The sequence below is a fragment of the Crinia signifera genome, chromosome 3, assembly GCF_055691185.1.
Source record: "Crinia signifera chromosome 3, ASM5569118v1, whole genome shotgun sequence".
NCBI lineage: Eukaryota > Metazoa > Chordata > Amphibia > Anura > Myobatrachidae > Crinia > Crinia signifera.
In genome coordinates, this window is record NC_139219.1 from 318,319,859 (window position 1) to 318,464,037 (window position 144,179).

Sequence of the window (144,179 nt, forward strand, 5' to 3'; positions counted from 1 at the left end):
AGGGGTTTCACCAATTTTGATACAACTGGGCAGTGAAAATGAAAAATTACATTTTTTTACACAAAAATGCAGTTCTGGCTCAAAATTTTTCATTTTCATAAGGTATGAAGGAGAAAAAGCACCCCAAAATCTGTGCTTCAATTTCTCCCGAGTATGGCAATGCCTCATATGTGACCAAAAAATACCAGTTATGTGCATGGCAGGACTCAGAAGGGAAGGAGTGATTTTTGGTGGTGGAATGTTGTTGGGTGCTATGTCGCATTAGCAAGACCCCCAAAGCACCAATACAGTGGAACCCCCCCACAAGTGACCCCATTTTGCAAACTACACCCCTCAGGGAATTCATCTAGGGGTATAGTGTACATTTCAAACCCCCAGGGGTTTCACCAATTTTGATACAACTGGGCAGTGAAAATGAAAAATTACATTTTTTTACACAAAAATGCAGTTCTGGCTCCAAATTTGTCATTTTAACAAGGAATGAAGGAGAAAAAGCACCCCAAAATCTGTGCCCCAATTTCTCCCGAGTACGGCAATGCCTCACATGTGACCAAAAAATACCAGTTGGGTGCATGGCAGGACTCAGAAGGGAAGGAGTGATTTTTGGATTTTGCAGCTCAGATTCTGGTGGAATGTTGGTGGGTGCTATGTCGCATTAGCAAGACCCCCGAAGCACCAATACAGTGGAAGCCCCCCACAAGTGACCCCATTTTGCAAACTACACCCCTCAGGGAATTCATCTAGGGGTATAATGTACATTTCAAACCCCCAGGGGTTTCACCAATTGTGGTACAACTGGGCAGTGAAAATGAAAAATTAAATTTTTTACACAAAAATGCAGTTCTGGCTCAAAATTTTTCATTTTCAGAAGGTATGAAGGAGAAAAAGTACCCCAAAATCTGTGCCCCAATTTCTCCCGAGTACGGCAATGCTTCATGTGTGACCAAAAAATGGCAGGACTCAGAAGGGAAGGAGTGATATTTGGATTTTGCAGCTCAGATTCTGGTGGAATTTTGGTGGGTGCTATGTCGCATTAGCAAGACCCCCGAAGCACCAATATAGTGGAACCCCCCCACAAGTGACCCCATTTTGCAAACTACACCCCTCAGGGAATTCATCTAGGGGTATAGTGTACATTTCAAACCCCCAGGGGTTTCACCAATTTTGATACAACTGGGCAGTGAAAATGAAAAATTACATTTTTTTACTCAAAAATGCAGTTCTGGCTCAAAATTTTTCATTTTCATAAGGTATGAAGGAGAAAAAGCACCCCAAAATCTGTGCCCCAATTTCTCCCGAGTACGGCAATGCCTCACATGTGACCAAAAAATACCAGTTGGGTGCATGGCAGGACTCAGAAGGGAAGGAGTGATTTTTGGATTTTGCGGCTCAGATTCTGGTGGAATGAATGGTGGGTGCTATGTGGCATTAGCAAGACCCCCGAAGCACGGTGAAATGATGAACCTAAAAATCCATAGATGTGTGGTATATTTTAAAACACACCTTTATACATAGGCCGGGTTTGTCGGGGCAAGTGTCACACTGGAAAATAGTTTGCTTTCTTATTCCCTTTTTATAGCAAACTTTGCACCTTTTTTGTGTCCTGCCCTTTTTTCCAGTGGAGGGGATTTCATCAGGAAAATGCTGCCCTGGTACAATACGGGGGCCAGTACTAGAAGTACTGGGGCCCTCTGCCTGCTGGTTCCCAAATATTAGGCCCTTTATGACTTCCTCTTGAAAGTGCATAAATGTCCCCCTCTGGCTGGTAGAACGGAATAGCACGTAAGCGTTATACAGTGCCATCTGGATGATATACACGGCCAGCTTCTTGTACCAGATTTTTGTTTTCCGCAGGGCACTGTACGGCTTCAGTACCTGATCTGAAAGATCCACTCCGCCCATGTACCTATTGTAATCCAGGATACAATTAGGTTTTGAGGTGTGGGTACTGGTACCTCGTACAGGGACGGAGGTGGTACTGTCTCCGTGAATTGTTGTCAGTATAAGGACATCCCTCTTGTCCTTATATTTGACCAACAACATATTTTCGGTGCATATTCCCCTGCTTTCACCCCTTCTCATTACTTGGGCAATGTGCGTTTTTGGGAGGCCTCTTTGGTTCTTGCGCACAGTACCGCAAGCTGCTGTACCTCTTGAACCAAGGGCCTTAAACAGGGGGATGCTGGTGTAAAAGTTATCCACATAGAGGTGATAACCTTTATCCAGGAAGGGGTGCACTAAATCCCAGACAATTTTTCCACTAACACCTACGAGGGAGGGGGGGCATTCTGGCGGTTCAATTCTTGAATCCTTCCCTTCATATACCCTAAACCTGTGGGTGTACCCTGAGGTGCTTTCACACAGCTTATACATTTTTATGCCATACCTTGCCCTCTTACTGGGAAGGTACTGGCGGAATTTAACCCTTCCTTTAAAATGTATAAGGGACTCGTCTATGCAAATGAATTTATCTGGGATGTACATCTCTTCAAATTTGGCACTGAAATGATCAATGACCGGCCTGACTTTGAATAGCCGGTCAAAGGTGGGATCATCTCTGGGTGGGCACTGTGCATTATCGTTGTAATGCAAAAATTTAAGGATCGTCTCAAATCGAGCCCGGGGCATGGCCATACGGTAAAGTGGGGTTTTGAGCAATAAACTGCTGGGCATATAAATTAGTTTGGTCCACCATTAAATTTATAAAATCATCAGAGAAAAATAATTTGAAAAAGTCAATTTCTCTGAGACCTGTGGAATCAAATTGGATTCCTGGCATGGCCAAAAACTCAGGAACCTGGGGCTCAAAATTGTCTGGTGGTGGGGTCCATACGAGATCAATTATTGGGGGGGGTCTCAGCTGCTCTACGGGGGCGTCTTTGAGGGGGTCCCTCATCACCAGAGGAGGAAGAGGAGCTTAAGACGAATCCTTCAAATTCCCCGCTTGCATCACTGGCTGTGTCAGAGTCAGAGGCAAGCATGGCATATGCCTCCTCCGCTGAATACATTCTTCTGGATGACTGGGATGACATTTGGGATGACATTTGGGATGCCATTTTTATTTTTGTGTTACTGGTAGTGAAATGTTTCAACACGTGTATAGTGTAGGGGGGGGTACAAACTTTATTTCAACCCGGGGGGTATGTAGTGTGTAGTGTGTATGTAGTGCAGAAAAAAAAAATACTTAATACAAAAAAAAAAATTGAAGGGGTTAAAAAAATAAATAAATTGAAGGGGTTAAAAAAAAAAAAAAAAGGTCCTGCGCCAAAAATTGAGCACAGATGTTGGTCAGTAACGTCCGTCACTGAACAGCGCTCAAAGGCAACAGGAATTTGATAAAAAAAAAAAAAAATAGATCAACCCTGTGCCGAAAAAGCTGATCAGTGATGTACGTCACTGATCAGCGCACAGTGGCCACAGGACACCCACAAAATCACAGTGTGTGTAAAAAAAAAATTAAAAAAAGACCCCACAGCACCCACAAAAAAAAAAAAGGTGATCAGTGATGCGACACTGATTACCAGTGAGGGGCAGCAGGTGCACAACCTTTGGTGCAACTGACAGTGCAACTGGCAGCAACTGACAGGTATATATAAAAAAAAAAACCTCTGCACCCCCAAAAAGTTGCTGATCACCTCAGATATAGTGATCAGCACAAAAGGCGGGGGCAGCAGACACAAAATTTAGCACTCTCTATCACTCTCTGTCACTATCTCTCTCTATCTCTCTATCTCTCACTATCTATCACTCTATGACACTGCAGCAGCAGCACTGACAGTTATATATATGAAAAATAACCCCTGCACCCCCAAAAAGTTGCTGGGGGTGCACAAAAGGGGGGCAGCAGACACAAAATATAGCAGTCTCTATCACTCTCTGTCACTATCTCTCTCTATCTCTCTATCTCTCACTATCTATCACTCTATGACACTGCAGCAGCAGCACTGACAGGTATATATATATATATATATATAAAAAAAAACCTGCTCCCCCAAAAAGTTGCTGATCAGTTAATTTATACTGATCAGCACAAAAGGGGGGGCAGCAGTCAGTTATATAAAAAATATATAGCACAATCTGTCACTATCTCTCTATCTCTCTCTATCTCTCTCTCTCTATCTCTCTCTATCTCTCTATCTATAACTCTATTACACTGCAGCAGCACAAAATATAGCACTCTCTGTCACTAGGCCTCTCTATCTCTCTCTATCTCTCTCTCTCTATCTCTCTATCTAATAACTCGCAGCAGCACAACACAGCACAACACAGCACAGGATGTCACAAGAAGAAGCAAGATCCAGGCAGTGATCAGGTAAGTATTTAGCAAGGTTCTGGTCAGTATATGGCGGCAGCTGGGCACGGTGACCGCACTGCACGCAATTCCAGACCGGAATGGCGTCTGCAGTGCAGTCACCGTTAGTTTAAACCCCCCTCCATGGCTGTGATTGGTCCGTCGGTCCGACGAACCAATCACGGCCTTTGGGGGCGGGCGGGTGAGGTGGGGTGACACCAGTGTCACCCTTACACCCCGCGGTGATTGGTGCTGTACTTTACAGCACCAATCACCTCCGATCCCGTGTCACCGGCGAACGTTATTCGCCGGTGACACAGAAAACGCTGTGAATGGCTGTTCACACTGAACAGCCAATCACAGCGATCGCCGACGGGGGGGCGGCATCGCAGCCCCCCCTGGGCATGCAGGGACATGTCTGCTGTCAGGGACAGCAGACACCGTCCCTCTGTCACTGCGTCTCTAGACGCAGTGACAGTTTGAAGTCATGACGTACATTTACGCCATGTGTCGGGAAGTACTTCCCGACCATGACGTAAATGTACGTCAAATGTCGGGAAGGGGTTAAGATAAAGAGAGTGTGACATCTAGGAGGGGGAGTCAGCCACAGTAGCAATAACGACAGCTTTCAATTAACTGATTCAAACTCGCAGGGCAGGGGAGAGGCCACCTTGGAAGTAGGAGCCCGGAGGCAGATGACTCCATTGCCTCCAAGAGTTACACGTCTGGTGAAAACAATATTAGTGAAAATAATATTGTTAGGGGGTAAAGAGGGACAGGTATTTCTGAAAAGAAATGTTATTTATATTAATGATGCTCTACGGTGAAAGACATGTCAGGATTACATAATTTATGTGTAAGGAATGCTACTACTGTGGGCATTATGTGTGGCCCTACTTATGTGGGCATAATGTGTGACATTACTACTGTGGGCATTATGTGTGGCCCTACTTCTATGGATAAGGGACATTACAATTGTGGGTGTTATGTATAAGGGACACTACTACTGTGGGTGTTATATGTAAGGGGCACTACTACTGTGGTTATTATCTGTGGCACTCCTACTGTGGGTGTGGCACTACTGTGTGGCACTACTACTGTGGCAACATTTTCGGCGGGGGGCGCATAATTAATAGTTACGCCACTGGGTCCAGCCCAGCACCTATTACAATGACCGTAAATTATTTGAATTGGTCCTAGACCACCAACCCAAGGCACCCCTGCAAGTGTCCTGAGACATCCCAGGGTCAGACAATATGGGGGACATTTACCAAAATGGATTCGTAGAAAAAAGGTGTATTCGTAGGGAGAAATACACCTTTTTTTTACGAATTTGTATTTTCGGGATTTACAATCCCAAAAATACAACAATTCGTAGTCCTAAAGATGGGACATTCATATTTGTAGTTACAAATACGAATGTCCTACACCATCGATAGGATACGACAGAAATCACCATTCAAAAGAATGGTGGTTCCTGATGTACTAAGCAGCCGTACTGATAATACGGCTGCTAAGTGGTGTGAAACACCCACGCAAATACGACAGTAAAATAGAACACCATTTTCCTGTTCTATTTGCGTTTTAGCCTGCACGGATCAGTCAGATCCGTGCAGGCTGCAGTGTAAAAAAATAGAAAAAAAAATAAATAGAAAAAAAAAAAACGGCGTGGGGTCCCCCCCACAGCTGAAACCAGCACCAGGCTGAAGGAGCCGGGGCCGGTAATTAAAAATCAGGGAACCCGACAAATAGGGGTTTCCCGATTTTTAACAACCAGCCCCAGGCTCCAGGTCCGGGGCTGGTTCCCAAAATACGGGGGACAAAATGACTAGGGGTCCCCCGTATTTTAAGAACCAGCCCCAGGCAAAACCAGCCAGCAGCGTAATGTCACAGCCGGGGGACACTTATGATATAAGGTCCCGCGGCCAAAACATTAACCCTACCGACCAGTCAGCCTGGCCAGGGGCCCTGGGGGAGTGGGGACCCCCCCAATGAAGGGGTCCCCCCCTCCAGGACTTACCTGACCAGGCTGAAGCCTGGTGCTGTCCTCGATGCCCCTGGGCGATGGGCATCGAGCTGATAGTGGTGTAAAAAAATAGATTAAACTACTGTTTTTTACTGTGGCACTACAAGTGCCAGCAAGCCTCCCCAGCAAGCTGGGACTTGGAGAACCACAAGTCCCAGCCTGCTGGGCATTAAAGGGCCTACTGGCACTTGTAGTTCCACAGTTAAAAAAATAGTACACAAAACACAGACTGACACATATTTAAAATAAAACTTTAACCCCTTTTCTGCCATTTGACGTACATTTACGTCATGGTCGGGATGTACTTCCCGACACATGGCATAAATGTACGTCATGCCATTAAACTGCCCCCACCCATCGGCGATCGCTGTGATTGGCTGTTCAATGTGAACAGCCAATTACAGCGTTTTCTGTGTACCGGCGAATAACGTTCGCCGGTGACACAGGGATCGGTGGTGATTGGTGCTGTTAAGTACAGCACCAATCACCACCGGGTGTAAGGGTGTCACTGGTGGTCACCCCACCTCACCCCACCTGCCCCCAAAGGCTGTGATTGGTCCGTCGGACCGACGGACCAATCACAGCCATTTCACCTCAAATGAAATAATGGAGACAGCCCTGCAGCCGCCATTCCGGTCAGGAACAGCGTGCAGAGCGGTCTCCGTGCCCATCTGTGCCTATACTGACCTGATCTGCGTTGGTGGCATCCGTGCTGCCAGCTTCTGCTGTGACTTCCTGGTGCTTGTGCTGCTGCTGCTGCTGCTGCAGCAGCGTCATTGTGTCAGAGATTTAAATTGTGTGATAATTGTGTGATATAATTTTGTATCTGCTGCCCCCTGCTGCCCCCTGCTGCCCCCCTTTTGTGCTGATCAGTGTAAACTAACTGATCAGCATTTTTTTGGGGTGCAGGGTTTTTTTTTTATATATACCCTGTCAGGTTGCACCCACAGTGGTGTGCCTGCTGCCCCTCACTGCTAATCAGTGTTGCATCACTGATCAGCAGTTTTTTTTTTTTAGGGTGCTGTGGGGTTTTTAAAAAAAAAGAATTTTACACCCACGGTGATTTTGTGGGTGTCCTGTGGCCGCAGAGCGCTGATCAGTGACGTACATCACTGATCAGCATTTTTTATCTAATTTTTTTTTTTTTGGGATCAAATTCCTGTTGTCTTTGACTCATCAGAAGTTTTTTTTAATTTTTTTTTTTTGGAGGGTGCTGTGGAGTCTTTTTTTAAAAAATTTTTTACACCCACGGTGCTTTTGTGGGTGTCCTGTGCCCGCTGAGCGCTGATCAGTGACGTACATCACTGATCAGCATTTTTGATCTAATTTTTTTTTTTGGATCAAATTCCTGTTGTCTTTGAGTCATCAGAAGTTTTTTTTTATTTATTTTTTTTGGAGGGTGCTGTGGAGTCTTTTTTTTTATTTTTTTTTACACCCACGGTGCTTTTGTGGGTGTCCTGTGCCCGCTGAGCGCTGATCAGTGACGGACGTTACTGACCAACATCTGTGCTCAATTTTTGGCGCAGGAGCTTTTTTTTTTCTTTTAACTTACACGTGTTAAAGCACTACATACACACTACATACCCCCCGTGTTGAAATAAAGTTTGTACCCCCCCTACACTATACACGCCTACACAAAAATAATAAAAATGTCCCAATCATCGCAAAGACTGTTTTCAGCGGAGGAGGCATATGCCCTTATTGCCTCTGACACTGACACAGCCAGTAATGCAAGCGATGAATTTGCATTCGCCTTAAGCTCCTCTTCCTCCTCTAGTGATGAGGGACCCCCTCAAAGATGCCCCCGTAGAGCAGCTGAGACCCCCCCCAATGATTGATCTCGTATGGACCCCACCACCAGACAATTTTGAGCCCCAGGTTCCTGAGTTTTTGGCCAACCCAGGAATCCAATTTGATACTACAGGCCTCAAAGAAATTGACTTTTTCAAAGTCTTTTTCTCTGATGATTTTATAAATTTAATCGTGGACCAAAGTAATTTATATGCCCAGCAGTTTATTGCCCAAAACCCCACGTCATCATTTGCTAGGTGGACCCCTGTAGATGCAGTAGAGATGATGACGTTTTGGGGTCTGGTGTTACATATGGGCATAGTTAAAAAGCCAGAAATTAGGCAATATTGGAGTACAGATGTTCTGTACAGCACCCCACTTCATCGTATGGCCATGACCCGGACTCGTTTTGAGACGATCCTTAAATTTTTGCATTACAACGATAATGCACAGTGCCCACCCAGAGATGATCCCACCTTTGACCGGCTATTCAAAGTCAGGCCGGTCATTGATCATTTCAGCGCCAAATTTGCTGAGATGTACATCCCCAAAAAATTCATTTGTGTAGACGAGTCACTTATACATTTTAAAGGAAGGGTTAAATTCCGCCAGTACCTTCCCAATAAGAGGGCAAGGTATGGCATAAAAATGTATAAGCTGTGCGAAAGTACCTCAGGGTACACCCACAGGTTTAGGGTATATGAAGGGAAGGACACAAGAATTGAACCGCCAGAATGCCCCCCCTACCTCGTAGGTGTTAGTGGAAAGATTGTCTGGGATTTAGTGCACCCCTTCCTGGATAAGGGTTATCACCTCTATGTGGATAACTTTTACACCAGCATCCCCCTGTTTAAGGCCCTTGGTTCAAGAGGTACAGCAGCTTGCGGTACTGTGCGCAAGAACCAAAGAGGCCTCCCAAAAACGCACATTGCCCAATTACTGAGAAAGGGTGAAAGCAGGGGAATATGCACCGAAAATATGTTGTTGGTCAAATATAAGGACAAGAGGGATGTCCTTATACTGACAACAATTCACGGAGACAGTACCACCTCCGTCCCTGTACGAGGTACCAGTACCCACGCCTCAAAACCTATTTGTATCCTAGATTACAATAAGTACATGGGCGGAGTGGATCTTTCAGATCAGGTACTGAAGCCGTACAGTGCCCTGTGGAAAACAAAAATATGGTATAAGAAGCTGGCCGTGTATATCATCCAGATGGCACTGTATAACGCTTACGTACTATTCCGTTCTACCAGCCAGACGGGGACATTTATGCACTTTCAAGAGGAAGTCATAAAGGGCCTAATATTTGGGAACCAGCAGGCAGAGGGCCCCAGTACTTCTAGTACTGGCCCCAGTACTTCTAGTACTGGCCCCCGTATTGTATCAGGGCAGCATTTTCCTAAAGAAATCCCCTCCACTGGAAAAAAGGGCAGGACACAAAAAAGGTGCAAAGTTTGCTATAAAAAGGGAATACGAAAGCAAACTATCTTCCACTGTGAAACTTGCCCCGACAAACCCGGCCTATGTATGAAGGAGTGCTTTAAAATATACCACACATCTATGGATTATTAGGTTCATCATTTCACCATGCTTCGGGGGTCTTGCTAATGCGACATAGCACCCACCATTCATTCCACCAGAATGTGTGCTGCAAAATCCAAATATCACTCCTTCCCTTCTGAGTCCTGCCATGCACCCAAATGGTATTTTTTGGTCACATATGAGGCATTGCCGTACTCGGGAGAAATTGGGGCACAGATTTTGGGGTGCTTTGTCTCCTTCATTCCTTGTGAAAATGAAAAATTTTGAGCCAGAACTGCATTTTTGTGTAAAAAATTTAATTTTTCATTTTCACAGCCCAGTTGTACCAAAATTGGTGAAACCCCTGGGGGTTTGAAATGTACACTATACCCCTAGATGAATTCCCTGAGGGGTGTAGTTTGGAAAATGGGGTCACTTGTGGGGGGGTTCCACTGTATTGGTGCTTCGGGGGTCTTGCTAATGCGACATAGCACCCACCATTCATTCCACCAGAATCTGTGCTGCAAAATCCAAATATCACTCCTTCCCTTCTGAGTCCTGCCATTTTTTGGTCACATATGAGGCAGTGCCGTACTCGGGAGAAATTGGGGCACAGATTTTGGGGTGCTTTGTCTCCTTCATTCCTTGTGAAAATGAAAAATTTTGAGCCAGAACTGCATTTTTGTGTAAAAAAATGTAATTTTTCATTTTCACAGTCCAGTTGTACCACAATTGGTGAAACCCCTGGGGGTTTGAAATGTACATTATACCCCTAGATGAATTCCCTGAGGGGTGTAGTTTGCAAAATGGGGTCACTTGTGGGGGGGTTCCACTGTATTGGTGCTTCGGGGGTCTTGCTAATACGACATAGCACCCACCATTCATTCCACCAGAATGTGTGCTGCAAAATCCAAATATCACTCCTTCCCTTCTGAGTCCTGCCATGCACCCAAATGGTATTTTTTGGTCACATATGAGGCATTGCCGTACTCGGGAGAAATTGGGGCACAGATTTTGGGGTGCTTTGTCTCCTTCATTCCTTGTGAAAATGAAAAATTTTGAGCCAGAACTGCATTTTTGTGTAAAAAATGTAATTTTTCATTTTCACAGCCTAGTTGTACCACAATTGGTGAAACCCCTGGGGGTTTGAAATGTACACTATACCCCTAGATGAATTCCCTGAGGGGTGTAGTTTGCAAAATGGGGTCACTTGTGGGGGGGTTCCACTGTATTGGTGCTTCGGGGGTCTTGCTAATGCGACATAGCACCCACCATTCATTCCACCAGAATCGGTGCTGCAAAATCCAAATATCACTCCTTCCCTTCTGAGTCCTGCCATGCAACCAAATGGTATTTTTTGGTCACATATGAGGCATTGCCGTACTCGGGAGAAATTGGGGCACAGATTTTGGGGTGCTTTGTCTCCTTCATTCCTTGTGAAAATGAAAAATTTTTGAGCCAGAACTGCATTTTTGTGTAAAAAAATGTAATTTTTCATTTTCACAGCCCAGTTGTACCAAAATTGGTGAAACCCCTGGGGGTTTGAAATGTACACTATACCCCTAGATGAATTCCCTGAGGGGTGTAGTTTGCAAAATGGGGTCACTTGTGAGGGGGTTCCACTGTATTGGTGCTTCGGGGGTCTTGCTAATGCGACATAGCACCCACCATTCATTCCACCAGAATGTGTGCTGCAAAATCCAAATATCACTCCTTCCCTTCTGAGTACTGCCATGAACCCAAATGGTATTTTTTGGTCACATATGAGGCATTGCCGTACTCGGGAGAAATTGGGGCACAGATTTTGGGGTGCTTTGTCTCCTTCATTCCTTGTGAAAATGAAAAAGTTTGAGCCAGAACTGCATTTTTGTGTAAAAAATGTAATTTTTCATTTTCACAGCCCAGTTGTACCACAATTGGTGAAACCCCTGGGGGTTTGAAATGTACACTATACCCCTAGATGAATTCCCTGAGGGGTGTAGTTTGCAAAATGGGGTCAGTTGTGGGGGGGTTCCTAACTTTTAGCATCTTATGGTGCCTAGAAACCTACATGGTGCCTAAAAAATAATCTCATAAAAAGGAGGCTCCAAAATCAAGTAGGTGCTCCTTCTATTATGAAGCCTGTGGTTTGGTCAACGTGCACACTAGGGCCACATATAGGATATTTATGAAAACAAAAGAATTGGGGGAATCAATTTTTAGTCACATTTCTCTAGTAAAATCTACTGTGTTCCTTAGAAAAATGTATTAAAATTGAAAATCTGCTAAAAAAATGAAATTTTGAAATTTCACCTGCACTTTGTTTTAATTCCTGTGAAACACCTAAAGGGTTAACAAACTTCCAAAATGCTGTTTTGAATACTGTGAGGGGTGCAGTTTTTGAAATGGCATCATTTATGGGGGTGTCTCACATACAAGTCCCTCAAAGTCACATCAGAACTGAACTGGTCCCTAAAAAAAATCAGTGTTTGAAATTTTCTTGAAAATTTGAGAATTTGCTATTCATATTTTAAGCCTCCTAGTGTCCAAAAAAATTAAAAGGAGGTTGAAATAATGATGGCAACATAAAGTATACATATGGTCTATGTTAGTTATTAACTATTTTGAGTGGTATGATTATTTGTCTCAAAAGCAGAAAATTTAACATTTTGCAAATTGCTACATTTTCATTTTTTTTTACGACATTTTGGTATTTTTCACAAAAAAACACAGACTGTATCGACCAAAATTTACCACTAACTTGAAGTACAATGTGTCACGAGAAAACAATCTCAAAATCACTGGGAGAAGTAAAAGCAAAAAAAAGTTATCCCCACTTAAGTGATACATGTCAGATTTGAAAAAAAGGGCTCTGTCAGGAAGGCAAAAACAGGCTGCGTCGGTAAGGGGTTAAAGGGCCCGCTGGCACTTGTAGTTCTGCAGTGTAAAAAATAGTGCACAAAATCACACTGACACCCTGTAAAATAAAACTTTAATACACACAAAACACACACACACTGATACTTACCTACCTTGAGCCCGTAGGTCGGTCCCTGGATCCTGGGTCCGTCCTCCGGGGCTCCTGGGCAGAAGAGTCCGGTTCCGGGGCCTTGGTCCTGGTTCCGGGGCTGGTCCTGGGGTTCCGGGGCTCCTGGCATGAAGAATCCAGGGTCCGGGATCCGTGGTAGTCCCCAGGGGTACCTAAGGAGGAAAATCCAACTCACCTGCTCCCCGGCGGCGACCTCCGGTGACAGTGCTGCTCCAGACTGGTACCCGGCTTGCAGGAGTTTGTCCGGCGCTGAGATGTTTCCTCCTCGCCGTCTCTGAACAGAATGATTTCTCGGCCAATCAGGAGCCGAGAAAGTCGGCTCCTGATTGGCCAGAAATCATTCTGAATACAGACGCCGACGAAGTAACATCTCTGCTCTGGATGCGCTGAGATGTTACGTCGGCGTCTGTATTCAGAATGATTTCTGGCCAATCAGGAGCCGACTTTCTCGGCTCCTGATTGGCCGAGAAATCATTCTGTTCAGAGACGGCGAGGAGGAAACATCTCAGCGCCGGACAAACTCCTGCAAGCCGGGTACCAGTCTGGAGCAGCGCTGTCAGCGGAGGTCGCCGCCGGGGAGCAGGTGAGTTGGATTTTCCTCCTTAGGTACCCCTGGGGACTACCACGGATCCCGGACCCCGGATTCTTGACGCCAGGAGCCCCGGAACCCTAGGACCAGCCCCGGAACCAGGACCAAGGCCCCGGAACCGGACTCTTCTGCCCTGGAGCCCCGGAGGACGGACCCAGGATCCAGGGACCGACCTACGGGCTCAAGGTAGGTAAGTATCAGTGTGTGTGTGTTTTGTGTGTATTAAAGTTTTATTTTACAGGGTGTCAGTGTGATTTTGTGCACTATTTTTTACACTGCAGAACTACAAGTGCCAGCGGGCCCTTTAATGCCCCGCATGCTGGGACTTGTGGTTCCCCAAGTCCCAGCATGCGGGGTAGGCTTGCTGGGACTCATAGTTTGCCAGTGTAAAACAATAGTTTTCATTCTTTTTTTTACACAAATCATCAGCTCCATGCCCACAGCCCAGGGGCATGGAGGACAGCCCCGGATTATCAGCATGGACTGGTAAGTCCTGGAGGGGGGGGACCCCTTCATTGGGGGGGTCCCCACTTCCCCAGGACCCCTGCCCATGCTGACCAGCCAGGGGGTTAATGCTTTGGCCGGGGGGGACTTGTATAAAAAGTCTCCCCCCGGCTGTGGCATTACCCTGCTGGCTGGTTGTGTCCGGTGCTGGTTCTTAAAATACGGGGGACCCCTAGACACTTTGTCCCCCGTATTTTGGGAACCAGCGCCGGAACTTGAGCCCGGTGCTGGTTTCATAAAATCAAGGGGACCCCTATTTGTCGGGGACCCTGATTTTATGTCACCAGCACCGGCTCAGTGAGCCCGGGGCTGGTTAGACTCGGGCGGGGGACCCCGCGCTCGTTTTTTTTTTTTTATTTAACCATTTCTTTTATTTTTTACAGCAGAACCCTGCACGGAACATTGCGATCTGTGCAGGGTTCTGGCTAATTCGCCTAACAGACCCAGGTCTGAAATAAGTGCGATAATTAGTCACTTAAAAAATGCGATGTGCAAATGCGCATTGCATTAAATAAGCGACTTGTATACTTTTCTGTGCGAAAACATCTGGATGCGATAAAAATGCGAATTAATCTCGCATTTTTATTCACCAGACCTTAACGCACATAATATGCGATTTCAGCCCCTGTTCGCATCCCATTAAATAAACGATTTCATGGGAAAATGCGATATCGCCATTTTGTGGTCTAATTACCGCAAAATAACGAAAATCGCATCCCATAGAATGTCACCCCATATGTCTACGTTATGTTTCCATCATTATTACAACCTCCTTTTAATTTTTTTGGACACTAGGAGGCTTAAAATATGAATAGCAAATTCTCAAATTTTCAAGAAAATTTCAAACACTGATTTTTTTAGGGACCAGTTCAGTTCTGATGTGACTTTGAGGGACTTGTATGTGAGACACCCCCATAAATGATGCAATTTCAAAAACTGCACCCCTCACAATATTCAAAACAGCATTTTGGAAGTTTGTTAACCCTTTAGGTGTTTCACAGGAATTAAAACAAAGTGTAGGTGAAATTTCAAAATTTCATTTTTTTAGCAGATTTTCAATTTTAATACATTTTTCTAAGGAACACAGTAGATTTTACTAGAGAAATGTGACTAAAAATTGATTCCCCCAATTCTTTTGTTTTCATAAATATCCTATATGTGGCCCTAGTGTGCACGTTGACCAAACCACAGGCTTCATAATAGAAGGAGCACCTACTTGATTTTGGAGCCTCCTTTTTATGAGAATATTTTTTAGGCACCATGTAGGTTTCTAGGCACCATAAGATGCTAAAAGTTAGGAACCCCCCACAAGTGACCCCATTTTGAAAACTACACCCCTCAGGGAATTCATCTAGGGCTATAGTGTACATTTCAAACCCCCAGGGGTTTCACCAATTGTTGTACAACTGGGCTGTGAAAATGAAAAATTACATTTTTTACACAAAAATGCAGTTCTGGCTCAAAATTTTTCATTTTCACAAGGAGGGGCATGGAGGACAGCCCCGGATTATCAGCATGGACTGGTAAGTCCTGGAGGGGGGGGACCCCTTCATTGGGGGGGTCCCCACTTCCCCAGGACCCCTGCCCATGCTGACCAGCCAGGGGGTTAATGCTTTGGCCGGGGGGGACTTGTATAAAAAGTCTCCCCCCGGCTGTGGCATTACCCTGCTGGCTGGTTGTGTCCGGTGCTGGTTCTTAAAATACGGGGGACCCCTAGACACTTTGTCCCCCGTATTTTGGGAACCAGCGCCGGAACTTGAGCCCGGTGCTGGTTTCATAAAATCAAGGGGACCCCTATTTGTCGGGGACCCTGATTTTATGTCACCAGCACCGGCTCAGTGAGCCCGGGGCTGGTTAGACTCGGGCGGGGGACCCCGCGCTCGTTTTTTTTTTTTATTTAACCATTTCTTTTATTTTTTACAGCAGAACCCTGCACGGAACATTGCGATCTGTGCAGGGTTCTGGCTAATTCGCCTAACAGACCCAGGTCTGAAATAAGTGCGATAATTAGTCACTTAAAAAATGCGATGTGCAAATGCGCATTGCATTAAATAAGCGACTTGTATACTTTTCTGTGCGAAAACATCTGGATGCGATAAAAATGCGAATTAATCTCGCATTTTTATTCACCAGACCTTAACGCACATAATATGCGATTTCAGCCCCTGTTCGCATCCCATTAAATAAACGATTTCATGGGAAAATGCGATATCGCCATTTTGTGGTCTAATTACCGCAAAATAACGAAAATCGCATCCCATAGAATGTCACCCCATATGTCTACGTTATGTTTCCATCATTATTACAACCTCCTTTTAATTTTTTTGGACACTAGGAGGCTTAAAATATGAATAGCAAATTCTCAAATTTTCAAGAAAATTTCAAACACTGATTTTTTTAGGGACCAGTTCAGTTCTGATGTGACTTTGAGGGACTTGTATGTGAGACACCCCCATAAATGATGCAATTTCAAAAACTGCACCCCTCACAATATTCAAAACAGCATTTTGGAAGTTTGTTAACCCTTTAGGTGTTTCACAGGAATTAAAACAAAGTGTAGGTGAAATTTCAAAATTTCATTTTTTTAGCAGATTTTCAATTTTAATACATTTTTCTAAGGAACACAGTAGATTTTACTAGAGAAATGTGACTAAAAATTGATTCCCCCAATTCTTTTGTTTTCATAAATATCCTATATGTGGCCCTAGTGTGCACGTTGACCAAACCACAGGCTTCATAATAGAAGGAGCACCTACTTGATTTTGGAGCCTCCTTTTTATGAGAATATTTTTTAGGCACCATGTAGGTTTCTAGGCACCATAAGATGCTAAAAGTTAGGAACCCCCCACAAGTGACCCCATTTTGAAAACTACACCCCTCAGGGAATTCATCTAGGGCTATAGTGTACATTTCAAACCCCCAGGGGTTTCACCAATTGTTGTACAACTGGGCTGTGAAAATGAAAAATTACATTTTTTACACAAAAATGCAGTTCTGGCTCAAAATTTTTCATTTTCACAAGGAATGAAGGAGACAAAGCACCCCAAAATCTGTGCCCCAATTTCTCCCGAGTACGGCAATGCCTCACATGTGACCAAAAAATACCATTTGGGTGCATGGCAGGACTCAGAAGGGAAGGAGTGATATTTGGATTTTGCAGCACAGATTCTGGTGGAATGTTGGTGGGTGCTATGTCGCATTAGCAAGACCCCCGAAGCACCAATACAGTGGAACCCCCCCACAAGTGACCCCATTTTGCAAACTACACCCCTCAGGGAATTCATCTAGGGGTATAGTGTACATTTCAAACCCCCAGGGGTTTCACCAATTGTGGTACAACTGGGCAGTGAAAATGAAAAATTAAATTTTTTACACAAAAATGCAGTTCTGGCTCAAAATTTTTCATTTTCACAAGGAATGAAGGAGACAAAGCACCCCAAAATCTGTGCCCCAATTTCTCCCGAGTACGGCAATGCCTCACATGTGACCAAAAAATACCATTTGGGTGCATGGCAGGACTCAGAAGGGAAGGAGTGATATTTGGATTTTGCAGCACAGATTCTGGTGGAATGTTGGTGGGTGCTATGTCGCATTAGCAAGACCCCCAAAGCACCAATACAGTGGAACCCCCCCACAAGTGACCCCATTTTGCAAACTACACCCCTCAGGGAATTCATCTAGGGGTATAGTGTACATTTCAAACCCCCAGGGGTTTCACCAATTTTGATACAACTGGGCTGTGCAAATGAAAAATTACATTTTTTTACACAAAAATGCAGTTCTGGCTCAAAATTTTTCATTTTCACAAGGTATGAAGGAGAAAAAGCACCCGAAAATCTTTGCCCCAATTTCTCCCGAGTACGGCAATGCCTCACATGTGACCAAAAAATACCATTTGGGTGCATGGCAGGACTCAGAAGGGAAGGAGTGATATTTGGATTTTGCAGCACAGATTTTGGTGGAATGAATGGTGGGTGTTATGTCGCATTAGCAAGACCCCCGAAGCACCAATTCAGTGGAACCCCCCCCAAGTGACCCCATTTTGCAAACTACACCCCTCAGGGAATTCATCTAGGGCTATAGTGTACATTTCAAACCCCCAGGGGTTTCACCAATTGTGGTACAACTGGGCAGTGAAAATGAAAAATTAAATTTTTTACACAAAAATGCAGTTCTGGCTCAAAATTTTTCATTTTCACAAGGAGGGGCATGGAGGACAGCCCCGGATTATCAGCATGGACTGGTAAGTCCTGGAGGGGGGGGACCCCTTCATTGGGGGGGTCCCCACTTCCCCAGGACCCCTGCCCATGCTGACCAGCCAGGGGGTTAATGCTTTGGCCGGGGGGGACTTGTATAAAAAGTCTCCCCCCGGCTGTGGCATTACCCTGCTGGCTGGTTGTGTCCGGTGCTGGTTCTTAAAATACGGGGGACCCCTAGACACTTTGTCCCCCGTATTTTGGGAACCAGCGCCGGAACTTGAGCCCGGTGCTGGTTTCATAAAATCAAGGGGACCCCTATTTGTCGGGGACCCTGATTTTATGTCACCAGCACCGGCTCAGTGAGCCCGGGGCTGGTTAGACTCGGGCGGGGGACCCCGCGCTCGTTTTTTTTTTTTATTTAACCATTTCTTTTATTTTTTACAGCAGAACCCTGCACGGAACATTGCGATCTGTGCAGGGTTCTGGCTAATTCGCCTAACAGACCCAGGTCTGAAATAAGTGCGATAATTAGTCACTTAAAAAATGCGATGTGCAAATGCGCATTGCATTAAATAAGCGACTTGTATACTTTTCTGTGCGAAAACATCTGGATGCGATAAAAATGCGAATTAATCTCGCATTTTTATTCACCAGACCTTAACGCACATAATATGCGATTTCAGCCCCTGTTCGCATCCCATTAAATAAACGATTTCATGGGAAAATGCGATATCGCCATTTTGTGGTCTAATTACCGCAAAATAACGAAAATCGCATCCCATAGAATGTCACCCCATATGTCTACGTTATGTTTCCATCATTATTACAACCTCCTTTTAATTTTTTTGGACACTAGGAGGCTTAAAATATGAATAGCAAATTCTCAAATTTTCAAGAAAATTTCAAACACTGATTTTTTTAGGGACCAGTTCAGTTCTGATGTGACTTTGAGGGACTTGTATGTGAGACACCCCCATAAATGATGCAATTTCAAAAACTGCACCCCTCACAATATTCAAAACAGCATTTTGGAAGTTTGTTAACCCTTTAGGTGTTTCACAGGAATTAAAACAAAGTGTAGGTGAAATTTCAAAATTTCATTTTTTTAGCAGATTTTCAATTTTAATACATTTTTCTAAGGAACACAGTAGATTTTACTAGAGAAATGTGACTAAAAATTGATTCCCCCAATTCTTTTGTTTTCATAAATATCCTATATGTGGCCCTAGTGTGCACGTTGACCAAACCACAGGCTTCATAATAGAAGGAGCACCTACTTGATTTTGGAGCCTCCTTTTTATGAGAATATTTTTTAGGCACCATGTAGGTTTCTAGGCACCATAAGATGCTAAAAGTTAGGAACCCCCCACAAGTGACCCCATTTTGAAAACTACACCCCTCAGGGAATTCATCTAGGGCTATAGTGTACATTTCAAACCCCCAGGGGTTTCACCAATTGTTGTACAACTGGGCTGTGAAAATGAAAAATTACATTTTTTACACAAAAATGCAGTTCTGGCTCAAAATTTTTCATTTTCACAAGGAATGAAGGAGACAAAGCACCCCAAAATCTGTGCCCCAATTTCTCCCGAGTACGGCAATGCCTCACATGTGACCAAAAAATACCATTTGGGTGCATGGCAGGACTCAGAAGGGAAGGAGTGATATTTGGATTTTGCAGCACAGATTCTGGTGGAATGTTGGTGGGTGCTATGTCGCATTAGCAAGACCCCCGAAGCACCAATACAGTGGAACCCCCCCACAAGTGACCCCATTTTGCAAACTACACCCCTCAGGGAATTCATCTAGGGGTATAGTGTACATTTCAAACCCCCAGGGGTTTCACCAATTGTGGTACAACTGGGCAGTGAAAATGAAAAATTAAATTTTTTACACAAAAATGCAGTTCTGGCTCAAAATTTTTCATTTTCACAAGGAATGAAGGAGACAAAGCACCCCAAAATCTGTGCCCCAATTTCTCCCGAGTACGGCAATGCCTCACATGTGACCAAAAAATACCATTTGGGTGCATGGCAGGACTCAGAAGGGAAGGAGTGATATTTGGATTTTGCAGCACAGATTCTGGTGGAATGTTGGTGGGTGCTATGTCGCATTAGCAAGACCCCCAAAGCACCAATACAGTGGAACCCCCCCACAAGTGACCCCATTTTGCAAACTACACCCCTCAGGGAATTCATCTAGGGGTATAGTGTACATTTCAAACCCCCAGGGGTTTCACCAATTTTGATACAACTGGGCTGTGCAAATGAAAAATTACATTTTTTTACACAAAAATGCAGTTCTGGCTCAAAATTTTTCATTTTCACAAGGTATGAAGGAGAAAAAGCACCCGAAAATCTTTGCCCCAATTTCTCCCGAGTACGGCAATGCCTCACATGTGACCAAAAAATACCATTTGGGTGCATGGCAGGACTCAGAAGGGAAGGAGTGATATTTGGATTTTGCAGCACAGATTTTGGTGGAATGAATGGTGGGTGTTATGTCGCATTAGCAAGACCCCCGAAGCACCAATTCAGTGGAACCCCCCCCAAGTGACCCCATTTTGCAAACTACACCCCTCAGGGAATTCATCTAGGGCTATAGTGTACATTTCAAACCCCCAGGGGTTTCACCAATTGTGGTACAACTGGGCAGTGAAAATGAAAAATTAAATTTTTTACACAAAAATGCAGTTCTGGCTCAAAATTTTTCATTTTCACAAGGAATGAAGGAGACAAAGCACCCCAAAATCTGTGCCCCAATTTCTCCCGAGTACGGCAATGCCTCATGTGTGACCAAAAAATGGCAGGACTCAGAAGGGAAGGAGTGATATTTGGATTTTGCAGCACAGATTCTGGTGGAATGTTGGTGGGTTCTATGTCGCATTAGCAAGACCCCCGAAGCACCAATACAGTGGAACCCCCCCACAAGTGACCCCATTTTGCAAACTACACCCCTCAGGGAATTCATCTAGGGCTATAGTGTACATTTCAAACCCCCAGGGGTTTCACCAATTGTGGTACAACTGGGCAGTGAAAATGAAAAATTTAATTTTTTACACAAAAATGCAGTTCTGGCTCAAAAATTTTCATTTTCACAAGGAATGAAGGAGACAAAATCTGTGCCCCAATTTCTCCCGAGTATGGCAATGCCTCATATGTGACCAAAAAATACCAGTTGGGTGCATGGCAGGACTCAGAAGGGAAGGAGTGATTTTTGGATTTTGCAGCTCAGATTCTGGTGGAATGAATGGTGGGTGCTATGTGGCATTAGCAAGACCCCCGAAGCACGGTGAAATGATGAACCAAATAATCCATAGATGTGTGGTATATTTTAAAACACTCCTTTATACATAGGCCGGGTTTGTTGGGGCAAGTTTCACAGTGGAAAATAGTATCCTTTCTTATTCCCTTTTTATAGCAAACTTTGCACCTTTTTTGTGTCCTGCCCTACGGAATAGCACGTAAGCGTTATACAGTGCCATCTGGATGATATACACGGCCAGCTTCTTGTACCAGATTTTTGTTTTCCGCAGGGCACTGTACGGCTTCAGTACCTGATCTGAAAGATCCACTCCGCCCATGTACTTATTGTTATCTAGGATACAATTAGGTTTTGAGGTGTGGTACTGGTACCTCGTACAGGGACGGAGGTGGTACTGTCTCCGTGAATTGTTGTCAGTATAAGGACATCCCTCTTGTCCTTATATTTGACCAACAACATATTTTCGGTGCATATTCCCCTGCTTTCACCCCTTCTCAGTACTTGGGCAATGTGCGTTTTTGGGAGGCCTCTTTGGTTCTTGCGCACAGTACCGCAAGCTGCTGTACCTCTTGAACCAAGGGCCTTAAACAGGGGATGCTAGTGTAAAAGTTATCCACATAGAGGTGATAACCTTTATCCAGGAAGGGGTGCACTAAATCCCAGACAATTTTTCCACTAACACCTACGAGGGAGGGGGGGCATTCTGGCGGTTCAATTCTTGAATCCTTCCCTTCATATACCCTAAACCTGTGAGTGTACCCTGAGGTGCTTTCACACAGCTTATACATTTTTATGCCATACCTTGCCCTCTTACTGGGAAGGTACTGGCGGAATTTAACCCTTCCTTTAAAATGTATAAGGGACTCGTCGATACAAATAAATTTTTCAGGGATGTACAACTCTGCAAATTTGGCACTGAAATGATCAATGACCGGCCTGACTTTGAATAGCCGGTCAAAGGTGGGATCATCTCTGGGTGGGCACTGTGCATTATCGGTGTAATGTAAAAATGTAATGCCCCGCATGCTGGGACTTGTGGTTCCCCAAGTCCCAGCATGCGGGGTAGGCTTGCTGGGACTCATAGTTCGCCAGTGTAAAACAATAGTTTTCATTATTTTTTTTACACAAATCATCAGCTCCATGCCCACAGCCCAGGGGCATGGAGGACAGCCCCGGACTATCAGCATGGGCTGGTAAGTCCTGGAGGGGGGGGACCCCTTCATTGGGGGGGTCCCCACTTCCCCAGGACCCCTGCCCATGCTGACCAGCCAGGGGGTTAATGCTTTGGCCGGGGGGGACTTGTATAAAAAGTCTCCCCCCGGCTGTGGCATTACCCTGCTGGCTGGTTGTGTCCGGTGCTGGTTCTTAAAATACGGGGGACCCCTAGACACTTTGTCCCCCGTATTTTGGGAACCTTGAGCCCGGTGCTGGTTTCATAAAATCAAGGGGACCCCTATTTGTCGGGGACCCTGATTTTATGTCACCAGCACCGGCTCAGTGAGCCCGGGGCTGGTTAGACTCGGGCGGGGGACCCCGCGCTCGGTTCTTTTTTTTACAACCTTGCACTGTCCTGCAAATGTGCGATTTTCAGACATGAAAATCGCACATTTTCAGGACTAAAAACAGCGCACCACTTCGCTGCAAATCGCCCCTATTCGCACTTTTCAGCCTCCAATGCGCATCACATTAAATATGCGCATTTAGGCTGAAAAATGCGATTTTAAAATAGGCGATTTGCGGCGATGTGGTGCGCAAATAAAACATGCGCATTTAGCGCATAGCATAGAATGTCACCCTAGGTCTATGTTAGTTATTAACTATTTTGAGTGGTATGATTATTTGTCTCACAAGCAGAAAATTTAACATTTAGAAAATTGCTAAATTTTCCATTTTTTTACGACATTTTGGTATTTTTCACAAAAAAACACAGTCTGTATCGACCCATATTTACCACTAACTTGAAGTACAATGTGTCACGAGAAAACAATCTCAAAATCACTGGGATAAGTAAAAGCAAAAAAAAGTTATCCCCACTTAAGTGATACATGTCAGATTTGAAAAAAAGGGCTCTGTCAGGAAGGCAAAAACAGGCTGCGGCGGGAAGGGGTTAAAAACCAGCTCCGGGCTCTTGGACAGGTCCAATCATTCGATGGCGAGAAACCATCATAAGATTTATCCTCTGTAATCGTACACATCCGATCGCAGTGTAGCGCAGGGATTCTGGTGGGGAGGGCATGGATTCGGTGGGACGGCCATTACCTCCTCACTAGCCAGCAAATATACGCACGTCTGAATTGGGCCCAGTGATTGTTCTTTAATGTCAATATACAAGGTATCAATAAAACTTTCCCAAATTGAAAAAAAAAACCTGTAGTCTTTTTTCTTTTACTTTATTTTTTTTAGACACACGATAAAAATGTGTACAATTTATTACAGGTTGAGTATCCCGTATCCGAATATCCCTTATCCGAATTATTCCGAAAACCATACATTCCAGAAAGTGGGAAAACTTTTTTTTTTTTGCTAAAAACTCACTAGGGACATCTGTAACAGCATCACTGAGGACATGATATGTAACTGGCACTATATATGTGCAAGACAATGATTGCTTGGCATTCAAATTCAATATCTGAGATAGAACACAAATTATGTTTCATGTTTTAAAACCTTGTTTTTTGAACAAATAAAATATATTTGTGTGTATTTCATGTGTTTGATGAAATGCAAGATACTTCAAAATACATCATTGAAATATTAAAATATTCCAAAATACGGAATAATCCGTTATCCAAAATTCTCCTGGTCCCGAGCATTTTGGATACGGGATACTTAAAATCTACATTATATAAAAAAAAAACTAACAACCTTGCCCTATCTCTAGTAATAAAACGTGACTTACCTTTATGAGTCTATAAGATTTACATGCCACTATCTGAGCTGCCTTATCTCCATCCACTTTATCAGTCTCCGCCCGGCTTAGTACATAAACCCCTAGAACAGTTATGTGGCCCTATCGCTGGAATCTGCCTTATCTCTGTCCTTCTGTACCTTACTGGAAAGTAAAGTTTCTGCTGAATTATCAGACCATAAGTAATAGATCAAACACGCTTCCTGTTATCATAGTCTGGACTATACGCTTTGATTTGCATATTTGAACTATATTGGTTACATATTATTTTCTGCATCCTCTTTGGCACTTCAGGTACAGTACCTGAAAAGGAGGGAGGGAGGGGGGGGGGGAATGGGGGAGTACTTTGCATAATTTCAGTAGTATTTTATATTATCTCTCAGAGGTATAGGGGGAAATTTACCAATATGAAAAACCTAGTTTTTCGTATTGGTATTTCCCCTCCGACTGCGTACGACTGTTTAAGTCGTATGCAAAGTCGTGTTCCGGAGGGGAAATTACAAAGCAGTCAGATACGACTGCTTTGTAACCCTCCCATGGTGTAACAATTCGTATTAGCGGCCGTATATACGGCCGCTAATACGAATTATTTCTAGCAGTCTGCACGGATCAGTCAGATCCGTGCAGGCTGCAGTGTGTAAAAAAAAATAGAAAAATAAATAAATTTAAAAAAAAAAACGGCGTGGGGTCCCCCCCACAGCCGAAACCAGCACCAGGCTGAAGGAGCCGGGGCCGGTAATTAAAAATCAGGGAACCCGACAAATAGGGGTTCCCCGATTTTTAACAACCAGCCCCAGGCTCCAGGTCCGGGGCTGGTTCCCAAAATACGGGGGACAAAATGACTAGGGGTCCCCCGTATTTTAAGAACCAGCCCCAGGCAAAACCAGCCAGCAGCGTAATGTCACAGCCGGGGGACACTTATGATATAAGGTCCCGCGGCCAAAACATTAACCCTACCGACCAGTCAGCCTGGCCAGGGGCCCTGGGGGAGTGGGGACCCCCCCAATGAAGGGGTCCCCCCCCCTCCAGGACTTACCTGACCAGGCTGAAGCCTGGTGCTGTCCTCGATGCCCTTGGGCGGTGGGCATCGAGCTGATAGTGGTGTAAAAAAATAGATTAAACTACTGTTTTTTTACTGTGGCACTACAAGTGCCAGCAAGCCTCCCCAGCAAGCTGGGACTTGGAGAACCACAAGTCCCAGCCTGCTGGGCATTAAAGGGCACGCTGGCACTTGTAGTTCCACAGTTAAAAAAATAGTACACAAAACACACTGACACACATTTAAAATAAAACTTTAATACATACAAAGCCCACACATACTAATACTTACCTATCTTCTTTCCGTAGGTAGCCCTGGTCCTGTGTCGTCTTCTGGTCCTGTGTCGTCTTCTGCCTCCATGTCGACGTCGCTGTCCATGTCTGCGATGGCGTCCCCATCCGGATCCGACGAAATCCATGTGGAAGCTGTGGAAGGAAACCATACTCACCTGTCCCAGCGCGACGTAGTCCAGGTAAGTGTCTTGGCAAAAAAACAAACCGACACCCCGAAACCAGACCGGACTCTGAGGGAGCCGCACGGTGTTTGTTTACATCGTGCGGCTCCGCCCCCGAATGCCGCTATTGGCCGCTAGGCCGCAAGGCGGCCAATAGCGGCATTCAGGGGCGGAGCCGCACGATGTAAACAAACACCGTGCGGCTCCCTCAGAGTCCGGTCTGGTTTCGGGGTGTCGGTTTGTTTTTTGCCAAGACACTTACCTGGACTACGTCGCGCTGGGACAGGTGAGTATGGTTTCCTTCCACAGCTTCCACATGGATTTCGTCGGATCCGGACGGGGACGCCATCGCCGACATGGACAGCGACGTCGACATGGAGGCAGAAGACGACACAGGATCAGAAGACGACACAGGACCAGGGCTACCTACGGAAAGAAGATAGGTAAGTATTAGTATGTGTGGGCTTTGTATGTATTAAGGATTGTCTCAAAACGAGTCCGAGTCATGGCCATACGGTAAAGTGGGGTGCTGTACAGAACATCTGTACTCCAATATTGCCTAATTTCTGGCTTTTTTACTATGCCCATATGTAACACCAGACCCCAAAACGTCATCATCTCTACTGCATCTACAGGGGTCCACCTAGCAAATGATGACGTGGGGTTTTGAGCAATAAACTGCTGGGCATATAAATTACTTTGGTCCACCATTAAATTTATAAAATCATCAGAGAAAAATAATTTGAAAAAGTCAATTTCTCTGAGACCTGTTGAATCAAATTGGATTCCTGGGATGGCCAAAAACTCAGGAACCTGGGGCTCTAAATTGTCTGGTGGTGGGGTCCATACGGGATCAATCATTTGGGGGGGGGTCTCAGCTGCTCTACGGGGGCGTCTTTGAGGGGGTCCCTCATCACTAGAGGAGGAAGATGAGGTTAAGACGAATCCTTCAAATTCCCCGCTTGCATCACTGGCTGTGTCAGAGTCAGAGGCAAGCATGGCATATGCCTCCTCCGCTGAATACATTCTTCTGGATGACTGGGATGACATTTGGGATGACATTTGGGATGCCATTTTTATTTTTGTGTTTCTGTAAGTGTAATGTTTCAACACGTGTATAGTGTAGGGGGGGGTACAAACTTTATTTCAACACGGGGGGTATGTAGTGTGTAGTGTGTATGTAGTGCAGAAAAAAAATACTTTATACAGGAATTTGATCCCAATAAAAAAAAAAAAAAATTTATATCAACCCTGTGCCGAAAATGCTGTTCAGTGATGTACATCACTGATTAGCGCTCAGCGGCCACAGGACACCCACAAAGGCAACGTGGGTGTAAAAACAATTTAAAAAAAATAAACCACAGCACTCTCCAAAAAAAAAAAAACAATTTAAAAAAACTGCAGAAAAAAAATTATATCAACCCTGTGCCAAAAATGCTGTTCAGTGATGTACGTCACTGATCAGCGCTCAGCGGCCACAGGACACCCACAAAAGCAACGTGGGTGTAAAAACAATTTAAAAAAAATAAACCACAGCACTCTCCAAAAAAAAAACAATTTAAAAAAACTGCAGAAAAAAAATTATATCAACCCTGTGCCAAAAATGCTGTTCAGTGATGTACGTCACTGATCAGCGCTCAGCGGCCACAGGACACCCACAAAAGCAACATGGGTGTAAAAACAATTTAAAAAAAATAAACCACAGCACTCTCCAAAAGAAAAAACAATTTAAAAAAACTGCAGAAAAAAAATTATATCAACCCTGTGCCAAAAATGCTGTTCAGTGATGTATGTCACTGATCAGCGCTCAGCGGCCACAGGACACCCACAAAAGCAACGTGGGTGTAAAAACAAAACCCCACTGCACTCTCCAAAAAAAAAAAAACTGCAGATCAGTGATGCAGTGATGCAACACTGATTAGCAGTGAGGGGCAGCAGGCACACAACTGTGGGTGCAACCTGACAGGGTATATATAAAAAAAAAAAAAAAAAAACCCTGGACCCCAAAAAAGGTGCTGATCACTTAGTTTATACTGATCAGCACAAAAGGGGTGGCAGCAGGGGGGGCAGTAGTCAGTTGCACAGGCAGCACAACCTTTGGTGCAACTGACAGGTATATATATAAAAAAAAAACCTGCACCCCCAAAAAGTTGCTGATCAGCACAGATATACTGATCAGCACAAAAGGGGGGGCAGCAGACACAAAATATAGCACTCTCTATCACTCTCTGTCACTATCTCTCACTATCTCTCACTATCTCTCACTATCTGTGACTCTATGACACTGCAGCAGCAGCACACAGGAAGTCACAAGATCCAGGAAGCATCCAGCTGCTGGCAGCACGCTACCAGCGGTGATCAGGTAAGTATCAGGCAAGGATCAGGTCAGTATATCACGACAGATTGGCACGGTGACCGCTCTGCACGGACCAATCACAGCCTTGGGGGCAGGTGGGGTGAGGTGGGGTGAGGTGTGGTCATTACCGGTGACCCCCTCACGCCCCCTCCCACCCGGCGGTGATTGATCCCTGTGTTACCGAGCGTCTGATTCGCCGGTAACACAGGAAAACGCTGCGACTGGCTGTTCACATTGAACAGCCAATCACAGCGATCGCCCCCCTGGGCATGCAGGGACATGTCTGCTGTCAGGGACAGCAGACATGTTTAAACTGTCACCGCGTCTATAGACGCGGTGACAGTTTAAAGTCATGACGTATATATACGTCATGTGTCGGGAAGTACATCCCGGCCATGACGTATATATACGTCAAATGTCGGGAAGGGGTTAAATACAGGGGATACCAGTCAATCCCCTGTATTTCTGAAACCAGGACGGCTCAAAGAGCCCAGGGCTGGTTTTGTTCGTGGTGGAGGACCCCACGCAACTTCTTTACTCACTTTTTCTTCATTTTACACAGGGAAGCGTTGCGCGGATCTGACTGATCCACGCAACGCTTCAGGGTCGTCCGTATTTGGCTGCTGGTAAACTTGGCAGCCAAATATGAATGACTTCGTCATCGAAAAATTCAAATCCTGAGAACCCGGGAGCTATATAAATTCTCAGGCCGAAACTACAGCTGATCATTTCCAAAGCCATTTGTAACCGTACATATAGCATCCCAGTCATCTCATTTCATTTTTAGTAACTTAAATAAAATTTACCTTTAAATGTTGTGGTCTATCTGTCCAGAAACATGTTCCAAAAATGGTAACTAATCTAGGTATATTTACCTTTCCTGATATTTGAATGCATTTTGTTAATACTGAGATTTTTACATGGGCATGGGAGTAAAGGCCGGAAATATATAGACATTTACTTTGTTAAAATTCTTGGGATTCAGAATATCATTTGTCTTGTACGCCCCGTACACACTATACGATATCATTAACAATTTTGCCCTTGCACTGCCTATATTCCTGGTGAAATGGTATAGTGCATACATACAGATTGAACAAAATATTTAATAATATTGTTTATCGTCCCTTATTCTGATTGAGTCGGACGGCTGCGTGTTCGGTCGGACGGCCGATGTTTTGTGTTTGCGCATGTGCAGAGGCGTTTCTGCGCATGTGCGAAAGCCTCGTATGTCCGAACACAGCGTGAATTCTGTGCAGAAAAGGATCATACGGAACCATCCGAGTAGGGGGTGGAGAGGGGCATGAATGGCTGTTTGGGCTCATTACCATATGCGTACGCCCCACGTTTTATGGACATTCCCATAAAAATGCTGGGCGAACATATGGTAATCCGGCCGTGATGCATGTGTGCGGGGCGGACAACTGACATAGCCGGATGCCAGCTGCCCGCCCATATCCCTGCTTTCATACGGAAAAATGCCCGAGTGGTCTGGAGCACTCAGAGCTGTCTGACCGCTCGGTCCATCATTGGATGGTCGGCGACCATTGGAGGATGGGGGAGGTTCCCACAGATGGGGGAGTTGTTCACATGAAACATCCACTCGCCAGTGGCGTAGCTATGGCTAGGCAGCACCAGCCATCGCGGGGGGGAGCTGGTGCCACTGGGGCGCAGCAGGGTCACGGCACTCTCAAAGCCGTGCAAGCTCTGCTCAGTGCTCTGCTGGGAGGAAGCTGGATATATACTATTGAGCCGCCTGTAGGTGGCGCTGCAGCGCACACTGAGCTGAGCTCCTCGGCTGCCAGGAAGCTCCTCTCTCTGTCTCCAGGACATGGGGCTGCCTGATAGACAGAGCTATGAATGGGTGACATGCTGATTCTACAGGTTTGTGTCCCTTGTTGTGGGTGCCAGCTGCAGGGGCATGCACAGGGGGAGAAAAGTGTGTGCACCATTAATGTATGCTGGCCCAGTGAGCACTATGTCTTGGTAGCTGCAGTGGGAAGGGGGAGGACTGGGTATATGGAAACTGGGTGCCCTCCATTGCTTGTGGGGGTTATTTGCTTTAGTATTGGTGTGTTAAGTATGCTGTATGTATGTATACTTTGTGTGTGTGCTGTGTATGTCCTTTGTGTATGCTATGTGTGTCTATAGCTTGTGTATGTTTATAAATATGCTGTATGAAACATAGAAACATAGAAACATAGAATTTGACGGCAGATAAGAACCATTTGGCCCATCTAGTCTGCCCCTTTTTTTACCCTTCAGGTAAACTCAACCCTTTTTAATCCTTATTTCTTTGTAAGGATATTCATATGCCTATCCCAAGCATGTTTAAATTGTTCTACTGTCTTAGCCTCTGCCACCTCTGATGGGAGGCTATTCCACTTATCCACTATGTAGAAAGACAAGATATAAGCGATAATTCGCATATATCTAGAGAGCGCCACAGTTGGATGAATTCAATACAAATTTATTAATATAAAATAACACACAATTAAATTGTACAGACAATATAAGCTCATAAAAATACAAAAAAAGTAAAAAGAATCGATATATTCGCACACACTCCTATTGACGATTTCAAGGGCTGTAATAGACAGCTGATTGTCCTTTAAATTGATCCTTAAATGGATTTGGGGAAATATAAATGTCAGTGGCTTACTCAGAGTATTTATCAATGATTAACCAACCTCAGATCCTTTAAAATTTGAACAGCAGAGAGAAATATTCAGTTGTGCTGTGTATATTCAACAGACAGCTCCAGCACCCCTGTCAGCGGTCGCCGCCTGTTGACAACCCGCTGATGAGATGTTTCACAGGGGGCGAGCCGTCCGTCTCCGGCAAACAGCGCGGATGGAAGTTTGCTGTACTGCCGGGAATCACAGAAGTCAGGACACAGTGCAAACACTCACCAAGGTTGCGGTGGCTTGAATTACCGGTCAGACGCCGGCTGCTTGTTGAAGATAGCAACACACTGGGGAGGTCACTCTGGAATGGCTTGGAAATTTTTAAGGCAGGTTGAGGTAGATTGTTAAACGGTTGCTCTGAGTCGGCTACACGGAGTGCCAGCTGGTAAAAATCCCTTGACGCGTTTCTCCGCTATGTGGGTAAGCAGCGGTTTCCTCAGAAGGTATACCTTCTGAGGAAACCGCTGCTTACCCACATAGCGGAGAAACGCGTCAAGGGATTTTTACCAGCTGGCACTCCATGTAGCCGACTCAGAGCAACCGCTTAACAATCTACCTCAACCTGCCTTAAAAATTTCCAAGCCGTTCCAGAGTGACCTCCCCAGTGTGTTGCTATCTTCAACAAGCAGCCGGCGTCTGACCGGTAATTCAAGCCACCGCAACCTTGGTGAGTGTTTGCACTGTGTCCTGACTTCTGTGATTCCCGGCAGTACAGCAAACTTCCATCCGCGCTGTTTGCCGGAGACGGACGGCTCGCCCCCTGTGAAACATCTCATCAGCGGGTTGTCAACAGGCGGCGACCGCTGACAGGGGTGCCGGAGCTGTCTTTTGAATATACACAGCACAACTGAATATTTCTCTCTGCTGTTCAAATTTCAAAGGATCTGAGGTTGGTTAATCATTGATAAATACTCTGAGTAAGCCACTGACATTTATAATTCCCCAAATCCATTTTGGGATCAATTTAAAGGACAATCAGCTGTCTATTACAGCCCTTGAAATCGTCAATAGGAGTGTGTGCGAATATATCGATTCTTTTTACTTTTTTGTATTTTTATGAGCTTATATTGTCTGTACAATTTTATTGTGTGTTATTTTATATTAATAAATTTGTATTGAATTCATCCAACTGTGGCGCTCTCTAGATATATGCGAATTATCGCTTATATCTTGTCTTTCTACATATTGTCCTCTTACAAATATACCTATTTGTACTTGGGAGCAGCCAACCATATTTACATCCATATTTACCTAATTGATTCAATAATCTTTGTGTAATTTTCCAGTTTTTTATTATTTTCTATTTTTTCCCCAAAAGGGGGTGTGGTCACTGATTGCGCCCGATTGGTTTGTTCTTTCTGAACCAGAGCTGTTACACTTATCCACTACCCTTTCTGTGAAGTAATTCTTTGTAACATTTCCCCTGAACCTACCTCCCTCCAGTTTCAGTGCATGTCCTCGTGTTTTATTACTTGTTTTCCTTTGAAGAAAATTTCCCACCTGTACTATGTTAAAACCCTTGATATATTTGAAGATTTCTATCATGCCCCCCCTTTCCCTTCTCTGCTCCAAACTATACATGTTAAGATCTTTTAGTCTATCCAGGTAAGTTTTGTGATGTAGGCCATGAACCATTTTAGTTGCCCTTCTTTGTACACTCTCCAATGTATTTATATCCTTCTGAAGATATGGTCTCCAGAACTGGACACAGTATTCCAGATGAGGTCGTACCAATGACCTATAAAGTGGCATTATTACGTCTTTTTTTCTGCTACTGATTCCTCTCCCTATGCAACCAAGCATCTGACTAGCCTTCCTCATTGCTTTGTTACATTGCCTCCCTGCCTTTAAGTCACTTGAAATAGTGACTCCTAGATCTCTTTCCTCCTCAGTAGTTTCCATTATAGTACCCTTGATACTATATTGAGCCTTTGGGTTTTTGAGTCCCAAGTGCATAATTTTGCATTTTTTAGCATTAAACTGTAGTTGCCATTCTCTTGACCAATTCTCAAGTTTACTTAGATCATCAGTCATTTGATTTACCCCTCCTGGTGTGTCTACTCTGTTGCATATCTTTGTATCATCTGCAAAAAGGCATACTTTCCCTTCAATACCATTTGCAATGTCACTAACAAAGATATTAAAGAGCACTGGTCCAAGTACAGATCCCTGGGGTACTCCACTGGTAACATGTCCCTCCATAGAATGCACTCCCTTTACGACAACTGTCTGTTTCCTATCCTGCAACCAGGTTCTTATCCATTTAATTGTTTTATAATCCAATCCCACACTTTCAAGTTTATTTAGCAGCCTGCAATGTGGGACAGTGTCAAATGCCTTACTAAAGTCTAGATATGCCACATCTACAGCCCCCCCTTCATCTAGTATTTTGGTCATGGAGTCAAAAAAGTCAATGAGACTTGTTTGGCATGATCTCCCTGCAGTAAAACCATGCTGTTTTGGATCCTGTAAGTTGTTTAATTTAAGATATTCCACTATTCTTTCTTTTAATAGTGTTTCCATTATTTTCCCTACTACTGATGTAAGGCTCACTGGTCTGTAGTTACTTGCTTCTTCTTTGCTTCCGCTTTTGTGCAGTGGAACTACATTTGCTTTTCTCCAGTCCTCTGGAACTGCACCTGTATCTAGTGACTGGTTGAATAAATCTGTTAATGGCGCTACCAACACATCTTTTAGTTCTTTTAGTATCCTTGAATGCACTCCGTCTGGCCCCATTGATTTATCCACTTTCAGTCTTGAAAGTTCTGTTAGGACTTTCTCCCTAGTAAATGTACCTCCATCTACCTTATTTTTATGAATGTCCTTGCAACTTAACTGTGGTCCCTTCCCTTCTCCTTCTATGTATGTGTGCATGTTGTATGGTATTTGTGGTTGTATGCCATGTGTGTGTGCGTGTATGTCCTTTGTGTCTAAGGTATGTGCGCGTGAATGTATGTGTGTATGTATGGTATGTGTTCGTGTCTGTATGGCATGTCCTGTGTGTATGTATGGCATGCGTGTGATTACTGTATGTGTGCATGTATGTCCTGTTTGTGTATATGTATGGTATGTGCATGTATGTGATGTGTGTCTGTATGGTATATGTGTGTGTATATAGCAGCCATGGCACTGCTTCCCCAGTGTCAGCTGTCACAGCCACACTCGCTGCAGGGTCGTGCTGGGCTGTGACAGCTGACTTCCATATGTGAAGTTGCAGCCTGTGCCGGGAGTGTCTGCCGCGCAGGCTACAATAGACGGGGACTGGCTAATGCTGCACCTTACCTCCTCTGCCCGCCCCAGTGCTTGCTTGATACCTGCCACATGCCCCATCCTCCACCTGCTGCCTGCCTGAAGTTAGGCAAATGCCAGAAATTTTGTTGCATATTTGTTATGTTTTTTACATAATTTTATTTGACAGATGCAGGAAGGACAGTGAGCCGGAGAGGTGAAGGAAGTCAGGGGGGTGGAGAGGTAAAGGGACAGAGAGGTGCAGGGGGGCAGAAGGATAGAGAAGTGCAGGGGAGGACAAAGAAGTGCAGGGGGATGGAGAGGTGCACAGGGAACGGAGAGGTACAGGTGGGATCAGGGGGCAGAGAGGTGCAGGTGGGATCTTAATCCTGCTCTGTTTGCTGGGATTCACTAAAAGTAAAAAAAAAAAAGCTAAAAAGTGTTCAAGCTGCATTGTGAAATATATATACATATATAAATGTTTGTGTGTGTATGTAATTGTGTGTATACAGTATGACTTGTCATACCCAGTCACGTTATTCCCATTCTATCATTCACTCAAGAAACATTCCCACTGGAACACAGCATACCGGTAGATTTCTTGAGGATTGACAGAATGGGAGTGCCTTGACTGGGTATGACAATTTACTTATAAACACTTATTTTCTGGCACCCCACCATTTACACTACTTTTAATTAGAGTGACATTCCAAACTTGGACATGATTTTGTATGTGTGTGTGTGGGTGTATATATATATATATAGAGAGAGAGAGAGAGAGAGTGCGGCCCGGCACTCTCCTCTCCTGGTCACTTGCCCCGGTGCCCCCTGGCAGATGAATGTAGTTTGGAATAAAAACGGCACTCAAAGGGTCTTATCAAAACGTACTATAATGCGAAGTAAAAAACACTTTGCATTATAGCACATTTTGATAAGACCCTTTGAGTGCTGTCTTTCATTCCAGACTATAATATATCTATATATAAAATATGTGTGTTTGTACAGATAGATTATAACACCTTAATCCCCCCCCCCACGAAGTCTAACCCTGTACCCCACCGCCTAAACCTAATCCTCCTACTGCGCAGCATTTCCCTACCCTGCGCGGATGTTTGGTATATTGTCTAGTGGACATTATGGTGTGGAACATGATGTGTACAGGACATTGTGTGTGGCATTGTCTAATGGGCACGACTGTGTGTGGCATAATGCGTAAGGGTCATTACAGTGTCTGGCATATTGTCTAAGGGGCACTACTAGAAGGTGGAAAAATAACAAAAAAGGGTTATAAAACAGGAATTTTTTTCCCCTGTGATTGCCAATGTCTGGATGTGCAGGTAGCAAAACTGGGGTATAAGGTGGTCTTTTACTGCAATGTCACACCCCCTTGCAGCGAGGACATGCACCCTTTCTGGAATAGGCACTCCATAAATGTGCACAAATTCTTTATTGTTTAATTTTGTCCTTGGGGGGGGGGGGGGCACCAGAAAGGTTTTCGGCTTGGGGTAGCAAAATTTCTAGTTACGCCACTGCCACTCGCGGTCCGTTTGATCGGTATCTTACCGCATTCGGACGGTGTGAGCGATCCGTACGGTAGGCGGGGCTAAGAACACTCGGTGATCGCCCAAAAATACGCATCCGTTCAACCAGATAAGGGCCCCAGTGTGCTGTTGTTGGTAAAATACTGCATGTTCAAGGTGGGGTGGGGGGTCATTAATGAGCAAGACCGCTGAGGACACGCATCGTTTATCAATGTAGTGCATACTCACTGACTAAACGATATGCAATATAATATGTTTAACAATATCCTATATAATACGTCCTATAGTGTGTACAGTACATACTTGTTTTACATGAGAAGTTGCCATATATGTCAGCCTGAGTATCACATACTGTACATTTAATAAGTTCTCTGTAAAGGCTCTACAACAAAAAAATGTTTTTTAGTTATTTATTGTCAGAGTTAATAATCACACTAAAAACTGGAGATTTTATCTCAGACATTCCTGATCAAGATAATTCTCCCTGGTAATAAACCCTTATTGGTGTCATTCATTCAGATCAGAGTTAATCTGTGTGGAAGTATAAAGTACAGTATGTAATAATGAGAGTACAGTCTGTACAAAAACAAATGATCCGCAGAAACGATTCATTATTTTTTTTTTACATATGTGGATGGAAATATATAGTAATAATAATTATAATAAAAATAATAATGTCTTCTCACATATACTGTATATTTTCTCTGTTATTTTGGCAGATGCAAATTTGACATGTTGGTTGAATAATCACATTTTCATATAGTGGAAGCAATACATACAGTATAGTGATACAGTATAATATACAATCAGAATAAATACTGTAATCCCAATGTACTGTATGTGTCCCCCAGCATCTACTGTGATGCTGTCATGTACCCAAGAATGTTATGGAAGATGAGATCACTGTGGGTAGGTCTGTGGTCAGAAGGTGTTTCTACTGTTAGTGCACAAGTCCTTACAGTACAGTATATCCAAATATATTTCAGGTAGTTCTGTCCAGAAAGGAAATATACCCATTGGGTAGTTACCTAGGACAGGATACTTTCAGTGCTGTTGATGCCAATGTTGTGCACCAACGTACGTTTCCCCAGGAGAAGCTTGTTCCCCCCAAACAAAAAATCTACAAGAGAACCTAATATATGTATTTGTTATTCAGGTTGACAAATACAGTAAAAAGGTGTTACACTGAATGTAACAGTACCAGTGGGGTAAGTTCCTCCCAGTTGCCAGGAGGCAAGATGAATATTGGTACCCCCCTTATATGCAAACCATCTCATATAAGGAAAGAAAATCTATAAAATATTCTATTAATTGCATAGGAGTAAATAGCTCCAACAGTAAAGTATCTGCTTCTAGAGGAATATGTCTAATACAGGCTGTGACACTTGCAAAAATATGTGTGACGTCTATTATCCTACAAGGAGAGGGAGTCAGCCAAAGAAGCGATATCAACAGAATTCAATTAACCAATTCAAACTTGCAGGGGAGGAGAGGTTCCCCTTTGGGGGCAGGAGCTCAGTGGAACATGACTCCAATGTCTCCCAGAGTTACGCCTCTGTACAGTACCTGTAAAGATCATGAGCACTGAGATAAGTGATCATTTAATTCCCAAGAATTGTAACACAGGACATATCTGTACATTTCCTGCCTTTAGCCCTATAAAAAAATATTGATATTAACGGAATACATTTAAATATATCAGGAAAGGAAATATTCTACCAAGAACGTCAATATCTATATCTTGAAAAATGACAGTTGGGAGCTGATTGCTTAGTAATTTATCTCCCTTTGATAAATACCCTTTTTCATTGTGTGCCTTGTTTTGTGCACATTTTTCAGTCCAGATAAGCCGCATTAATCAGCATTGTGAGACTTATGTGCCTTTTGTTTTAATAAAATTATATCTACAATATACTGATCATTTTTGAGTTTCAGCCAGAAGTATTCCCCCAAATATTCTTTCATTCGTTTTTGTACATTAATAATAAAAAGGTTCAAACACTGCTGAAATGCTGCCACACCAATTCTAGGCAAGTCTGCACCTGAAGCTGACCCTTGGGTCAAAACCTACCTACTGGGGACACTGGTTATAAGGGATCACCAATATACCAGCTCAGACCTTAGAGATGATGTACAGTACAGTACAGCGACTACAGAACTGTGCCCACCGTACCATCATGCAACATACAGTAGGTGCAGAACAGCCAGCGGGCAAACCAGTGCCACAAGGAACAGGCAGTCCCAGGTGGGTGGAAGCACAGCAATGAAGATGTATAGAAAGTAAAAGAGCAAAAATAGACAAAGCAAAGAAAGAAGTCACCTAGAAGACACAAGTACTTCTCTGTCAGAATGCCAGCTCACAATGATATCTGGAACCTTATGGAATCTCTCACCAGAATACAGATCCACCCTAAACTCCGCCCATTAGGATTAAATAACAGCAAAGGTTACTCCTACTAACGTCTATAACCAGCGAAGGAGTCCTTAACTCCATCCTGCCCAAGAGTGAAATGATACACCCACAAGGTTTTTAGTCCGGCCTGGCGTATATACTGTATATATCATACACATGCATTCTGCTTTCTCTTATTTATATAATATTGATAAGATCCATCTCATGCCTTGACCGTTGTGAGAAGCATTGGGAGGGGATGTGTCATGAAGACGAATCCCCCCACTGGTGGAGAAATTATTCGATGGTCACCGATCATCGAATGATTTCTTCAGGTCATGCAAATATAAGTCAGTGGAGACTGACTTATATTTGCAGCTATTCCGTCACCCGCCTCCAGCACATCTCCTCCCACCCGAATTCCCATGGCAACACCCAGCATTTTCATGGGGACGTCCATGAAACGCTAGACGTTCCCATGGGTGACACACGGCCCGCTGTCCCCCGCACGCACTGCTGCCTGTGAACGGATCGGTGACTATGCAAGTCAGTGTTTAAATGTTGATTTCACAGCTTCTTCTGAGGACATTGTGGAGGCTCATGTTGCGTTCTTCCATTATGCGACCCCAAACAAGGATGTCACCCACTATATTCTCACACGGGTGTCCCTCCATGTAACATTGGAATATTTTGCTGCCAGTGCATACGTCATTCAGAGGAAGGCAGGTGTCATGATCGTGGTGAGCAGGTACTGTATGGTTCTTAGTCCATTGTGATCTGCCAGAACACTCACTTAATGTCCCGCAATGTAAATATCTCTGCATTCGGGAAACTCTATCAGTTAGTAGCCGCTCCACATATCGGAGGGGTGATCAGGTGCGGAATATTAGACACTCTATAGGTCTACCCGTAGTGTGGGCAGCATGGACGATGTAATGGTTAGTGTTACTGTCTCACAGCACTGAGGTCATGGGTTCTGTTCCAATGGGTCAACAGGGTCAAAATGGGGGGTTGGGATCATTTGGTCTACAGCATGATGGTCGACAGTCATTAGGTCGGCATGGGAAAAGGTCAACATGGGAAAAGGTCGATATGGGAAAAGGTTGACATGGGAAAAGGTCGAAACATCATAGTTCGACAGGTCATTAGTTCGAAAATGTCTAGGTCGACAGTGAAAAGGTGGACATGGGGTTTTTTCACTGTTTTCTGACCTGAATGTCAACACAGTCGACATGGACACAGTTTAAAGTGCACTGCATCCCTCGCATAGCCCGCTGCGCTCGCCATGCGTCTGGCACGGTGCCCCGCTACGCTCGGCACACTATTTTATTTTCCCACCACGCCCTAGTTGAAGTAGGGCATGAAATACCGCCTGTCGGCACGTCGGCTCAAAAAAACAGTGAAAAACCCCATGTCGACCTTTTGACTGTTGACCTAGACACTGTCGAACTAATTGACCCGTCAAACTAATGACCCGTTGACCTAGAACCATGTCGACCTTTCCCTATGTTGACCTAGACCCATGTCGACATTTTCCCATGTCGACCTAATGGTGTCGACCTAATGACCTAATGAACAAGCCGATTAACCCCTTCCCGACATTGCCTTTTAAGGTAATTTTTTTTTTTTTTTCCTCCTTGTGTTCAAATAAGCGTAACTTTTTTAATTTTCCGGCTATATAGACACATGAGGGCTTTTTTTTTGCGGGACAAGTTGTACTTTCTAATGGTACCATTTACTATACCGTATAATATTCTGGGGAATCAGGAAATAATTCAATGTGGGGTAAAAAAAAAAAAAACGCAATTCCACAATTTTGCGCTGGTTACGGTTTTTTTGGAGTTCATAGTTCGTTTAAAATGATGGGTTATCTTTATTCTATGGGTCGTTACGATACCGGTGATACCAAACTTATATAGTTTTCGTTACATTTTACCACTAAAAAAAAAAATAGAAAATGTTACGGTTTTTCGAATTTGCGTCGCGTCGCCATGTTCTGCGGCTTATAACTTTTTTATTTTTCCACCTACGGACCTGGGTGAGGGCTCATTTTTTGCGGGCTGAAGTGTACTTTTTAATTAATACCATTATGGGATATGGGCGACTTTCTGATCTCTTTTAGCTATTTTTTTTGGGGTAGGCGATGCGACCAAAAAGCGTAGTTTTGGCGTTGGGGATTATTTTCCGTTTACGCCTTTAACCGTGCGGGATAACTAATGTTATATTTTAATAGATCGGACTTTTAGGAACGCGGCGATACCAAATATGTTTATTTTTTTTATTATTTATTTATTTTTATTTGGGAAATGGGGAAAGGGGGGTGATTTGAACTTTTAATATTTTATTATTTTTTGTTATTGTTTTTTTTATTATTTACCATGGCAACCGATCGGCACCCTCCGATCGCGCTGCGGGGGGCCCCGATCGGCGCCGGAGGGGGGCGCCCCCCCTCCGATCAGCTATTTAAGCACTGCGGGCGCTTTGCCCGCGGTGCTTAAAGGGTTAAACGGCCGCGATCGGCGAACTCGCCGCTCGTGGCCGTGAGAGCAGGGACATGGCTGTAATATACAGCCATTACCTGCTCTCTATCAAGCCAGCTCACTCCGTGAGCTGGCTTGATTCACCCCCAACCGACATATGACGTAAATGTACGTCATATGTCGGGAAGGGGTTAAAAAAAAAACATTTTGACCTTGTCATGTGTCTACCTTTTTCATATCGACATTTTGACCCTGTCAACATTTTGATACTAGCGACCTATTGCCTGTTGACCATTTGCATGTCATCATTTTGACCCTATCGACCTATTTCATGTTGACCTTTTAGGGTAGACCTATTGGCTATCTATCTAGACCAGGGCTGGGCAACACCGGCCCTCCAGATGTTGATGAACTACACATCCCAGCATGCCTTGCATCAGTTTCAGCATGGCCACATAGCAAAACTAATGCAAAGCATCCTGGGATGTGTAGTTCATTAACATCTGGAGGGCCGGTGTTGCCTCTAGACACTATCAACTGGAACCTCCCATCAGAGCTAGAGTATATTCAGATTTACAGGGTTTTATTTAATAAGGGACCGATTCAGATCTATTCATTATGGGGTGAATTCGGCCCCGCCCCCACGTCCGAGGTTGGCGCATGCGTGCATATGCGCATTTGCAAACCCCGGGAGCAAATGACTGTTCACTCAGTAAGGCGAGGGAAGGGGACGAAGAGGGGGCTGCAGCAGGGGAATGCAGCAGGGAATCTACTTATTTAGCATCTAAAATCTGATTGGTTGCCCATAGCAACAACCCATTTAAAATAGAACTCATTCTCAGTAAATAAACCCCACAGGGTCAATGCAGTAAGATATTGAACAGTATTTTTTGCTGCAGGAACCATAACCCACACCCAGGGCGTGACACCTAGCCCTGGAGCAGCAGCGTCCAATGCTGTCATGTGATGTAACTTCACTGTCACATGTCCTTCGTGGCTGGAGACACGCCTCTGGGAGCACATCCCTTGGGAGAATAGTCTCGTCTGAGTGCATGTGATAGGTGACTGGGAGTTTCCTAATGACATTATACAATCGGACGGATGAGCAAAGTCTCTAAACTCTAGAAAAACTCTGCTAAATGTACTTTAATGTATTAAACCCCAGTTCCATGTCATATATGTAATGGGTGCATGGTGTATGGTATGGGGTCAATAGGTCAACAATGTGTAGAGGTCGACAGTCAAAAGGTCAAACACTATTGGTCGACAGGCTGAATTTAGCTGAGCTTTCCGTACATAAACACGGCAACTCGTCCCTTTGTAAATTTGCTGGTCACTGGGATCTGACCGCTAATAGGATGAAATGGGTATGGTAGATGGGGGGGGGGGGGGGGGGGGACACACAGATGTTAGGCAGAGGGGAGGAAGAAGCTGGGCAGAGTGATGGAGGGCTGATGCTGGGTAGAGAGATGAGGGGCAGAGGTTAGGCAGATGGGGGATATATTCTGGGCAGAGTGAGGAGGGCAAATGCTGGTCAGAAGGGGAGGTTAGAAGGTGGGGTAGGGTAAGGGGGGCAGATGCTGGGCTGCAAGAGGAGAAGGCCAGATGTTGGGCAGGGAGGGAGGGGCCGATGCTGGGTAGAGAAAGGAGGAGGACAGATGCTCAGCAGGGAGGGGGGCAGATGCTGGGTAGAGAGGGGGGACAATTGCTGGGCAGAGAGAAAGAGGACAGATGCTGGGCAGGTAAAGGGAGGACAGATGCTGGGCAGGAAGAGGGGGGACAGATGCTGGGCAGAGAGAGGGGGACAGATGCTGGGTAGAAAGAGGGCAGGACAGATGCTATACAGAGAGAGGGGGCAGATGCTGGGCAGGAAGAGGGGGGACAGATGCTGGGCAGAGAGGGGGATATATGCTGGGCAGAGAGAGGGGGACAGATGCTGGGCAGAAAGAGGGGGAGACAGATGCTATACAGAGATAGGGGCAGATTCTGGGCAGAGAGAGGGGGAAGAAAGATGCTGGGCAGAGAGAGGTGGAGGGCATATGTTGAGCAGAGAGAGGGGGTACAGATGCTGGGTAGAAAAAGAGAAAGGACAGATGCTGGGCAGGTAGAGGGGTCAGATGTGGGTAGAATATATGGGGGGTAGATGGGGGAGGGGGACAGATGCTGAGTAGAAAGAGTGGAGGCAGATGCTGGGCAGAGAGAGAGGGGACAGATGCTGGGCAGAGATAGGGGGAGGACAGATGCTGGGCAGAGAGGGGGGCAGATGCTGGGAAGAGAAAGGAGGAGGACAGATGTTGAGCAGAGACAAGGGGTACAGATACTGCGCAGAGAGAAGGAGTACAGATGCTGGGCAGGGAGGGGGGCATATGCTGGGTAGAGAGAGGAGGGACAGATGCCGATTACAGAGGGGGGACAGATGCACAGGGGGACAGATGCTGGGCAGTGAGAGGGAGGGAAGATGCTGGGCAGAGAGACAGGGGGACAGATGCTGGGCAATGAGAGGGAGGGAATATGCTAGGTAGAGAGGGGGAACAGAGGGTGGACAAAAAGAGGGGTCAGAAACTGGGCACAGAATATAGAGAAGAAATAAAGAACATGTAAGAGAGAGAGTGCAGGAGGTGCAGAGCTCTCTCGTAGACCGGGACAGATGCTGCAGCCAGTAGCACTGCATATTTACCAGCACACAGCAGAGTCGCAGAGCCGGGAGAGCACCCACCCAACCCAGAGTTTCCCTGCATTGCAGACTCTGCTGAGCGGGTAGCACCAGCCCTGCGCCTTTTCCATCTTCCAGTCATCTTTTATAATTTACCCAGTCTGTGCTGTGATATCAGTGTTTAGTAAATATGCAATGTTCGGCCATTGTGCATTTTATTTAGGCTCTTATACTGTGTTTTGGTGAATTTGTATGTTTACGTTGCACCGTACTGTTTATACTTTATTGTTCCTTATAAATAAAAGTTATTATTATTATTACTATTATCAATAAATTATTAAAGTTTCTTAAACAGCATCTGGTCTTTATAGTAATAGTAGTAGTAGTACGTTTATTTATAAGGCGCCGCAAAGTGTCCGCAGCGCCGTACATAACAAACAAAAAACAAATGACAAGGTAACGTACAGGGTGTGTTGAAAAATACAGTATAAATAGGGGTATAGCTGGTAGAAATAAAATCAGCATCAGTTCAGAAGTAGGTGTCAAAATTGTCGAGGAGACTGAAGATGAAGTAGAAGAAGGGAAGAACAGGGCAGGAGGACAGGTGAGGTAAAGAGGTAGGGTGAGTACGTGAGGCAGGAGGACCCTACTCATAAGAGTTAACATACTAAAAATAGGTGGGTGGACGAAACGAAAAACAACAGGATAAGTAGGAACGGAGGGGAACAGAGGCAGGATAGGAGGATCAAAAGAGGTTAGGAGGAGGGATAGGCTAGTCGAAAAAAGTGGGTTTTGAGGGAGCGCTTGAAGGAGGTAAGGGAATCAGAAAGCCTGATGGGTGGCGGGATGTTGTTCCAGTGCAGGGGGGCAGCGCGAGAGAAGTCTTGGACACGGGAGTGGGAGGAGGTGATTAGGTGAGAGGTCAGTCGGCGGTCAGCGATGGAGCGAAGAGGACGGGAGGGAGTGTGGATAGAGATCAGTGAAGAGAGGTAAGGAGCGGTGGAGGAGGAGAGAGCCTTGTAGGTGGTGGTGAGGAGTTTAAAGAGAACTCGGAAAGGAATGGGGAGCCAGTGAAGAGATAGACAGAGGGGGGAGGCGGAGGTAGAGCGGCGGGAGAGGAAGATGAGCCTAGCAGCAGCGTTAAGAATGGTTTGGAGAGGTGCGAGGCGGGAGAGAGGTAGCCCAGAGAGAAGGATGTTGCAGTAGTCAAGGCGGGAGATGACAAGAGAGTGAATGAGAATTTTGGTCGCGTCAGTGGAGAGGAATGGTCTGATGCGTGAGATGTTGCGTAGGTGAAAGCGGCAAGACTGGGAGAGAGCACAAATGTGGGGGGGTGAAAGAGAGGGAGGAGTCAATGATGACACCGATGCAGCGCGTTTGGTCGGTGGAGGTGATCTCGGTTGCACCAATGCTGATGGAGATAGTGGGAGAAGAGGGGATGTTCGGGGGATGGAAGATTAGAAGTTCAGTTTTAGCCATGTTTAGTTTCAGGAAGCAATGGGTCATCCAGGCTGAGATGGCAGTGAGGCATTCGGAGACCTTGGACAGGAGTGATGGGGATAGGTCGGGGGAGGAGAGATAGATAGGGTATCATCAGCATAAAGGTGGTAATGAAAACCATAGGAGCTGATGAGGGTGCCAAGAGAGGTGGTGTAGAGGGAGAAGAGGAGAGGGCCAAGGACTGACCCTTGGGGAACACCGACTGGCTGCGTGGTAGTAGGTGAGGAGAAGCTCGGAGTGGAGACGGAGAAGTAGCGATCGGAGAGGTATGAGGTGAACCAGGAGAAGACCGTGCCAGTGATGCCAAAGGAGCGGAGGGTGTTGAACAGGAGAGGGTGGTCAACAGTGTCAAAGGCTGCCGACAGATCAAGCTGGATGAGGATAGAGAAGAGGCCTTTGGATTTAGCCGATAGTAAATCGTTAGTGACTTTGGTCAGGGCAGTTTCAGTGGAATGTAAAGGGCGGAACCCGGATTTGAGGGGGTCTAGAATGGAGTTAGCAGTAAGGTGGCTTAGGAGACGATTTTAGGTCAGACATTCTAGGATCTTGGAGGCAAAAGGGAGGAGGGAGATGGGCCTGTAGTTGGATGGAGAGTTGGGGTCCAGATTTGTTTTTTTGAGAATCGGGGAGACAAGAGCGTGTTTGAAGGAGGAAGGGAAGATCCCAGAGGATAGGGAAAGATTAAAGAGGTGAGCCAGGTGAGAGCAGACTGACGGACTGAGATGACGGATAATATTGGAGGGGATAGGATCGAGCGGGCAGATGGAGGGAGAAGCGGATTGAAGGATAGAGTGGACTTCAGCAGCAGTGGTGGGGTAAAATGAGGACAGGTGTTGGAAGGAGGGGAGTGGAGATGTAAGAGGGGAGGAGGGAGAGGGTGAGGTCATGGCAGCAGTGATGGCAGTCCTGAGAGGAGATTTTGGTTGAAAAGTAGGTAGCAACGACAGCAATGGGACAGTACAGGTTCCCTTGGATGAAAAACATTTTTAAAGGAAGCAAAGTGGAGGCAGTGAGATTCTGGATCACATGGGTGTCACCCTCTGAGGAGTAATACCGAAAGATCAGCTCCTCTCCAGTGACGGGAGAACCCATCGTTTTTTGTGGGCAGGCCCATAAAAAACACAGGTGGTCCACTTCAGTCACCCAGCGTACAGCCAGTGAAGGAAAGCTTTTGCACGATCCATAAACTAGGGGACTCCACGCATGCACATGCTCATGAGAACGATGTTCTGATTGGCTGCAATCCAAAGAGATCTGAACTGGGCCCATAGTGTCAGAGGCGGCACTGCTGCCAATCTCCGGAACTGCACAGCATCTCTGAAACCCCTGCAGTGATGAAACTAGGGTTTGGTCTGCAAGTCAACACCACTTCCACAAGTCCATGCCCCTTCCTATTAAGCCACACTTAATTTACATTGCACCATGTGTAACAAAGGCATAGTGACACCCTTGGAGACAACACATTAATAATAGTTGCATTTAATCACAGGGCCATTAGACAATGCATTTGATTTGTAACATACAGTATAACAACAATATTCAGGTGTAATCAGTGGCGGTTTTTAACCTATGGCCTGCGCTAAGATGGTACAGAAAAACTCTTCAAAGTTCCGGCATTTGCAAATGGATGTACTGAGAACTGGGTTGGGTTGGAATTGGCTGTAGCGGGTAACCAGGCCGAGACCAGTGGAACTTCCAGCATTAGGCTAGGACCTGCTGTAGGACTGGCCCAGTCTGGAACCAAAAATTCTTCTTAAACAGGCTAGTACCGGCAAGGGAACTGAAACCAGGTATAGCTTCTTGTGCCCAAAGCAGATCTGCCGCTATGTTAACTATCGCGCTGGCTCGTGAGCCATTCAGAGGTCACGGCCTGGCAGCCAGTCAGGCAATGTTGGCTCCTGAGTGGCTGCCAGACTGTAAGCTCTAATTGGCTTGTGAGCTGCCACGACATTTGAAATATCCGTGGACCTGCTCTGATACAGCCAGGTTACCCACAGCTCCGGCTGTTCCTGTTACCGCTCACAGCAACTTTCAGTAGTGCTTCTAAGAGTCTGCAGGGGGGGGGGGGGGGGGGGTGCTTAAAGGAGGAGAAGAAAAGTAATCTCACAGTGGTTTAGCTGTCAGCTGAATGGGACCTGTATCACATGTAGAAGTTGGTGCAGGACATGAGACTCACATATACTGTATGTAGACAGCTGGGTAGTGTTCTCTAGACTTGTCTGGAGACTGGTGCACAAGTGCTGTACTTACAGCATGCCGTGTTCACATTACAGTCTTGCTACAGCATTCCCCTGTAAGCAGCAAAGCTGTACCACGACACATTTGTACCCCTTGCAGTGCTGTGATTGGAGTGCCTTATCATGTGACTGGAAACTGTGATTCCATTGGCTGACAAGAATTCTCTGCGAGAAATACCAGTGGACCATGCTGCAGTGACTGACCATGTTGCAGAGACACAGAAGCAATCGGGAGTTGCAGAATGGACACAATTCTCCCCGTAGCAGAAGTAACTAGTGAACTGGACACTGTTGCTGGGACTTGGCACTGCACAGAAGGGCGCACAGCATGCTGCAAAATTCCCCTCAGCAACAGGCCCCTCCAACGTGTCATGCACCACATCGACATCCCCAGAATATTGACATGTTTACAATGTTTATAAAGAAAATGTTGACACGTCAAATTACAAAATGATCAGAATGTCAACAGTCAGGGTTATCAGGGTGCTGTGGAAAAAGTGGAGGGGGGGATAGGCTGTGGGTGGGGAGCTAGGGTTAATCTCCATGGGGAAGATTAAGGTTAGCTGAATTGATTAGGCTAAAGGCCCATATACACCTGAAAGACGTTGCACCGAATCATACAGTCTCCAGGGATTGTATGATATATTGTATGCAGATAATCGTGCAATGCGCGGTCCGGTGGGTTGGAAGATTGGACCTCTGATCAGACGTTCTGCACATCCAATCAGTTGGGCTTGGGAGCCGATTGCATGAGCTATTAGGCACATGGAATCGGTCATACGATGACTCATACAACCAGCGTCATTTGAGTGTCAGTTATCAGGCAATTTTGATGCAGACAATCGATTGTGAGACGACCATAGGCGTGCGCAGCCCATTTTATTAGGGGGTGCACCATTGGAGGGGTGTGTACATCACGCCTACTGGGCGTGTCCATCACCGCCTACTGGGCACCACTGCAAACTAAATAGAAGGTGACTTATTTATGTATATGGGCTTCAGAATTAATCATTCACACCAGACACACCAGAAACACCCTAACACATATACACGCACACACAGACATTCTAGGGTTAAATTTTGTTGGGAGCCAATTAATCTACCAGTATATTTTTGGATTGTGGGAGGAAACCAGAATACCCGGAGTAAACCCACGCAAGTACGGGGAGAATATACAAACTCCGCACAGTTAGAGCCATTGTAGGAATTGAACCCATGATCTCAGGGTTGTGAGGCAGTAATGTTAACCATTACACCATCTGTACTGCCCATTACACATAATGCCACTCCCCATAATGCCCATTACACATAATGCCACACACCATAATGCCTATCACACATAATGCCTATCACAGTAATGCCCATTACACATAATGCCACACACTGTAACGCCCATTACACATAATGCCACTCACCGTAATGCCCATTACACATAATGCCACTCACCGTAATGCCCATTTCACATAATGCTACCCAGCATAATGCTCATTACATATAATGCCACACACCATAATGCCCATCAAACATAATGCCACACACAGTAATGGACATTCCACATTATGCCAGGGGTTGACAAATTTTTGTAAAATAGGGATAATAGGGACAGTGCGTGCTGAAGGCGCGTGACAAAAATTTACAACGTAATCCTATTACACGTCACACACCCATTACATAGTATACCACATGCCATAATGCCCAATACACATTATGCCACACACTGTAATTCCCAATACACATACCAAACACTGTAATTCCCATTACACATTATGCCACACACTGTAGGGCCCATTACATATTACGCCTCACACCGTGATGCCCGTTACACCTCACACTGTGATGCCCGTTACATGTTGCACCACACACTGTGATGCCCATTACATGTTGCACCTCACACTGTGATGCCCATTACACCTCACACCATGATGCCCCTTACATATTATGACTCAGACCATGATGCCCATTACGCCTCACACCGTGATGTCCATTACACATTATGCCTCATACCGTGATGCCCATTACGCCTCACACCGTGATGCCCATTACACATTATGCCATGCCCATTACACATTATGCCACACACCATAATGCCCATTACATATTATATCACACACTGTAATGGCTATTACATATGCTACCACATAAATGTCGCTGGGGGCCCCACACGCTGTACACTGTTCACCCATTTAATTCTACTCACCTCATCATCGGTCCGGTAGAGCAGCGGTAAATGTCACATTACACAGCGCTTTGGCCCATAAACACATTACACAGTGCGCACTGACCAATATTGACCGATATTCACCGATATTCACATTACACAGCATGTAATGACCAATATTCGCACATAGTGACCAATATTCACATTACACTGCGCATAGTGACACATATTTACATTATACAGTGCGCAGTGACCAATATTCGCACGTAGTGACCCATATTCATATTACACAGCACAAAGTGACTAATATTAGCACATAGTGACCCATATTCACTTTACACAGAGCGTAGTGAATAATATTAGCACATACTGACCCATATTCACATTACACAGGGGTTCGGCAGGCGGTGTTCTGCTTGCTAAGCAGCAAAAGATTGCTGCTTAGTGAGCAATTCTGAATTAGGCCCCCTGTTCCCCTCACTACATTCTCACACACAGTCCACTCCCTCACAATATATGTCACACTCACACACACTTACTCACTGGTCCCCAGTCTCTGCACACATCTTCAGCCAGGAGCCAGCTAAGCCTGCAGCTGCTGCACGAGCCCACCCGGGCACAGGAAAATACAGGGGGCGTGGCCTAATCACGGACCCCCGTGGCCCCGCCCCCTTTTGAATAGACTCGTGCTGACTGCTGAATCCTGAAGGAACCCAGCCAGGCCAGCCCAACGCAGCAACTGCTAGCTGGCCGGGGGAGGGGGCACTGCGGTCATAGGAGGTGCTGCCTGCAATTGTGCTGGGGGTCATTAGGAGGTGCCTGTGCACCCCCCTTGCACACGCCTATGGAGACGACCGGTCGTATGCAGCAGCTGGATTCTATGACAGATTGTATGACGGATTGTGAGTACATTGTGTGTCCAAAAACCACCAAGGACTGCCGGGGAGTTGAAGGGATCTTTCTGATATATGGCCACCTTTAGTATGGAGGAAAATACATACCAAACTGTTGCTACATTAGAGATCTGCATTGGAAATCATATTCCCATGACTACCAGGACAAAAAAGCCACATTGCTTTCTCTGAAGCTACAAGGATCACTGGACCACTAAGGATGATAGGTTGACATTCTGTCTTCATGGCATACATGTGTGGCACCTCCCTCTATGTATATCCTACCACATAATTCCTGGAGAGTGTGTGTGCATGTCCCTGCTTTTATTGTAGAGGCTGGCAATGTGGTGGTACATGGTTCCTATTAGTGACAGTGGACAGTAGTCGCAGAAGCCGGCATGAAGCCTACAGATCCCCACGTTCTGGCTGCACAACCCCTTGAGGCACTCCACAGCAGTGATAGGCTCAGAGGACAGCAGTTGAACAGACCAAACCTGCACCGACCCAGGGTGCTTTTTGCTGCACTTTGGAGGTCAACATCAGTATCTCTGCTGTCCAGCAGCTCCCAGCAATGAAGTATCTGCAGGTGGTTCCAAGTCTAGTGGAGATGGGCCAAATGATGGAGCTAAAATGTAACATTGGAGACAGAAAGACACTCTGTTGTTAAGGGCACTAACCATCAGTGGCGGATCCAGAGTGGGGGCTGCAGCACAGTCCAAATTTCAAATAGTGGAGCAACTCCAACTGCCAGAGAGTTAATTTGAAATTGTTGGTGGCAGTTACTGTGCCTCCCCTAATTGAATTTTGAACTGTGCTGCAGCCCTGCCTGTGGGACATCCCCTGGGTATAGTTTCATGCATGTTAAAAATTTGATCCACACAAGACAAAAAAACACATAACACATACAGGAACAATATATTTATCCCTGTGGGCTAATTAATAAAGTTGTGGGGTCAGCTCCCACTGGGTGTTAAATGTATAGATATTTCTCCATATAACTCTTGGGATGCCATACCAATGCTTGAAAACAACCCCTTAACATGAACTTGAAAAGGCTCTGGGCTAACCCTAACTCTATTTTCCATTCTGCCTCCCAGCCTATCATTCATGTGTGTATAAAACAATAAACCGACAGTTCCCAAACTTTTTTGAATCACGGTGCCCTAGAGTATCAGTATTTTTTTCACCGCACCGCATTGGCCAAAAGTGTTTTTTTCTTTTGAGAAATGTTGAAAAAATATTTGGTACTTCTGTATTACGTACAGCACCGTAGAGAAATCGCATCGCATGCGATTTTTTGTATGCAATGTGATTTTCCTATGTAATTTATTCACTGCTCTCTAGCCTTGGGAGGTGCGATGAGATCGCATCGGATCGCACCACACATAAAATCGCAAGCGATCACAAGTGATTTTATAGGGTGCGATGCCATTTCATGTACTATAACACTTGTATGACATACAATGGGATTTAGGCACCCCCCCCCCCACTATCCACGCCACCCCGAAGCATGGCGAGAGGTGGCGGAACGCGTCCTCCCGACCTTTTCATACCCCCACTATCCACATTGGCGTGGAGTTGATTATACATAGTGTGGCGAGCCACCGAGCCCGAAGCATGGCGAGCGGCCGTGTAATACATGTAATTTGCGGCCCCTCGCAGGGATCGCTGCGCTCGCCACGCTTTGGGCTCGGTGGCTTGCTGCGCTCGCCACACAATATAAAATCAACTCCACGCCGACGTGGATAGTGGGGGTATGAAAAGGTTAGGAGGACGCATTCCGCTGCGCTCGCCACGCTTTAGGGTGGCGTGGATAGTGGGGTGGTGCTTAAATCCCGTTGTATGTCATACAAGTGCATAGTAAATGAAATGGCATCGTACCCTATAAAATCTTATGCGATCGCATGTCATCTTGAGGTTCATTTATGTGGTGAGGGACAAGAGTCACTTCTATCTGTCCACATATATTATGATTGGAAGTGACAAGTACTGATTTTGCCTGTTACATTGACCATAACTAATTTTAACCACCATTCCAAGGCATCCCTGCTAGTGCCCCAGGGTGCCACTGCACACAGTTTGGGAACCACTGCACTAAACTCACAGACTAATTATAATCCCTCTCAGCTGGATTATTATAAACTGTAAACTGCTAATGCATAGTTCTGCACTACATACATCATCACATATATAATAAGTGTCTACAAAGCACATTTTCCTAGCAGCAGCCTGTACTCTCTCTCCATGAGTGAGTGTCCCACCCACCAGATGGTCAGCCACTCGCACACAGCCTCTTTCCCCAGCCCAGCACACGCTGCTCAGTGGGAGAGAGAGAGGCAGCTGTAGCAGCAGCCTGTACTCTCTCTCCATGAGTGAGTGTCCCACCCACCAGATGGTCAGCCACTCGCACACAGCCTCTTTCCCCAGCCCAGCACACGCTGCTCAGTGGGAGAGAGAGAGGCAGCTGTAGCAGCAGCCTGTACTCTCTCTCCATGAGTGAGTGTCCCACCCACCAGATGGTCAGCCACTCGAACACAGCCCGCACCCCCTGCTAATTTTTTCTTTTTATTAACAAGAGCATCCCTTGATATATAGTGTAATGGGTATGGATCATTTGATCGACCCAAGAAAGGTAGACACTCCTTAGGTCGACACTGGAAGGTTGACAGGAAAAAGGTTGACAAGATTGAAGGTCAACAGGATCCTTAGGTCAACAATGCAGAAGGACGCCACGTATGTTTTGAACTACCGCCTGTTCTGGAACCACAGTGGGGGAAAAAAAATCAAACCACCCGTGTCAACCTTTCTGCCTAGCCTAAGGACCCTGTCGTCCTTCTGCTTGTCGACCTTTCGGTGATGACCTTTCTTGTGCCGACATAACGACCACATACCGGTGTGATTTTACCTGCCATTTCTGATATACATTGAAAAGTTATTGCTAGGAGTTCCTGATAAATACATTTTTAAGACTTTATCAATTATTTGGTAAAGTTTTTATTTGTGCTAATTGTCTGTGTAAAATGTTGTGTAATATTTACTTTTTTGCACTAAATTAGAAATGAGACCTTTGAAGAGAATAATCTGTATGGTCTGAAAAAAACCACAACCATCCTGCACCCATACTTACCTTGCAGGGTAAAAACGTTCCCCCCCCCCCCCCCGGGCTGCAGAGTCCCCTTGCAATCATGCAAGAGGATGTGTACTGAAGACGCATCCCCGCACATGCTGCCACTGCAGGACAAATCTCTCAATGGTCGCCGACCATCTAATGTTTTCTCATGGGCTCGCAACCGAAAATCAGTGGAAACTTACTTTTATCTACGTGTGCTGGAACAAGACAGGGAGGGCGGCTGTCTTCCTGTGTCAGCCGCCAGACCCAGGCACACATCAGCCTACCTGGATGGCCATGGGAACGCCCTGGGCATTTCCATGGGTGACACCTGTCCCGGCCATCGCACCTGCCCCGATCCCTGCGAATGGTTCGGCGACTATGCATTAATAAACCAATTTATTGAGGGATCTAAAGGAAAAAGCATAAAGGCTCAATTATATATACTGAGAATGCAGCTGACAGATATTTTTTACATTTTCAGGCAGCCATTAAAATTGCAAGAACTTACCAAAACATGACCTTTCCTAAGTTGCCCGATTTTCAAAAGGAGACTTGGGAAATTAACCTTGGATGATCCTCTAGGACAGGCATGTCCAACGTTGGCCCTCCAGATGTTTTGAAACTACACATCCCAGCATGCTTTGCAATAGTTTTAGCATTCTCTAATAGCAAAACTGTGGCAAAGCATGCTGGGATGTGTAGTTTCCAAACATCTGGAGGGCCAACGTTGGACATGCCTGGTCTAGGATAAAGAAAAAGGCAATATTACACTACTGATCCTGTACTGACTCTAAAACATTAACTGGAATCATTGACAATGGGTATGGCAAAGATGTAAGTAGTTTAAAAACGTCAATAACCCACGGCCTTCAGCAACACCATCATCTCTCTGACCTCGTACATGGGCATATACTGAGGAACTCTGTCTGTCATGGACATTGCATCTTCTCAATGCTCACTGGTTTATGTCCCAGGACTCTTTGGTCATTGTTCGATGGTTCAACTCTAGACAGCAGTTCCGAATGTGTGGTCTACCGGATCCAGTCCTCTGCCACCCAGTGTGCAGTGAATAGCCTGGATGCAAGCTTCTGCGTCCACCCAGAAGGAATCTGGGCACTGCTTTATATGTATTTTCCATCTCTTTTCCAGCCCTTCCAAAGAGCAAATATTGGGGTGAATACGTTGAATACGTTGAAGTGGAATTAACCTGGTTGTTGAAGGTAACATAGAGCAGGCATGTTTTAATCAATATGGGTGACTCTAATTACATCTATTACATAAAATACGTGTCATTCCGCACAACACTCCAAATATGCTTAAAGCCCTTAGCATATAAACAAAGATAAGATGTTCCTTTCAAGGAATGATGATGTTCTCAAGCTTTGGTGTACTAGGAACAGATAAGATAAGATGTTCATCCCATTGTTTGTGCCATATACAGTAGTACAGAATGTACTGTACTGAATGTACTGAACATATTCTCCCAGACAGGTGCCAAGCCAAGGTCATGCTCTTATGTACCCTAAATGTGTGTCTGCATCATGTGAGCTGATTTGTTGGTTCAGTTAATCTGTACAGTCACTGGGATAGAAGGAAATCTATGTTTAGACATATGTTGGCTGTCAGTTCTGGGACTGTGCTCATGCTGAATGGTTTTCTTGCTGTATTGCAATAAACAAGTATTTCATTTTAGATCTTTGGCATTTTTTTTATCTTATGTTTCATTCGCTAAGAATATCATCATAACTGTTGACATTACCATCCATCCAATCCATACCTCTCCTGGATATGGAGGACAAGGACCAAGCCTTGGGACAGAAATCTTGATCATTGCCCATGTACGGTAAGGAACTTTATCTTCATAGTATTTTTGATCGTGATGTGACGTTTATGGAGTACGATCCAATGACAAATGTACAATTGAATGTAAATTATAAAATGTTATAACTTATAAATGGTATAACTAGTCTACTTTTTTGTTTTATTGAAATTCTGCATTGATATCTTGAATGCTTCACGCATGTTGTAGTTCTGTCTGTTCCTATTTGTTACTTGGATGTTCTTTGAGGGGATGTTGGTCTCAATATTACATGACTCTTTGATGGTTATGCTATTGCACAGATTCTCAATCTCTGTCCCCAGGACCACACAATTCATGTCCTCCGGGCCACCTGTGGATTTAAAAAATGTGGCAGTTGGTGATACACAGCGCCTTTGCCATGTGACCTGGAAAACGTGACCTGAGTTGGGTCCTGAGGACCGAATTTGAGTGCCACCGGATAAAATAGTTTGAAGTTAAAATATTGACAGTGTCTAGGTCAACCAGAAATGGTCCACATGGAGAAGTCAACCTACTGTAGATACAATATCAACACGAGTAAACGGTCAACATTGACATGGTCAACATGAGGTTTTTTTTATATTTTTTTGGTGCCAATATGTAGGTTTCAGAACACTGACCTCCAATTAGTTTACCGTGTCCATTCACATGGCTCCCTTTACTGATCATGCTGGAGCCAGGGGCCTTACTCTGCTACCACAATGCTTCTCAGCTCAACCAATCACAATTGAAGTCCATGTGGATAGTAAAGTATGAGAAAGTCCAAAATAGGGAACATATTTTAAAAACATCACATCAATCATACAGTATGTTGACGATTGGACCAAGTTAACGTTATGACCATGTGGACCATATGCATATTTACCATATAGCATCAAACTTGTTGACTGTACACCTATTAACTAAAGTCTTTGACAGACAGAATGCGTATAGAGCAGGTATGATTAAGCATTGTTTTTGTGGGTTATTAGGTGGAGTTGATTTTCATTTAAAAGATGTTTTTTTTTTGGAAACATGTGTCACATGTGGTGCTATAACGGATTCAGTATTGAATCCCGGCGGTCGGGATCCCGGCGTTCAGAATCCCGACGCCGGAATCCCGACAGCCGAAATGCCGACAAGGGGGGGACGTGGATCGCCCCCCCTTGCGGGCTCGCTGCGCTCGCCACGCAGCGGGCCCGGTGCCCCGCTACGCTCGGCACACTAATTTATTCTCCCTCCAGGGGTGTCGTGGACACCCCAGGAGGGAGAATGTGTCGGCATTTCGGCGGTCGGGATTCCGGCGTCGGGATTCTGAACGCCGGGATCCCGACCGCCGGGATCTTAACTGCATCCCGCTATAACCACCAATGAGATACTAAAGCAAGAGAGTGCAATTCCTTCAAAAACCACACTTTACATTGTTGGCCGTGATGGATTCGTATCACAGATTAAATGACACGGAACAGCATTTAGTAGCGTGGGCATGTATATGCACGCTTCCGCTACCCACACAATATACATTACTTCAATGACCCAGCTGAGCTTCGCAATGATGATTGATGCTACCGCTACTATTTCCTGATCATGGGGAAGCTGGCAAAGGGCCTCCTGTAGGGTAGCTATAGGATGCTCCTGCTAACTGTACATACTGTACCTCATTCCATGGACAGCAGTTGGGAGCATGAGGATGCGCTCTCCAGCTCCCATTGTTTTAAATGGGGAAGTAGATGTATGTGATAAATACCTTATTTCTATTATTCTATTATTTTTATAGTCAAAACTCTGTCATTCCGTAGTAAGACAGTTTCGGCTCTGCCTCATCTGCTTACCCTGACCATAAAGTACGTCGCTGCTGTGGACTGTATTTACAGTAGATAGGTATGGATAATTGTCAAGTTCTCAACAGTGATAGAGATATCAGGTTGGTAACTATAAGTGGTCAGTGGAAATATAAATAATTCTGTGATGGGGATGACATGGCAGAAAGGCATTCAGTGACATGGACCAATAAGATTGTGACAAGTCTGGGGTGAATAGGTAGATTTTGGTATCATCCAGATGTGGTATCACATGGCTTTGTACTTTCTTCCATTCAATTTATTTTGCAGCATAATTATTTTTCTTTTGATTCATAATTCTATTTACAAACACATGGTACTGCGATGGGAACCAGGGTTTGCCCAAGTTTCTCCAATCTCTATTTAAAGCATTTTGAGGACCACTACTTATGGGATGGTGGTCTCGGGACAAGCCTGGTTCTCTTTGAGACATATATAGATAATTTATTTTTGTTTGGGATTTTTATGGGGCTTCTTTTTTAAGTTTTGTGAATCACTTAAATTTAAATAATTTTGGTTTGAATGCACTAATGAATTCTATTAACAAAGGATTTTTTTTTACATACTGTATTACAGTGCCTATAGTAGATAATTGTATACAGGCATCCACATATATTAAAAAAAGGACTGTAATAAATATTTAAATTATGAGAGTTGCCACCATACAAAGTGAGAGAATAATATTTCCAAGGGACAGTACATTACCTTCAACTTTGGTGGAACTGTACGAGTGGAAAGACTTTTGAATTACATACACGGAACAAGGTCACCCCTCTGTTTTAAATTAAGCATTCATTTTAAAATTAATCAGGTATTGTAAATAGAGGATGCCTGATAGATCAAAAGAATAATAGAGAAAAATTCTGCCCTATTGAAATTGAGAGGCTGTTTTTTTCCTTCAAGAAGAAATATTATCTGGCCATCGGTTCTCTTAAGGCTAGAGGAAAGTGTGACATAATTGGTTCTGGACCAAATTGGTTACCTCCAAAACCGAGAGGATTTTACAATTGTGAAAAGAATAGATACCTTACATGTGAGCATGCCTAGATAGAAAGTCAAAAGGTCAACACTTGAATAAGTCTACCTTGTGGTGTGCAGGTCTCTTTTTTGGGCTTCAATGGATATATATATATATATATATCTATATATACTTGTAGAAACTTGTAGAACGGATCGGCAGTCTCTCTTGCCATCAGGCAACTTGCCGTCAGGCAACTGCTCTGGTGCCCTCAACAAACATAGGTAAATGGCTCTCACAGTAAGCAGCACTCGGAGACTTTCATATGATTCAAAGGTGTATTAATCCATACAAATGGTGCAATAACAGGAAACCAACATTTTGGGGGTACACAGCCCGTTATCTGCACCTTGATAACAGGGGCTGTGGACCCCAAAACATTGGTTTCCTGTTACTGCACCATTTGTATGGATTAATACACCTTTGAATCATATGGAAGTCTCCGAGTGCCGCTTATTCTGAGATATATATATATATATATATATTTTTTTTTTTTCTAAAAAGAGACAAAAGCGGAGCGCTCCATAGTGCAAGTATTGTTTTATTGTTCTTTAAAAAGGTGATCAAACACAAGTGCAGTGGCCTGGCATTGATCGTTTCTGACGGAGTGTAACCTCTCCAACCAGCCGTGCCGCCTGTTGCTACATGCAAGCTTACATCCGCGGTGTGTTATAACCGCCGCTCATGGTACGTGATTCATTGCACACTGCACTTGTGTTTGATCACCTTTTTAAAGAACAATAAAACAATACTTGCACTATGGAGCACTCCGCTTTTGTCTCTTTTTAGAAAATCGTTGTAACCTGTGGATCCAGGTGTTGCGAGAGCTGCCGGTTCAAGACAAGAACCTAAAATGCTTCCAAAAATCCATTCTGGGACTTGTAGTTCGTGATTTAAACGAATAAGGACTTGCGCACCAGATAATTTTGTGGTATATATATATATATATATATATATATATACATACACACACACACATATACATTTACAGAACAAGAAAATAGATTTGGATCCTATTTAAACCATATTCGTGAACTTCATTTGAGAGCACTTTTTTAATTCAGTCTTCAAGTCCACAGGTGATGGGTTTGAATCCCGGGTATGTCGGCATCTTGAAATGTAATAGAGGACAGTATGACTGACAAACAAATAGCTCTCAAGTTCATGAATGGTGTATAGTTATTAGTGACAGAAGGTGTGGTTAAAGGAGATGCTGGGCCTCAAAGAGGAGGGAAACTGCAAGTGATATTAATTAAAACAGATAACTGACACTTGCTGCCATCATCAGTCCCTACAGTACCTTGTAATGCTGTGTGCAGTGGCACACTCGGCAGATCCTAGTTAGGGCCCTGTGGCCAATATTGGAAGAGACGACACCAAATGTCTTGAAAAAGGCGCTCAAAGGAGCTGAAACGCATTGACAGGAGACTCTGCTGGATTGTAATGAGGTAAAATGTATTTTAAACACTTGAATAGTCCAGAACAATATATTTGTGCTTGGATGTCTTTTTTACGTCTAGTACTTTTTATAATTTTATTTCCAATACCCTTTTGTTTATATATTTTTTAACTGCTTTTACCTACAGTATGTGAACAAATAATACCTAGTATGTGAACAAATAAATATGTTTTATCTGATACCGTATATGGAAACACACGGGAACAAAAATTACAATTTATGCATGAAGATCCAGAAAGATACCTTGATGTGATTAAGCACATCTGTTATCCTATGAGTGTGGTAGGCCATTCTATAAAACATTTTGAAAAAAACAAAGCTACTGTACGTTGATACATATGTCTTTAAGATTAAAAGTGTGAGTTGGGGTACGCATTCCTCTTGGTAGACTGGTGATTGTTCCTAGACAGGTATTTGGAGTACCTAATGATACCTTTATACATGTGTGTCCACCTTGTTTGATGTGACTGGGGTACACACAATACCTCAAATAGCAGAACCTTCCATTTTTTATTTTATTTTATAATACTACACATTGCAAATTTTTATTCTACCCTCCATGCTGAACACACAAAAGGCCCATACAGACTCGGCGACTTAGAGCTGAAAGTCGCTCAAAACAGCGATGAGCGGTGAGCACTGCTGCGCGCTCCCTCTTCACCAGGAAAGCCGCTCATCCAGATGAACGACTTTGAGGACGGCTTTGCATAGTGCTGCGTAGCGCAAAGTCTTCCGTCGCCCGTCAAGCCCCCCCCCCCCGCCCCCCCAGGTGGACATCGCAGGGCAGGGGGAAAGCTTCTCAGTGTTTATGCACTGAGCGGCTTTCCCCTCAGCGATGATAGCGATCATCGCTGTCCATACATCGCCCAGTGTATATGGAAATTTACAGAGAGATTCAAATAAGGAGGAAGGGGATGCATACCAGCGTAGAAAAAGATACCTTTATGAGATCATATCCACCATATCTACTGTAAGTATGGTACGCAGCACTTGAGTCCTGGATCAGAAACTTTCTCAAAACTTAAAGATACCTTAATACAGATGGGTCAGGTCCCATCCTTGCTGGCGGGTCGCCATGGCGTCTGCGCTGGCGACCCGCCAGCAGCCACGCCAGCGAATGCACTGAGACGCGCGTGCGTCTCACGCGCACGCGCGTCTCAGTCTCCGTCGCCAGCGCGACGGAAACCCTGTCCGTCTCCGCCTCAGGGAGACGGACAGGGTTAGGGGGGGTTAGGGGGGATGCGGGCAGGCGGCGGGGACCCCGGGTTACCGCCGGCAAGCCGGCGGGGACCCGGGGGAACGGATGGAAGCCCCGTCGGAAGGGGACGCGCGCGCCTCTCGTGCGCGCGCGTCTCCTTCTCACCATCGCCATGGCGCTGGCGGGGGATGGCGGCTGGCGACGCCAGCGCCATCCCCTGCCAAGATGGGACAAGACCCATCTGTAGGTTTTACACAGAAGAATCACATGTGAGTCAGGGTATGACTCAGCCACTCTTAGGGCCCCATACATTAGGCCGACTTGTCCTAAGGACATGTCAGCCCAACTTCCCCTGAGCTCTCCCGGCAACTCCCTGGGAGAGCTTGATAAGATGTGCCATTTTTTACATGTGATAAATCGTCTCAATTTATCACATGTTAACCCGAGGGAGCTGCAGGAGAGCAGGGTCCAGGGGGAGCTGCAGAAGAGGGATCCGGAGCGGTATAATCCGGGTCCGGGTTCGTGGTAGGGGGCAGGGGGCGGGGACCGGAAAGCAGAGTCCAGTCCCCCCCGGCGAGCGGTGAGAGAATAGAGAAAAAATCCTGTAAATAAAACTGGGTGGCAGCTGATTGGCTGAGCTATTAGCCAATCAGTCTTTTGAATAAGATTTTTTCTATTCTCCCACTTGCCGCAGGGTCCGGTGTAGCGGCGAGTTGCGGGAGTATAGAAAAAATCCAATCCAAAAGACTGGGCGGCCACTGATTGGCTGAGAGCTCAGCCAATCCGCAGCCGTACAGGTTTTTTTAATAGGATTTTTTTCTATGCTCCCGCCGCTCGCCGCTACCCTGGGCTCTCTGGTCGTTGCTCCCCGCCATGGACCCGGACAGTGCCACTACCGTTACCTCTCCTGTAGCTCCCCCCGGACTCTTCTCTCCGGTCCCAGCTCACCGCCACGGACCTGGACCCTGCTAACACTACCTCTCCTGCAGCTCCCCGGACTCTGCTCTCCAATCCCCGCTCCCAGAATCTGGTGAAATCGGGCCCAAATTGCGTAGTATATGGGGGCCTTTACTACTGTATTAAAAAGTTGCATCACAATAAGAAGTTTATTTTAGAGACATTTGCCACATATTGGGGTAGATGTATTAATATGTATATGACGTTTTGTAATTATTGGGTCCCGTTTCTCCTGCAATAACGTGGAGAAGTGGGCACACATATCATCTAAATATATTATGCTGCTTGTTGGTAATGACATTTACCATTATAACCCCAATGGGAGATAAGCGCTACCTTTTTTTTCTCATATAACTGCGCTACTGCCCATGCGCCTTTTAAAAAAAGAAACACTCCCCCCAACCCGGCCGGCTGTACTGGGCATGCGCGAGATCTTGCGATTATCAGGAGATCTCTATACACCCCTGATAATGGCCACACTGAACCTCTGATCATTTACTCAATAATTCTGTGTGTTGCCATGATATGGATTTCAAAGTAAATTGGATAGATATCGGATTGGCTCTGATATTTATCGGTGTGTGGGCAACTTTACATATCAACACAAACTATATTCCTGTTATAGTCTGGTCATGTGATAGAGCAGCATACAGATGGAGCGGGGCTAGTCTTTGCAGGGGATGGCGATGGCGACGCCAGCCGCTATCCCCCGCCACCCGCCATCTGTATCTGCGAAAGGGGGCCATCGCGTCGCATCCCATTGCATCGCATCGCATACCATTGTATGCCTCATGGTATGCGATGCGATGGGCGCCGTGCTAGGAAACAAGTACCAAAACATGTAGAGGCACTAAAAAAGTGACGCTGGGTCTCAAAACGCTGGTAATCTGTATTGATGTTTTAATCAATATAAGAATCACAAAGACCCTTGAGTGACGCTGATTTGTAACATGGATGTTTGTTTGGATCGCAGAGAGCACCAGTGGCAGTAATCCTTCATGAGTGATCCCCCCCGCGCCCTCACTTGCTAAGCACCTCCCTGCAACCGTGGGGGCTGCGGCGCAATAGGTACGCCACTGCATAGGAGGGAAACACAAGGACAGGCACCAGTAATAGCATAGCAGTCCCACCAAGTTACAAGTCCAGAAGAGAAGCTATACTGTATAATACAGTACATGAGAAATGAAACAAAGTTATAATTATGTTCCACATCCATCTTCATAATAGATTTATATGCGGAAAGAGAATATTATACTGTGTGTCACTTTGGCGTTGGGCAACCAATCAGAATCTACTTCTTATTTATTTAGGACCCTCTAGAAGATAGTAGACAGGATCTGATTGGTTGCCCCTAGCAACATCACATGTGAAGTAAAATACACATCTTAGTAAATTTCCCCCTTTGTGTGTTTATGATTTCAGCTTTAGAGGATATACAGTACAATGGACTTAATATTGTTATGTTTCCTATATTTTCTTTAATTGGTTTATTATTCCCTTTATTGGGTTTGGAATGAAAGGTTGATAATGTTTCCATCCTATTGATGTTTTTTTTTCTAAATTCAGTAATTTTTATTGTGATTTTAAGGTACACAAAAATTCCCAAAACAGACGTAGGGTATAATAGGCACAGACATCAAGTTCCACGTACATTGAAACAAATTCACAGGTACTTATACAGCAGGATATAGGCAGGTTAACATTAATAGGAAAATAGTGTGCAGAGACAACAGCATATCAAGGGTATTCTGTGTGGACATAACAAGGAAAGTAGATTGGTAGGGGAATCAGGTGTATTGGCATAATTTCCAGTGAAAGAAGAATGCACTATATTGGGACAAGTTACCATTTCAAGATTAGGTGTCTGGCCAAACAAGAGGTGTAGGAAATAGAAAAAAAAAAAAAAACCCACCCAAAGGCCCAAAACAAACCTCCCCTATAACCCCCCACCCTGTACAACCCATCCCCAACTAGGCGTACCTGGATCCCTTAACAGTAACCCCCCCACTGACTATTCTAACTATCTAAACCAGTCCCCCCCCACCTCCCCCCCCCCCCCCCATAAAGGAGATTGACCGGATAATAGCAGGGGCCACAAAATAAGAAAGGGAAAATAACAGGATATTTGAGCTAGGTTAGGACCAGCCTACCCCAACCTCACATATTGATAAGACGGTCAGTTTCATTGAACACAGTAGAGGAGAGGAAAAGATGATTTTCATATTAATAGAGCACAGTGGTGTATTCAACATAGATCCATTCTAGAACCCAAAACAGGATTTGTGAACAAGCAGTATGAAAAGTAGAGGTATTAAAAGTTATATGAGCAGAAACAGCGTTTTGACGTGAGTATAGCGCTAGTCTGGCCAGTTCTCAGACCCATTATGGAGCAAAATTAGATTCCTGTAGGTTGGAGTAGTCCCACGTTGAAAACTGGAGTGATATCCAGAGAGCATGTAATGGCAAATATAGGAGGCAGACGTAGTCTTCAGTAACATAACAGGCAACTGGGGACAAACTGTAACATCATTGATGCCTACAGGGGCAGTATACCAAACATCCATACATTTGTGTAGGTCAGCAAGAAAGTATGAGTCCATTGAAGAAATCAGACCTGTATCAGGATAAATCAAAGGAACTTTAGACATATAGGCAACCCACGCATTTGTTGTATAGCATCCTCTGGAGTTGAAAAGAAAGGGTGGGTCTCCCTCCCAGGCTTCATGCAGGTTTGTATAATTCAGGAGTGTAGCAGGAGGTGCCTGAGGATTTGTGCATGTAGGGATATCTCCCACAGCAACTATATCTCGATTTTCAAGGGGGCATAGGAAGGATGAACCACCTCCCCGCAAATCATCCAATTGCCTGCATAATCTAGCAGATGTGGCATGGATCTCACACAGGATCTGTTGTAAAGAGGAGTCCATGTTTGTCCAAATCAGTAGTCGTCTAATAAGTGTCACAGAGTCAATAGTAGAAAAGTAGACTGGTAGTGCAATCGCAGGAAGCGAGTTTCTAAACAGGAGAACTAGCGTCTGCGTGCCAAGTAAGTATAGGTGCTGTAGGGCAAAGTAGGGATATGAGGTCGCTTCTGTAGCAGCCGGCAGCAGCAGAGATTATTGCAGTCTCCTTACCTCTGCGCCGCACGATGGTCCCGCGAGCCAGGCAAGATGGCGCCAGCTCTCTCCGTGCGGACAGCGGCAGCAAGTCTCAGTGAAGACCGCTAGCCGCTTTCCCCGCCAAAAAACTCCGGAGAGGACACCAGCGCAAGTCCCCCTAGTCCACTACACCATCCGGGAGCAGGGTGTTGCGTTCCGTGTAGAGCCGCTGACCGCAAGCGACGAAGTGTCCGGGAGCCGGAGTATTGATAGGCCGCAGCAGACGTGTCACCTGGAACTGCAGACAGGGACCACGTATATGTTCTAGCAGGGGCACCAGGCGGTCAGGTAGGTAGTCTCTCGTTAATACTGGTTTCAGAGCCGTCAGTTAGGGCAAATAAGGATGTTATACAGGATGGAGTTCAGGAGCTTCAAGAAAATGCTGCCTGCACCTAGCTCGTCCAAGCCACGCCCCCATCCTATTGATGTTAATGTATTTATTAATACATGATCAAGCTGGAATCACATTGACCAATTAGTGTGTTGATTTCTCTGTGTTTTTGCAGTTTGTACCTGGTCTGGCAGTAAACCGCAATGCACCGTCAGGCTGGAATCACACTAGTTAGTAAGTTGTTTTATTAGTATTTTTCAGTTCCCTGCTTAGACCAGCAGTGAGCTGAAATGTACAGGCTGGTATCATACTGGTTAATTATACCCCTTTCACACAGAAAATTAAATTCCCGGGTGAATCAGTTCCACCTGGATATTCTTTTAAATACACGGGTCCTTTTTATGCGAAAGAGTTGATCCGGATCTTAAACTCCGGGTCTCCGTCCCTGCAAAAGACCAGGGTTGGGATCTAGAGTTTAAGATCAGGATCAACCTGTGTAATAGAGCAAATCTCCGGGTCTAAATTTAAGACACAGAGATTTGCCCCCCCCCATGTGGGAAGGGGGGGGGGGGTCAGACAGCGGCGGCCGAATAACCCAGCGTTTCAAAAGCTGGGTAATTGCTGCTAATTACCGGGTTATTTGGCTGCCGCTGTTTGAAAGTGGTGTAGGGACCTAATTCAGATCCAATCGCCGCTAGTCTGCATTCGCACCCTATACGGCGAGCGGGGGGCGGAGAAGGGTGGGGGGCGCCGGGCAGCCCCATTACCATATGGGAAAGCCCAGGGTTTCATGGGTGTTCCCATCAGGGCCGCCGATTGGGGGATGCTGTGGGTACAGCTGTCCTGGGCCCCAGCCGCACAATGACCCCCACCCCCACCCCTGTGGCCTCACACCGACTCCCTCACCCGGCAGCAGCCCAGCCAGGCATGCACAATACACAGTGTAGCCTGCAGAGCGCCAAGCTTAGGACACAGACAGAGAGGCTCGGCATTCTGCAGGCTGAACTGTGCAGTGCATGAACAAGGGCAATGCCGCAGCAAGGTAAGTAATGGTGTGTGGGGTGGTGCGGGTGCGGAGGGGGTGTCCGGACTAAAGGTCAGTCCCGGGTCCCAAGATTGGCCATCTCTGGTGTAGGCATATTTGTATTCTTGGCATGGTGTTCTATAGTAGGGTGGCCAATCCCAGGATCGGTGTGATTCCGGGATTTGGCCCCAAAATGTCTGGGATTTCAATCCCGGCACTGGAGTATACAATCCCGGGATTTCTAACCTGCTCAGAAGCTGCCCGGCTTTCCCGACCCTGGCATGCGGCCTGAGCAGCGAGACCTCTGACCGTCATGCTGCGCAGGCAGCAGCATCCTGTCACAGTTGACCACTCCCCTCCGAGTCCTGCCCAGCTGCCGCTACCTGCTCGGAGGAACCCCTGCAGCTCTGCTCTCTGCCCTGCTTCCAGCCGCTGCCCACCTGCCCATGGAAATACATCTGCGGGGCGGTACCAGGCACCACCACAGCGCAACTCTCTGACCCGCCCGCTGCCCCTGCCCATGGAAGTAAATCTGTGGGATGACACCAAGCACCCCCATGCCGCCCCCACCCATGTAAGTAAACCTGTGGGGTGGACAGGCATGTTTTTTTTTTTTTAGGGCTGCCAATCCCGGGACCCCGAGAAACCCAGGATTGAGCATTTTTCAATCCCAGAACCTGGGATTGAAAAAATGCTCCAGGATTGGCATACCTAATCTCTAGTGAGCATTTCTTTGGCCACATGTCCCAATTAGACATTAATCACCTACTGTATGTTGTAACTGAGTCTCATGAATAGAATCAGCCAATAATACAGGCTTCCCTACCCTCCTGGAATGGCCGGGAGTCTCCCGAAAATTGGGTCCCCCTCCCGGCCTCCCGGGATGGTGGGCAAGGCTCCCGCAGTTTTCTTGGAGCCCAGCCCCCCCCCCCCCCTCCCCTTCCCCGCAACTACAAATGCAGAAATTTGTGCATTACGGGGGAGGGGCGGGGCTAAAATGATGTAAATCGCAGCATTTCACTTCATTTAAGCCCCGCCCCTCTTTGCAGACCCACAAATCATGGCGTTCCGTGGAATGGGGCGGGGCTTTACTACATCAGACTCCCCCCTGCATCCCCCACCATGTGCTTCTCCCGGAGAGGAAGTCTAAAAGGTAGGCAACTATGCAATAATAATGTGTCCTAACATTTAAAAGGGCCTAATTCAGTTCCGCTCTTTAAGCAGCGGCCGTTTGCTGCTTAACGAGCAGCAAAACACTGCCTGCCACCAGGCCAATTGCCCGACCTTTCTGCCGCCGAATCTCCTTGGTAGCATGCGAGTGGATTTACAAAAACAATTCCCTCACAGGCGGCTGAAGGGGAAAGAATTAATTCGATGATTGCTGACGATCGAATGATTTCGCTCCCAATCCGCCAACGATGGGGCGGGCCCTAATGTCATGTGCCGCCAGCCCCGAGCACACATCGGCCCACCTTTGTTCCCAGGGGAATGCCCAGCATCTTCATAAGGATGCCCATAAAATGGCCCCTCCCGCACCCCCCCCCCCCCGTCCCGTCCCGTCCTGTCCCTCCCCTACTCGAATGTCTCAACTAGTGAGAGTCGCCAAAGGCGGTCATACAGCGGCCATGCACATGCGCCAATATGCACATGGAAATTTGCACAGCCGCACCTTCGGTGCCCAAGGTGAATACAATTAATCAGGCCCAAAGATTGACCTCTATTTGCATAAATTTGCAGATATCTTAACCAAAAGTCATGCTTCCCCAGATGTTCCCCATTTTTTCCTGTTAAATAGTAGAAACATAGAATTTGGCAGCAGATAAAAACCATTCGACAAAGCTAATGTGTCCCTGTTATAACTTTGGTAGTATTTACAGAATGATTTGAAAGTATTTCCTTACATAAGTGACACATTTCCATTAAACATGATCATTTAAAAGTAGGATTAAAATAAATTAAATAAATACTCCTATCATTCAATAAAACTGATTCAAAGTTTTTCATTTTTATTTTTTTGTTGTTGTTGCAGAAAATGACAATACAGGTTTTCTGTTGTATTCCGCTACAGTCACGATGGCGCAGATAAATATAACCTCTCGCTACATCGGCTACATTTGTTAGTTTCTTGTATTTATGCCAAATGTAGTTTGTTGATAAAAGGTCAAATTATCAATACAAACAGATTATCACAATTACAAAGAAATCATCCCATGCGGGTAAATTAATCTTTAACCACTTTACTGGCTAAAATGTTTTTTTTTTTTTCCAAAAACCGCTGTTAAATTGGCAGGTTTTTCTTTATGATTGAATTTGGTTGGGATTTGGTTGAAATTGGTCACTTTCTTTTAAGAAAAATTAAAAGATACATATATTTTTGAAACATAGGTACAACATCGATGGTCCGAACATTGCAACCATCACAACTTAACATTTTCTCAGCTCCTACATCTTTCTGTAGCCTCCAGGTGGTCAAGAGGTAAGATGATGGGCTGCTTCATAACATTTCCCCAGTGGCTGCTAATGTCTGCAGGTGCGGGGTGGGAGGTGCTGCCGGTCTGACAAATCACCAGTGATCTGCATCACAGCCGGTACCGGGGGGGAGGGAGGGGAGGGGGGCAGGAAGCAACTGCAGGAAGATTCTCTTCCCGATGCCAAACAGTTGGCTTTCTTAATGGTAGCATCTCCTCTAATGCAGTATAGATATAGATATATTTATTTATATATTTATATATATATTCACTTGGGTGGTGACTCCTATGGCATCCAATATTTAAATAAATATTACTTATTAATTATTTAATAATAAACATCCTCACACACAATTCTCACAAACCTCACTCTTCCTCCAATACAAGTGGGTATATAACCTAATCAGGTACCCATCAGCGTTTATAAATGAATATTCATTCAATATTCATCCCGAGAGTCCTTTATATTAATTAAATATTATATTAATGAAATATCTTCTTAAAATCTCTGATTGTGGACATAGTGAGATTATATAATATTTAACTCTATGTTTAGTATCTCTTTAAATTTCGCTTAAGGTACTCGAACCCTTAATTTAATAGCGCGCATCAGCGCATATCATAAGTTTTTTCGGGGTAGTTATATACCCCATTCCAGGTGTCATATCAACACCACTAATGCCGGGAGGTGAACGGAATGTGAATTTCTGTAATAGGCTTGTGAAGAACATGAAAAGCTCCATTCTGGCGAGAGTTTCTCCGGCGCACGCCCTGCGGCCTAAAACACAATAGAAAAATATATTTATTATACCTATTACAGAATACACTTCTGCATCTATAATATGTTGTATTCTTTTAAACTGAATTACAAAACAAATTCGTTAGTTACTTAGTTATGAAATCCCTCCCAGAAATCTGTGCTAGGCATTCGTTTTTCAAAAATATATTCAATTGTTACATATAGAAAAATTAATACAGCATCTGATCTGATCTGATCTGATCTGAGCATACTAATTGGTATTATTTGTTACATGGTCAATTTTTCAGATAATTGTGCTGAGATAGAGATAAAACCAGGTTTATTGTTATAGGCCCTTATTCAGATCTGATCGCAGTACAAAGTTGATCTCAAAATGGACAAAACCAAGTGCACTGCAGGTGGGTCAGATGCAGAGAAATTTAAATTTGGGTGGGGTGTGTTGAAACTAAAATCTAAATTGCAGTGTAAAAATAATCCAGCCAGTATTTACCGTGCACAGAAACAAAATAACTCACACAAATCTAACTCTCTCTGCACATGTTTACATCTGCCCCACCTGCAGTGCACATGGTTTTGCCCATTGTGAGAACAAATTTTTACTACAATCAGATCTGAATAAGGGCCATGGTGTGTTAATTTTTTATGTTTTGGATTATTAAACTAGACCGCCAGTCACCTTTACGGCAGTTTAGTGTTGAAATGCCTGGTTCCTGTCACTTTTTTTTGGGAACCGGCACCGCAAACAGCACAGTCTCCGCGGGGGCATCACAGCTTCTCCCAGACCCCTGGAGTGCGGGTCTGGGAGGCAAAACCACACCCCCTTTTCCCAATTTATGCTTGGACACCAGCAAGCCACCCAAGTTGTCATTTAATTGATATCCCTGGGTTGGGACAACCTTTACTGTAAATGTGGCCATCCATTCTTTATACCGTGTTTATGTGAGCTTGTGACTCTGGGGTAGATGTGGGAAGCAGTGATAAGGGAGGAGAAGTGATAAAGTGCCTGATACTTTGTCACCAGCCAATCAGCACCTAACTGTACCTTTTTAAACCCAGCCTGTAACTTAACAGTCAGGAGCTGATTGGCTGGTGATAAAGTACCAGGCACTTTAGCACTTCTCCTCCCTTATCACTGCTTCATACATCTACCCCAAAGTACCAGGCAATTTATCACTTCTCCATTATCACTGCTTCATACATCTACCACTCTGTTTGTTTGTTTGTTTTGTTACCATAGAGTGTGCTGCAATTGGAATGTTGTTTTTTTTTTTTTTGCTAATTTGTGCAGTAATATACAGTGGTGACTCCACAGGTGTGGCTGCAGCATACTTCAAAATTCAAATAGGGGAGAAGCACCAACTGCCAGTGAGTCAGTTTGGAATGGCAGTTTGTGGCAGTGCGTATGGCTTCCCTATTTGAATGTTGAACTTTGCTGCAGCCCCTCCTCTGGAGCCACCCCTGGTAATATAACTGTCCTATACCATGCCAAGGCCTACATATAACACATCAGTACTATTAATCTGGTAATCTGGCCCTGACAGCAGGAGAAACAACATACAGTTCTGTGCAGTCATTATTATAGTAATATAGTACATCAGAGAGACCAGAAATACATTACACACCTGCTGAGAACGGCATAAAGGCGTCTTTCTTTAGAAAATTCCCTTTGGCATCAAGAAAATGATTTGGGTAAAACTCATCGGGTTTCTCAAATTGCGTCTTGTCTCTTAGAACAGATGACAGTAGTGGGACGATACAGGTTCCCTGGAATGACAAACAACCATGTATAATGACGTAAAACTGAAGCAAGAACAAAGTCTTTGCAGAAAATGTGAGCCTACATGTCCAAGCCCTCATAGAGTAAATAAAAAACAGCTATGGGGTTACGGTTAGCCTGATATTTGTCCATACTGGACCACTATCAGAAGGGTACAGTCAGGGTTGGCTTTACCATTAGGCAGCTGGCTAGGGGCTTCGCAACCTGGGGGCACCCATGAGTCTAACACCCCTGAGGATGACCTCCTTGTTAAACTTAATGCAAACGTCAAGTGTTGAACTTCTAAGATGCCACACGTTCACCTGAGCTTCTGGGAAGTCGGTATTGGTCTGTGGGTGGTGATGGAAGCAAGTAAGCTGAAGTTCTACCTAGGGTGCCAAGAAACCTCACACCGGCCCTGGGTACAGTTGGCACCAGTGTACCAGACCCAGGGCCGGATTAAGGGCGTAATTAGCTTGGAGGTGACGTGGAGAATTTGTGGGGTGACGAGTTTGTGGGATAAAAAATGTCACCGCTCAAAGTGAAAGTAAAAACTGTCACAGCTCAAAGTGAAAGTACATTGCAGAAGCCATCATTTTGATGGGCTTTTAACTAGTATAATATATTTAGTTCATTTAGTTATTAATCTATCTAGATAAAGGGTGTTAAAAATGATTAAATTATATTTGATAAGTTATAGTTTTTGTTCTTTTAGATTATTTATTGTATTTCTGATTTTTGGGGTGTGTTTTCGTCTTAGATTTTAAACCTAAGGATAATTTTTTTTCTTTAAAAAAAGCTGTATTTTTAATTCCTATTACTAAGATGTATTGAGCCTTAGGGAGAGTGATAGAGAGGAAAGAGATAACCTACCAGCCAATCAGCTGATTGGTCGGTACTCTCCAAAGCTTAGAACAACTCTCCCTATATATTCAAATGTTCCCTTCAGTACATTATTTGAATGGATTATTCAACTAACAATTAAACTGAAATTTTATATCATATTTTAAATAAAAAAAAATCTATCCAAAATGAAACACATCCTCAAATTAATAATTACAAAATAATCATTTAACAAGGACAGAGTGAGCCTTACAAAAATAAAATCTATTGGATATATGAATATTAGATTTGCAGATGATGCAAATGTCACATTTACAGAGCATACAGAATACTCACTTTTGGTATAAAGTATCCTTTAAAAGTCACATCTCTAGATGTCTCGTGGGCGACACTAATAGGCACAATGTCCGAATACCTCTGGACCTCATGTACAACCGCATTGGTATAAGGCATCTGCCCCCGGTGGCTGTACAATGGTTGTGCAGATCCAACAACTCGGGAGATCTCTTCTTGAACTTTTTCTGAATAGAATAAAATATAGAGAGGCATATTTGAAATACTGTAGCCATCCAAAGCTCACTGAGAGGTGGCACCTTCTGAGGCAAGGTGAGAGTGTTTGCAGGACCTGGTTGTTTAAAAATGACTAATGCTAAACTAATCAAGGAAATTATGAGAGGTACTCAAGGTCTATGCTTGAACTGTTTGGTATACTTCCGAGTGTACACTCAAGGTTTATGCTTGATCTGTTTGGAATGCTCCAGAGTGTACACTCAAGGTTTATGCCTGATCTGTTTAGAATGCTCCTGAGTTTATACTGAGTGTATACTAAGGTTTATGCCTGATCTGTTTGGTGCATTCCAAGAAAGTTAGAATGAGTTCTGGTCTCCGACTGTCAAAGAAGGAGTCATCAAAAAGAAAAAAATAGAGATCCAAAGAGGGATAAGATGTTGTGTAGGGATGGGGAAGGCTTACAATGGACACATATGAGTGTGGTGTTAGGAGTGACAGCTGGCTTACAAAGGTTTAGATAACTCATTTAGGTGTGTCTGGGATCAGTGGCACATCAATAGTCCCAGCATACACTGTGAGGGCTTGAAGGTGCTGGAGATCTGCGGGGGCTATTGCTAAAACTGCTGTTGGCTAACTTGGAGGCAAAATATTTCATTAGAAAAACATCATAAGATGTGCTCAGATGCCGACATTACATAGACGGGTGATGATTTGTGTCAATAGTAAATAAGAATGGTCGTACTGTACCTTGGATATCTGGATGTTTTGCCATCAGCAGAAGAGCCCAGTTCAGGGTATTAGTAGTTGTCTCAGTTCCAGCAGAGAGCAGGTTTCGTACCACTCTTGTTAGATTGTCATCGTGGAAGTAAGTCTTGGGGTTCTCTGCATCCTGCAGATTACAGTCACAGTACAGGGTGAGTTCTCAGCACCGTATCTATATATAAAGGGCTAACTTTGCTCCTCAACTCTCGACTGGCCACTGCAGGGCACCCAACCAAGATCCATTCAGGCACACACACACCCCATGTGCACTGCAACCCCCGCCATATACTGCCCTATATACCCTGCACCCCCAATCCCAATAGAAACTGCACCCCTACCATAACTCCCAACATGACCCATTCCAGAAGGGACCAGATGCTCTGTTCCTGGACTTGCATACCAGTGGCAGTTGCAGATGCTAGGCTGCACCACAGTCCAAAATTCAGATAGGGGAACAACACCGACTGTCACCCCAAACACCACAGACCACTACTCACTGGCAGGTATATTTGAACTTTGGAGTATGGTGCAGTCCCACTGCCACTGGCAAGGCAGTCCAGGAGAAGAGCATTTTGTTTCTCCTGTATGGAGGTTTGGCATACCCCTCCATGTAGTTCCCCCTATATAGAAGACACCCACCTCCTCTATATAGTGCTCCCCCTAATCTGGGCCTGGTGTCCCTCACTTTGACAGGCTTTTAACCAGTAATAATTTATTTGATCTACATGTGTGCAGGAGACTGATATATTTAGTAACTCATTGTTGCTCAATTATTCTGTAAAGAGCATACACCTGTTGACAGTTGTGATGTCAACAGCCATTGGAATGTCCACATGGTCAAACTGATGCATGTTGAACATGTTGACATTGACCGTGTTGACATGCATTGTGTCTACACAGATGATTTGTCGACATGATGAACTGTTACCAAACCGCCCCGCTTGTGTATTAGTCTCACTCCACTTGCAGTTGTTTATTCTCTACTATAATTGTGGAATTCACCTGTTCTTATGGCAGCCGTCATTGGTGGATATGGTTATGTGGGGGTGATCTAGTATGTGGGTGGTTATTACACATACATATACTGTAGGGGAGAATTTACTAAGTTCTATTTTACATGGGATGTTGCTATGGGCAACCAATCAGATACTATCTATTATCTTCTAGAACTAAATAGGAAGTAGATTTGCCCATAGCAACAACCCATGGGAAATACAACTCCCATCTTAGTAAATGTACCCCATAAACACCCTGATTTCTCTTTATAGAATAGAACAGCTGGTGCACAATAGAAGCCCTGTTTGTTGGCGTACCTCTTTCTGTTTTATGAGGAAAGCATCGATGTAACCCCTCTGTCCGTGCTCATCCAGGTCTTTCATTCGCTCCGTAAAGGTCTCTGTTGCGTATTCCACAAGCTTATCCGTATTCTTTGTAACAATTTTGTGAGTCCCGGGGAGAAATCCCAGGAATGGAAATATATTAAAGATCTGTAAAAACAGAGCACAGACAAAGATAATGATTTATCATGTTACAGAATACAGAGGTGTTAGACTACCCTTGTGGATTTCCATTTCCACATACAGACAATAGAATCAGTGTAGGGATGCATGCAAAGTGGGGGATCAGTGCAATGTGGGGGATGTGTGCAATGTGGGGGATCAGTACAAAGTGGGGGATGATGTGTGCAAGGTTGGTGATTAGTGTATTTTGGGGGATCAGTGCAAAATGGGGGATCAGTGCAAAGTGGGGGGGATGCGTGCAAGGTGGAAGATCAGTGCAATGTGAGGGGATTAGTGCAATGTATGAGGATCATTGCAATTTGGGGGATGAGAGCAAAATGGGGGATCATTGCAAAGGTGGGGGATGCGTGCAAGATGGGGGATGCGTGCAAGGTGGGGGATCAGTGCAATGTAGTGGGATCAGTGCAATGTGGGGGATCAGTACAAAGTGGGGAATGTGTGCAAGGTTGGGGATTAGTGTATTTTGGGGGATCAGTGCAAAATGGGGGATCAGTGCAAAGAGGGGGGATGCGTGCAAGGTGGAAGATCAGTGCAATGTGAGGGGATTAGTGCAATGTGTAAAATGGTGGATCATTGCAAAGTGGGGGGGTTGCGTGCAAGGTGGGGGATCAGTGCAATGTAGTGGGATCAGTGCAATGTAGGGGGATCAGTGCAATGTGCAGGAATCAGTGCAATGTGGGGGGATTAGTGCAATGTATTGGTATAAGTATAATGAGAGGGGATCAGTGCAATGTAGTGGGATGTGTGCATTGTACAGTAGGTGATCAGGGAAGCGTGGGGGATCAGTACAATGTAGGGGCATCAGTGCAATGTAGGGGTTCAGTGCAATGTGGGGGATCAGTACAATGTGGGGGGATCAATGCATTGTAGGGGATCAGTTAAATGGGGGGGGTCAGTACAAGGATGGGGGATCAGTGTACTGTAGGGGATCAGTGCATTGTAGGGGATCAGTGAAATGTATCAGATCAGTGCAATGTGGGGGAATCAGTGCAATGTACGGGATTAGTGCAATATGGGGGGATCATTACAATGTGGGGGGATCAGTGCAATGTAGGGAGATCCTTGCAATGTGGGATAAGTAGTGCAATGTTTTTAGCTTGGTTTTGCTATATTCAGTACTCTGATAGCTCACTGCATTCAGCATTGAAGAACTCTGTATATGTGTACCCCTTAGTCCATATGTACGGGTCTGCTTTAGCAGGGCTTATGTGGACTGTAACAAGAAAGTAACCCTGACTCCATATATACTGTATATACTGTATATATACCAAAACACTGCCATCTGTTGGCAGTAGAGATTTGCAGTTTGGATTTGGCTCGGATTTCAAAGCAATGTTTTATTGGCTATCTACAACATGTGAAAGCCGATAGCGAATAAGATTCGGATTTGAAATCCGAGTAAATCCGAGCCTAATCCGAACCGCACATCTCTAGTTGGCAGTAAGTGAAACTACATCTACTAGCTTTGGAAGCATTTGCATCAAGGGGGCTTAAGGCCCCCATACACTGGTCCCCGATTTGTCCTAAGGACAAGTCGGACCAGTTTGCCCAGAGCCCCCCAGGAGGCTCAAATGCGATCTGGACCTTGATGTGCCATTTTTACATGCAATAAATTGCATGCGATTTATTGCATGTAGTTCTACCGGAGAGCTGCTGTGTTGGCGGGGGGAGGGCAGCGAGGTCCGGCCAGCTGGTGGTGGTGGAGGGGGGGGAGGCAGGCAGCGGGGGCTTCATCGCTGCCACACACCCACAATGTGCCACTGATGGATCAGATTCAATAAATTTAAACCTCCCAACTCCGATCCGATACGATCAGGACCGCACATCGGGTTGAAGGGGATGTCACACACATCCGATTTGGGCCAATTTCTCTGCCCGATCCATCGCGATCAGGCAAAATCGGCCCAAATCAGATAAGTGCATGGGTGCCTTTAGCCACACTTCCTTCCCTCATCCCTGCTCATTGCAAGATCTCCCATGGGAAGACTCTCTGGCTTGGTCTTCATGTCTCCACCTCTTCAGTATGTATGTCTATGTTTGTGTAAGACATGTTCTACCCATTGTTCCATGATGCTGAGCATTATGGGGCCTTACAGATTAATCTGTCAAGCCAGATGAAAATAAAGTGCTCCCCCTAATCTAGCCCTGGTGTCCCTCACTTTGATAGGCTTTTAACCAGTAATAATTTATTTGATCTACATGTGTGCAGGACACTGATATATTTAGTAACTCATTGTTGCTCAATTATTCTGTAAAGAGCATACACCAGTTGACAGTTGTGATGTCAACAGCCGTGGGAATGTCCACATGGTCAAACTGATACATGTTGACATTGACCGTGTTGACATGCATTGTGTCTACACAGATGATTTGTCGACATGATGAACTGTTACCAAACCGCCCCTGCTTGTGTATTAGTCTCACTCCACTTGACGTTGTTTATTCTCTACTATAATGGTGGAATTCACCTGATCTTATGGCAGCCGTCATTGGTGGCTATGGTTATGTGTGGGTGGTTATTACACATACACATTGGGGGGAATTTACTAAGACGTGAGTTCTTACCGAAACCATTGGACTCCCCAAATATTTGTTATTTTCATCTGTCAAGCCAATTAGCTTCCTAAATGTTGGGTCATCATATTCCATTCGTTGTCCAAATAATATTGACACAATTATATTGCCCACACCGGCGTTCAAGATCATTGGGTCATCAATTCGCTGTCCTAAATAAAACATTATTAAAAAAGAAAAATAAGAATGAACCAAATCATGTATAAAAAACCAACCAAGCGGGGGATGTATCAAAGGTTGATGAGAGATAGTGTGGAGCGTTGTAGCACCAACCAATCAGCTTCTATCTGTCATTTTCAAAATGCAGTCTCTAAAATAACTCTCTGCAAGCTTTGATACATCTCCCCCATTAGCTTATATAAGCCATTATGAAGACAAATATGCCCCACAGGACAGTGTATCAGTCCTATGGATGTGCTGAATGTCTATCATAACCTAGCCCAATGGTGATGAAGTTCTATGAAGCTCACACTATACCTTTAAAAGATGAAACATATTGAATGAGGTGACCACATTCTTCTACGATCTTATCTTCAATTGTACTTTTCCCCATCCCATAATCACGTAATGTCTTGATTGTGAATCTTCTCATTACTTTCCAGTTATCACCGTGGGAGAAGCTGAGTCCTGAAATGGTCAAAAGGTTCAGTGTTTCTTAGTTATGGACAGTCGAACGTTGTTCTTAACAAAGTTGCTTGATTCTATCTGTGACATCTGTACCAGGGATGGCCAAACCTGACCTCAAGATCTACCAACAGTTCATGTGTCTCAGGCAGCTTGTGGATCTATAGTAGGTAGGAATAATGCAGCAGGTTTGAAAATGTGACAGTTAGTAATGACTACAGCTGTGCACCAACTAGGTGATTTGGAAAACGTAGACCATTTGTAGATCTCGAGGACTGGGTTGGCCAGTCCTGGGGTAGACCATAAGAAATCATAAAAAATCTAGACCAAGACTAAAACACTGGAGGGTGTCTTGGCCAGAGGCCAAAACACAGCAATGATTTAGAAGCAAAACCACAACCAAAAAACAGGGGTCTACTCATATATTAATATTTTTTAATTGAGCGTGACAAATATTTTTTGCTCATACACAAAAAAATATGAAAATTATTAATTACTTCTTCTTACTGACTCACCCATTCCCTTGTCCATGGACTTGAAAATTTCAATTCTTGCCCTCTCTCCAAACTCCTCAGCATGATTGACGAGAGCATCTTTCACCGTCTCATATCCCGCTAAGACCACCGTCCTCTTCATGCCCATTGGAACGCTGAACACCGAGCCATATTTCTTTGCAAGCTTAAACACAACAATTAAAAAATAATAACTATCACTCAAAACCGCATTTTCTTCAGCTAGTGATGACCCGTCTTGGCTCTGTATTTACATCCTACGTTCTTTTCGCATGCAGTATGTGTAGGCTAAGCCCAGCGATTCCACGCTTCGGTGCAGAGGGTAATGCCAGTGCAGATGGACACAGCAGCTGGGGGGGTTTATCCGTTTTAATCCCTCTCTGGAAGAAAGCCGAAAGAAACATATAGGCTTCTACAGGGTATACTGCAAGGGATTTGTATGTGACAATAGCCCTTATTCAGATCTGTTTGTATGTTCGTAGCCTAGCGAACATCCAAACATCGTCCGAATGCCTGCCGGCGCTGCCACTCGAATCCTCTCTCTAACATGTGAGGGGATGTGTTCGCTAATACGAATTTGGGGAGGGCACTGCCGCCCAACCCGAGTAGGCATTACGCTAGGCGTTTTTATGGGGACGCCAATAAAATGCTGGGCCCCCTGCCTTTCCTTCCCGAAGCTAATGGATACGTGAGTGTGAAACTAGCTCAAGCCCTTCGCCCAAGCATGCGCAAATCCCAAACATCCTGGATCGGAACGAATTCGGAGCCATATTTGGTGTGTCTAGGTACAAAACTGGGCTGTGCATAAAAGACACACACACAAACACACATCGGGCCTGATTCTGGTTAACTCGACAAGCTGTGAAGAAATGCTGTAAAAAAGATGCCCCCGCCGGTGCCATATCCCTTCACAACCATGCAAGGGGATGTGTTATGAAAACACACCCCCTCGCATGTGGAGCAGCAGGAGAAATTTGATGACAACTGACTTATATTTGCGGGATACAGGAGGAACATGAGGCGGGCGGCATGTGACATCAGCCGCCCACCCCGGCACACTGTGCCACAGCCAGTGGCGTAACTATACATTTTGCTCCCCCCTGCCAAAAAGTTTGTGGCGCCCCCCCCCCTCCAGGCTACTCTCCAGCATGTGACGTGATGACGTCACACGCATAATGCGTGCTGCTTCCCTTGGCTCAGACACATCCCAGGCCCTCCTAGCACGCCCCATCCTGTACACAGTAGCCAACAGCCGGCTCTGTGTACAGTCAGTTGAATCAGTGGGGGAATTTGACATCTCTGCAATGGCCCCACCCGCTCTGCGGCTGACTCGCCTCCAGTGGTCAGTCAATGGGCAGTGGTAGGCAGCAGTATGTCAGTGGGTCGAGCGGGTGCCGGCGCCCACACAGACCTTGCTGCTGCTTGCTCCCCCAAGCGGCTGCTGGGGCTGCCGTACAGTAGTTACGCCACTGGCCACAGCCGCATTTGCATGGCAACGTCCAGCGTTTGCATGGAGACACCCATGAACCGCTGGGCATTCCCATGTCCAAGCACCGCCACCGCTCCCGCCCACCTCTGTCCTACAACCCCCCCTCGTGTGAGCACCACGCCCACATAGAAGCCCTGCAAATGCGCATATGAGTATATACTCATGAACGGAGCTTCAACATCGGTCCCCCGTGCGAACAAGCAGGAGACTCAGCCGATCAGAATGACTTATTACTTTATACAGATTTGACATTCTCTTACCTCTAAATAGGTTATATGAGGGTTCTCCAAGTTCATGGCATGTAAGTACCCAATCAGCGGCAAGCCTTTCGGTCCTGGTGGAAAGTTTGAGATACTTTTTTTGTTCAAGCGGTTCAGAAAATAAAGGATGGTCAGAACCAACACAATGAGCGGTGCGGCAGAGATTCCGAAATCCATTGTGTGATCGGTGCACAGTATACAAGAGGGAATGAAACCTGCAATTGTAAAGAAGCGTTTCTTACTATTTATGAATCACCCGCGCCTTAATGACTAATGTGATTTATATAAGCTTTCCCCGGAACAAAGTATGAAATATATAATTATAACGATTATCAAGTGAAGTTTAAAAAATAGATATTAGTAGCTCACAACAGAATGTCCTAAGGAGCAAAACGAGAGGGGATAGTGATTAAGGGACTGCGGAGAATTGATGTATTTACAAAACAACATGAGTTATAAAACCAATATTAACTTTTTTTTTTCATTATACATTCTTGCAGATAATTAGGATCTATAGATATTTCATTTAGAAAATAGTATCGGTCGTACTTACAGCCTGATTCAGACCAGCTCGCTGGGCTGAGAATTTGCAGCCGAGCGATTATTATAAAACAACCGCACATGTGCACAGTACGCAGTGCACATGCATGCGGTGCACATGCAAGGGGTCCCCCTGCGAAGGAAGCCAGCGATGGCCGTGTTTTCTGGGAGTGCCCCAATAAATGCGGGCGTTGCCCTGCCGTTGAGATGTAGGTATGCTGACGTCAGAAGTGGCCTGCTTCTTTGCACAGCCATCGCAGCACTGAGTAATGGGGGGGGATTCAATGGTGATGGATTGTGATTTTTCTGCTGTTTGCAGAGCTGCAAATGCATTCACAGCCATGCACAGGGGAGGGGGAAGATCTTGGTGGGGCGGTTTTTACCTGATTCCTCGGCTCGCAGAGCAGCGATCAGGTATGCACCTGTGCACCAGCTATGTGGTCTGGGAAATACTGTATGGCAGTTACTAATGACTGCACCTGTGCACCAGCTAGGTGGTCTGGGAAATGTGACCGTTAGTAATGACTACAGCTGTGCACCAGCTAGGTGAACTGGGAAATGTGACAGTCAGTAATGATTACATCTGTGCACCAGCTAGGTGGTCTGGGAAATAAGAAATGTTGGTAGGTTTTGATGACCAGTTTGGCCAGTCCAGAGGTGCCAAATACACACCGCTAAGCTCTATTGCAGTAAAATCAAGAGCAAGCTTGTTGTCTTTTGTTCAAGAAGTCCAAGCCTCATAAATGACTTATATTCTCATAATCATAAACATCACAGATGATGAGGCATGGCCTGGTACTGCTGTTGTACCTAGATGCAAGGGATTAAGTGCAGTACAACATATAGGCTAAGAGTCCTTTGGAAAGTGTGTTATTGCTGTGAGATGCGGTTGGGCTGAGGATTAGAAAGTTTGGGAGTAAAATAATAACATGAGGTTTGGAGGGGGGGGGGGGGGGGGTGGCATCTATAGCCCTACAATTGAGCTTAAAATATTTGCTTAGTGGAGGATATATGACAAAGTTTGTCAGATATAGATGCAAACAACATACAGTATGTAACCCCCCTACAGTGACTCTGAGTATAAAGTTTATCACGTATGCATATACTCAACATTAATAGACACATAAATCCCAATAACAATCTATAGATAAACACGCAAGATAGAGAAGACCCTACATTGGTGCTAAATCTGCTCTGAGTTGTGATTCATATACCGGTGGTCACTGTAGTTATATTGCAAGGGCAACTATACTGCATGGGCAGTAGCTGTGCAGGCCAGGCTAAGCCGGGCGTGCTGTTAAGTACCTGGGGCATCAACATTATTCATAATTCCAAGCAACCATTTCAAGACTCTATTGCTGAGATAATATAAATGTAAGATCTCGAATATCCAAGTGTATAAGAGAAGTCGGGAAAATTGGGGCCAACAATATGTTGGCCAGTGTCCTACAATTGAAGTCTAAATTGGAGGTGGAAAAATATCTGCTTTTTTGGATACCAATTCTCAGGTCACCATGTTTCCATTTTATTGTTTCCACCAATATCGAAATAGAAGTAATATGTCTCCTCTCTCTCTCTTTTACCAGGTTATACCTCCTTGTGAGTGATGAGTTGCAAATATCTTGTCTGGGTTATTGGGAGAATTACGTCATCATAACAGAAGTTCCATAGCAAAGGAAGTATGACCTCCAAAGATGCCAAGAACAATATCCACTCTAGAACACTTGGGTTTTGAAATAGAGAAGATAGCTGAGAATTCCTGATGTTAATATACAAATTGGAGACAACCTCCTAAACACAAAAACAAGGGGTTTTAGAGAAAGTATGGAAAAACCATCATATTTCAGTCAACATCCCAGAGACATGGAATGTGTGAGTGATATACAACATGAAATACCCATGGAGAATTACTCCCAATACAGGAAAATTACTATTCTCCACATCCTATGAAGATCACCTGGATGAAGGATCAACCTTCTCTCCCATTTATATAGTGTACCTCTTGACTCAGAGCATCAGAAAAGTGGTGGACTTCATGACAAGCAAACTTTAATTTCATAATTCGAGTGGCTGGTAAAATGTTAATACCTACAGCAAGAGCACTCCAACTCGGAAAGAGAAGGAAGACGTGGATAAATGGGAAACAATTGAACTACCCATATTTAAAGCACATATGTTTATCAATGACTGTTAATTGAATTGAATTTAACTAACCAAAAACCTACTCAAAACCAAAACACATTGAGAGTTGTTTTGCCAAAACCAAAACATTATGATGAATTAGATCCAAATTCAAACCAGTAAAGGACAATTAAATAACAAGTTATGCAACCCAGTCAGTTGCATAACGATATCGGTATCTGTATCTGTATCTGTATCACATAACTCTGTACTAACACGCTCTCTCTAATCCCATGTCTATCTACATTCAAGCTGTTAAATATTAGATAACAACTGTTTATCTAACAATTTACAATGTGGGACTATGTCAAAAGCCTTACTAAAGTCTAGCTAAACTACATCTGCGGTCTTACCTTTATCTATTACAGTAGTCACCCAGTCAAAAAAGTCAATAACATTTGTTTGACATTATGTCCACTCAATAAATACTGTACATGCTGGTTGGGATCCTCTCTCTACTTTCTTTCTCTACAGATTGATAAATCTCCAGCTCTGGCTGTACAAGTCCATAATGTATATTTAGGTTAATGTGCATCTATAAGTGATCTTAATTAAAAAAAACAGGAGTCCTTATGTTCACACGTTTAAAATGTAATAGGTACCTAGAAGTGCAGACTGTAGTTGTCTTGACATAAAAATTAATTGTTAAGCTTTTCATGTGGTTGTGTCAACAGGGAAGAGCTGCAATTATGAGGGAAGCTGGAGTGTTATACAACATGTAATGCATTCCCATAACATGCAGGCATTAGATTCTTAGAAACATTAGCATGTACTGTACATAGACAGCCTAGCTGGGCCAAGTGGTTCCTGTCTGCAGTCAAATTCTATTTAAATGTGTTTCTTTCGTGAAAGTTGTTGGAAATTAGATTTTCTACAACTCTCTTCATCTCCCTACTACTGATGTAAGTCTCACTGGTTGGTAATTGCTTTTCTCTTTCTTGCTTCCACTTTTGTACAGTGGGACAACATTCATTATTTTCCAATCCTCTGGAATTACTGCAGCTAGCAATTGTGTAAATAATTCTGATAATGGCTACTAGCATCCATTTAAGCTACTTTAGGGCCAGATGTATCAAGCTTCAAAAGTGATAAAAGTGGAGAGTGATCAACAACCAGCAAGCAGCTCCTACCTGTCATTTTTTAAACCCAACCTGTGACGTGGCAGGTAAGAGCTGATTGGCTGGTGGTTTATCACTCTAAACTTTATTGATTTTCAAGCTTAATACATGTGGTCCTTAGTATCTTGGATGTATTCCATCTGGCCTCATTGATTTTTCTAATTTTAGTGTTGACAGTTACTGTGTGTTAGGACCTTTTCCTCTGTAAAATGTACCTGCAGCTAACTCATTTTTATTAATATACTTGCAATTTACTGTAACTGACCCCTTCCTCTTTTACTGATAATACTGATAGAAAAATTATTCAGATAATTATTCAGATGATTTGCTATTCCCCTATTGTTGTCTACAAGACTCTCACTCTCTGTCTTAGTATTAAGCCTTTTATGTTTTCCCTTTCACTTACAGTACATTTGATTACCTTTTTTAGCCCCTTTCTAACAAAACCTTTTGTATTCCTTATTTTGAGTCTGCCTATATTTCCTAAAGTCCATCTTAAATGCATTCACATGTCTTTTGCAAAGCACAATGGCTTCCCTTTTACTCGTGCATTTCACTTCTGTTTTTGCATGCTATAAGTTGGTCTAGTTTTTTTTTTTATCATAAACCATACGTACAGTATGCTTTGTGGTCACTGGATCCTAGGTCATCACACTTTACTAGTGGAACTTATAGACACCTCCCAGTTTATTAACATCAGGTAGTTTAAAGTCTCCCATGATTATTGCCTCTCCCTATAATACCATTTTAGTGATGTCCTGCAAGGTATTCATGACCAGTTCTTCTTCCTGTCCTGGCGAATTGTAATATTCTACCCAATTTCTATAATAACTCAAGGGGACTCTTCAAAACTTTATATTAAAGTAACCCTTCTTTTCAAATACTGTGTTATCTATTATTTTATTCTTACCACCCTTCTGGTATAGCTGTACCCCAGTCAGAATTCTCATTGTACCAAGACTATGTAATAGCCACAATATCCAGATCAACCCATGTCATTATCACAAGTCATTCTGGGATGGGGTTGCAAAACTCCTAGCATATGCACACATACCTGTATGGGTAATAGTTTTGTTTGTGCATTTCTTATTCCCTGCTATCTACATCTCCTACTATTGTACTTATTTTTGGTTTTCATTGCATTGTCTTTTGTCTATGTATATGCTCCTTGTTCCATTTGCCAGCAGAGACAAGAACTCTTGGCTGGGGGAGCAGATTGATTTTTTTTAATTGACCATTTTTATTGACTATTTATTTCACTAAATAGTTTCCAATGAAGAATCCAAACTTCTCACTTAGTATTCTGTTTCTCCCTGAAGTTGGGTGAAGGTGTCACTTGTGTATCTTACTGGCCTAACTATGGGCTATTAATGCGAATCTCATTCTGTAGCCACACATTGAAATTCTAATGAGTTGAGTTCTGTCTTCACCTCTATGTACAGTCAATACTTCAGAATAAGTTACAGTATTTGCCACTTGCGTTTGAGCGATCCCTAATTTTATGGCTATGACTTCAGAACTAGCAAGGTCATTTGTTCCTGGGTGGACGATGTCAACCACCGCCCTATCTTTTCTTGCTGCCATTACGATTATTAACATGCACTCTTTATTCATTGGATCTGTGGCTTCAGGTAAGTACCTTTCTTGTTTCCCTACTTCCCTACTTCCCAGATGGAATCCCCAAGAATACTGCACCCCTTTATTTGTATTGCATAATGTGCATTTGAGTATTGTCCTCAAATACATTTTCTGCATTCTATCAAAATAAAAAGATGGAACAAATTTCAGGTATTTTCACACCAACATTTTTCTTATATGATTGACAATAAAACAAGAGTTGATCAGTGTTATCTATTTTATAATCTTAATCAGTAGTTCTGAAACTCTGTCCTCAGCCCCAACACAGGTCATGTTTTCCTGGTCATCAGACTGTGTATAACCAACTGCCATATTTTAAAAATTAACAAGAGACCTAAAAACATGACCTATGTAGGGTCCTGAGGACCAAGTTTGGGAACCAAAGATTTAAGTTCCTTTAAATACTGTACTGGATACAACTCCTAAACCTATCCCATCCTTCAGCAGGGACCTCATCACTCAGATGTGCCCCGTCCTCCAGAGCTGTTTTTAACAAATATTGAAATTGAAAGTGAGAAAGAATACAATTTGCTCTAACAGTCATTTATTCTATCTTACCTGTCTGACTGCTACCCTTAGTCTCCCGAAGTGTGCACCACTGTAGCTCCCAATCTACAGCACAGATGTGGGAGCTGGAGTGTCAATGTATAGTGCAACTGCCCCCTCCCACTATTATCCTTTAACTTTTTCAACCCATAGAAAGTTAGAAAATGTACAGATGCAATACATACAACGGAATGTGTCCCAGGCAACTGAAGGGTTGTAAAGCCCTTTGGTTTGACCTTTGTTTTTCTTTATCACACTGAAAAATCTCTATCACACTGGAGATAGTGGAACCTTGTAAATGTGCATTGATTATTGCACAATTTATCCTGGAAAAAAAGTGTTTAAGAGTGCCCACTCAGGAAAGACGCTACCCAAGGGGATCACCAACACTCGTTAAGCCATGAGCCCAAAATCCCTCCCCAAAATTGTCAGCACCTATACTCCCAAATCCAATATACAAGTAAGAAGATTGGTATAAACAAATGTGATGCTACAATGTCCAACAGGCTATCCAGGCTTAGGTACAACTTTATTTGTACCTCAGTGAGCTTGATTACACCATCTGTGAATAAGCAGGGATAGCCATAACAGCTGGACTGTTGGAGTGCCTTGAGGCCTGTTGTTGAGGACCACTGGTATAAACAACAGTAAAATTGACAACATGCAATACACCACAGCAGTGACCAGGAAGAGCTCAGTCCTGGCATTCCTTGGTGAATGAAAAGACAGGGCCAAACACAGGGCCTTATTCGAGTTCACTCTTTCTGACAAAATCCTTCTTAGATGGACAAAACCATGTGCACTGCAGGGGGGCAGATGTAACATGTGCAGATAGAAATAGATTTGGTGATTTTTTTGGTGATTCTTTGCAGGGTAAATACTGGCTGCTTTATTTTAACACTGCAATATAGATCTCACTTTGAAGTAAAACCCCACCCAAATCTAATTAGATCTGCACAAGTTACATCTGCCCCCCTGCAGTGCACATGGTTTTGTCCATCTAAGAAGGATTTTGTCTGAAAGAGTGAACTCGAAAAGGGCCCACAGTCAGATCTTTTTCTGTAACCTCACATTCAACACCGTCTCACTATTAGTCTAAATATGTCACCTTTAAGATAAATCAGTGCAAAAAAAAGGCCACCATTAAGGATGAAGGACAAACTGCTTGATATAAACTTTGCAAATCCCTGAGGAAAGTCTAAGGGTGTCTACAATTATAATGTCTAAGTCTGCCATTTCTGATTCTGACACTGGGACTCAAGAGAAGCCCCCTTCCAACAAATGTGAGGATGATTAGTAGTACAAGTAAGGATGTGATGGTTTAGAGCAGGCATGTCCAACGTTGGCCCTCCAGATATTTTGAAACTACACATCCCAGCATGCTTTGCCACAGTTTTGCTATTAGAGAATGCTAAAACTATTGCAAAGCATGCTGGGATGTGTAGTTTCAAAACATCTGGAGGGCCAACGTTGGACATGCCTGGTTTAGAGTCAGACAGGGAAATAGAATAAAAAAAAACAGAAGGAATAACAGCGCTAGTGATCCAATGACAAGCAAATGAGAGATTTTATACCTCAATACTTTACTTAATAAATACACCAAATATTATATGTATACATCTACATCACACAAAGAACAAGGTAAATGAAATAATAAAAAATTATAAAATCAATATTGCCAAACTCGCAGGTAATTGTTGTAATGGGGCAACCATTGAGAGAGAAGCTTGCAGACTAAAGTGAAGCTTGAATATTTAAGTGACTTGTGAGTTGGAAACAGAAGCAAGTGAGTTAGAATACAGAAAAAGGTGAGTTTGAACACAAAAGCCAAAACACATATTATTATTGTTATTACCATACATCTGATACAATGTTTGGCCTGGTGCAGTGCAGTGGATGCAATGCATTTGTTTTGAGGGAGACATTCTGGAGACTCGGCTGCTGTCCAATCTGCAAACAATTTTCTGCAGGAGGAGATAGCTAAACTGCATGCTGAGCTACGTAGGATGTCTGTGTCCTTGCAACCACCACTGCCTCAGAGAGCCCCCAGAAGACATTCTGCCTGGACTGCTGTGGGCTCTGAAAGGCAGAGACTGACAGAGGGCATCAGACACATTCCTCAAGTGGTCACACTGCAAAACTCCTATGCTGCTCTGGCAGGGTTGGAATGTATGACCAACATAGGCAATAAAGAACAGGAAAATATGAGGACTTCTACCTCTTCTAACTGTAGGACCAGGAAAATTTCACCTGCAAAAAGGACTGCACTTCTTTTGGGAGATTCCATAATTAGGGGAGTTAATCTGGGAAATGCTACTAAAGTAGAGAAACAAGTAAGGTGCTTACCTGGAGCCACAGCTCCAAGAGATAAAGAATGCATGCTAAGAATTGTAAAGGCAGCAAGAAAAGATGGGGAGGTGAATGTCATCGTCCACCTAGGCACAAATGACCTGGTTAATGCTGAAGTCATGGCCGTAAAAGATGAATTTAGAAAGTTAGGAACTGCTTTAAAACAGGTGGCAACCACTGTAACTTTTTCAGAAGTATTGCCAGTACACCAAGGGGAAGATAGAAACTTCAATGTTTGGCTAAGGAATTGGTGCAACAAGGAGAGATTTGGATATTTAGGTCAAAGTCAAGCTACCTGGCAAGACAGAGCCTTATATAAAAGTGATGGCCTGCACCCATCTTCAAGGGGAACGAGAATATTAAGTGAGAAGTTTGGAAGCTTCATAAGCAACTATTTAAACTAGCAGAGGTGGGCAGTGAACCAAATAAGAATGAAGAAATCTGCTCCCCCAACCTAGAGGTATTGTCTCTGCAGGCAAATGGAACAGAAAGCCTATCCACTGCAACAGAAGATAATGCCAATCAAAACCGAATAGATATAGGCAGAAAGATGAACATAGCTAGCAGCAGGGGAAGCACAAACACAACTTTAAGAGCTATGTGTGCAAATGCTAGGAGCTTAGGAAATAAAATCCCAGAACTAATTGCAATAATGACAAGGGATGAACTGGATATTGTGGCTATTTCAGAGACATGGTGCAATGAAAATCATGACTGGGACATAGCTATACCAGGATATACTTTATTTAGGAAGGACAGAATGGGAAAAATTGGAGGAGGGGTTGCAATATATGTGAAAAAATATATAGAGACTACCTTAATACAAAGTATTGAAGAAAAAACATAGGCCATTTGGGTGATCATAGAAACAGGGGAGAAGGCGATTCTTCGTATAGGGGTGATCTACAGACCACCAGGTCAGGAAGAGGAACTAGACAAGACAGTGGCGTCACTAGGCAGGTGCGGGGGGTGCGGTCCGCACCGGGTGTCACCAGTTAGTGGGGTGACACCCAGTGCTGCAGGTTAGGCGGTACGGGGTGTGCCGATACCCTGTACCGCCATATCAAAGTTCCCCGAATCAAAGCGGCGGGGGGCGTGCCCTGTACAGGTCCGCCGCCCCCAGCCGCAGCAGATTCCCTATGGAGGGGAGGGGCGGGGAGCGCATCGCCGTGTCTCTCCTTCCTCTCCCTCCCCTCCCTCAGCAGCAGCGGTGCGCCATGGGAGGCGGCAGCAGCGGTGCGCCATGGGAGGCGGCAGCAGCAGCGCGCGGTGGGAGGCAGCAGCGGCTGGAGGGGGAGAGACTACAGGACTCAGAGACAACTTGAGCAGGCCAGCCAGCCAGCACTGCATGGTGAGTTGCGCAGTGCTGCCGCTGGCACTGTGGGTGGCATACCTGGCATTGTGGGGCATGTGTGGCACTGGGGGGCATATGGCTGGCACTGGGGGCATATGTATTGCACTGTGTGTGCATATCTGGCACTGGGGGCATATCTGGTTCTGTGTGGGCATGTGTGGCACTGTGGGGCATATGTGTTTCTGGCACTGTGGGGGCATATCTGGAACTGTGGGGGCATATGTGTATTTGGCACTGTGGGGGAAAATCTGGCACTGTGGGGGCTTATGTGTCTCTGGCACTGCGGGGGCATATGTGTATCTGGCACTGTGGGGGCATATGTGTATCTGGCACTGTGGGGGCATATGTGTATCTGGCACTGTGGGGGCATATGTTTAATAGACATCACATTGTGCAGTGTAATGGGCATCATTGTATGGGGCGTCATGGGCATTACGGTGTATGGAGCATTGGGTAATTGCCATCACAGTGTGGGGTGTAAAGGGTATCAAGGTGTGTGGCATGATGTGTAATTTGCATCACAGAGTGCGGTGTATCGTGTAATTAGCATTGCGGTGTGGGGCGTAATGTGTTACTGACATCACGTGTGCGGCATTATGTGTAATTGGCATTACATCATGTGTAATGGGTATAGTTCGCTAAAATGTGCAATCTGCAGGTACACAACACATTCTTGGTACAGACCATGCCCCCTTCTGATAGGCCACACCCACAATTTTTCAGCGCGCCTCCGGCGCGCACAAGCTTCCGCTCTCCTTCTTCCAGAAAGTTGGCGGGGGGGGGGGGAGAGGGGTGACACCATGAGTTCCTACACTGGGTGACACCAACTCTAGTGACGCCACTGAGACAAGAGCCTATTGCAGGACATCAATAAAATGGCATTAAAAGGAGAGGTGATAATCATGGGAGACTTTAATCTACCTGATGTAAACTGGGAGCTGCCTGTTGCAAGTTCCACCAGAAGTAGGGACATGCTGAATTCCTTGCAAGGAGCATCCCTCCAGCAATTGGTGAGGGAGCCCACTCGTAAGGACGCAATATTAGACTTAATACTTACAAATGGTGACAGAATATCTGACATAAATGTGGGTGAAAATCTGGGATCCAGTGACCATCAAGCAGTATGGTTCAAAATAAAGACAGAGACTGACTCATCGCACACAAAAACAAAGGTGTTAGATTTTAGGAAGGCTGATTTTGTAGAGATGGGAAACTCTGTAAGGGATTCTTTGGCAGAGTGGAAGGACTTGGAAGGAGTGCAGGATAAGTGGGAAAAATTAAAAAGTGCAATTCTAAAAGCAACAGAACTTTGTGTCAAAAGAGTTAGGAAAAACATAAGAAAAAGAAAGCCATTGTGGTTTGCAAAAGAAGTAGCAAGTATTGTGAAAGCAAAAAAGTTGGCCTTTAAGAAATTTAAGCAGACGCAGAAGAATGAGGACAAAGAGGTGTATCTTGTTAGACAGAAGGAGGCTAAGAAGGTAATCAGATGTGCAAAAGCACAGGCTGAAGAGAAAATGGCCCAGTCAGTGGGTAAAGGGGGGAAAACTTTTTTTAGGTATATAAGTGAAAGGAGAAAAACAAAAAGTGGAATAATTAGACTGAAGACAGAGAGTGGAAGTTTTCTTCAGGGGGACAATGTAATAGCAGATAATATTAATAATTATTTCTGCTCAGTATTCACTGCTGAAAGAGAGGGGAAGGGGCCACAGTTAAGTTGCAAGTATAGTCAGAAAACTGAGGGAGAGACAAGTACATTTACAGAGGAGAAAGTCCTCACAGAACTCTCAAAACTAAAAGTGGATAAATCAATGGGGCCAGATGGGATACATCCAAGGATACTAAAAGAGCTTAAAGGGGAGCTGGTAAAACCAATAACAGAATTATTCAACCAGTCACTAGCTACTGGAGTAATCCCAGAGGACTGGAAAACAGTGAATGTAGTCCCACTGCACAAAAGTAGAAGCAAGGAAGAGGTAAGCAACTATCGACCAGTGAGCCTTACATCAGTAGTAGGGAAATTGATGGAAACACTCTTAAAACAAAGAGTTGTAGAATATCTCAAAATCAGCAATTTACAGGATCCAAAACAGCATGGGTTTACTGGGGGAAGATCATGTCAAACAAATCTTATTGACTTTTTTGACTGGGTGACTAAAGTAATAGATCAAGGTGGGGCTGTAGATGTAGCTTATCTAGACTTTAGTAAAGCTTTTGACACTGTCCCACATCGCAGACTGTTAAATAAACTTGAAAGCTTGGGATTGGATTCTAAGATAGTTGAATGGATAAGAGCGTGGTTGCAGGACAGAAAACAGAGAGTTGTAGTAAACGGAGTACAGTCAAAGGAGGTAAAGGTTACAAGTGGAGTACCCCAGGGATCTGTACTTGGACCGGTGCTTTTTAATATCTTTATTGGTGATATTGCAAATGGAATTGAGGGTAAAATGTGCCTTTTTGCAGATGACACAAAGGTATGCAACAGGGTAGACACACCAGGAGGGGTAAAACAAATGATTGAGGATCTAGGCAGATTAGAGAAATGGTCAAGAGAATGGCAACTACAGTTTAATGCCAAAAAATGCAAAATCATGCACTTGGGTCTCAGAAATCCAAAGACTCAATATAGTATAAATGGCACTATAATGGAAACTACTGAGGAAGAGAGGGATCTAGGTGTCACTATTTCAGGGGACTTAAAAGCAGGTAGGCAATGTAACAAAGCAATGAAGAAGGCAAGTCAGATGCTTGGTTGCATAGGGAGAGGTATCAGCAGTAGAAAGAAAGAAGTAATAATGCCACTGTATAGGTCATTGGTACGACCTCACCTCGAGTATTGTGTTTAGTTCTGGAAGCCATATCTCCAGAAGGATATAAATACATTAGAGACTGTACAAAGAAGAGCAACTAAAATGGTGCATGGCCTACATCACAAAACGTACCAGGAAAGACTAAAAGATCTTAATATGTATACTTTAGAGCAGAGAAGGGAAAGGGGGGACATGATAGGAACTTTCAAATATATCAAGGGCTTTAACAAGGTACAGGTGGGAGACATTCTTCACAGGAAGAGAAGCAACAGAACACGAGGACATGCACTGAAACTAGAGGGAGGAAGATTCAGTGGAAATGTGAGGAAGAATTTTTTCACAGAAAGAGTAGTAGATAAGTGGAATAGCCTCCCAACAGAGGTGGTAGACGCAAATACAGTAGTACAATTTAAACATGCTTGGGATAAGCATATTGATATCCTTACAAAAAAATAAGGATCAAATATGGTTTGAGGTAACATGTTTAAAAAAAGGGGCAGACTAGATGGGCCAAGTGGTTCTTATCTGCCGTCAAATTCTATGTTTCTATGTTTCTATTGATTGAGGGAATGAAGTAAGTGCATTTTACCATATATTACTTCACCGCTGGAGGAGAGTTGAGTACATTATCCCACTGGCAGATACCAAGATCCTTACTAGTAGTGTAGTATCCATGTTGAACCGCTAGAGGAGTATTTGAGCTGGTATAACCCAATGGTCCTGGAATCAAGCATCCTCTCTTGGGGGTGGCTGTAGATGAAATAGGTCACTGGAGGAGATTCAGGAACGTGGTGACACTGCTGACACGGGGAATAGCTGTAGTGGTGGATAGATCCTCTTTAGGTTTGCAGTGAGCAGGAATGGCATTCAATGGATGATGTTCAGTTCTACAAAGTCTCAGTGGACTGATCCTGGAGATGAGGCAATGGCAACATGATGCATTTCACCACTGGCTGTAGCTTTCTCAATGGAGAAAGCTACAGCCAGTAATAAAACGTGTCTGTATGTGGGACTTGTAGATAAGTTCTTTTTCTACTTTGACAGGACACCAGGTTTTGCAACATATTGATATTGGATTATTACATTTTGGCAATCATGCAAGATCTTACAGATGTGTCCCACTACAGATTTGTTGTGTATAGCAGTTTGCTGTAGATCATGATGAAAATGTATCATGGCATACTGCAAGTATACGCATCATTGCTGGCGAAACGAGCATTTGTTGACACCACTGAGAGTCACACCTTATGTTGATATCACTGTGGAGACATGCCCAGCACTCTGAGAACTGCCGGCATGCCCCTTTCCCCTCTATCTCCCATCAATAGACACTGTGTTCAGTTAGGGGGGAACGCCCAAACTCCTTCCCCCAACTGTGGAACACCGCTGCCCACAGGTCGAATAGCAGACAGTCATAAATAAACAGGACTGCCCCATGACAGTTGAGAGGTATGTGCTTTGAAAGAAAGATATTTCCCAACTCCTGTTTTTGTAGATAATAAAGGGTCTGCCACTACTTTGACAGCTGCTGCTACTACTAATAACAATAATAATAAAAATGTAAATAATGTACATTTTATTTAATTAAAGAGAACATATAATGAGGCCATTTTTGACAGCTGATAGCATTATATACAGTACCAGGCAAGAGTTTGGACACATTTAAGTAATATTTTTATGTTTTTGTGACCTGTGCCTCATCTCTCCCTTCCTGGGTATTTGGTATTTGAACACATTTTTCCATATTCATCCTATACTCCTTGCTCATTGGGACGGGCAGTGGATGATTGAAGAATTAACTCACCATTTAATAGCTCAGATTAAACAGGGTATTGGCTAATCCTAATATAGATTCACACCCCACGCATCCTACTGACTCGTGTTTTAAGGTGGTTTCCTGGAATGTCTGGAGCCTTAATTCCCCTATTAAGGGGGGTATTCAATCTTCGGGTCACGGCAGACGAGCTTGCTCGCCCGCCGTGACCCAGTCCTGTTCTCGGTCAGCTCGACCGAGAACATGCAGGCGGGATTCAATGTCCCGCCTGCAGCGGGATGAGAAGGGGGCATGGCAGCGAGTTGCGGCCGGGAAGTGACGAGATGCAGCCGGCAGCTCGTCACTTCCCGGCTGTTCTCGGCAGAACGAGCCCAACAGCTAGAGATGTCGGGCTCATTCTGCCAGGAAACCCTGTTCAATGCTGTCGGGGAAGACAGCATTGAATAGGGCCCGTCGAGCATCTCCCCCACGGGAGATGCTCGACGACGATTGCATACCCCCCTAAACGTCAAAGAATAACGACACGTTTGAAAGGATTTCACCGCCATATAGTATTTAACCCACTGGGAGATTGGAACAGAATCTTCTCTTTAAGCCACATGGATAGATAAATGTACCTCAGCTGATTATTATAGAAAGACAAGAGGTGTTGCTGTTGTATTATTCATAAAGAATTAAAATATACTATTGTAAACTCCACAAAATACCAAAATGGTAGATATTTCATTTTAGATGCTGACGTTTGGGGAAACAAAATAAACTTTAATCAATATGTATGCTCAAAATGTAGGAACTGCAGCTTTTCTGCAAGAATTGACTAATATATTATTACAACATCAACATTTTCTGAGTTTAGATAAAAGGCATTTAAATGCAAGTGATGATGTCATTGCTCCAACTCCAATTATTAAACCCCACAGATAAATATTTTTGGTACTTGTGGAGTATCACGGCTCCCATCGCATGCCATCGCATGCCATATATAGTGGCATGCGATGGCATGCGATTGGATGCGATTTTTGCGGTTTTTAACCATTATTTTTTACAAAATCGCATGCGATTTGAAACACAACCTTTTCATACCCCCACTATCCACGTTGGCGTGGAGTTGAGAATAGAAAGTGTGGCGAGCGCATCGAGCCACCGAGCCCGAAGCGTGGCGAGCCCCGCTAGGGGACGCGGACACCTGTGAAGTCCGCGAGGGGACGCGTATACCTTTGAAGGTATCCGTGTCCCCTCGCAGGGCTCGCTGCGCTCGCCACGCTTCGGGCTCGGTGGCTCGCTGCGCTCGCCACACTACAGGTTCGCGTTGATAGTGGGGGTGGTACAGCCTCGAAAATGACATTTGGGGGCCATTGAACATGTTTTATACTAATTTCAATGCATTTGGATGCTTTTCTGTTAAAAAACACATGCGATTTTTTGCTATGCGATGCACATCGTGGGAGCCGTGATTGTCCACAAGTACCGCGTCCCTTCGCGGGCTTCACAGGTATCCGCGTCCCCTCGCGGGGCTCGCTGCACTCGCCGCGCTTCGGGCTCGGTGGCTCGCTGCGCTCGCCACACTAATCTATTCTCAACTCCATGCCGACGTGGATAGTGGGGGTATGAAAAGGTCGTAGGACGCGTACCGCCGCCCCTTGCGGGCTCGCTGCGCTCGCCACGCTTCGGGTTCACGATTATAGTGGGGGGGTGGCGTGGGGGTGCATTTAACATTGTAAGCACCCATTAGGGTGCTTAACATTGTATAAGCACCCATGCTTATACAATGTTTAATCGCATTGCATCGTATGGCATTGTATGCCATGTACAATGGCATACAATTTGAAAATTGTATGCCATTGTACACAAACCAACGAAATCGCGTCGCATCGCATACCATCGCATGCGTTATGGTATGCGATGCGATGGGAGCCGCCAAAATACACAAGTACCAAAAAATTTATTATAAATTATTGGTTGAATTACCTAGACAATGATCTAGAATTTTAGAATAGACCAACTATCTTTTGGGGCACTGCCAAAACTGTCCTTAGGGGTCAAATACGTGGCTGGACAAAAGAAGAAAATGTCAGCTACCTATAATTCTTTACACGACTCTATGAATAAATCGTTATAAAATTATCTTGAACAATCTACTAATGACTCTTTTAAATAATATACTCAAGCCAAGCAAGTATTAAATGATTTTTTATTATCACAGTCGAAAAAAGATTGTCTTTTCTCGTTTTTAATATTACAGATGGGAAAACAAGACAGGACATTTTTTTGCCACAATGTAAAAACAAAAACATTCTAGCCGCTTTATTACCTCTTTGAAACATAGACAGACAGACGAACTTAGAACAGATAATCATAATATAATTAATCAGTCCGTATCATATTTTTCAGAACTGTATTCAAGTCTGTTTTATTCAATTTGGCAATTGACCCCTTGATTCGTCTTTTGCAAAATTATACTCAATTTAAGGGCATTACTATTGATATGAAAGAAATCTAATTAACGGCCTTTGATGATGATATCTTGTTATATATAACTAATCCCCAGTAATCTTTATCTCAGATTTTTCAAATTTTACAAGCATATGCTCTTGAATTGGGATCAGGTATTATTGCAAAGGATGGCATCAGAGGTCTACCACTCACTCGGTCCTCTGAATCCATAACATATCTAGGAGTTTAAATACCCAGAACTCCGAGTCAATTATATAATTTTAACTTAACATCTATTATTTAAAAAATTACCATTGAACTGGAAAGTTGGAGATCTTTACAATTATCATATCTGGGAAGAGCAAATTTAATAAAAATTGTGTCTTTCCCCATCTTATGTATACAATTCAAGTACTTACTAATATAATTTCAGGTAAAGATGTTTAACACTTTAATTTTATTTAGAAAATGTATATGGCAGGGGAAAAAAACTAGAATTAGCTTACTTAAATTACAACAACAAGAATTTAATGGGGGAATACATTTCCAAAATATAAATTGGTATTCCCAAGCTGCACAATTCAGATATCTTCTTGATTGGATTCACAATTTTGAAAACACAGATTTAGAAAGGGAATTTCAAGTGCAAGGAGTTGATCTAATTACTTATCCATACATGTACGATCAGGAAACTGCAATCCATATTAAAGAAAATCCTCTTTTATGGCCTGTAAAAAAACTTTGGATTAACATGAGACATAAAAACAATTTGAATGCTCATAGATCAACATTCATTCCATTTTTTGGGTAATCCAGACTTCCAAGGGGTAGAGCATGTCATCCATATATCATTTGGAGAATGGGAGGGGTTCTTAGAGTCAGAGATCTGATTGACACACAGAGTAGAAGGCCCTTGACGTTCCAGGAGACAATAGATAGGTTTCCAGTTGTGAGGCCATTCTCATTCTATATACACAAATACTTAAAAAAGAACTATTAATCAAGAATTCTATCTCGATGGCTTATACATTTTCCAAATAAATTTAGATTTCTTAATAAAAACAGAGGGTTTGGCTACCTATAAAACACACTTTACAAACACAAATTTGGAAATTATTCTAAAGACACATACTAAACAATGCAAAGTTCTTTCTTCTTCCAGATTTAAAGAAATGTTTATCAATATTCTTCATAAAATATATATATATATATTTTTAATTGGTTTGTCAAACTCACATTACTGCTGGAAATGTGGTGAAGCTGAAGCTGGCATGTATCAATGTTTATGGATGTGCCCATTAATTAGAAGATTTTGGATGCAATTTGGTCAATTATTTACCCTTAATGCCTGAATGGGCACTTTTTGGAATTTTTCATACAGATCAAGCTATGACAAAGGGTAGTAAAAAATTACTCTTGGCTGTAAGTGCTGCAGCATGGAAGACAGTTTTGCAGATATGGGCTGACCCTCCTTTAGCTCTCTTTAAATCTTAAAAAAATTATTTTTCATTTATAGAATAGAATTGGATGGGGTGATAATGGAAAGAGATAAGAAAATAGAAAACTTTTTTATTACATGGGAAAGTTATATAGCAACATTGTCAATTTAAATAAAACAACAAATTCATAAGTCTTTTAATAATATCATATGGTACATGACCGGAGCATTAGGAAATGTAATCACTAAAATATGTCCTCAATTTAACGATGAGATTAACCCACTTTACCTTATACTATAACTAATCTATGTTTTACATGAATCTTACTTGTATTGTAGGAATGCTTAAATGTACTGATGTTGGTTAGGGGAGACGAGCACAGTAATTATACAATTGTGACTCATTGTAATTTGTTTTAATTAATTTCAGACATGTATATATTTTTGACATGAATTAATGAATATTCTTATAATGCATTGCTTCAATAAAAATTTTTAATGAAAAAAAATAAATCAATTATGACAGCCACTAGTACAAGTACAGTATTATTTATTTAACAGTTTCTTATATAACGCACACATATTCTGCAGCGCTTTACAGAGTATACTTGAACATTCACATCAGTCCCTGGGCTGGTGAAGCTTACAATTTATATTCCCTACCACATGTACATGCACACACAGACATTCTAGGGTTAATTTTGTTCAGAGCCAATTAGCCTACCAGTATGTATCAGGGCAGGCTCCATGCACTTTCTTTAGGAGCGGCTGTCCTAAGGGCAGCCAACTAGGCGACAACCAAGTCAGTCAGTCCAAAAGTCAATCAGGATCGGCAGTGGTGGCTCCTGGTTGGCTGCCACACTACAAGCTCCAATTGGCTCGTGGTCCAATGGGAGAGTTTGCGGTCCGGTGGGAGAGTCTAACTTACTATGAGTGTCAGAATTTCACTCCCCCTGGGCAATGAGCAATTCACTCGACCTTGACAACGAGCATTTTACGCCCCATTGACAATGAGCAATTCACTCCTCCTTGGCAATGAGTATTTAACTCCCCCTGGCAACGAGCATGAATTCCCTCTTTGTAATGGGTATCACGGTGCGTGGCATAATGTGTAATGGACATCATGGTGTGTGGCATAATATGTAATGGGCATCACAGTGTGTGGCTTAATGTGTAATGGGTCATGATGTGTGGCATATGTATGATGGGCATCATGGTGTGTGGCATATGTATAATGGGCATTAGGCATGTGTAATGGGCATCATGATGTGTGGCATAATGTGTAATGGGCATCACAGTGTGTGGCTTAATGTGTAATGGGTACTGATGTGTGGCTTAATGTGTAATGGGTACTGATGTGTGGCATAATGTGTAATGGGCATCACAGTGTGTGGCTTAATGTGTAATGAGTCATGATGTGTGGCATATGTATAATGGGCATCACAGTGTGTAGCATATGTATAATGGGCATCACGGTGTGTGGCATATGTATAATGGAAATCAGGGGCGGATTTAGGAGTGAGGGCGCCCGTAGGCACAACAATAATGCCCTCCCCCCTGCCTAATTGTATTATTTGTATTGATTATTTATAAGCCCTCATTTGATAGAATAGAATAAGTAAGTAGGACAGATTACAGGGACAGTATCTGCATGCCCTATCCATGTACACTCTATACAAGATGGAATATGGAACAGTACAGTGGATATTGTGCAGTTACTGGTACATTTCAGGCTGACAGCAGCAACAGAAGCATCCAAGTGCCGCCCCCAAACATGTGCCGCCCCTAGGCACGTGCCTCACGTGCCTAATGGGAAATTCGGAACTGATGGGCATCACGGTGTGTGGCATATGTATAATGGGCATCACGGCGTGTGGCATATGTATAATGGAGCATCACGGTGTGCGACATATGTATAATAGAGCACAGTCGTCTGGGGGGAGGGAGCTTCACAAAATCTCACTCAGGGTGCTAGTAGGCCTTGATCCAGCCCTGGTATGTATAGGCTGAAAGATTATTTCTTACGGTTTCGGGGCAGAGATACATGGAGAATGCGGAATAGGACATTTGAAACATGGATACCAGATATCCCTTCACTTAAAGATTATTAAGTTCTAGTAATAGGAACCAATTGACATTTAAATATCTTCAATCAGATTTCTTGCAGGAAAAGAGTTCCAGTTGTTGTTTTTTTTTTCTTCAAATTTTCAGTTGTGGGACATGGGCCGTTGGAAAAATAAAAATTACAGTAATACAAACTATAGCAAAAAAAAATTATTTTAACTCACTGGGTACATAGATCTGCTCCTACACTAGAAGAAGTTACAAATAAAATGTTACATATTTTACATTTTAAAAGACAGGCTACGCTTCCCGATATCGAGAAGAGAGTTCAGAGGTTTTTGAAAAATGGGGTATCTATTTAGATATTATAGATCTATTTAGATATGTTGGAAATAGATACATGAAAACATATGGACAAATTATTTAAATATACTTCCTGGTTCCTGTTGTAGAATCTTAGCTCCTCGAGTTTACAGGATAATCTTGCACTGTCATACACTGGAAAATTGATGGTGAGATTTATTTCTGTTTATTTTGAGTTAATGCTTTTTTTTATTATTGCCGGTACTCTTTACTTAGAACGGCGCCCACGATTTTGATCGTGGGCATCGTTAGTAAAAAATCGTGGCCATCTCGGGCATTGAATGCACTAAAAAATCGGGTGCGATGCGACCGACGCGATGCCCGCGATTTCCCATAGGGAACAATGTTAAATGTCTCAATTGACCCAATTTTCCTGTTCAATGCCTCAATTGACCCGATTTTTCCATAGGAAACAATGTTAAATGGCCCACAGAGGCCCACGGCCCGCCGACGTGGATAGTGGGGGTATGAAAAGGTCGTAGGACGCGTACCGCCGCCCCTCGCGGGGTCGCTGCGCTCGCCACGCTTCGGGTTGACGTTGATCGTGGGGTGGCGTTAACAATTGGGGTGGCCATTTCACACTTCAGGGTGCCTATTTGGCCTCTGTGGCCCATTTAACATTGTTTCCTATGGAAAAATCGGGTCAATTGAGGCATTGAACAGGAAAATTGGGTCAATTGAGACATTTAACATTGTTCCCTATGGGAAATCTCGGGCATCTCGTCGGTCGCATCGCACCCGATTTTTTAGTGCATTCAATGCCCGAGATGGCCACGATGGGCGCCCTTCTAGGTAAAGAGTACCTTATTGCCTTCTATACTACAGTATATGGAATAATAGGTCTACTTAATATATCAAAATTATTTGTTGGTTGGAGAGATTTTTAGAAAAGAAGGATATCGTATACAGGTATATAATAGTACATTCAGTATTTATGTTGTATACTACAGTTGTTATTGTCTATTTTAGTTTGCAAACATTATAATGTGATGCTATGAGCCAAATGTAATGGGGAGTGAGAATCAGAATGTGAGAGTTTTTGGGAGAGTTTTTCCATTTTTTTTAAAGCAGAAATCATTTATACCCCCCCCCCCCCCCCCCCCCCCCCCAAAAAAGGTTGATTTTTGCCATGTAATTGATTGCCACTTTAAAATTTTGCGAAAACTCTCCCAAAGCCTCTGTTATTGATTCTGACACCCTATTAAATTTGGCCCCCATATATTAATCATATATACGATTGGTACATCCTGTGATTTGCATATTTACTTGGAAATTTTTAAAAAGAAAGACCAAAACCTTGTGTACTATTTGTATATGATTGTTTTATGGGACAATACAATAAACAGTGTTTAAAAAAAACTGGCAATTAGCACCGGTTGCAAGAGGATGATAAGCTAAGTAGGCCTTAATTGTTGCAGTCACTAGACCATAACGGACAGTTATTTTAGATGTTCCAGGAGAGACAATTTTTTGTGTAGTCTATTTCTATTGGACAAAACATATAGCTGCTGTGGTTCCCCTGATTCTAGTTTGCGCAACCGATGGGTCCTAATTTCAATTGGCTACCCCCAAGGACACACAAGAGGTTTTTAAAACTATGCACTGAAGCATAGCCTGGAAAATTCTCGGGACTACCACTGAAGGGGTTAAGGTTTTTGTGAAGGTACAAACACAATAAATGTATATATGCCTTATAGGCATTTTAATGAGGGTTTATAGAATAAAATTGCTTGTTTGCTATTAGTCTATTACATTGTGGACTTGTCTTTCAATTATGTGTTCAATTTTAAAATCAAATGTCAGCAAACCAGGGGATCTTATATTTGTTTATTTAAAAGTTCTGATGTTTTGACGATATTTGTTTTACGTAGGAGTTGGTTTTATATTCAATTGTACATTCAATTAAATGCTAAATTTTAAAGCAACTTTCATCTAAAATCACCAAAAATCTAACTCAAACATTAGGAAATATACGCGTCTATATGTTTGTTTTTAAGTGCAGTGCCTGTTTTAATTACAGTTGTCTGATGAGGCCCTCTTGTGGTCACAAAACATAATACAGCTACTGTAAATTACTGTAGGAAGATTATTATTATTATTATTAACAGTTATTTACTGTATATAGCGCACACATATTCCACAGCGCTTTATGGAGAACATTTGAACATTCACATCCGTCCCTGCCAGTGGAGCTTACAATCTATATTTCCCTTCATATATAGGGCCTTATTCTGGTCTGTTCGGCCGGAGCCGAATATTTGGCCAGGATCGTGCGTCCTAAACCCCGCCTTCCGTACGGATCGCTCACTGCGTCCGAATGCGGTAAGCCGCTGACCGCACGGAGCACGAGTGGATTTCTCATGTATACACCTCCTCCATCTCTGGGAACCTCCCCCATCATTCGATGGTCGCAGACCATCGAATGCAGGACCGAGCGGTCAGGCAGCTCCCGCGAGCTCAGACCACTCGGGCATTTCTCCGTGCAAAAGCAGGGATCTGGGCGGGCAGCTGACATCCGGCAATGTCATATGTCCACCCCTACACGTGCGTCACGGCCTCATTGCCATACGTACACCCAGCGTTTTCATGGGAACGCCCATGAAACGCAGGGCGTATGCATATGTTAATGAGGCCAAACAGCCCTTCACGCCCCTCTCCTCCCCCTGTTCGCAGTGTAAACAATTCATGCGGAATTTGGACATATGTCCCTTTCGCACATGCGCAGATATGCCTCTGCACATGCGCAAACACAAAACATCGGCGGAACGAACGCACGCGGACATATCCGCACCAACCAGAATAAGGGTCATAAACACACTCATTCTACGGCTAATTTTGTTGGGAGCCAATTAGCCTACCAGTATATTTTTGGATTGTTGGAGGAAACCGGAGTACCTGGAGGAAACCCATACAAGCACGGGGAGTATATACAAACTCCGCACAGTTAGGACCTTGGTGGGAAACTAACCCATGACCTCAGTGCTGTGAGGCAGTAATGCTAACCATTACACCATCCATACTGCCACAATAATTCAGAACTGCAGAACGTTCCTGTGATTAAGCTAAAAACAGCAATGGTCAAACTGGTTACAATCCCACCATGGAATTCACTATATTTTCTCTTTTATTCAATTGTTAAACAATCAGTTCTGGCCAGATGGAAATTATTTATTTAGAATCAAATGGAGATGTATAAATTGATCAGTGACCAGTTCTAAAAGATTAATGTGAGCTGATTAAGGTTTGTGTATGGTATGTATGTATATAGTTTAACCTTTAATATTATTTTACGATTGAATTTCTGTAGATTAAACTATTTACATTTAGCCAATGTGGGGGGGATGTAAGAGGGTGTGAGAATCAGAAAGTGAGAGATTTGGTGAGAATTATCTGTTTTTTTTTTTTTTTAAGTGGCAATCATTTACACTGTAAAATCAACCTGGTTTTGCAAGTGTAAATGATTGCTGCCTTAAAAAAAAAAACAACAGATAATTCTCACCAAATCTCTCACTCTCTGATTCTCGCACCCTATTACATCCCCCCCCCCCATGTTATTTCAAATATATATATATATATATATATCACATCGCAAATTAAAATTTCCCTAGCAGATGCCCCTTTGTGCAATCTGCTTCATTTAGTTACCCAGGGGGAGATTCTCTAAGCTAAAAATGCGGTAAAAACCCCGTTATCGGGGTTTTTACCGCATTTTGGGATGCTGTAAGCATCCCCCGCCGGGTTACCGCGGCGGGGGGCATCGCCAGAAAAATCTGGCGATGCCCCATAGAAGCCAATGGGCTTCTATCGCAACCCTCCGCCGCCCCGCACCGACCCCCCGCCGCCCCGCATCGCCCCTCACCTGTGTCCGGGCAGCACAGCGCAGTGCTGCCCGGACCTGTGACCTCCTCCCTGCACTGATCCTCTTCCGTGTGCAGGGAGGAGGAGAGCCCGGCGCAGCAGCAGCAGCGCCGGGTGTGGGAGGGAGGGGAGAGCCGCCGGGACCTGCTGGGACGCAAGAGCTGTCCTTTGCCTTAGTTATCGCATATGTTACAGCATATGCGATAATTAAATATGCGATGGGCGGCGAAGGGGGGCGGAGATTCTTAGAGAATCTCCCCCCCAGGCAGTGCTGGAATAAGACTTTGCTAATATTTTAAGTACTTATGTAATATCTTGACTCCCGTTTTTCTTATGAGACCGCGTCCCCTCGCGGGGCTCACTGCGCTCACCACGCTTCGGGCACGGTGGCTCGCTGTGCTCGCCACACTATATAAAATCAACTCCATGCGTAGTTGGATAGTGGGGGTATGGAAAAATGGGGTGCATTTAACATGGGAGTCCAGATAATACATAAGTACCATATTTTAGTTTCCTCGTTCCATAAAACTGCATGATGTGCACCCCGTGCACCGATAGCATCCCGTTTCCTCCCCAGGAAGGTGGTTTGTTTTACACTGAATTTAGGGGAATGTCATTATGCATGATCCAGTTTATTACATTTTTACCTCTCTTGTGTCCTACCAGAAGCTGGGATTAGACTATTGATTTAATGTTGACATCAGTGTTAATGAATGGCCAATATTTCTTGGCTGTTCTCACTACCTCCGTGCCCACTGTGCTGTATTCTTTTAAAAACAGCGTGAGAAAAAAAAGCAGCATGTTGTACAAAATTTTAATTTTCCTAGAAGATATTTTTCTAAAGTTAACATGAAAATATTTGCAAAGGATGGTGCAACATCCAATCCCATTGCATAGCCCTGCTTTTGTAAAAAAAAAAAAAAAAAATTAAACAAAAAGTAATTACTTGTTAGTGTTTTTTCTAGTAGAGTTATAAATCGATGGATGGGTGGACCTTTGTAGTCTTCTTGTGCAGATAAGACATTTCCCATGCCCTATATTCCTCTATTTTGTGGTATACTTGTGTACAATGAGCAGGGCCTACAAGATGGGGGTACTAATTATTAATTACCTTGGGGGGGCATGGTCCAACTCCCCCTCATCCCGGGCAGCAGCATCATTAGAACTCATGCTGAGCCTGTCAGCACAGTGACAGCATCTGCTGTAGGTGTGTGCTGTGCTGCTTGGCAGGGGGGGGGGGGGAATTATTACACTCCCCCTCTATTTGGTGTCGTTTTTCTCTAATAAGGGGGTGTGTCCATGCCTCCCACATTTAGGCCACACCCCAAAAATTTTATCGGAGCCTGTCATACTTCTTGGTGGCCCAGAAAATGAGACTACCTCTATTGTACACAGAACAATTTTGGTAAATTGGTGAATGTGTTCAGTTTCTCTATTAATGTGTATTTAAGTCCTTTAAGAGAGTTGTTTGACGCATGATTAAGGGTTGCACAAAGAAATCTGGGTACTTTGCGATGGAACTGTATAGTGAATCCCTGGCAGATATTATTGGTCTGCCAGGGATGACACCGGGGTCTTGTGTACCTTTGTGACGGTATATACAGTAATACAAGGACTTTGGGATGTTGACAAGTTAAGCTTTTCTGTGTGGTTTCTTTAATCCAATAGAATTAGACCGCAAGTATGCGGTCTACTTTTATTTTGTATTGTCCGGTGGGATCCTTGGAAAGAGGATTGGGAAGATTTGATCAATAGAATGTCACTAAGTCCTCCACGAGTGAATCAGAAACTATGACCGACACCTCCAGTGGTAAACCCCCTTTAGGGGTATTAACTCGAGCAGCGAGAGGAGGCACAGACAACGCACCCGTAGGGGCGGCTAGAGGCAAAGGGACAGTAAAAAGAATGTAAAAAAAAAGAAAACTTAATTATTAATTTTCCTCTAAAATCACTTGCAAACTTTATGTCTAGCAGCTATGAACTTAGGGGCCTAGAGCAGGATAACAGTAAAGTCATGTTGAAGACTCGAGAACAGCGAAACATTAATAAGAATACAAATAACAAACTAGAGAATACTGTTTATAAATGAAAAAGCCATCGGAGGAAGCCTCTGGCTAAGAGAGAGGCGGGGAAACGCGTCATCGAGGATTCTTTGAGACCCACAGCCGCTGCTGACCGGGAGACCCTTATACCAGAGTCGGGCATTCCAGAAAAGGCTGCAAGAATAGGAGGCACCAGCAGTCGGGAACCCGATCCTGGTGTGCAAGGTTTTACCCCTAAGTGGAATACAAATTCTATAAATCTGCAGCTACAAAACCTAAGTATACTGCTCTTCTAATCTGAATGCACATTGAATTGCTGCGATACTTAGCTTATAAATTAACTCATTCTGGTTGGATGGACTTATAATTCATTCTAGCTATCTAAACAGCACACTGCTTGAAATCTAAACAACTTACAGTATGGGGGTTATTCTCGTTCATTCGGTCCTCCGTGCATTCGCACAATGTTGTGGTTGTTGCTGTGCATGTGCAGACTTAGGGCGGTATTCAATGAGCCTGATTCGCCAGGTTTTTATGGCGAATTTGTGCTGTTTGGCGAATTTCTGTCAAAAACGGTGAATCACCCTATTCAATGACCAGATGGCGAATACATTTGAAGGTTTTTTTCGCCATGATTCACCGAGTAGCAATCGCTATCTTTTTATGGTGAAGTGGAATGTGAACTTTTAAAATAAAGTGTTTTGTTTTTTACATTTGGTGTCAAAAAATCAGGAATTTTATTCTGAGGAGGGGCATGCTATTTTTATTCATGTGCTGTAAGCACATGAATATATATTTAATTTTAAAAATAATATTTTTTTTTTTTTTTTTTTTTTTTACACAGCAGCCAGCAGGTGGCGCCAGAGCGGAGCCGCTCATTACATATTCATATATTCACTGCACGATCATTACGATCCTGTGTAGTGAATATACGCTCGCCTGCTGGCACCCCCGGGGGGGGCAGCCTGTGCTGCCTGGCACCCGGGGAGCACACCTAACCCCCCACAAAGGTCTGGGCTAGGCAGAGAGACTACCATCTCTCTGCCTGGCACCGTCCTGAGGCTCCCTGCGGCAATCGCCGCAGGAGCTCATATTCGCCAGTCAGGGGCTCACTGCCCCTGACTCGTTGAATACCGGAGCCCGCCGGCTCCGGAACGTGGCGAATGTGCAGCGAATCCTAAAAAGGATTCGCTGCACCTCGCAGGTATTCACATTGAATACCGCCCTTAGGGTGCGTGCACCCACGGTGAACTTTCGGTTCGTTAGTTGCACGCACCCTACACGGCATGTTGGGGGTGGAGAAGGGCGGGGGTGCTGGGCTGCCCCATTACCATGGGCGTTCCCATGCTCATGTGCGTTCCCATGACAACGATGGGCGTTCTCATGGTAATGAGGCGGTGAAGCGGGTGTGCGTGGATGCATATGGAAGTGACTTGAAAAGTCACCGACCATCGAACGATGTGGGTTGGTTACCCGCAGCATACGGATGGATGTTTATGCTAAACATCCATTCGCAGCCTGTGTGGGCGAAGCCACACTTCAGGGGGGGGGGGGGGGGGGGGGGCAGGGGGTACAGACATTCGCCAGGTGGGGTTTGGTGGATTTGCAAGGCTGCGGCTTCGCAGCCTTGCGAATCAACCAGAATGACCACCTATGTGGCAAACTTTGTGACTTTGCAGCTACAAGCCTAAGTATAATGCTTTTCTAACCTGCATGAATGATCATTGATTTGCTGCCACACTGAGCTTATTTGGATGGACATATAATTCATTCCAGCTTTCGAACAGCTTATTGCTTGAAAAAGAAACAGTGTGTGTGTGTCTACATATTTGAGCGCTGCTACAGACTAACAATATACACTATACCAGTGGTTCCCAAACTGTGCGCCTAGGCTCCCTGGGGTGCCTCGGAGCACTTGCAGGGGTGCCTCGTTTGGTTGTCCAGAACCGATTCAAACTATTTTTGGTCAATGTAATAGGCAAAAAACAGTGCTGGTGGCTTTCAGATTTTAAATATGTGGACGAACAGAAGTGAATCCTGTCCCTCGTCACATAACTGGACCTAAGTATGACATATACGCACAACTTATTTAATTTAATATTGTTTTCTGAAATTCTCGGTAGCAAACTTTGCACCTAGGGGTGCTGTGACAAATATTCTGATAATCTAGGGTGCCGTGATGCAAAAAAGTTTGGGAACCACTGCACTATACTAATTTCAGCAAAGATAAAAAGGAACTTTGTCTATACTGTATCTCTTGAGCCATATGAGTCATCTGAAAAGCCTTGACAAAACCTTTATAACTATCTTTTGCCGTGTGATGCTGGCAGGTTGTACGTATTTGTTGTAAATTCTGCAGCCAAATATGAATGGCTTCACCATCAGACCATACAATTCTGGAGAATACGGCAGCTTAGTAAATCTGTATTCTCCGTTCATTTTTTGGATGATTAAGGCTCATCCCGGTCATATCGGTTTGTATACGAAATCGTCCATAATTGGCCTTCTTTGTAAATTTCCTCCACACTGTCACTAATAGTAGAATATGAATATTAATTATTGTATTTCCAAAGACCCGTTTCTCTTTATTACAAATACCTTCTCACTTTCCTTATTATTGATCAGACAAGTTTGCCGGAGGTTACACTGCGATATCACTTATCTGATGTACGCACTCCAGCGAAGAAAGCTGTAAAAAGTGTCCTCCAGATTTTATCAGGCTCTGGGAAGACATAACGTATTCCTGTATGGGTCAGAAAGTTATATGATTTTATGGGGGATCAAAGTTCCCTAGATACATTATTCTTGGCACATACTGTAACATGAAATTTCTCTTCACCACCTCTGAGCAGGTGAAAAGTTTGGGTAATCCCTATTTTTGGGTAAAAATGTTAGAACTTGGGACTTCAGACCCATTCTTAGGGCTGTGAATTTCAGGCCTGCAGATTATCGACTGCGCATGCACACGCTTCGTTGTGCGCCTGCACAAGACCATCCTGTGAACAGAGCCAGAGATGGCTTTTCATCGCTGGCCGTTCTTAAGATGATTGACAGCCGGCTGACATTTGGGGGCGGCACCTGGCCGTTTTCTGGGAGTGTTGAAGAAAATGCAGGTGGTTCTCTGTTGTTTTAAAGGAGGGCCGATGCCACCAGCTCCGGCCCCAAACTCATCTTCTGCATCGCATCACTGAGTATTTCACAACTAGACGCTGGGCTCCAAAAAATAGAGCCCTTGGTTTAGAAACCCTTTGAAGTTTTTAATTAGCCAATAATGAGATGTCAGTTTTGGTGTAAAAAAAGTAAAATGTGATGGGTCCTTGACCACCATCCGGGGCTAGAAGCACCACCCGATTTTTCTGAGCATTCAGTGAGGGTAAAACTGCATTCTTAGAAACGTATATTTGTGCATCTAATAATCCAACGTCAATTCCGGAACATGAGATGAAACATGGGGTACTTTAATGGACCACATTCATTTAAGATCAGTATGGCAGGTCCTTTTGTGAGGTTTACCTCCCAGACACAATCATCACACAAATACAAAATATAACTCTATTTTATTATAATATTAAAACAATAATACATATTAACAAGACAGTGATAACACTTTCTCTTCCCCTCCAAAGGGTACTTGTCCCAGCATATACAGCACAGTGACAAGGTCTTAAACTTTCTGAGCTATGGGGAAAAAAATGAAAAATTGTTCAGTCCAGTATTAGACTTAATGCATGCAAGGCACTGTGGTAGTTGTAGTGCACACATTTTATGCAATAGATGAGCTTTTAATTAAGAGTTCAACAGAGGTGCTTACCCCATAAATAACGTTTAAACAATGTAAGCATTGGGGAAAAATGGGAGTCCACTGCTATTAATAACTTCCCGGGTCTCCAGTGGATTCTTCTGTTCCACGGGTCACAGCGGCTTCCCCAATAGTACTCCTTTCCAGGGGCGAATTTAGGGGTCAGGCCGCCCCTAGGCACAACATTTTTGTGCCCCCCCCTATTTTAATGTAATCATATATGTATATACATTATTATTTATATATTTCATTAAAATTTAACTGTAGCCCACCTTAATATTTTTTTAAGCACTCTGGACTGCTCACTGTACGGAGGACCCGGAGGGAGGGAGGCACTTATTAGTACAGTGATTAGCACAGTGTCTCCGTCAGTCTCTCTCCGGCTCACACACTGTGACTGACTGAGTGCAGGGAGGATCTGCACGCCGGTCAGCTCAGCTGCTGGATACACAGCAGCCAATAGACTGTGTGTGTAGAGTAGCCAAAGGGCGGGAGCTGGCAGCAGTGAGCCTGAGCCATTTCCGGACGCGCCGGGGGACCGTCGGACCCAGCCACTAAGTAGTGATGTAATGTGCATGGCAGAGTGGGTGGGCAGTGGCGGGTGACGAGCGGCGCTGCCGCCGACATATGAAAATTTATGTCTGCGGCGGCGCTTGTTACTCGCCGCTGCCCACCCGCTCTGCCATGCTGCTATTTAACAGAATTTCAGCCTGCCTGCTGCCCTTAATTGGTGCCGCCCTGAGGCCGGTGCCTCACGGGCCTAGGCTCAAATCCGGCCTTGCTTCTTTCTGCACTTCTGGATGACAGGTAATTGGACCACCTCTCAACCTCTTCTACTCCAGCCCCATTGGTCACTGGTTCCCTGGGCCCCAGCAACAGACATCTCCAGCTCCTTCTGCCCTACTGCCCGGGTACCAAATGAGCTGTGCTGGGGGGGATGAAAGATAGTGACCATAGGTCACACAGTAGCGCTGGTGTGACTGGTGGTAAGTTTACAATTATTTTTAAATCAGCTGCAGCCACCTATCAGAGGGATTGTGTGCCTCTGTATACTGAAGGCATTAGTGTAATGTGGTAGCAGCTATAAGCTGACACCACTAGGTGGCGCTGCTGCACTCAAATCATATATAAATAATATACAGTATAATTATTTAATAACAAAAACACATATCAATAACATTAAAAATTCCTTTTTATATAGCGTAAGTGCACTTCAATAAGACATACAATTTGGGTAGCTTCTATGGACCTACAGCTCAGCACATGCAGGGACCCCACTGGTTACCTTCAATAGGTCTGGGCTCAGACAATTAGTATTCCCTCCCCTCCACTCAGCACCTCTGGCAGCCACAAGGTAAGGATTCCTGCTGTTCTGACATATCCGATTCCTCAGTGATGCAGAAGGTATAGCCCAGGATGCAGCCGGCCACTCTGCGATTCTGATTGGGTGCATCAGACAACACATAGCCTGGTGTGGTCACAAACAGTGCAAGTGGATAAGGGAATTGGCCAATGAGTCTTCATCTTTTAGATTGTAAGTTTGCGAGCAGGGCCCTCCTGCCTCTATGTCGGTTTGTTACTACCCAGTTTGACAGATGGCATGTTACTGGAACACATATTTGTAATATATGTTGTTTACCATGAGAAATAATAATAATAAATATAGCACAATATATAATAAATCACGTCATACCGTAACTCTTCTACCAAAGAATGTAAAACACCAACGCACGTTTCGCTGATGCTATCTTACTAGGCCTGACGAATTATCAGCGAAACCCGCATCGCTAGCAAGTCCTGTTATGTTTGTATGACCAAGCGCAGTGTAGGGCAGAGGGAGGGTTTGGCCAGCATGTGTAGCGGGACTAGTAAATGTTTGTGACTTATATTGTGTGATTTATAAGGGATAATGCTGCATGTTTGTTTTATGTCATAACCAATGCAGCCTCCTATGAACTCCTGTTATGGTCCCATTGACAGCCTTGGGGCAATATAATGGATGTCACAGCAGTTTACCTGTTATCACCACTCCAGGAGCATACTGACAGCCTGACTGCACTTGTAGCTGTAATCTGGCATTATATCAGATAACTAGTTAAAGGTTACACTTGTTTAGATTTTAACTTCTGGGGAACGGAGCTGCCCTCAGACATACTGTGATTATACAACAACTAATATAGCGGTTCACTCAAATGTCAAACAAACAAGTCATATATATGTATGTGTATACAGTATCAATTATATATACTGTGTGTGTATACACACACATATATGTATATATATATATATATATATATATATATATATATACATATATATGTGTAGAACCCGGCACTCGTCTACTTGTTGCTACAGGTGAACTGCTTGGGTGCCTTCTATAGACTTGAGTCCAGGATAGATGAACAAATAATTGCGGCACTCACAAGACTTGATAAGTGCAAAGAAACAAGGCTTTAATCCAACATGTTTCGGGAGGTCACTCCCGTCATCAGGGAACAAAGCATACTGATCAACACATACATATATATATACAACATTAAACCACACCTCCACCAATCAAGTGGCTACATGCTACCTGCTGCTAACCTCACCTGATGTCCCGCACAGGTGAAATAATCAACCTGTTTGTTTCTCAGGCGTGGTCGCCTCACAGGATCAGCAGCGCCTCACATATAAATTAAAAACAATGTCAACATAGTGTTAACAATTAAAAACAAGTCATCCACTGGAAAATACATTTTATAGGAATTTAATTATGCATATATTTGTGTGCAAAAAGCGATATACGCCCTATACTAAAGATTAAATTGTAATAAAGTTACAAAATCATATACAAATGACACAAGGTTACAATGTTAGACCAATCAATATTCCCCATAAGTTAATATATATACATGCACCCAAAGATCATTCAAATATACACTGGGTTTTATAAAAAACAAAAAAATCCCAGTTTTTCATTAAGACCTTTCGGTGCTAGCGTCTCAAGTTTCATAATCCATCTGCTCTCCATTCGCAATAGTAACCTGCCTCTATCACCTCCCCGTTTGAGCGGGGGCAGATGGTCAATTAAATTCACCCATAAGCTGGCAACAGTGTGGCCAGCTAGTGCCCAATGCCGGGCTACCGGCTGGTCACTCTTTCCTGTGGCAATAGACGCCCGGATGGCAGTTTTGTGATTTGCCATAAGTTCACGAATTGTAGTTTCAGTCTTCCCCACATACTGAAATCCGCATGGACAATAGATCACATATATGATATATTTGGTAGTACAGGTAATGACGTGTCTGATATAGAACTTCTTTCCGCTGTATGAGTGCACAAAGTGATTGTCTACAAGGAGAGAGCTACACGTCATGCAACCCACACAGCGGTAGCACCCATTAGCTTTAGTTAAAAAATGTGTTGGTGCTGGACGTGTCTGGAACCCAGACACGTCAAGTTTAACAAGCTGATCACGTAGATTAGATCTACGTGAGTATGCGGGCATCAATCGTGTGTTCTTCAAGGCGGCAATTCACCATCTGTGTTAACAATCGGCCAGAACTTTTTTATACGTTTACTAATGGTGCCACTACTAGAACTGAATCGGTTAATCCGTGGAATAATATTATCTTCAGTTCTATCGGAAGTTTGTCTGTTGCCACTCAGGCAATCTTGTCTGGAGAATGCTAAGACCTTCGATTTTGCAGCAGATAAATCTTGTTGTCTGTACCCCCGATCTAAAAATCGTTGTATCATCTTATCAAAGGTTACAATTGTTTCTTCAGGATCGCTTGTTATCCGACCCGCGATGTAAGGGTAGTGGGTGACAACTGCTGTGAAGTAGTACCAAATTGCGGTCAGTTTCAGGACTAATCACATAGGTAAATTTAACCACATGGTTGGTGCAATTATGTTGATCTAATATGTCAACTAGTACATGTTTTTGACCAGACCAAGACCAAGAGATCCTACTCCATCAGAGACCTAGGTCTCTGATGGAGTAGGATCTATTGTACCTATGGCCTGATGTCTTGACAAAGGTCTGCAAGACAGACCGAAACGTTGACGCCTGATTCTTTTTCCAATGTTATAATAAAGATGTAAGTAATTTTAAAAGGACTTTGTCAGCTGTGAATTGGTGAGTGCTCTCCTTTTTTCCTTATTTCAATGGACTTTTGCTGTACCTTGGATTGGAGCACAATCGGGTTGAAATCTACTTGAATTGAGTGCGGATAACTTGCCTATATATATATATATATATATATATATATATATATATATATATATATATATATATATATATATATATAGATAGATAGATAGATAGATAGATAGATAGATAGAAAAAGAAATGTGATTCAGCACCAAGATAGATAGAACAGTGGGGCTACAGGTAGGTATAGGTAGAAAAAAAACACCCCCTACATTATGGGGCGTCAGCACAAGTCCAGTCAAAAATGGTGGTGGACTCTTAGCACTGTGGGTAATGGATAGTCAGAGATATTTGGAACTCGTTGACATGTGATTAGGCTATAAATCACAAGACTATGTGTATCAATGTATATAAAAACAGATTAGGGATTTTATTTCATACAATAAGGGGGAGGGGTACAAGAAGTATGCATAAAAACACGGTGTGAAAAAATATCTCTGACTATATATATATATATATACAATTACAGTATACTGTATGTTCTCATTTATTTTTAACACACCATGTAAACATTCACAGTGCACGGTGGAAGAAGTATGTGAACCCCTATGCTAAGGACTTCTTCAAAAGGTTCATTGAAGTCAGGAGTCAGTCAGCCTGGAGTCCAATCAATAAGACAAGATTGGAGGTGTTGGTGAAAGCTGTCCTGCCCTATAAAAAACACACCAATTCTCAAGAAGCATTGCCTGATGTGAACCATGCCTCGCACAAAAGAGCTCTCAGAAGACCTACGATTAAAAATTGTTGACTTGCATAAAGATGAAAGAGCACAGCGCAAAATGCAGAATGCTCAATGAGGTGAAAAAGAATCCTAGAGTGTCAGCTAAAGACTTACAGAAATCTCTGGCACATGCTAACATCTCTGTTGACGAATTTACGAAATGTAAAATGCTAAACAGGAATAAAGTTCATGGGAGGACACCACAGAGGAAGCCATTGCTGTCCACAAAAAAACATTCCTGCACATTTGAAGTTTGCAAAAGAGCACCTGGATGTTCCACAGCACTACTGGCAAAATATTCTGTGGACAGATGAAACCAAAGTTGAGTTGTTTGGAAGGAACACACAACAGTATGTGTAGAGACAAAAAAGGCACAGCACACCAACATCAAAACCTCATCCCAACTGAGATGGGAGATGTAACAGGACAACGACCCAAAGCACAGAAGTAGATCATAAACAGAATGGCTTCAACAGAAGAAAATATGCCTTCTGGAGTGGCCCAATCAGATCGCTTAGAAAATGGGCTGAAATCATCCCATGTGTAGGCCCCATAGCTCTTTTGAAATAATCTTTTAAATTGCTTAGAAGGTTAGTAAAAATGGCTGACAAGGTTAGACAAATCGCCCTATGGGTGTGAGCGATGCATGATCCCGCTTAAGTGAATAACGCTTAGTAAAACATAATTGCCAGGCAAGGAAATTTGGACTAGATTGCTGGCTGTCTAGTCAAAATAGATGGTGTTCACTACTGAGGGCGATAGTCATTAGGTGATCTGCAACTAAATATCAATCCAGTAGGTTAATTCTAGTAGAGTCAAAATCATCCATAGACAAAATCGCTTAGTCCAAAATTGTTGATGCTTATAGTCAAAATTACTTAATATAAATCGCCTAGTCAACATCACTCACTAGCAAAAATCGCTACGTGTGTACACCCCTTAAGAGTTCTAAACCTGCTTCAGCTCATAAAGACCTTCTGGACAAAATGTTCTGTTAGATCCTCATTAAAGAGGAGGATGATGTCTTTCAATTAACTTAATTCTCAGCAGAAATTCCCTATAAACCTAATTTAGGCTTTTGTCTCTGCGCATGTGCGAGCGGGACGCACGGCCAAATTCCGCATGAAATGTGTACACTACGAACAGGGGGTGGAGAGGGGTGTGAAGGGCTGTTTGGACTCATTACCATATGTTTACACCCTGCGTTTCATGGGCGTTCCCATGAAAACGCTGGGTGTACGTATGGTAATGCGGCCGTGACGCACGTGTAGGGGGCGGACATATGACATTGCCGGATGTCAGCTGCCCGCCCAGATCCCTGATTTTGCACGGAGAAATGCCCGTGTGGTCTCAGGTTGCGGGAGCTGCCTGGCCACTCGGTCCTGCATTCGATGGTCTGCGACCATCGAATGATGGGGGAGGTTCCCTGAGATGGAGGAGGTGTATTCATGAGAAATACACGTGCGGTCCGTTCGGACAGCTTCTTACCGCGTTCGGACGGAGTTGGCGGGGTTTAGGACGCACGGTCCTGGCCGCATATTCGGATCCGGCCGCACCGATCAGAATAAGGGCCTTAGTTATTACCTTGTTTTTTACATTTACTTTCTTGTTTTAGTTATTTCCTTGTATTAGTGATGTGTTTCATTAGTCTAACCTTCTTAACTGCTATATTACAATGTTGTATTTCTCTCAGTTCTTCACACATATACTTCTGAGCACTTTCTTTTTTAGTCTAAAAAATTCCAGTTTGGACATAATCTCTATTGTAGTGGTGGAAGTGTGATATATCCTGAAATATCAGTGGCTGTTTCTTTTTGAATAAAATATGTGTTGCCTTATATGGATAAGAAATGGAGATGGGCACGGAAGCACCCTGTCCCCGCTCCCCACCGCCTTGTTGACGGGGATGAGCGAGTGAGCTGGTCACACATTCCCTTGCACCGGCCCGCACATTGCCACCCTCTTCCAGTGATTGCCAGCTAGGGGTATCTGGCAAGCGCTCAGCAATGCTGAAGGTGGTTCCATCTGTACATACTTACCTATGGATTCCACTAAAGCACCATCCTGATCTCCAGTAGGATCCGATCAGGTACCTGTTGAAGCAAATTATACTCACCAGGGCCTCTGGCGCAGAACGCGTCCTCTTCTTTACAAGTTGGCATCCATGGGGTTAAAACAAGGACACATAAACCTGTACCATCGTACTAGAGAGGCCGCATGTGTTTATTTACAAATGCGGCTCCTCATCTGAACTGAGGGATTTGCTGGTGTTTGACGTCCTCCCCCAGCCAAATTTTGCTTCAAACCCAGAAACCGCCAAGAGAATCCTGGGTCAAGTGCAAGCTGCATGCCCCCACAAGGAGAGGAGGAGAACTCCTTCGATGGTAAGTAACTTCTGTGTGGGCGCTAGCAAAATGGATGTATACTCATACACAACCATTCGCAGCCCTTCACAGGGGATCGGGCGGCAGGGGATGTGCAGTCGGTGGGGTAGGCGTTAATCTGCTCGCAAGGAGGACCGATGATTTGCGTCTGCACATGCACAGGCACATTTCCAAACTTTCGGTTCGCCGGGTGCATGCAACCTACATGCCGAGCAGGGGGCGGAGAAAGGCAGGGGGCACCGGGCAGCCTCATTAGAATATGGGAACGCCCAGCATTCCATATGTGTTCCAATAAGAACGCTGGGCGTTCTCAGGCTATTGAGGCTGTGACGGATATGCGGGGGACGGGCAGCTGACACCGGATGTCAGCTGCCCGCCCCGTCCTTGCACAGAGCGTCTGCGGTTTAGAGTGACTATATAGGTCTCTCTGAACTGGGGCGGGAGAAATCATTCGATGGTCGGCAACCATCGAATGATTTCTCCCCGCCTGCAAATGGATGATTATGTAAATCATCCATTCGCAGCCATGTGGGGGGTACAGTGTGCGAGGGGGGGGGGGGGGGGGGGGCGGCCGGCACTGCGGGCAGAGGGCTACATCTGATGGACCTCTAGGGCTGATCTTATGTTTGTGATAGTTTCCAAGATATCTACAGTAATTCTTTTTTGTACTTAGTTTGAGTATCTACTCCTCCCAGTTGCCAGCTGAAATGTTATCAGGAACTGATAAAGACATATATTTTTTAGATTAACTGGTATTTTCTCTCTGGTTATTAGTTAATTTTTTAGGAAGAATGTGGACATAGTAGTAATAAATAAGATTGTTCTATTCCAATTTCATAGATAAAGCAAAGAAAATGAGCCTGGGTGTAAGAGATGTATATGATTGTTGATAATGCAATGACTAATACAGTATGTGAAACCAAGTATATGCGTATTTAAAACCAAGCATTACCAAGATCTGTCCGGGTACTGATAAAATATTTAGGGGACGAGATTTTGCTAGAAAAAGATACCTACTTATTAGCCAGAAAGATTCGATTTTGTAAAATGTATTTATAGGTATTAACCGTGCTGAAACATATACCCAAAAGGTAAGGGTGATACTTCACTGGTCTACTATTTTGTTAAACTACATACTGTAGGTTAAAAACAAAAACAAAAAGAAAATAATAATAAAAAAAAATCTATATCTTTGGAGAAGAATTCTATATTAATCCATGGTGTTACTCAACATGAGTTGGTACCGTGGAATCAAGAACATAACAATACATTAGGTCATACGAATAGGAAATAAGATACTTGGAGGCGAACTATTAATATATTAAAATATAACTTTTATTCTTCTTTTCTCTCCATCCAATTCCTGTTTTCTGTTTGTACTGTATTTTTCTCCAAAAATTATTCTTCTTTTTGAAAATCTGAGAGAAAATCTGAGAGATTATTACTTATTATTCTCATTTGGTTTTGTCTCTAAGTAAATAAAGCAATTAAATTACATATATAACTTTAATTAAGTTTCTCAGTAAATTATACAATTAGTTACTATAGACAGAAGAATAGAATATGAAATTTACACAAAAATGTCCAACAAGCTAAGAATGTTGAACCCTTTGAGCGCCAAGAGAATTTGCCAAAATAGTTGGGAAAATTGGCAAACAAACATTTATATTCATGATAATGAGCTGTAATGTTTCCTTATATAGGAAATATAATCTTTTTTTACAAAACATATCTTTCTTTTGAATTTATATAACAAATGTGAGAGACGCTGGTATTTTTAGCGGATATTTTGCACATCGCTCACAGAGATGTTGGCATTGAAAGGGTTAATCAAATCTCCACTCTCTAATCTAACATTTCTCTAGCGAGCTGAGACCGTAATAATTCACGTAATAAATGAGGTAACTTTTCTGTAACGCACTGAGATTTGAGGAGGACTACATATAGCATCCTTTATGTACCTTACAATTTGAAGGTAATGTGGCTTCTAATGAATATACTGTACACACTGAAATGATATACAGATGACTGCTAAGCTAGGTACACACTATCCGATTTTATTGACAATTTATCATTACGACATGAATCGTAATGATAGGGCTATGCTGCGGAATATAGCATGGCCCCTGCACCCACTCAGTCACTGATGGCATCGGCAAGTGTTCTTGCACTTGTTGATGATGGCGCACCCAGGGCCGCTACTAGTAATGTTGGGGCATGGGACTGACCTTCAGACAGGGCCCCCAGAGGCACTCCACCCTCGCGTGCACCGGCACCCCCCCTCGCGTAGCATCTTCTCCCTCTGGGACTCGGGGCACGGAGCACTCACTGCACAGTGCAGCCTGCAGAGCGCCGAGCCCCTCTGTATCCTAGGCTCGGCGCTCTGCAGGCTGCACTGTGTATTGTGCGCGCCTGGCCTCCGGCGCCGGGTGGGGGGATTTGTGCAGGTGCAGGTGGGGTGCTACCGTGCCACTGTGGGCAGCTGCCTGGGCCTCTCCAGAGGCCGGGGCCCGGGACAACTGTACCCCTGGCAACCCCCTGTCGACGGCCCTGGGTGCACCCCCAGGTCCTCCTCACCATGATGTATCTGGATACATTGCATAGTGTGTGCCCAGCTTAACTCACACATAAAACATAAGCCTTACTGAGCAATATACAGTATCTATCACTGAAGAACATAATGTAACACATTCACAGAGAGTCACACAAAGTTCAGTGAGTCACACATCTCTGTTGATGGAAAGACATACCCACATATACTGAACAATATAGTGATAGCAAGGCTATAAAATAATAAATTCTTTAGAAAGCAATTATACATAGAGGAATACAAGAACGCCAACTGTATAGCGCTCTACAGAATAAACAATGTCAGCGAGATAACATAATGTTACAGAGCATAAAGTTCCCAGTGCGGGGTTGAGATCCTCCTAGTCACGAGAGAGTTCACTGAATATTAATGAGTAGCGAATACAGGAGGGAAACAGTTCTATGGTGGCTCAAAACAAACACAAAAATGATATAGTTGAAATAAATATTAAATACAATTGCAAGTGCACCAAATAGAATAACATGCTTTTTATATAAGTTGCTGACAGTGTCTGTGTCAATTGTCCCAACTGCGAATAAAGTTCAGGAGCCTAAATATTGTCATACTGTAAGTAACCAATTAGGTTCTGTGCATAAACCAACTCTCTATTGTTAATGCGCATTTCGCCAAATGGCTTGCTCATGACTGCCAGCAGATTATTGTTGTTTCTGTTTAAAAAAAAAAAACAGCCAACTATCAGCCAAAATATCATTACAACCAGCCAAAATATCATTCCAACCAGCCAACTATCAGCCAAAATATCATTCCAACCAGCCAACTATCAGCCAAAATATCATTCCAACCAGCCAACTATCAGCCAAAATATCATTCCAACCAGCCAACTATCAGCCAAAATATCATTCCAACTAGCCAACTATCAGCCAAAATATCATTCCAACCAGCCAACTATCAGCCAAAATATCATGACAACCAGCCAACTATCAGCCAAAATATCATTCCAACTAGCCAACTATCAGACAAAATATCATTCCAACCAGCCAACTATCAGCCAAAATATCATTACAACCAGCCAACTATCATCAAAAATATCATTCCAACCAGCCAACTATCAGCCGAAATATAATTCCAACCAGCCAACTATCTGCCAAAATATCATTCCAACAGCCAACTATCATCAAAAATATCCTTCCAACCAGCCAACTATCATCAAAAATATCATTCCAACTAGCCAACTATCAGCCAAAATATCATTCCAACCAGCCAACTATCAGCCAAAATATCATTCCAACAGCCAACTATTATCAAAAATATCATTCCAACCAGCCAACTACTATTCAAAATATCATTCCAACCAGCCAACTATCAACCAAAACATAAATTCAACCGGCCAACTATCATCCAAAATATCAATTCAACCAGCCAACTATCATCCAAAATATCATTCCAACCAGCCAACTATCGGCCAAAATATCATTCCAATCAGCCAACTATCTGCCAAAATATCATTCCAATCAGCCAACTATCATTCAAAATATCATTCCAACCAGCCAACTCTCAGCCAACATATCATTCCAACCAGCCAACTATCATCCAAAATATAATTCCAACCAGCCAACTATTAGTCAAAATATCATTCCAACCAGCCAACTCTCAGCCAACATATCATTCCAACCAGCCAACTATCAGCCAAAATATTGTTTCATCTACCCAATATAATATTGTTTCATCCAGCAATTTTCTCCCACACACCATAAAACACCTAAGCCAACTTGTTGGGAAAATCAAAGCTTCTCCCCAACTGAACAATAAGTAGACAGACACTGATCAACACCTGGTGGAAGGGTCTACTACACCAACAACCCCAGGCACATTCCAGTTGATCCTCTGTGACCGTCACTGTGGTCCAGCTCCAGCCACATAGTCCAGGAGAGTCCTCCCCACCACGTTCATGATCCCCAGTGCCTGGGTCCCATTCTAGCTACAGTGTCCAGGAGGTTTGTAAGAGTCGCTGTCAGGGTCCTGCTCAAGCCGTAGGGTCCTCACATCACTGCAAGCTCTGTGTGCTCCTACCTGTCAGAGAACTGCCAAGTGCAAAGAAAAAAAAAACTATAATTTATTTTATTTGCCTCTCCCCAATTCAAAATATTACCCCTCTTCCACCTGCCCCCAGCACCAGAGACCCTTCTTGTGTCCCCCAAACAGTTGCCCCAGGTGCTTAATGCGATACCCATACGTGCATGCAGGGAGGTTGGATGGAGAGACGAAATGGAGACAAATAACTGCCTTGCCCCATGGGGACAAATATCCTAGTTTCAACCATGCCCTGTGGATATCACACCTGCGCCACTTATTTGTATTGTTTTGTATTAGTAGAGCCACATGAGCGAGCCCAATGCCTGCGCCCTGGAGTGCAGGAATTACCGCTTCAAAAAGGTGTGAATATAAAGCTTTTTGCAGACAGCATATTCCTGCTATATGTGACCACGTTGCTTCGATAAAATGAAAACATTAGCATGTATTTGGAAAATAGAACTCAAAGGATTGTGCTGCTAAGGCAATATTGCAATTCAGTAAGTTCCGAATTAAATATTAAATAAATACCACAGCAACTGAGGGTACTTGTTTCCTAGAAGGGTGGCTAGCACCAATTTTGCGTACTGGGCTATTCTCCGTAGTTAAATCGCATCGCATGCCGCGTTATAGTACCATGCGATGCGATGCAAAGATGATCATTATTATCACCAGACCACTAATTAGCGCCATTGTTCCGTGAAAGTTTTTCTGTTTTAATAACATAGGACCAAAAAATGACAGGTAAGAGCTGATTGGCTGGTTGTTTATCACTCTCCATTTGATCATTTTTTGATGCTTGATACATCTGGCCCATAAAGAGAACGTAGATAGCGCAGGCTTATAGCAATCATAGCTTTATTGCTGATAATAAGCATTTAAAACCATTTTATGTGCACATACAGTAGGCTCTCGGCGAATTTATGTGTTGGAGTTATCAATGACCTGCAATCAAGGTAGATAGGGAAGGCATGAACCAAACCTATACAAAAAACATATTTCTACTGTAACTTAGCTTCTAGACCAGGGGTGGTCAAACTGGTCCTCGAGATCTACCAACAGTTAATGTATTCCAGGTCACCGGTGGATCTGTCGTAGGAATGAATGCAGCATGTTTGAAAATGTGACAATTAGTAATGACTGCACCTGTGCACCAGCTAGGTGGTCTGGGAATGTGACAGTTAGTAATGACTACAGCTGTGCACATGCTAGGTGGTCTGGGGAATGTGACAGTTAGTAATGACTGCACCTGTGCACAAGCTAGGTGATCTGGGAAATGTGACAGTTAGTAATGACTACAGCTGTGCACATGCTAGGTGGTCTGGGAAATGTGACAGTTAGTAATGACTGCACCTGTGCACAAGCTAGGTGGTCTGGAAAATGTGACAGTTAGTAATGACTACAGCTGTGCACATGATAGGTGGTCTGGGAAATGTGACAGTTGGTAATGACTGCACCTGTGCACAAGCTAGGTGATCTGGGAAATGTGACAGTTAGTAATGACTACAGCTGTGCACATGCTAGGTGGTCTGGGAAATGTGGACTGCTGGTAGATCTTGACCAGTTTGGCCATCCCTGATTTATAAGGTAATAAAGAACGCCCATTTTAATGTATAAACCCCAAGGTCGGCATGGACAAAAGTGGTAGCAGGAAATAGGTAGGGTCTTTACTCGACCTACTGAGAGGTTTGGCAACGACCCAAACTCAGTGAGGCTGAGTTAAGTTCACTTCTTTGCTGAGCTTGTAGGTGCTCCCTGGAAAAGTCTGCTGGTGGCTGTGTAGAAAGACCCTTAAGCCCCGTACACATGAGGAGATATATTGCTCAGCAATATATTGCTAGCAATATATTGCTGAGCAATATATTGCTCTGTGTCTCCTGTTCATCAGCGACCAGAGATGGAAAAGAAACTGCCGGGTGGAGCCCAGCAGTGGAAATCAGCTGGTCGCAGGAGCATGTTCCTGCGACCAGCGATCACTACAGGGGTAAAAACGGGAGCGGTACACACTCCCATCGCAGGCAATATGGTTGCTCAGCGACCATATTTCCCGCAATATTACACAAAATCCCCCCCCCCCCCCCGTGTGTACGCACCTTCAGCTCCTATCTCTGCCTGACAAGGGACATCAACTAAAAGCAGCTTGATACTACATAATGTATAGAGGTGGACTGGAAGGAGGTGGTCTGAAGTGGGAGTTTAACCCCTACCTCTAGACTGACGAGACTGCAGATGTGGCAGATAGTGGGGACACATGAGGACTAGCATTTCAGTAATCTGCTACTGTGAAGGAGATCTGAAAGTAACAGGAAGGAGAGAGATAGAGCATGTAGTGTTTGCTGCTCATATACAGGTTTCTTTTTCTGATTATCAGTTTGTATTATGATCAGTTCCAGTTTCATTATATAAACAAGTCATACCACAAAGAGCTTTCCGGTGTGTGCCTACTGATTGTCCTGACTGTATGGGTAAAGCACGCTATGCCAACAAAGGTCCACCCAGCACTGTCCAAGAGCCAGTGCTGGTTCTAAAATTACAGGGGAAAAGTATATAAGGTTGCCTCCAACTGTGCACCACTGGCTCACTACCTCTAGGAGCACCCCCCTTGTCATTTTTCACCCCTCCTGTTACCACCCTCCCCCCCCCCCCCCGTCCCTCCGCTCCGGAGATCGTACTCCTCTGCCCCTTTCACTGCAGTGAGCAGGCGCCGGTGGCAGGCCCCGCTTGGGAAAGTTCTGGGCTGCTCCCAAGTCCCCCCGAACATCCTCAATGCCGCCTGGTCATTGCTGTGAATAGCTACGGTGATCCGGGGTGGAGAGTCGGGACTGGATGGGGTTGAGCAACAGGGGGAGGAGGGCTGCCCCTAAAGTCTGTGGTAGTTATTTCTGGGGCAGGACTGCCCTGGTAGGTTTGTCCTGCCCGAGAAAAACCCACCACTCAAGGGGTTAAAGAACCAGAACCAGTCTCATGGGCTGATCCTTGTTTCAAACATATGGGGGGGGGGAGATATAGTGGTCCCCCATAATATTTTTGTGACCAGCACCAGGTTCCACTAGTCAGTAAGGTAATGCCACAGCAAGGGAACATATATGGGTTCCTGCAGCTATGGCATTACCAATCAACTATTCAGCCCTGCCTGGGGTCCCTGGGGGAGTGAGGACAACACCTATAATGGGGTCCCCCACTCCATGGCATCCAAGAGGCAGGGATAAAGCCATCGGCTATCCCTGGCACCCATCGGCCGTGGGTGCCGAGTTGATAAGTGTATAAGTTAGAATTAAAATTGTGTTTTACCTATGGAAATACAGGCCACACCCACATGCTGGTAAATGGAGAACCACAAGTACCAGCATGCAGGGCATTCAAGGTCCCTATGGTACCTGTAGTTCTGTAATACCCTGGTACTGCAAGAGTTAATACTATTTAGTTTTATCATGCATAGCTAGGTCTATTTCCTGTGCACTGATTGGGAGAAGTTTGGAGATCAGGCAGTGATCACATGCAAACCCCCTGCAGAGGGGGAAGACAGGAATTGTAGTTAGAATTGAAAGTAGCAGATTCAGCACAAGTTTGGAGTGAAGGAGAAGGTGCATGGATGGTTGCTGGGGCCATGGAATGGCTAACTGTCATTTCCATGGTCCCCAGCAGTCATGAGTTGCACCCCTTCTATAGAGAGAGCAGCAGCACATGTGGGTGCTTTTCTGCAGAGCAACATGAGGAGAATGCAGCCCCTCACAGCACATGTGGGGAGTGCTGCCAGTCCCAGCAAGGCACCTGACAGAGAGAGAGAGATCGCAGTGTGAGAGCAGCAGTACTCAGAGTCCAGTGAGAGGGTGATGCCCACCTGTAGAGGTGCCCTAGAAGTGCCCTAGAGTGCCAGGTGTGAGTCTCAGGAGAGGACGTATCTGGGTGAGTGGTCGAAGCCACGCGGCATGCTGAGTAGCCCCCCATTGACAAGAGTCCTTGTTATGTATGAGAGAGACAGTAACCTGTGATGTGTAGCACTACTGGTCCCAGGATGCCCTGGTATGTCCTGCTGTTTGCCATATTTATGCCGCTGCAATTAAGTGATGTGCTGGAGGAGGTGCCTTGAGGTAACCGATGTAACCAATATGATTAATGTGCTGGAGGAGATGGAATGATAAGTGACCTGCTGTAACCATTATGCTTTGTGCTGGAGGAGAGTGCTCAGAAGTTTTCCCTGCTTCGTCCCTGCTATATGTTAAATAAACCGTTTATTGCTGTTTTATGAGATGGCCTGGCGCCCAATTCTTTCTGCACTGACACCTGTAGTCCACTCCCACAATGCAACTGTAATTAAACTCCTGATTATTCAGGGGACGCCCTGGTACCTGTGCCTTACCCATGACCAGCCGGTGGAAAGTAAGTGTGATGCACCATAGCCAGTGACTGCAGGTATGCCATACCTAGTGCCAGTGGGGTTTTACAGTTCCTCCTGTAGAATAAATATTACAATATTTACACAAAGTAAAAGTTTATTAAACATACATGCACAACTTCATACTTACATACTCACCTATATTCCCACTCTGCCCTTTAGTCCTTCTCCTCCACTAGAATTCATAGGGTAACTGCAATAAAAAATAAAAATTCTCACCTATATCCAGTGTAGACCGGTCCTCTTTCTTCCATATAGGCATCCACAGGGTTAAATATCGACTGGAGAGAATACACAGGCTAATCAGCTAATCAAAATGACAGGAAACAGAATATTATGGAGTGTATTAAGTGACTCAAGAGATAGTATGGAGCAGCAACGGCAGTAAGGTAGGACAGGATTGCCGGATGGCAGAGCAGCACTGGCAGTATGGGTAGCACCTGATTGTAAGATTGCGGAGCAGCAAAGGCAGGAGCGCTAGCACATGATATCAACATTGCTGAATAGCATTGGCACGACAGGTAGAACAGGAATGCCGGGTGGCAGAGCAGCATCGACATGTCAGGTCACGGGATTGCCAGATTGCAGAGCAGCACCGGCGGGTCAGGTAACACAGAACTGCCAGATTGCGGAGCAGCATAGGTAGGACAGGTAGTTCAGGATCGCCGGATTACGGAGAAGCACCTGTCAGGTCAAGGTCAGGTCAAGAAAATGAAGAGACGGTTAGAGTATCCATTAGGACACTACTGTAAACTCACCTATTCATCAAAGCGTACCCTTCCACTGCATAAACTAGATGGTTCTCCGACCCCTTGCCTGTTTACATCCTGCTATCTAGCCACCACCCACTTGCTTGCACCTCTTGTGATCTGTCTGTCTCCCCTTCCTACTAGATTGTAAGCTCCTCTGAGCAGGGCCCTCTTCCCTCCTGTTGTCAAAGCCCACTTCTCTTCACATGTCACTCACAGCTCTCCTATACTCAAACACTCTTCGTCTGCATACTCATCTCAATCATTGGCCACAAGCCTCTAGTACAGGCTTTCCCAACCACGGTCCTCAAGGCACACCAACCAGGGATGTGCAGGCAGGGGAGGCAGAGCCTCACCTGTCATAACTGATTAAAAAAAAAAATACAAAGATGATATTTATAACATAATAACACATATGCTGTTGTTATAAATATCTTATTTGATTTTTTCTTTAATTAGTCATGAGGTGGGACACTGTGGGGAGGCTGGGCGGCAGCGGGAGCTGTGCCTCCTGCTGACAACAGAAAACTGTCAGGCAGCTGGGGGCGGGCATAACCCGCAGGGAGAAAAGAGGCTGAGAAGCCCATTAAAATCCTATGGGGATGCGGCATCTATTCCTTTGCCTCAATGACAGGGACGGATGCAGGCTGTCACTCACTGACAGCCTTTATCCGCAGCCCATAAGCTGCACAGTCAGTGTCTGCAGGCAGGGACAGCATCAGCATGTAAGTGTTTAGTTAACACTCACTGCACTCACACACACACACACACACACACACACACACACACACAGACACTATTACTGTATATTAAAACATTGCATTTCCACCCACTCCCAAGTCCCCCCCCCCCACACACACACATACACACAGTGATTTTAATTTCAAATTTAACTAAGCTGGGCAGCAGCAGCGCTGGCGGGTAGGGACAGTAGCGGTGCCGGCTAGGAGAAGCCGGCATCCGCAGTAGCAACTACCGCCGATGCCCCTGACAGCGGGGCATTAGCAGTAATTGGCGGGGCATTAGCGGGCCGGCAGGTATTTCATCTGCACGGCTGCTACCCCCACTCTGCCCGTGGTCCCGCAGTTCTCTTTCAGTTCTCTTCCCCGCATGTGATGCGGGGAAGAGCCAAGGCAGCGAGACAGGCTGCGCAGATAGTAATTAGTGATCCTTACACTACAAGTCCCAGCATGATCAGTCAGTTGCTGGGACTTGTAGTGCAGGGGTAACACTAATTACTATTTATATTTTGGGGCATAGAACTAGCGGCAGCGGCGTCTGGACTCAATAATATTTGAAATTTCAAGATGGCCACCAGGAGCCAATCAGAGTGCTGCTTGTCTTGGCTCCGCCCCCTCACAGGTTTTATAAGAGCCAGTGTGAGCCAGCAGCAGACAGTCTGCCAGCAGGAATGGAGCAGAGAAGAGCTCCTGAAGAAAGAAGAATAAAGGAAGTCTGGTGCCCAACAGATGAAGATGCTGGAAGCCCTGGCACGGTGGCAGCCATGCAAAAGAGCTTATTGGCTGCCGCCCGCCAGGTGAAGACACCGGAAGCCCTGGCACGGTGGCGGCCACGCAAAAGAGCTTATTGGCTGCCGCCCGCCAGGTGAAGACACCGGAAGCCCTGGCACGGCGGCGGCCACGCAAAAGAGCTTATTGGCTGCCGCCCGAAAGGTGAAGACTGCTGTGTTAATAAAATTTACTTTACACGGTGTGGGTGTTTTTATTGGCGTATTGGTTCTGCTGTGGAACTTCAAGTCCCAGCAGGCCCATTAATGCCCTGTATGCTGGGACTTGTGGTTCTCCAAGTCCCTGCATACAGGGGAAGGTTGTTCCTCAGCAGAACCCAATACTTTTACACTTATTTTTATCAGCCCGGTGTCCACCGCCCTGGGACACCGGGGACAGCCCCGGGCTTCAGCCCGGGATGGGTGAAGCCTGGGGGTGGGGGACCCCTTTATTGGGGGGGTCCCCACTCCCCCAGGTACTCCTTCCAGGGCTGACCAGCCAGGGTGATCATGCTATGGCTGGGGGACCTTGCATAAAAAGTGTCCCCCAGCTGTAGCATGACACTGCTGGCTGTTGGAGCCCGGTGCTGGATCCAAGATATGGGGGACCCGCAATTTTTTGTCCCCCGTATTTTTTGGAACCAGGACCGGTCTAAGAGCCTGGTGCTGGTCTCTTAAATATGGGGGAACCCGACAATTCCCCCCCCCCCCCCCCCCGTATTTGGGAAACCAGGACTGGATCGATGAGCCCGGGGATGGTTATGCTCGGGAGGGGGGACCCTATGCATTTTTTTTTTTACTTTTCTAGACAGAAACATGCACAGATGTCACTGAACTGTTCATGGTTTTGTCAAACTGGCCAGGCTGGACCTGGTCTATTTTGCATGAGATATTTGTCAATGTTTACCAAAAGACTCAGATACTGAATTTAAATGCCAAGCAATGATTTTCTTGCACATATTTAGTGCCAGTTACATATCATGTCCCCAGCAGTGGCTGTTACAAATGTCCCCAGTAGTGCCGGTTACATATCATGCCCCCAGTGGTGCCAGTTACATAACATGTCCCCAGTAGTGCCAGTTACATATCATGCCCTCAGTAGTGCCAGTTACATATCATGTCACACACTGTGCAATTACCTTATACGCAATTATCTAAAAGAATTTTCAGCAAACACCTGCCTGCCACCCCATCTTTTATGTGTGTGAACCCACCCCTGTTTGTTATATGGTTTTAATATGTTTGCAGCCTTTTACCAATGAAGAATAAAGGTTATATTTTAGAGTCTAATTCTTTGAGGTGCACCTAACAAAAGGACATTCTTCTCTTTCTCTTTTCATACATATCATGTCCCCATTAGTGTCGGTTACATATCATGTCCCCAGTAGTGCCGGTTACATATCATGTCCCCAGTAGTGCCGGTTACATATCATGTCCCCAGTAGTGCCAGTTACATTCAATGTCCCCAGTAGTGCCAGTTACATTCAATGTCCCCAGTAGTGCCGGTTACATATCATGTCCCCATTAGTTTCGGTTACATATCATGTCCCCAGTAGTGCCGGTTACATATCATGTCCCCAGCAGTGGCTGTTACATATCATGTCCCCAGCAGTGGATGTTTACTTGAAAAGGATCTAGGAGTCCAAATAGACAGCAAACTGGGATGTAGTGCCCATTGTAATGTAGCTACAAAAAAAGGCCAACAAAATTCTGGCATGTATTAAGAGGGGAATGGAAACTAGGGACTCAAGGGTAATTATGCCACTATATAAAGCATTGGTGAGACCTCACCTCGAGTATGAAGTACAGTTCTGGGCCCCACACTATAAAAAGGACATCATAGAATTAGAAAAAGTCCAAAGGCGAGCATCAAAGCTTATTAGGGGAATGGAGAATTTAAGTTACGGGGAGAGATTAAGCAATTTGGGACTATTTACATTGGAAAAGAGACGTTTAAGGGGGGACATGCTCAACATGTACAAGTATATCAAGGGCCAATATAAGGAACTGTCACACACCCTCTTTTCTACTAGAAAGGAATCTAGGACACGAGGGCATAGAAGAAAAAAGATTTAATTTAGCTAGTAGAAAGAATTTCTTTACGGTCAGAACAGTCAAACTCTGGAACTCTCTTCCCAGAGAGGTGGTAACGGCTGGCTCATTAAATGCGTTCAAGGCAAAGTTGGACAAACATTTACTGGAGAAAAACATCCATGGGTACAAATAAGAAATATAATTTGTCTGTAAAATACCAGAACCTACCAAATCAGCAATGGATATCTATACCAGGTTGAACTAGATGGACGCAAGTCTTTTTTCAGCCTTACCTACTATGTAACTATGTAACTATATATCATGTCCCCAGCAGTGGCAGTTATATATCATGTCCCCAGTGGTGGCCAGTTACATATCATGTCCCCAGCAGTGGCAGTTTCATATCATGTCCCCAGTGGTGGCCAGTTACATATCATGTCCTCAGCAGTGGCTGTTACATATCATGTCCCCAGTGTTGGCCAGTTACATATCATGTCCTCAGTAGTGCTGTTGCAGATGTCCCCAGTAGTGCCAGTTATATATCATGTCCTCAGTAGTGCTGTTGCAGATGTCCCCAGTAGTGCCAGTTATATATCATGTCCTCAGTAGTGCTGTTGCAGATATCCCCAGTAGTGCTTTAAGCAAAAAAAAAATGTTTTCACTTTCTGGAATGTATGTTTTTCGGAATAATTTGGATAACGGATATTTGGATAAGGGATACTCAACTTATGAATGTATTTCTCATTTTCTTCCTTAGATTTCATTAGAGTTAGTTTGCACAAAGTTTGCCATACTTTCAAAAATGGAAACAGATGCGATAACCAATCTTAAACAGTTTTCCAAGTTGGACTTTCAGGGGAAACAGGGCGTGATCAATAATGGTAGGCCAATGCCTGAGCTTAAGGGCCTACAACAAACGGCAGGACGGAAGAAAATTACAAGGACATTTCAAATGGAGTGGTACCAGCGAAAAGACTGGTTGTGTGGCTGCGCTACAAGGAATCGCCTTTTCTGCTTTCCCTGCCTTCTGTTCACCACCACCGACAATGTTTGGACTAATGCAGGATTTTCTGACTTGAAGAATTTACCTAGAAGTCTCAGAAAGCATGAAAACTCCACAGCTCACATCCAAAGCCAAATTACTCTGAAAACATTTTGGGATCACAAGGATAGATCTGGCTTTAAATGAACAGCGGAGAGTAAATATCAGCATGCATAATGCTAAGGTTAAGGAGAACCGGGAGATCTTAAAATCCCTTATTAATGCCACTTGTTTCCTAGGCAAACAGGAGCTAGCATTCCGTGGAAATGATGAGAGTACAAGCTCTTTAAATCGGGGCAACTATGTGGAGCTGTTACAAGTCTTTGCTGAAAAAGATGAAAAGTTATCAAGACATTTGGAGACATCCACTGTGTTTTCTGGCTTATCCAATAGAATTCAAAATGATTTGATTGAAGCAGTTGGTGAAGTGATCCTCAATGATGTGAAAGAGGAGATAAATGCAGCCCAATTTGTTGCCGTTGAAGTGGATGAGACAACCGATGTTACAAACAAAGCCCAGATCTCTGCGGTTCTGCGTTATGTTGCTAAAAGTGAGGTAAAGGAGGCATTTTTAGGTTTTGATGATGTGAGTGAAGACAGGCGAGCACCGGCAATTGCTGATTATATTTTGGGAGTGTTGGGGAAGTACAACTGCATTAATAAGCTGGTAGCTCAGACTTACGATGGAGCCGATGTGATGGCATCAGATCTTAATGGCGTACAGGCCAGGATTAAAGAAAAGATACCTGAGGCAATGTTTACCCATTGTTATGCACACAAATTAAACCTGGTGCTCTCGCATTCAGCAAAATAAATGCCTAAATGTCACATTTTTTTTACAACACTTGAGGGACTTTCGGCATTTTTCAATAAGTCGACCAAGCGCACTCACCTACTTGATGATGTCGTGAAGAGACGTTTGCCAAGAGCAGCACCCACGCGATGGAGCTCAAACTCTAGACTAGTGCAGACTATCAGCATGTACCAGTCTGATATACGCGCTATGTTTAAGGTTATACAAGAAAATCCCAATAGTTGGGACAATGAGACCCGGATCATGGCCAGTGGATATGATCACTGGCTGTCAAAAGCATCCTGCTTCTTCATAATTGTTAGGATCCTGGGGTACTCCCCTGCCAACCCTACCTCCGTTGCCTCGGACTAGCGTTGGCGGACACGTGCGGTACTAGGCTTCGACAATAATAGCCGCGTCCGAAGGAGCCCGTTAGTCAGGCTCCAACCCCGATGCCACCTGGTCTTGAGAGGAGACAACGCGCCCACCAAGGCTAGGAGAGAACAAGGGGATGACTAACTAAAGTGTACCCAAGGCAGGGGCCCCCAAGGAACTCTGGGAGGGTAACTACAAAGAAGTGTGTGGACTGAACCCACAGGGTATCCAAAAAGGGGTATACAAACAAAATACCAATGAACTGATAACCATACAAATGAAACTGCGACACCGTCGCAACCAATAAGTGACCCTAGTCACACTATAACTGTGAGACCACTTCACAGCCAAAGGAAGTTGTGACCACCACAACTAACATAGGGAATGATTCCCACAAATGATACGGAGGAACAAGGCCCACCTCCAATAGGGCACAAGAGAGTAACAATGCTACACGGCGGTAGCCCAAGGCAACTCACGGCACCCAGGGGGTGAGATGGATGAAGGTCTGGGCTGGAGCGTAGTATGCCTAATGTCCTCAGAGAAGTCTGTCTGCAACGGAGGCAACTGAGCAGCCAGTAACAGGCTTCTATCACCGGCGTCTGAGATAATTCTCAGACACCTGATAAAGTGCGCTGAGCCAATGAAATGAGGCAGCAGGGCCAAGCCCCTACCCTTTGATAGGTGCTAAAGAAAAGGCGCCAACTGCCCGGCGTCCTGACTGCTTAGAAACAGCCAGGACTCAGCTTAGAGCCGCCCGGCGTCTGCGGTTGCCTAGCAACCCGCCGGGGAGCTCTGTTGCTACTGCCGGACGTAGCGCGCCGGGCTGGTTGCCTAGCAACCCCCGACGCCCGGCGTCCGGAAGCCACAGAGGACGCTTCTGACGTCCGGCTGCTCCCCTGCCCTGACTCGCGGCGCCTGAGAGACGCAGAGACCCGGGGCGTCCGTGTGACCACCCAATCACTGCTGGTAGGTGAGTCCACGGACCCCCGAGTCCTGACAGTACCCCCCCCTCGAGAAGGGGTTACAGAACCCCTAAATCCGGGCTTATGCGGAAACTGTCTAAAAAACAGTTTCTTAAGCCTAGGAGCATGTAGGTCCTCATCAGTGACCCAAGATCTATCTTCTGATCCAAAAATTGGAGTCGACCGCGAGACCTTTTAGAATCTAAAATTCTCTCCACCTGGAACTCCTGTTGTCCTCGAATCATGACAGGAGAAGAACCTTGACCAGTCTTGCGGGGAAACTTTTTGGAAGCAACAAACGGTTTTAGGAGAGAACAGTGAAACGTGTTATTGATTCTCAAAGACCGGGGTAACAAAAGACAGAAGGCGACAGGATTAATTTTCTTTATAATCCTGAAGGGTCCTATAAACCTAGGGCCCAATTTGGTCGAAGGTTGTCTCAATCTGATATTGTGGGTTGACAACCATACTTTATCCCCGACTTTAAAGGGGCAATGTCGCCTATTAAGATCCACTCTTCTTTTCTCCTTGAGCAAGGTTCTCTGCAAGACATTACGGACCTCACGCCAAATCTTTTTGAGATGCGTGGCAGGAGACAAAGAGGAAGAGGAAAAAAAATTTGGATCCAAAGCATTAGCCCTGGGATGACATCCCAGCACCGCGAAAAAAGGAGAGACTTTAGATGCCGAATGACAAGCGTTATTGTAGGCAATTTCCGCTAGCGGAAGATGCTCCACCCAGTTGTCCTGAAGCTTAGAGGCATAATAACGCAAATATTGCTTGAGGGATTGGTTGAGTCTCTCAGTCTGTCCGTTGGACTGAGGGTGATACCCTGATGTGAGACTGAGTTTGATCCCCATTTCCTTACAGAACAACCGCCAAAATTGGGCAACAAATTGTGGCCCCCGGTCTGACACAATGTCCGTGGGCAGACCGTGTAGTCTGAACACATGCCGGATAAATAAGCCGACTAATTCCTTGGCTGATGGCAACCTGGTAAGTGCCACAAAGTGTGCCATCTTACTAAAGCGGTCCATGACCACCCATATCGCCTGGTGACCTGCGGACAACGGTAATTCCACCAAAAAATCCATGGAAACATGAGACCATGGCCTCCACGGAGTTCCTAAAGGTAATAGTTTGCCCAATGGCAATGATCTGGGCACCTTATGTTGCGCACACACCGGACATGACAAAACGAACTCTTTAACATCTTTCAACATCTGCGGCCACCACACAGAGCGAGAAAGAAGCTTGTGTGTTTTCCAAATCCCGGGGTGTCCCGCCAGTTTACTGTTATGAAACTCAAGAAGAATATCTTTTCTTAAAGAAGAGGGAACAAAAAGGCGATCGACCGGAGTCTCCTCTGGAGCTTGCCCCTGAACCTGCTCTAACTGGGTCTGCCAATCTTGCAAAACCCCCGCATGAATACATCTGGCAGGAATGATGGGGACTACTGGGGCCCAAACTTCCTGTGAGGCCATAAAAGATCGCGACAAGGCGTCAGCCTTGATATTCTTTGCGCCTGGCCTGTATGTGATAAGAAAATTAAAGCGGGCAAAAAATAATGCCCATCGGGCTTGACGGGAGTTTAACCGTTTGGCAGACTCGATGTACTGGAGATTTTTGTGGTCAGTGAGGATGGAGATCATATGTTTAGCACCTTCGAGCCAATGTCTCCACTCCTCCAGCGCACATTTGACTGCCAGCAACTCCCGATTGCCGATGTCGTAATTAGCCTCTGCTTGAGAGAACTTCCTAGACATGAAGGCGCATGGATGTACCTCTCCTGAGTTAGGATCCTGTTGTGACAAGACGGCCCCCACCCCGACCTCTGAGGCATCTACCTCCACCAAAAAAGGTAACTCCGGGTTGGGATGGCGCAGCACCGGGGCTGCCACAAAGGCCTGTTTGAGAAGCTGGAAGGACTGTTCCGCTTGAGGAGACCATTCCGCGGGGTCGGCTCCTTTTTTGGTGAGCGCTACAATAGGCGCCACCAACTCTGCGAATGCATGTATGAAACGCCGATAATAGTTGGCGAAACCTAGAAATCTCTGCACCGCTTTGAGATTCCTAGGCCGCTCCCACTCTAAAATGGCTTTAAGTTTTTTGGGTTCCATGGAGAACCCTTTGGGTAAGATAATGTAACCCAAAAATGCTATTTCAGAGACATGGAACTCACATTTTTCAAACTTGGCGTATAACTTATTCTCCCGCAGCCTTTGTAACACCTGACGGACTTGAGAGTAGTGTTGGGTGACTGAAGACGAAAAGATTAATATATCGTCGAGATATACAACCACGAATTTCCCAAGGAAGTCTCGGAGAACGTCATTGATGAAGTCTTGAAAGACTGCTGGGGCGTTTGATAAGCCAAACGGCATTACCAAATACTCGTAGTGACCGTAAAGCGTGCTAAAAGCAGTCTTCCACTCATCCCCGGATTTAATACGAATAAGATTGTACGTCCCCCTGAGATCAATCTTGGAAAAAATAGTAGCTCTTCTGAGCTGATCAAACAGTACCGAAATGAGTGGGAGAGGGTAGGTATTCCTGATAGAAATCTTATTCAAAGCTCTGTAGTCAATGCAAGGTCTCAACGAACCATCTTTTTTCCCAACAAAGAAAAACCCTGCACTGAGAGGGGACCTAGATGGTCGTATAAACCCCTTGGAAAGACTTTCGGACAAATACTCTTCCATGGCCTTAGTCTCAGGAGCACTAAGGGCATATAATCTAGTTTTAGGCCATGGGGACCCGGGAATTAAAGTAATGGTACAATCATAGGGTCGATGCGGAGGAAGAGTATCTGCTTTTCCTTTGGAAAACACATCCCCATAGTCTCTATAAACCTCTGGAAGACCTTCACTCAAAACTGTGGCAACCCAAAGCGGGTGTAATAAACACTGAGAAAAACAATCAGAACCCCAACTAGCAATCTCCCCCGTTTGCCAGTTGATTACCGGACTGTGTTTGACAAGCCACGGATGACCCAGTACTAGGGGGACCATGGGACAATGTGTGAGAAGAAAGACTATGTGTTCTTGGTGTAACGCACCCATTGTTAACAGCATAGGCGGTGTACAATTAACTACCTGGCCATTAGGTAACGAATTACCGTCCAAACCACGAATGGAGATGGCCCTGTCTAGTTTCACTGGAGGAATACCTAAGGTTTTAGCCAAAGAAACATCAAGAAAATTCCCTGCGGCTCCGCTGTCAATAAAAGCCATAAGAGGCTCAGCGGAATCTCCCCAGGAAATTTTCGCCGGTACCATCATAGAGTTCTGCGAGGAGACCAATTGAAGACCTGAGCGAACCTCCTCACCATTCGCTAGGTCCGAGAGTTTCCCTGACGCTGAGGGCAATTTTGGACAAAATGTCCCCTTCTGTTACATAAAAAACAGACAGCAAGGTTTCTTCGGCGAACCCCTCCTCCAGCTGGGATCCTAGACAGGCCTACTTCCATGGGTTCATCCAGCTCTTCTGCCGAAGAATAGACGGCAGTGTGGGGGATTGCCGCAGACACCTTCTCTGCTTTACGCTCCCTAAACCGTCTGTCAATTTTAATAACTAGCTCCATGAGTTTATCCAAAGTGGTAGGAACTGGGTATTGTAAGAGACTATCCTTGATGGACTCTGATAGCCCCAGTCTAAATTGGCTTCGTAGCGCTGGGTCATTCCACCCGCAATCGTTAGCCCATCTGCGAAATTCTGTGCAATAGGCCTCCGCGGGATTTCTGCCCTGTTTTAGAGCTCTTAGATGACTCTCAGCGGATGCTTCTCGATCCGGGTCATCGTATAACAGCCCTAAAGCTTTAAAAAAGTTATCCACTGAAGACAACGCCTCATCCCCTGCTTTTAAACCAAATGCCCATGTTTGGGGGTCTCCATGAAGTAAAGATATTATGATCCCCACCTGTTGGGCCTGGGTGCCCGAAGATCTGGGTCTTAACCGAAAGTATAATCTGCAAGACTCTCGGAAATTAAAGAACTCTCTTCGGTCACCTGAAAACCTACTGGGAAGGTTTAACTTTGGTTCAGGGACCGTGTTCTGGGCGGCACGCGTAATACCTTCCTGTACTGATACCCGGAGGGTGAGGTCCTGCATCATCTGGGTTAAACCCTGAACCTGCTCAGCAGGGTTCATGTTGGAAGATGTTACAGAGAAAAACTCCAACTATAAGTAGGGCCGGTGATACGGTTAGGATCCTGGGGTACTCCCCTGCCAACCCTACCTCCGTTGCCTCGGACTAGCGTTGGCGGACACGTGCGGTACTAGGCTTCGCCAATAGTAGCCGCGTCCGAAGGAGCCCGTTAGTCAGGCTCCAACCCCGATGCCACCTGGTCTTGAGAGGAGACAACGTGCCCACCAAGGCTAGGAGAGAACAAGGGGATGACTAACTAAAGTGTACCCGAGGCAGGGGCCCCCAAGGAACTCTGGGAGGGTAACTACAAAGAAGTGTGTGGACTGAACCCACAGGGTATCCAAAAAGGGGTATACAAACAAAATACCAATGAACTGATAACCATACAAATGAAACTGCGACACCGTCGCAACCAATAAGTGACCCTAGTCACACTATAACTGTGAGACCACTCCACAGCCAAAGGAAGTTGTGACCACCACAACTAACATAGGGAATGATTCCCACAAATGATACGGAGGAACAAGGCCCACCTCCAATAGGGCACAAGAGAGTAACAATACTACACGGCGGTAGCCCAAGGCAACTCATGGCACCCAGGGGGTGAGATGGATGAAGGTCTGGGCTGGAGCGTAGTATGCCTAATGTCCTCAGAAAAGTCTGTCTGCAACGGAGGCAACTGAGCAGCCAGTAACAGGCTTCTATCACCGGCGTCTGAGATAATTCTCAGACACCTGATAAAGTGCGCTGAGCCAATGAAATGAGGCAGCAGGGCCAAGCCCCTACCCTAGTGATAGGTGCTAAAGAAAAGGCGCCAACTGCCCGGCGTCCTGACTGCTTAAAAACAGAAAGGACTCAGCTTAGAGCCGCCCGGCGTCTGCGGTTGCCTAGCAACCCGCCGGGGAGCTCTGTTGCTACTGCCGGACGTAGCGCGCCGGGCTGGTTGCCTAGCAACCCCCGACGCCTGGCGTCCGGAAGCCACAGAGGACGCTTCTGACGTCCGGCTGCTCCCCTGCCCTGACTCGCGGCGCCTGAGAGACGCAGAGACCCGGGGCGTCCGTGTGACCACCAGATCACTGCCGGTAGGTGAGTCCACGGACCCCCGAGTCCTGACAAAAATGGCATATGAGGGCATTTTCAGTGAAACCGACGCACTCTTTCGTGTGCTGCAGAATAAAGTAATGGACATTGGATTCTGCTTTGCACGAATACGTGACACAATGCTCGTGGTAACCAGGTGAGGAGAGATGAGAGGCGAAGAATGTTTTATAACATTTTGGACAATGTCAGTGTTCAAATGAAGGCTAGGTTTGATAATTTGGCTGAACTACATTTCCTGGGTTTGGTTGACTGCACAAAATTTTCTAACATGTCACAACATTTTGATGACACAAAACTAAAGAGCCTATCAAATTATGCCAAATACTTTGTTAAACTAAAGGCTTAACTTATCGGATTGTACAGCACAGAAATGGTGAGGAACGAATGCAAATCACCTGGACAACTCCTCAGCTTTTTGTCTCAGAATGATCTTGTGCAAACAGTTCCCGAGGCGGTAAAGCTACTCCAGTTGGTGCTCACTATACCGGCTACAACAGCATCCGTTGAAAGGTCATTCTCTGCTTTGAAACGACTGGAAACCTACACCCGTAATAGGACGGATCAAGGACGACTTTCATCCCTGGCAATCTTCTCTATTGAGACAGAAAGACTTCTAAAACTAAAAGAAAACAGAAAAGATTTCTATAGCAAAGTCACTGAAATATTTGTCCAGAAGGATAGGCGAATGGACTTCATTTACAAGTAAGCAGCGACAAGAGAGGGCTGTGTCCTCCCCCCTGCAGCCTCTGCCTGCACCAGGTAGGCGCCCTTGGCCGCCTACCCTCAACCCTCCCTATACAACCAGGGTGTGTGACTATCACCACTGGCAACATGCTGTTGGCTATAAGTTCTTATTTTCTGTAAATCCTGTTGAGATGCAGGGAGCTGTACTGTTTGTTATTGTTCAATTTCAATTAAATGTTAAACCTATCCGGTCTATACTGTATGTGTGTTTGTGTGTAAATCTGGCTGATACTAGCCAGTGCCTCACCAGTCATTGACCTCACCGCACGTCACTGACACCAACAGTACACGTTTTAGTGATATCCAGGCTTCAGCACAGATGGTTTAATCAGAATCCCTCAGATACTAATTAAGTCACCTGAGCTCAAGCCTGGATATTTACAAAACCTGCACTGTTGGTGTGCCTTGAGGACCGTGGTTGGGAAAGCCTGCTCTAGTAGTACGTTGATTGAGTCCTCACTACTTACATTTAAACTGTAATGTGTATTGAACTGTGGCGCTCTTTACCTGTACTCTGTTTTTGTTATTTATTCAATGTTATGCCAAGTTTTGTCTCCCTGTACTGTTCCTTTGTACGGCGCTGTGAAACACTTGTGGCGTCTTATAAATAAAATTATAATAATAATAATAATAATAATCTCATGGACCGGAACAGAGAAAATGGTGTGGGACAAAAACTATAGGAAGCAGGGATGTGCTAGCTGGAAATGACTTTCCCACCGAACACCAATAGTCCCAGAGGAGGTGGGTAATTAATAATATAACAATGGACAGTTGAAGTTCTGCACGAATCAGCACTTACATGAAATTACTAGGCAACCAGGAACGCAGCATCCTGAAGACCCTTGTTGCCTAGCAGCAGGCGGAGCCCGCATGGAGTGAGTTGTGTCCAGAAGCAGATTGGCAAATCTTGTCTACATTTCCCGTCAGGGGGTGTTACACTGAGGCAGAAGATACAGGTGTCTGCTGTACCCCGATTTCACTCTTAAAATTTAACATATATAAAATTGCTTCATGTTTATGGTCTATATTAGATTGTGTTATCTTAGTTATGTTGTTTATTCTGTAGAACATCGTTCAGCTGGTGTCAGATTACATTGCAATACACTATACATTATTGCTTTCTAAAGAATTTATTATTTAATAGCCTTGTTATCCCTACATTGTATATATGGATACGCCTTTCCATCAACAAGGATTTGTCACTCCCTGAACTTTCGGTGACACTTTGTTAACGTCTTACAATATCTGCTTGAGTTTTGATGGTATAGCACTCAGAGAAAGTGGGGTACACATGTATATAATTATCTGTCCATTCTTTCTATATCAGTCCAACAATCAGTGTATATATGTACATGTGTATGCTGTGCCAATAAAGTTTTGTTAGCCAAAAAAATAATGTATACCGCTCCTGCAATCACTGGGATCAGGTGATCGAATCTCATTAAAGGTGCCCATACACTAGTAAGATTTATCTGAAGATCTGGCTGGTTGGAACAAAAACATGGTTATGGATGAGTGACAGTTTGTCAGTTTTCCAGCATTTCCAAGCAAATGGTCAACTGTCATTTGCTCTCATCCATAACCATGTTTTTGTTCCAACCAGCCAGATCTGCAGATAAATCTGCGTGTGTATGGCCACCTTTACAGTTTCATTTTGAAAGGGCCAACCACCCGGTCCCATAAAAGCCTGTATACCCACATAAGTTCACGTCAGAATCATATATGTGTGCATGGGATTTAGCATACAGTACCTCCCAACTTTGCCAACTGGTAAATAAGGACCTGCTGTGCCAAAGGGATGTCCGGGGCTACAATCCAAGTGGGCGTGGTCTGTAAAACAGGGACATGAGAGTCGGTGTATAACATACTTACCTATCCTCCCGGAATGGCCGGGAGGTTCACAAAAATCGTGTCCCCCTCCCGCCCCTCAGGAAGGTCAGGCAAGCCTCATGCATTCTTGGCCATCGCATCAGCCTCACCCGCAGCCACCTCACCAGGGTGGGGCGGGTATAAAATGACAAATCATGCCATTTATCCCGAAGAGCTGCGAATCACCGCATTTATCATTATGAGGGCGGGGCTTAAAGACATCAAACTCCGCCCCCCACCACCTGGAAGTGCTGCAGAGAGTCTCCTCTTTGGGCTTCTACCGGAGAGGTAACTAAAAAAGTAGCAAGTATGCTGTATACACAGCATGGGACGCATTCCCTGTGTGAGTTATTAGCAAGTTGGATGCATGCACAGTTGAAACAATAGTCGAAGGAAAGCAGTGTAAGCGGCGCTTTAGAAACTACAATTCAAGTATCAAAATGTAATTTATTTTTATGTATAAAAAAACAATAAATACAATATACAGTACCACCGGCCGGCAGAAAATATAATTATCCCAACATATATAGACAAAAATTATTGTTAAAAAGACATTATTACTGCATAATCAGATAGCTCCTCCACATTTAAAGTATTCCAGCTAATAAACCCAGCTGGGTTATTTTTCCTTTTTTAAGGGCTCTTTTTTAGCCTTAGATGAAATTTTGCAAGGAATACTAATAAAAACAGCAATGTCCTGTTTATTTCAGGGAGAGTTAGTAATACTCTTATCCAGCATCAAGCAAATATGGTAAGCAGGTTAGTCAGTCGTACTTTATCATTTTTAGTTAGTCCCTTTAGACCAAGCAAAAACAAGCGTTTTTAGTGCTCATTCATTCAGCAGATTAGTAAAGAATAACTTCTATACTTATGCTCAGTTGAACCCAGGCAGTAGGGTTGAAATTGTACTCCACTGGGGGCAAGATGCGGTTCACCTGGAGCGGGTCCCCGGCTGCTGGTCTCTCCAATTCTCGCAGCCCTCTCAGGGACTCCCAGCTTTGGTGTTAGTGTCCCTCGTCTCGAATGGTGGGGGTACGGTGCGGCTCACCTGGAGCGGGTCCATGGCAGTTCTGATGAAGCCGCTGACGTATTGAAGGCGGGGAAACGCTTCATCCATCTCACCGTCACTTCCGATTACTGCTACTACTCGAGCCGGGGAAACCAACGCCGGAGCTGGGAGTCCTTGAAAAGGCTGCACAAATACGGGAAGACCAGCAGCCGGGGACCCGCTCCAGGTGAGCCGCACCGTACCCCCACCATTCGAGACGAGGGACACTAACACCAGAGCTGGGAGTCCCTGAGAGGGCTGCGAGAATTGGAAAGACCAGCAGCCGGTGACCCGCTCCAGGTGAACCGCATCTTGCCCCCAGTGGAGTACAATTTCAACCCTACTGCCTGGGTTCAACTGAGCATAAGTATAGAAGTTATTCTTTACTAATCTGCTGAATGAATGAGCACTAAAAACGCTTGTTTTTGCTTGGTCTAAAGGGACTAACTAAAAATGATAAAGTACGACTGACTAACCTGCTTACCATATTTGCTTGATGCTGGATAAGAGTATTACTAACTCTCCCTGAAATAAACAGGACATTGCTGTTTTTATTAGTATTCCTTGCAAAATTTCATCTAAGGCTAAAAAAGAGCCCTTAAAAAAGGAAAAATAACCCAGCTGGGTTTATTAGCTGGAATACTTTAAATGTGGAGGAGCTATCTGATTATGCAGTAATAATGTCTTTTTAACAATAATTTTTGTCTATATATGTTGGGATAATTATATTTTCTGCCGGCCGGTGGTACTGTATATTGTATTTATTGTTTTTTTATACATAAAAATAAATTACATTTTGATACTTGAATTGTAGTCTCGAAAGCGCCGCTTACACTGCTTTCCTTCGACTATTGTTCTCCTTAAGGGTTGAGTATCCCTTATAAGCGGCAGCCTGGGACTACAATTAGTGCCCTGCGCTTGGTTATAATATTTGTCTATACAGTTGAAACAAATTGACCTTTGTGTGAATATACCTAATCTTCCCATAAATCCTGAATCCTGATGCAGATCCCAAGTCCTTCCGTGGATTCCTTAACCACTGCATAGAATTAAAATTACTTATTTGCAAATTTCCTGCATATAAGACTAGGGGCAGGATGTATTAATATACATCGCCGCCTCTCACCATCCGGCCGCAGCGATGCTAGCACATATGTATTACATATGCGGCTAGCATCGCAGTGCGGTGACGGAAGCCCCCCGCGATACCTGTGATGTGGTGTGCGGTGGTTCTCTATCACCTCCCTGGACGCCTCCTCCTCCCCTCAGCCAGGAATCCTAATCAGGCTGTCCCCAGCGCCTTCTCCTCCCCCCTGCAGCTGGAAGGACGTCTGGCTGCGTTGCTACGGGGAGGAGGGGTTTATCTTCCGGGTCCAGGAGGACCGGCAGGTAGGTAAGCCGGGGGGGAGGGGCAGGTTTAAAGGCGGGTGGCGACAG

General features: G+C 44.4%; 1 protein-coding gene and 1 long non-coding RNA gene across 2 annotated transcripts; one reads left to right on the forward strand and one right to left on the reverse strand.

The window, feature by feature from the left end:
* The first annotated feature begins 29,802 nt into the window (after positions 1-29,802).
* Positions 29,803-83,543, forward strand: LOC146064832 (uncharacterized). The gene is made up of 3 exons (XR_014471856.1): positions 29,803-29,860; positions 54,591-54,700; positions 81,867-83,543. It is a non-coding gene; the product is annotated as an uncharacterized LOC146064832 (long non-coding RNA).
* Positions 68,727-79,917, reverse strand: LOC146064831 (cytochrome P450 2K4-like). Its single transcript, XM_083178736.1, has 9 exons — positions 79,741-79,917; positions 77,995-78,157; positions 77,333-77,482; positions 76,847-77,007; positions 74,075-74,248; positions 72,747-72,888; positions 71,826-72,010; positions 70,513-70,654; positions 68,727-68,908 (listed from the first exon to the last, which is right to left on the reverse strand). Exons 1-9 carry the CDS (start codon positions 79,915-79,917, stop codon positions 68,727-68,729), a joined length of 1,476 nt encoding a protein of 491 aa, XP_083034862.1.
* Positions 83,544-144,179: the final 60,636 nt, after the last annotated feature.

Coding starts and splice junctions, on each gene's coding strand:
- LOC146064831 (XM_083178736.1), bottom strand. CDS start 79,917: ATGGATTTCGGAATCTCTGCCGCACCGCTCATTGTGTTGGTTCTGACC. Junction 78,158..79,740: donor CTCATATAACCTATTTAGAG/GTAAGAGAATGT, acceptor GTTGTGTTTAAG/CTTGCAAAGAAATATGGCTC. Junction 74,249..76,846: donor TGGGGAGTCCAATGGTTTCG/GTAAGAACTCAC, acceptor CTGTTTTTACAG/ATCTTTAATATATTTCCATT.